This window comes from Rhipicephalus sanguineus, chromosome 6 (assembly GCF_013339695.2).
Source record: "Rhipicephalus sanguineus isolate Rsan-2018 chromosome 6, BIME_Rsan_1.4, whole genome shotgun sequence".
NCBI classification, from domain to species: Eukaryota; Metazoa; Arthropoda; class Arachnida; order Ixodida; family Ixodidae; genus Rhipicephalus; species Rhipicephalus sanguineus.
Genome location: NC_051181.1, coordinates 112114048 through 112249990, shown reverse-complemented (window position 1 = coordinate 112249990; position 135943 = coordinate 112114048). Strand labels below are relative to the sequence as shown.

General features: G+C 47.5%; 3 protein-coding genes across 6 annotated transcripts in view; 1 reads left to right on the top strand and 2 right to left on the bottom strand.

Moving 5' to 3' along the window:
• LOC119396187 (protein phosphatase 1H) overlaps positions 1 to 18599 on the top strand; it is a 34254-nt gene extending 15655 nt beyond the window's left edge. The window contains exons 6-9 of one of the 3 annotated variants that reach the window (XM_037663282.2): positions 6681 to 6744; positions 7323 to 7430; positions 13086 to 13249; positions 18046 to 18599. In XM_037663282.2, the coding sequence (XP_037519210.1) occupies positions 6681 to 6744; positions 7323 to 7430; positions 13086 to 13249; positions 18046 to 18367 (658 nt within the window). In that variant the 3' untranslated portion in view covers positions 18368 to 18599. The remainder of the gene's footprint in view (positions 1 to 6680; positions 6745 to 7322; positions 7431 to 13085; positions 13250 to 18045) is intronic. The other 2 variants (XM_049416985.1, XM_037663281.2) reach the window with 2 other exon arrangements.
• LOC119396186 (protein piccolo) lies at positions 18369 to 50133 on the bottom strand. Its single transcript, XM_037663280.2, has 9 exons — positions 49916 to 50133; positions 49733 to 49847; positions 47378 to 49644; positions 47085 to 47293; positions 41518 to 41876; positions 32192 to 32493; positions 30890 to 30942; positions 29601 to 29700; positions 18369 to 18610 (listed from the first exon to the last, which is right to left on the bottom strand). Exons 1-9 carry the CDS (start codon positions 50107 to 50109, stop codon positions 18511 to 18513), a joined length of 3699 nt encoding a protein of 1232 aa, XP_037519208.1. The 5' UTR covers positions 50110 to 50133; the 3' UTR covers positions 18369 to 18510.
• Positions 50134 to 80166: 30033 nt separating this feature from the next.
• Positions 80167 to 107999, bottom strand: LOC119396184 (protein-serine O-palmitoleoyltransferase porcupine). Of its 2 annotated transcripts, XM_037663279.2 has the most exons (12): positions 107969 to 107999; positions 107056 to 107254; positions 104819 to 105014; positions 101502 to 101545; positions 101113 to 101413; positions 96634 to 96744; positions 95096 to 95196; positions 94954 to 95033; positions 92288 to 92351; positions 92139 to 92224; positions 86600 to 86707; positions 80167 to 80423 (listed from the first exon to the last, which is right to left on the bottom strand). In XM_037663279.2, the coding sequence occupies exons 2-12, from the start codon at positions 107252 to 107254 to the stop codon at positions 80325 to 80327; spliced, it is 1389 nt and encodes a 462-aa protein (XP_037519207.1). In that variant the 5' UTR covers positions 107969 to 107999; the 3' UTR covers positions 80167 to 80324. The 2 variants fall into 2 exon arrangements, with proteins under 2 accessions (XP_037519207.1, XP_049272943.1); XM_049416986.1 differs by lacking the exon at positions 107969 to 107999 and having other exon boundaries at positions 96634 to 96749; positions 101118 to 101413; positions 107056 to 107453.
• Positions 108000 to 135943: the final 27944 nt, after the last annotated feature.

The following is a 135943-nucleotide window of genomic DNA, read 5'->3' as shown; positions in this document are numbered from 1 at the left end:
GCTGCTGGCCAAGCCTCAAATGATGGCCTCATCTCATCTTGACGAGCAAGCGAAAGATGAAGTAGCGCCTAGAAAAAAAATGCTGAAAATTTTGCTTTGCTGGGATTCATTGTTTCCATATTGCTCCTCTGGAGGCACAAGCCTGTCTGAATTTGTATCCTTTGTTTACTGCAATTCTCGCCTTCAGGGAGCGAGAACTACGTTCAACTTAAACATATCCTTATATCATAAAAGGTGTAGGAGTTAACCTACGTATCCTCAGTGGCATGTTGGCGTAAAGCCCTGTCTTTCAGTATACCATTACCTTTCTCCTATACTTGTCCTTTAACCTTTGGCGCAGTTCAAAATAAGGGTATTAATAGTACCGTTGCAACCCGAGCCCTGCTGTGAGCTTATAGCATTTGGACCGCAGTGCTGCCTGATCCACTGCAGTGATTTATGTTCACATGGGTCACGGCCCCATATGTGTAGGTTTCTGGGCAGTCGCGCACAACAGTTGCGATTTACCTGCCAAGCTTCACTCAGGGCCCCTAACAGGACTGCGTTTGTGCTACGCTCTCAGCCGCTGCAAGTGCAGCTGTGTTTGGCCATTCGAGATTGCGTGGGCGTGCATCGCAGTTTGTGTATGAGGGTTTTTTGTCCACTTTCTTTATAACCACTTTGTCGTACTCTTTCTCATTTGATTCACTCTTGCTCTCTGGCCTCCACACACCCCACTCCCCCAAGATAGGCTTCCATATGTTCTTTGCCCTTTCCTCCTTACGACCACACACGCCGACTTTTCTACAGGCATTCGTGTGTGTGGCAGAGCGCTCTGTTTTTCAAAATGGCAGAAAAGATGGTAGAGATTTATAGTGTGTTCTTTATTTTTTCTATGCACTGGCTTTCGCACAGTGCCTGTTTACCAGACGTGATGGCAACTTAATTGGTAGGCTTCACCTACCTATCTAGACGCCTTTTCTTCTTTGTCGGTTGAGTGTAGATGTTGCAGCTACATTTAAAAAGGCGACACACTGGCAGTTTCGCCGCCGCCAGGTATTCACCAGCAGGAAGTGAAATACACTTGGTTACTGTGAATATACATCTTTGCAACTGATCTAGCCACTCGCACCTACACCTCTATTATCCTACTAATGCAGGATAATGGTCACCTGCAATAAACACTGAGTTGTTAGTTTAGCGCTGTATCCCATTTTGCTCTGTCGTCGTCTGTGTGATTTTTTGCGCTACTGTTCTGGAGTTATACACTACCAACCAGCCACCAGTCTGACCTTTTAAACTGCTAATGCAGAAATGCTTTAAAGTTTGCAGACAAACTAAAACTCTCTATTGTAACAGAAACAGATGAGATACAGACTGCTGTAGCTGATCTCACACCTCTCGCAGTCTGTCTGTGTGTATCTACTCAAGGCATCCTGCCAAATAGACAAAGGCAATGTGCTAACCAGAGATTGCTTATTATGTTTAGTGCAAGGCGCTGTACAAGTTTGTGCCAGACAGATTCTAAACAAAAATATCTTGTGCTTCACAGTGTTTGCAGAAACACAGGGTTAGCTTGTAAATTAGTTTTTTTTTTTTTTCTGCCTACGTTTTTAATAAACACAATGGCATATTTGTGTTGAAGCAGTTCAGAACTGAAATAGTCCTTTATGTGAGTAATCTCACAGTGCACAGCCAAAGTAACTTTATGTTGTATTCGTGCCAGTATGGTGTGTTGGTCTGTATGGTAGTTGTACGAATTATAAGCAGTCGACATCTTCAGTAATAAATCTTTTTTTGTATTTTTTCACCAGTATTTAAAGCTTCATGGCTACAACCGTATTATTTCTCAAATATTGTGGCTGACAGGTCTTGTATCGGCATGCATAAACAAAAAATGCCTGCCGCTACTCGTAGCAAGCTCTTTGAATGGTTCTTTCGCCTAGTGTCATGGTCAGTTTGGTTTGCACCTCCAAACAAGGGCGCAAATGTGAATGACAGGCACTCCTGCACATATAAGGTGATGTCATTGTAGCTAAATGCCAGCATTTTTAGGCATACAGTTTTCCACCGATAGTGTCGGACTACGGGCACAGACATGCCGGTAAATAAGTCCGAATTACAAATGTCCATGAAACAAACAAGCTCCTCATAAAAAAACATATTCTTGCTTCAAGCCGGTGGCCGAACAAATTGTCAATGCGTGCCATGCCTGCACATAATTCCATTACGTGCATACCAAGTCCGCCTGAATCTCCGCAGTTTTTCGCTAGATCATTTACTTGAATGAAGGCAGCTCTGTGCGCCGCACTTCAGTCACAAAGAGGCAGTGAAGGCGGCGCGGCGCGTTTGGGTTCTGCGCATTAAATGCGGCACTCATGCACCCCCAGGCCACATTTTTTTTGCTTTCTTCGAGCAGTGTACTGTAAATGCTTATCGTAGCTCGTCACGATTGAGCTTGGCGCGTTTCCACCTCCGCCATCACGCCTTGTTATTTCCACTTTTTCCGTAAAGACATTGCTACACGCGCCGTGATAGCGGCCCCTTCCGTCCGCTTCACTCCATAACACTCGGCTCGCGACAAAGCTGACTTTCGGACTGTCTTTGCAAAGGCCGACTGCGAAAGCGCTTGTGAACCTACGAGGAGCACTCTGCAGAGCACTAGATGCGGGCTTGCAATTTTACTTTTACATGCTTGATTTGCAGAAAGTGAAAAATCGCTAGCCGAAGAGTTTTAGTGAAATTTCTGACGATGTTAAGAACGACGTTGGGGCTGGTGCGGTGCCGCGAACCCAAATGTTTGGCTTACTCTGTCCGGAATCGGGCGTGTTAAAAATCGGCAGTGAATCGTTGCCGCCTTTCATTGTTGTTGCTGCCCGCTGCTGTGATGGCTCCATTTGTACATCCCATTCAACTCAGATTTTTGAGACAGCAGAGCGTAAAATAAAGCAAGTCTCAAGATAAAAATGAACGCGCGTGCAGCACGCTTTACCGCACCCTTCGACAGAATTACAGTTAGACAGAATGGCGGTTAGCAGTGCAGCGCGGGGATACAGGAACTGGAATTAGGATTTCGCGATTTTACGATTTCCACAGTTGACGAGTGCCTCCAAGTCCATTTTCACAACCTGAATAAAGTAGCTCGAAGTAGAGCCTCATAGATCTGGCCAATTGCTTGCGTTCCCTTTTTTAGAAGCTTGGTGCTCGAGGCCACTTTCCTATGGTACGGGTGCCGGAAGAATGCCGTCTCTTCCTACAAGCGTGCCCACCGCAGGGTCCGGATTATCGTGTAGATCCGCAGCTGTCCGAAAAGTACTGGTCGTGCTGCGTTACACATTTTCTATTAAAGGGATCCAACGGCGGTCCGCGCGATTTCCGAATTACGAGGTCGATGTCCGATCCGAGCTCAGTGAAATCGGTCGATTTATCGGGGCGACTACGTTCCTTTGCACGCTTCAGGCACAGACATGCCGGTTATGCCAAATTACAGGCTTGAGACATGAAACAACAAGCTCCTCATAAATATTGTTTGCAAATGTTTTAATTTTAAAGATTGTCTGAATGAAACGCCCTCCTGGCTTCCCAGTTTCTGCAATTATTACCATATTTTTTTTTTTTTTGCTTTCTTCGTGTGTACTGTAAATAAGCATTAATTTTTCTCTTTGTTATTTTTTTTTCATTGTCACGCTGTGACGTCAGTATTGGCTTTTAAGCGTCTTTGCGGAAGTGTTGTGACGCAGCCGAGGGCACTCTGCTAAAGCACTTTCGGCGCTTAGGCCGCTACAGCGATTTGCGTGTGCTGCTTTTGTGCACAAGGCGACAGACAGTGTTGCCCAACCCTGTTTGGCCGGCGCTTCTCCGTAATCTGGTCGTACCGGCTGTCACAGTTTTCATTGTTGTTCCACGCCGCGTGCCCGGCATGCCTTGCACGACATCCGGTTATTTCGTAACACGTCTACGTTATACGTAGACAGTGTTTGCACACTCGGTTGGGTTTCGGTTTCGGTGTTGCGCTTTTTTGCTTATTTGTCCCAAACAATTATTCTCGTCAATTGGCTGCTTGCGAGTATTTCTTTTTTAAAAGCTATCGGGCCGCCACTTTCCTAACAGAGCGTCTCAGGAACATAAAAGCGTGCCCACCGCTCATGTCCTGAAAGTACTTTGACATGGGCGAAAATCGCCGTTATTTATAATTTGATTTGCATACATAGATACACAAGGACACAGAGAATTAAGTTAGGGAATGTCGCAAGAGAAAAGACGATTATTGCAACAAAAGTACACGCTCAAGGGTGCATTTTTGTCAAATACATCCTTTGTGGGTCAAAAAACACCCTTTTGTGTGAAAACTACACCCTAAAGGATACGTTTTGGTCAGAATGCTCAGAACACCCTGAAGGGTGTCTTAAAATAGTTGCACCCTGAAAAGGAGTATTAATGGCATATTTGGATGGTCATTTTCGAGCACTCTAGAGGGCTCTGAAAAGTGGGCCGCGTGTTCGGGTGGTAGAAGTCGAGCTCTCAGACTATGTTCGGATGGTTCTTCCAGAGCGTCAGCCTCCCACTCAGAGTGCTTCCAATCGCTCTGACTTCGAAGTGAGAGCATTGGCGCAATCTGGCTGAGAACACGTCATGTTACTCTAAATGGGCCTGGATGCCGCGGTTGTTGACAGGTACAGCTGCCAGTGTGCATTTCTTAGCATTAAACATTTGGGAGTTTCAAAGCGAGACGTTGTTCAAAACATTGTTGAGTTGTGTCTGTGGCGTTTTCATGCATTCAACAAGGCTTAACCTGCCACCATGGTTAAGCGAAGGCAGCTACTTAAAGCACAAGAATCATCCGTGCCGGTTTTACAGCACATCGCAACCAAAGGCCCTAAAGGTAGTAGCTCAAACAATGATGATCACCAAATTCAATGCGAGCAAGTTCACGGAGCTGTCGCGGCATTGAAGCACTTCAGAGCTGGGTGCCACACGCAAATGTTTTGGTTTACATGGTGGCTTTCCCGTGCTGCCCGCGCCGTGGCGCTGCAGGCGCTGCTCCAAGATCGCTGATGCATTAGGTTGGTAACACTGCTCTCTCCCGCTCAGATTGCAAGCTGCACTAGGAATCTGCCGACTCTGAGCTAGAGGACCAGAGCTGCCAACCGAGATGCATCATAAAATAGTAGTTGCACCCTAGAGGTGCAACTGCTCATAAAGTGGTGGTAGCATTTACTGGCCTGTGTTTAAATCCATTGGCAATATTATCTACAGGGCATGCAGTGCCCCGAGCTGCTAGGCAGCGAGTTCACCCCCTGGAGTTTGTGCGACGCCCGTGCGAGCTTGACCTAGGCAAACGCCTGCTGTGCCGGGACGCCTTCATGACCGGCTGGTGAGTTGGCTTTGTGGCTTGTGTTGAGTGGATACGAATGCAGCTTGCAAGTCGGGTTGTAGTCAAAGAAACAAACTTCTTTATGTTTAGATTAGATGAGGGTTCGATTTACTGCAAAGTGAACGACACCTCCAGTGTAAGCTGGGAATCGTAACCCCTGTTTACAAAAAGCGTTGTTGCTTACTTCACAGCTACAATACTTCCTTTATTTTCATCGCTTGACCATCCTATGCCCCTGTCACTAATAATAATAATATATTTGCAGAGTACCAACTCTATCTAAGGTGTCTATTTTTTCCCTCTGTGTTTACATATTCTACACATCACTTGTATCTGCTGTGTTTTATTATGCTGTTAATTAAGCAGTTTGATGCTGTTGATTTTTCTTTTTACACTATTTAATGCAGCAGTTGTTAGCTTTCACTTTTCTCTGAATGACTATTTTGTATTAGCTATTACTACTGCTGTGTTTTGGTATTGAACTTGTCCTGCATTTCATTGTGTTACACATGGTCACTGCATAATGTAAGTGTGTTTCTATTTCTTTCTCTTATGATTGTACATTTTGCTGTGCTTTGATGTGGACTCTTAATGCTATGATCTCACATCAGATTGGCAGTGTTGTTGAACAATAGATAAATGTTGCATTCTGTACGTTGGGTTCAACCGCACTCCTTGTGAGGAGCTAATCACAGCCCCTACTCAAGGTTATTGTTTTAATATCTTACAAGCATGTGCAGATGCATAACTGAGGATGTCTGTGTCATAGATTCACAATCCCTCATATACTGTTTTTGTAACTGCTTTCACTTGAAGAGCCCAGCACTATTGCACTGTGACTGGTTTATTTTGTTTGTTGAATTATATTTGTGCTTTCTCGGGGCCAAAGGCATTACGACAGAAGTCGATGGGGCTTAAACAAAAAATAAATTGCAGTTGAGCACCAAGGTAAGAGTTAAAATAAATTGTCAAGAAGGGCTTTTTTTGATTACTTACTGTCATCAACAAGGTAAGTGATTCCATTCTTTCCGTACTTGTTGAGGGTATGAAAGGACGAGCACTCCTGCTTGGCACTTCTGCATCCACAGTTTAGCTGGTCCGCACACCGATTGCTTGATACCAATTTTTTGTTTCTTATTCATATGCCATCGTACGAAGCACAAATGTTGTTGAAGCATAAATAACTAATGGGTGGGCTGGTGTTTTCCTTGCGTCATTGTATTAAAGTTAATGAAGCAAAACAGGCGACGTGTTCCCGCACTGTTTACTTCTCTGCACATTCTTGTAACGCGGTCACCACACACACTCTTTGATACCATGTGCGCAGGGCATACAGGACGGTGACGCTCGACGACCTCCGATTTCCACTTATTTACGGAGAGGGCAAGAGGGTAAGTTTATCATTCATGTTGACCCCATTTCATTTGATCATCATTGTTGCTGTACTAACGTTGTCTTAAACAGTAGAAATCAACCACCTTTTATTTTAAGGTACAGTATGTATGGCAAAGAATAGGTAATAAAATGAGAAGACCTTCCATGCATTTTTCCAAAGAGGCAGTTGATGTGCCGTTAGCCTTGCCAGTGCCAGTGACAATTGCAGCTTATCACCTAATCAATGTGGACAGCAAAGGCTTTTGTTCTTTTTCATTGTAGCTCGGGTTAAAGCAAAAATCTTTCATAGTTTCAAGATACATAATCAGGAGCCACTGCTAGCACATATTTTTATTTAGCTTCTAGATGCACTTCCATTTCACAATGCGAAAACAGATGTTCCCTTTGGTTGTTTTTCACACGCATTTCCACTGTACATGGGCACATGAAAAGTGACCAACATTTTTTGCATGTCTCTTGGTCTGCATTTTGGCTTGGCTGGAACCAATTTCGATTATCTTTGTGTTTCATTGAACCTTTGCTCTTGAAATGGTGTAATTGTATAGTGGATTGTACTGCTCTTCGCGCCTTGCAGAGCCGAGTCCTGGCTACCATCGGAGTCACCCGAGGCTTTGGAGACCATGACCTCAAGGCACAAAGCAGCAATGTGGACATCAAACCATTCCTTACTCCGGAGCCCGAGGTAAACGGGCCGACTTGATAAACCAAGCTGGCTTGTTACATAGTGGATCCACGTCAAACGTGTTACAGTCGATCCCGGATATACCGAACTCGGATATATCGAACTATTGGCTATATCGTACAGTTGAGAAATCCCCTTGAATATCCCATGCAAAAGTATGGGGCTGGTGTGCACGTATATCGAACTCCCGCAGCGAAACATCTGCTATATCCAACGCGCCCCGCGCCGAAGCCAGAAAGTGCATTTTTCCTAAAAACTATAGATCACGGCCGCGTTCTTAGTTCCAATCCCTCGTCGAGGTGACGAAAATTGCCTCTAGTTCGTTGCGCAGCGCTTGTCAGTTCACCGCTAATTTGACGCGCGGTCCGCATTTTAACGCATGGGCTAGCGTTTTTCAAAGAGGCTGATTGCCGAGGGCACCAAAATGAGAATTCGAAGTGACTTGGCAGCCTTGTAATGTTTGCATTCCAACTTGTCTGTTCGCGCACGAGGCATGCGGGCCCGCAAAAGCATGGCCTTCGAGATCCGCAACCTCGTGACGTATTTTCAGTGTTTTCGGTTTTAGAATGCAGATCTCAGAGGCTACGCTTTTCGCAGCCAAAGTAGCGGCTGCCTTCTGCAAAGCCACAAGTGCCATCGCGCCAACAACAACATGTCGACGAGAAATGTTTGTTCGTGGGTCAGCGGAATTATAGTGCCTAGAATATACTGGCTAGCTGAGCGGAGGGGGTTTCCTATGGGAGGAGGTGGCAGGGTCGGTGATGCCTTCCAACTTTCGCCGGCAGGGGCGATTGTCGCAAGGTGTAGCCCTCCAATAACGCGGTCGGTCTGGCATCTTACTCCGCAGCTTTACAAGGATCCGTGCCTCATGTCCGAATTCATCTGTTTTTGTCGTGTTTGTGCTGTTCTTTGTGTACGCACGTTAAACTGAACCAAAGAGTAATGATGCCGAGAGAAGCATGCTTCCGGAGTGGCTATCGCATTTTCTGTTGCATATGAGGTTTTTCATTATTTTTTTGTATTAAGCAGTTGTGTGACCTGCCCGCTAAACATTTTCACTATGTTTTACTCGCCGCATTTAAGAACTGGTATTATGACTATCTCTTCTGTTGAGCATTTGTTTACATTTATGCTCACATTACGATAAGTTGATGGTGCGGAACAGCCCTCCTCAGGTGTAGCGTGGTAGAAAACCATGATTATATTCAATCATTATTGGAAGTGTGAGCAATGAGACAAGTGCCAAACAGCAGTCATGATCGGCTAAAATGACTAAAATTGGCGCGACGAGGACACGTAATAGACCGCAAGCGTTTGGGCATTAAAACTCACAAGACGGCTTCGGCGAGCGAACTGTTTAGTAGTTTGATTTGTGTTTTTTTTCCACTAATGTAATTTTTAAATAATGGCCATCTGCAGATGCGTATAAAGGTAGCTGCTAACACTTTACAGAAGTGGAACTAATACGATATGTTAGGTCTTTTTACGTTGTTTATTTATGAAAATTGCCACTTATGACTGATTTTTATACTAAAAACTAGATATGTTATGTTTTTTTTGCGTTTGTTTATTTATCAAAATTGCCACTTATGACTGATTTTTATACTAAAAAATACAAATGCTCATACGCTAGTGGTTCTAGTGCCAGTTATGTAAATGCCATTAGTTAACACGTGGAAATTTTTGTTTTCTAAGCCCACTAGTTCTCGAGAAAAAGGTACAGAAATTACAAAAATGTTCTTTTGAGAAAAACGCAGAAATAACGTAGGGGTACGCGCGAATTACCTGCCAATGTGTCAAAGAAAAAGGACCTAAAATTCTTTTTGAAACGGTGAGTGCCGACATGTGATATATTTATTTCTGAAATATAAAGAAATGCTGTATCAGGTAATTTTTAAATTCCGAAATTGAATTTTTTACGAAAGGAAGTCTCACCCCACCTTAAACTGTTAGTCCATTGCGGTTAAAACAAGAGCCCATATTCACAAAGGTGCCTTGCACTTGATTTTTTCAGGCAATATTTCAGCCCATCACAGTCCTAGACTAATGAAATTATCTAATTGAGATGTCGATCTTGACTATGACCCCTGTTCGGTTTCTTTGCACTTACCTTCCTTCTGTTAAAATGAAATTTCAAGCTCCAGGACACATTCGTAATGTTTTTTTTCTGAATTGAGCAGATGCCTTTCAAATAAAATGCATATGAGTAGTGAATCCTATTCAGACTGGCTTGTGTTCATCGCATGTGGTCTAGAAATAAGGAATGCCATGCTGGAAACGCAAGACACGTGAAACTGACCACCACCCCACCCTACAATTTGGGTATAACGATGCTCTGTTAACTACAGACTTACTCATGAAGTACAACAATGCAGTAGGCACAGCTGAACTGCAGAAACATCGAACAAATCGATCCGAAAGTATAGGGCCTATGCTGATATGTCTGCAGCGGCTGGGTGAGCAAATTCATCCTGTTTGTGAAAGCGAACAACGTGCAAAAGCTTGTGTCATAATGTTTGCAAGAAATATTAGTGTATTTGCGTAATACCAGCGTTAACACGGGAATTTGCGATTACTGTCGGCTCGCTCCGGGTGAAATATCTGCTCGCGAGAATTATCGTAGCCACCGATCCGACGGCGCATGATCCACTCGCAAGTCCATGATGGTGCATCATACCGAGTGTGATGCAATACTAAAATATGACCACGACTGAGAAGTGCGAATTGCTGTTGACTTATCACTTCGAGTAAAATCGCTTGAAAACAGCGCGAAAACGGGATGAAGTCTTTTGTTCTTAGCCTTCGTCCCAGCTTCGCGCTCGGAATAAGATTAGAAAAACAACTGCCCTTCAAAGCACCCTGCTGCGAGTAAAATCGCCAGCGAATTTTCATAGCAAGCGAAGAATTCGAGTCGGACTTGATCGCGATCGAAATTCCGTGAGCCATCCCAACACGATTTACTTGCGTCTCACGTGTCAACTAGCTGAAACTGGCAGATATATCGATTGCGATTTTTCCTTCGCTTTCGCGGTGAAGCACAGAGTCGCGGAAACTAGCACGTGTGTGAAAAGCTTCGGTTTTGTAGTGCCCAACCAGTTCAGCTCTGCGGGCAATAATTTGGCGCAATATTTCATTCTTCATCGCGTGTTTTGACGAGTCTGGTTAAAAGCGAAAGCGCCGTGCTACGCAGCTGCAAGCGCAGGAGCCGCCGACGCGCGATGGACCTTAGCGAGTCGCAGCGCCGCCATGCGGTGACTGTGGGAAGGCATCAGCGCGATGGCCACGCCAAAGCGCGCGCTCAGCACACTAGCCAGTATATTCTAGGCACTATAGCGGAATGTGTACTTCGCGCTTCGTTCTTGATAAATCGTCATTCGGGAGTCGAACTAAACATTGTCCCGCTCGTAGCGATAAAAATGATGACCGGTGCTTGGAACGACGTCAAGTAAAGCACCGTCGTGCACTGTTTCCTTACGGGCCTTGGTGCCAGGTGACGACTTTGGGCGCGTCATGACCGCAGACTACGGCATACGGTGCGTCGGTGAACTTTGCGACTTATGAGCGTTTCCGGGCGCCGTATCGGACGGGAGCACTGCGAGTGACTTCATCGGTGCAGATAACGACGTAGCTGTTTCTGACTGCATCGATGCCGAGATCAGAGCTGACGTTGTCGGTGCTGCGGAAATGGACCCGTGCGGTTTGAAGATGCCAGCCGCCTCTGCCACCGCTTACCCTTTACCGCGCTGCAGAGCTCGCATCAGCGTTCAGCGTCGATCACCGCTGTTGTGGCGGAAGGTGCTGAATTTACTTATTTGGAAAGCTTCAATAATATTGACGATGACTTGATGAATTCACGGCGCGCAAGAAGCAAGACAAGTTGACGGACTTTTTTCATGCGAAATAAAGTGCGCTAACTTGCAAAAGAAGTTCTCGCCTTGTTCTTTAGCATATGTGAGCGAATCGTCATGTTCGTGCGTTTTACGATTTCAGAAAACTGTCGAGGCCTGCAGTGCTTTAATTAAAGCCTTAAATACGCATATTTCGTATTTCGAATTATCGATATATCGAACTATTTCGCGGTCCTCTTCGAGTTCGATATATCCGGGATCGACTGTATATCTTTCCAGTTAACTCACCTTTTTGGCATGGCCACAGAGTGGGAAATGCTAATGGCCTGATAACCAGAAGTAATGCGGAAGGAAAAGGATACAGCACACTCAAAATAAGGAGGTGCACTGTTAGAAGTGAATGAAATCCTACAATAAAATTCATACTGGGAGAGCAGCATTGGATGATCTTTATTCTAAAGGCAGTTTATTCTAAAGGCACTTGTTTATGCATGAAGCAACACAAAAAGAGATGAGCATGAGCGCTCGTGCGTTTGTGTTTGTCTGTGTGGGAACCAGCGCACTGCCTTTAGAGCAACAATGGTTGACCCTCTAGCCGACTGATGCCTCCATGGCAAATTCATTGGAAGGTCCTGATTGCGATGGACACATTAGAGTGCTTGAGCAGAGCATTGGCATTTGATAGCTTGTTCTGCTCAGGGCAAGATGAATCGCATCTTTAGTGTGAATACCAACTCCAATAAGGAGATGCGAGCATTATTTGCTCACATGCTTGATAGTGTGCGGAATCCCTCCTCCAGGTGTAAGCGTCGCCACTGGTGGGTTGTGAAACCATGGCAAATTCATTGGAAGGTCCTGATTGCAATGGAGACATTAAGGCCAAACCCCATATACGTGAAAATGCACGAGACAGCGACGAGCGACGCGACATATATCGTCTTTGCGCAAGCGGTCGCTTGGATGGGCAAACGCCATTCACACGACGGCTTCGGCGAACGATCTCCACTGTTGCTAGCATGAGGGCGTTTACTCGTACCAAAAGTGGCCCGTCGTCAGAGGTATGCAATGGAAAATATGATGTTTTGTTGCATAATGGTACATAAAATGTTTATCATTGTCTTGTAGCATTTTTTTCGATCCCATCACTGCTGCTACGTGCCGCCAAGCCGCGTCACAGACGCCGCGGGACTTGTAGTTCCCGTCCCTGAGGTCCTGTAACGCACGTTCACGTTCAACAACGTCAACGTTGCGCTCGTTGCCGTTGGCCATGTTGGTGAACATGTTGATGAACATTGTTGTTGATGCGCATCGATAAGAAAGTGGTGGCAATCAGCAACACGTTACTGATGCATCTTGTTCCGGTGTTTTGCTATTGGCTGCTTGAGCACAACGCTTCCGGGCGACGAGCGACAGATTCCAAATCTGAAAAACCGAGCGATCGCGCGAAATCGACCACGCGACACGTCGCACGAACGGCTCGTTTCGTCGCTCATAGCATCGCTCGTCGCTGCCGCGTGCATTTTCGCGCATATAGGGTTGGGCCTTTATAGTGCGTGAGCAGAGCATTGGCATTTGATAGGTTGTTCTGCTCAAGGCAAGATGAACCGCATCTTTAGTGTGAATATCAACTTTAAAGGAGATTCGAGCATTATTTGCTCACATGGTTGATAGTGTGCGGAGTCCCTCCTCAAGGTGTAAACGTCGCCACTGGTGGGTTGTGAAACCGGTCATGTTTTTTATTTGCATGCATTCTGTTCTTGCCTTCCTGTCATCACGAAGTAAAGGCGCTAATACAATGCCCATGCAGGTTCGCATCTTTGACGTCTGTGCGGAGGAGCTTACGGATGGCGACGTACTCGTCATGGGTACAGATGGCCTGTGGGATGTGCTGCCCAATGACAGGGCAGCTCAAATTGTGCTCAAATCGCTTGACCACTTCCCTGCTAGCGACACTCAGCGTTTCAAGTTCAGGTAAGCAATTGAGCTAGCTGCAGTGTTCTGCTGTGTCTTTACTCATAACTCTTTTTGTTTAGTAGCAAGCATTACTGTATGCTACGTGTTCCTGTTCTTGTCATTCGTTCTCTTTCCATTGTCCTGTGATAAACTATCCACCAGGGACATACTGCGGGGAAAAAAACCTATTTTCCCTTGTAATAGTAAATTACATTTCAAGAATACTAATAGCATACACTTTCACTGCAAGAAGACTCTGCTATAAAAGACCCAAAAGTAAAAGCCTCTAAACTAGGGATGGGCGAATAGTATATTTTAGTTTCGAAGCGAATCGTTATTTGTTAGAATAATTTTGAATCAAATAGTTCAAATTGTATATATGACATAAAGAAAAATGAGCATATTTGTCATGACCCAGCTAACCTGCACAATATTTTTAAAGTTTGGAACAAAGCATGTGTGAATATCACTTCTTTGGTTATAGTAAAGTGGAAGCAACTTTGGATAGTAGCAGGATCTGAATTTCAATAGGATGCTAGTGATAAACGGTAAAATATGTTACATTTAAAATTTCCTATTCTTATCGCATATAAGTTTGTATAACAAGCCTTTAAACTTAAGAAATAAATAATCGGTATGAGGGTAATATGTTCATTCAACCTTGAACTGGGGCTTTGCGGCAGCGCGGGTTTTTTTTCTGTACAGGTGTTTTCACGGCATAGCACTCCTACGATGCAGTGAAACCGCCTTTACAGGGGGGTTACCTGCGGTCTAATATACACCTATTCGTTCATTTCGAATAATTTAAATTCGTGTCAAGAGTTCAGAAATCTTAATATTCATTCAAATATTCGAAGTGCTCGAATATTCGCACATGCCTAGTCTAAACTGATTCAGTGTTTCACTTTATTGTCCCTTCAGAATGTCAAGTGTAATGGCCGTGAGAAAAAGAAAACCAGAGCGTTTTTATGAGCAAACATGTAATGCCTTTACTTGTAGTTGCTGCAGCATCTACAGAGATCATATGAGCATATGCAACATTTGTTACAGGGCGTTGAATTCACTTCCAGCATCGCTTCTTCTGTTACTTGTGCCCAGGGTCAATTAGCACCTTGATTCTTCCATGTCCTTTCGTGTCCGACCTTTCCGAGCCACTAGCGCGACTAAAGTCTCTTTTTTTTTTTTTCTGTCTTCATCTTCTGCGCTCTGAAAACAAGCAGCATTCAGAACACCGCATAGCACTTTGAAAGTAAATTACTAACGAAAGTATCACAAACGAAGCCTATTGCACAAGTTTATATGTACAAGTAGCGGTCATGCTTTGCCAACACAAAAATGCTCAGTTTCGAGACTGTCCGAAATGCATATGCAGCTAAGTTCAGGCCGTGGAGTACCTCTTCAAAAGGCGACCACATGTCCATGGAACTCCTATTCTATAAATGAGTTTACCGATTTCTCGTGGCAACAGCAGTCTCATTAACACGCCGGTTGCCGTAACGACTGTTGTTTAGTGAGGACAGGGCTCCTGCAAAGCGGAAACTTAGGGAATAAGCGTGTTTTAAATTTAGCTGCACTTCGTCTTGCCTCCTGTCCATGTAATGAGAAGGCTTTTAAATTAAGCACCGGGTTCTTTATCCGCAATTAAGTGCACTGTTATTTTAACCCTATGATTTTTATCACCTGGCGGGATTATTTTGACAAACAGACGTTACCAACAATGCTTTTGCATGAGAGAATACCATAGGCTTGAGCTCACGGTCGCACAAAATTTTTCATTAGTGGCATTTACTACCCTTCGCACCACTGTAGTATACAGTGCAGTCGATTCATTGCTTTCTAAAGTGCGCGTAGTATCCTTGAAGAAAAAAAAAATAAGTTTAAGAGATAGAGAGTATTAAGCCGTCAGAAAACTAGGGAAGTGACTTGTAGTAGTACTCCGGTTACATCACTAAATGCATTATTCTTAGATGGCTTCGGTGTGTGTTCGTAAAGCAAATAGAAAGTGGCCTAGTTACATTTGGTCGGTAAGTGTAGCTGTACAGGTGTGGTTAGTACAACTGAACTGCATTCACAACCAGGTAACTATAGCTAACTTCGTTGCAACATTAAGGCAGCCTTTTTTTTTTTGCAATAAATTGTTTTCAAAGGACTACCGCGCACTGTGTCCTGTGCTCCGAGGTTTGAGTACAGCACCAGATGCGACACAAACTTAAATGGAACAAAGAATCAGCTGGTAGAAAGGACAGGCCTCAAAATGTGCACGCAGTGAAACATCACACAACCTCAGTCACATCACCATCATCGTCAGCTCCGCACAGCGTTTAGTTTTTGATACAGTGGACCATGTTATTTGCCGCCCTGCTAAAATTGCTATAGCTTCTTGAGGCTGAAAAAAAACGTCAACCCTTTAACTTTCAAGCTGCAAGCTGCACTCATTTCGCCATCTTGTACGATGAGTGCTAGTGTCGCGAGACAAAGTTTCCAATAATCATCCAGGCTAGAGTTTTGCTGTTATCAGTCAGGTTGAAAAGCACTCGTTAGGAGTTTATAGTCCTTCCTGCTTTGCCTTTTCAAAGTGAAAATATCGTTCGCGTATTTTAAGTGCAAGTCTCCATTTCTAAACATGTTACATTGTTCAATGTTCCGACTAAAAATGAAAGATAAACCATATAGTATATGTTTTGGGGGTCAGCACATTATGTGTACCAATTTTGTGGAATAAGTGTCGCTGACGCTGACGGTTTGCTGACGTGAAAAAAATAAAAAGTCTGATTATGAGGTACACCGTTAGTGTAGTCAGGGACTCTTCAACTTCTTAATGTGCTTTTAAACATAGGCGTGCGCAGGGTTCCCCATAAGGGGGGGGGGGGCAAAGGTTCATCGCAGCGCCCCCCCCCCCCCACACACACACTACTAAGTCAATGTATGGGGCAGATTTTGCGCCCCTCTCCCCCTCTTAGGTGACTAGAAGGGTCAATGTACGGGGCAGATTTTGCGCCCCGCCTCCTCTTAGGTGATTAGGGGGGGCGGCCGCCCCCCCTGCCCCCCCCTGTGCACACGCCTATGCTTTTAAACTATGCATGTTTTCACATTTTGGCCTCATTGAGATGTGGCTGCGATGTCTGCCATTGGAACATGCAACTTCAACCTCGGCAGCGCGGCGTCTTAGACACTAGGCTTCTGCAGCCGACTTAGATTGAGCTTGAAAATTAAAGGGTTACGCACGGGGGACAGATACATGCAAACAGTTTGGGACACACCAGGAAGATGGGAAAGAGCACGTGTACTACCATATTTTTTATTATTTTTCCGAAGAAAAAGACGACGCAGCAACAGTGTTGTATTCACCCAAGGCGGGAGCAACAAAACGGCAGAAAAATTTTTTTTCCATTCGTCATTAGTATTATACAGGCTATATAGTAGTTTCTGGCTTACCACCGCGGAATACAAGATGAGGTAGCCAATCTCGTACTCGTGCAGCAAAAAACCGAAGGCGCGCTGATGCACTGGAAGAGGCAGTACCTTTGTTTGATATGAGCGGCCATCAAAGAGAGCGAGCGAATAATTTCGTGTACAACTACAACCCAGTATGCTCGGCACATAGTCATTTCTGTACATGCATAATGCGTACCGCCGTTTGAAACTGGCTGCAGTACGGTTACCACATACTGCACGGGGATCGGTAAAGAGAGGGGGAAAAGGGTCTTCTAGTCCTCGAAAGTTTGCTCAAGGTCTACCTACGTGGGTGATGAGCACTGGCCCGTCTCGGAGGAGTGAATGCATCCGAAAGGCCATTTTAAGACTAATATTGTGAGAGCCCTTCTTTTACTACGTCGAAGTAGGCAAGCCAAACTTTGTACAGTTAGTAAAGCATTTGAGGGGTGTGGAGGCATCGTGGATTATTGTAAGCAGAGCTTGCCTGACGCACGTCAACGCAGGACATGCACGCCGACTTGGTTTTGAAAGCGAAAAAAAAAAAAAAAAAGTGTCATGCAAACGATAATTTTGCTATCCAGATTGTCTCGTGTAACCCAGGTCACGTTGAAAGGAAGCTTCCCATATTTGGAACTGGCATTGGTGCATTTGGCAAAAAACTTTTTTTTGATGTACTCATCATCGCTATTGGAATGGTGAATGTCCAAGAAAAATTTTTGTAAATCAGTGGTGGACGGAAAGTATTTACAAATTTGACAAATACATGGAATAGGTTAATGCAATTTTACTGTCATGAGCAGCATTCTTGATGGAAGTTAAAAGTAATCCAATTGAAATTGTACTGAACAATAATGCAAGCAGTGTGCCTGAACATGCAAGTATGCGTTGCTCCTTGCTCGCGGGCTCAGAAGTTGAAGATTCTTGCAGAGTATCGTCAGTGTATCATTTTTCAAAAAGCAACTGGTATAACAGAAGTCACACAGGCGACACTTCGAAGAACCCAGTTTCGAGAGTAGGCAAACAACTGCAGCTTTTTTTGCAAATAATAGGTAATGTCCATTGCGGTCCTGGCATTCGTTAGAATAAACGCATTCGCGTAACGTTTGAGCGTACAACACGGATTAGCAGCTGCGGCTGTTTCAGTGGGAGGAAGGGGGAGGGAGTGGCGGAGATAGAATAGGAAAGTGGAAGGTGTGGGGGTGTGCGCCATCGTTTCCCCCCCACCCCTCGTACATTCCGGTCTGGTCCACGTCGTCGTCGTGTCGTCACCGTCAGTACGGTGTCGGTCGCGCTGCCCGAGACCACGCAGCAACTAGCAGTTGCTGGTGTCGCGTGGCAGAGCAGTCTGTGAACGCACTGTGTGCATATGGGCTGCGCAGGTACATCTCCGCCGCCCAGGACCTTGTGATGCACTCCCGGGGCAAGCTCAAGGAACGGAGTTGGCGGACAGTGGACAACCGAGCGGCCACCATCGACGACATCAGCGTGTTCGTGATTCCGCTGCTGGGCTACCAGGAGGAGCACCGGGTCTGGATGGCTTCCACGCGCCAACAGCCCGAGCCCCAGGCGCAGTCACAACCACAGGCGCAGCCGCAGCCTCAACCGCAGCCACAGCCGCAACCACCAGCCAGGACGTCGTCTTCGCCGCAGTTGTCACCGCCGCCGCAACCGCAACCTCAACCCCCAGCTGACGCCTCCTAGGTTTTATTCCTTCTTGTGATCACTTGTGTATGTATCATATCTTCTGCTCCTCCCTCTCAACTTCGTGCTTGCTAGACATTCCCCCCAACTGGCGCCATCTGCATGCGCCTCTGGAAGAAGAAATGGGGACCCTCCGTGGGGTCTCAAGGCACTTGCACTTTCCTCCGGCCCGCCAACGGATCCGGACCACGCCGCCGCCGCGGCTGTAGCTGCTGATGCTGTGCCACAGACGCCGATGATGCCCTGCGGAAAAGAAATGTGGTTGCATCAAGTCACTCCTCGGGCAGCATATTGGACGGCTTCTTTTATCTTGACTTTTTTTTTCTCTCAATTTCTCGGGACCCTGCTCTGGACTTCCAGGACTCATTGCTAATGTAAAGACGCGAATCAAGAGACATTTTTTTTTTCCTGTTTCTTTGATTGTGAAGAGTATGTGAGTAATGTATAACATGAGCGTCTTTCCATGACCTGCAAACGAGCTCGTTTCCTTACACTTGCAAAGCATCCCTGCAACCATTTCAGGGAAGTAGGTAGAAATTGCACAAGAGGAAAACGGGTCGGTTGCTGCTGGGCGCATTGTATGTGTACAGCGTAAGCAAGCGGGCATGATGTGTGTGTGTGTGATAGCCTGCATGGGCAGGCCTTATTATAATTATCTTTTTTTTTTTAAATGGAGGTATGGAATAAAGTGAGTGCCTGGGATGCCACACTGTTGTCTTTGCTCTTTTTATCCTTTGTCACTCGCTGCATTGCAAACAAACATTAAGGCAGGCATTGTTCAGTGCCCTAAACTGAAGTGCTGTAACTGAGCATCATCTTCTAATCCATAATCATCGCAACATTCACATCTACCCAACCACCAGCTAGGTCTTGCAGCTAGCTTTTGGAGTTGGGGATGCCCACGTTATGCAGCTGCATCGTTACGCATTTCGTCCTTATCTTATAGGCGATGGCATGCACATAGTAACTAGAAGGAACCTCAATGTTTTACCTGTCCCTGCATGCATATTTGATTTCTCTAAAAAAATGTCTTCATTGAAGTTGTCTTCACTGCAGTGAGAAGGTATCCGGAGAAAAGAGACTTATGTCAGTCAATGCATTTATTTTTTTAAGGATGTATAGCCACTATCTTAACACACATTTTTCTGGGTTTGCCCATTGGGGGGGAGGGGGGGGTTGGTCGGGATATTTGGACCCCTTGAGTCACTAGACTTCTATGGACCTCAGTCTGGATCTGCATGTGGGTACACTTCTTAGATGTACAAATTGCAAGTATAGCACTACAGATGTTTTTGCCATTGCTTGTTCAAGCTCTAACTGCAACAAACTGAGCCAAGTATAAGCTCTCCATCACAATTAACTAGCTGGGTTAGAAAGTGTCAGCTATCAACCGAAAAGAATCATCAGAGGTTCTCATAAGGGTGGAGCTTCTGTGACTGTGCCATAGTAGTGGTCCTAAGTCTCTTCTTATACTCGCTACGAATAAAACCTTGAGCCAATAACAGATTCGGAACAAATTGATTGGACAGTTTTGCAGTGCCTAGCTTCCTGAAGAAAAAAGAAAGACGCACAAAGTCTGGTTCTACTTATGGGTGTCGAACGAGGTACTGGAGTGCACTGAATATGACTGAAAGAATGTTACTTTTCTAGCAACAATATGAAACTTTTTTAGCAACATCTGCATATGCAGTAGGCTACTGTTAAAGGTGTACTGACACGAATTTTAAATATTTTCGGATTGTCGCTCCAAATAAAAGCACTAGTGTCGAGAACCCTAAAAAGAGTATTGCGGTGCTCGGGAATGCATCGAATATACGTTTAATAGCGCTACCTTAAAAAGACACTTTCGGTTTCGATATCGAGGAGGTGGCTTCTCAGTGACGTGTCATGGCAGTGTGACGTCACGGGGAGACTAACTCGCAACGTACTAGTGGCAGAGCCGTCACCTGCTCCTGGTGCACGTAAGCAGCGATGAGTTTATTGGCGTCCAGTGACCACGACAGTGATTTCTGCGATTTAGGCTGCATGCAGGACGCAGAGTTCGCAAATTTAGTGGAACTGTGTTGACTCGTCGCGATAATGTCCATTGCGGTGGAGCTGGCTTGCTGATGTTCAGCGACGGAAACTTTAAAATCAAAGTAAAATATTTTATACGCGTTGTCTGACTCCGGTGTGTGGAGAGCGTTAACATTGCACACCAAGGAAACGAAAAACGTCCCTTTTACGATGCCTCAAAATCGTGTCAGTACTTATTTAAGACAAAACCGAGGTTTGAAGGGGTACTGAACAAAAATAGAAAGAAAATGAAAAGATCGAAATTCACTCGATAGACGCGACTGTTCCGATAAACAGTTTATTTCGCGTATATTTGAACAGTTTGCTGTATTTTCGGAGGATTGTCAGCGTGCGCGGGGCTACGTATCGACGGCCGCGTCAATTGTCCACACGGAGGATGCTGGGTGCACGTTTTCCTGTCCTGCTACTTACCTTTCTCCACCTCTCCTTTACATCCCACTCTACCCCTTCCACAAATGCACTGAGATGTGCCGACCCTACCTAAAGGGTATTCACACGAGGGAGAAATGCGCGGGAGACACGGGGTGATTGCGGATCACGCGACTTCACGGATTAGCGAGTGGGCGCGACCTTCCCGCGCTTCCTCAGAGGACATGGGTACCTATTCCCCGACAGGACAAACGATTCCCCTGCGGTAGGGGATGTAGCGGAATTTCGGGCTCTTGTTTGGCCACAGTGTTGCATTTGCTCCGGCAGAGAGCGGCAGTGGGTGTCCAGTCTGCAGCTGGTGAAACGCGCTGTACAAGCCACCAGAGCATAGGCGTGCGCACGGGGGGCGGCCGCCCCCCCCTAATCACCTAAGTGGGGGGGGGCGCAAAATCTGCCCCACACATTGACTTAGTAGGGTGGGGGGGCGCTGCAATGAACCTTCCCCCCCCCCCTGATGGGGAACCCTGCGCACGCCTATGCACCAGAGTAGTCTGGTACACTGGTCTCCCCCTCCGTTCGCCTTGTCCGTGTGACTGGGGGACATTTGTGGAGAATTCTCGCGAGCTGACGTCACTAGGCTCCGCCTTTATCCCCCAAGGATTTGTCCCCCGTCTGAATACCCCTATTTGGTGCCTCGTTGACCGCTCTCACCCTAACCCAACCCGGGAGCAATGTTCGCTGCCGGTGCCGTTCGTGCCGGTTCTAGGAACGGTAGTGGGAGTGGAGCGGGTTGAGAGACGCGGTCGACGGCTGGCATGGTTGGCACGCCCATTTCCGGGAACGTTAAATGTCACCTCCTCTAATTCAAGGTGCAGCCGCTAGACGCGGCAGTTTATGAAAAACGCATTAAATTCATTATTTTTTGCTAGTTTCTGCCTGAAATGAAGGTTGTGTCTACCGATTTCAGCACCCAATCTTTCAATCTGTCTGAAAAATCTCGGCGGCAAAAATTTTGTTCAGTATCCCTTAAGGGCATGTCAATTCATCGCAGTATAAAAAAAAATAGCCGTTTCGAATAAAGGACACTTCCACTGACGAGACATGCCATCGGCGGCCAAGTGATACATGGTAATTAGTCTACGTGGAAACAGGTTCTATCTAGCAAGAAGCAGTTAATTACATTTGAGCTAATAAGTTCAGGAGGCTTATCACAGTAGGAAACCTAAATAAATTTGTAAGAGCGCATTTACAAAAAAAAAGTCAGTTTCGCCGCAAGGGTGAAGCAAAGAATGTGATAGCAACAAATTGGAATGTCACACGATGAACGGCAAGCAGCTCGAAACTTGCAGCGCGCTGCTCAAGCACAAAAGACGCATGAAAAGAACACACAGCACGAGCGCGAACTGACAACTGTCACAGTTCGACAATTGCAGCGCGCTGCTCAAACAAAAAGGACGCAAGAAAAGAACACACTCAGGTATACACGGGACGAGCGTAAACTAATAACTGTAACAGTTGTTACTTCTTTGTGTTAGAGCAGGGCGCTGCAAATGTCGACTACGCACAATCAGCTAGCCCCTACTTTGGCTTTTCTAGCTAGCAGCGCACTCCTTGCACAAATACGGCGGCTGCAGCGAGCGAAGTGACCTTCGTGCGGTCTATAGCTTCAACGAAAACTTTGCGGTGATAGCACAAAACGTACAAACCTCCCTCCTCACGAAGCGCGCGAGCACGGGGGACCACGCCCTGTAGGGCAAGGTACAGATCGGACGCGCGCATCCCGACTCCTGCGAAACAGGCGCGGAGCGACGACCTTTAAAGCGCGCCATCTCGCGGGTGATAGTGAACACGCTGAAGCACCACCGAGCTCTGCGTACCGCCAGCGGTAAATGGCGTATATAAATAGCTTGCCGTTAGCACGCTGGAGCATGTGAGTTGCGTGGCGGAGTTGTCTAACACGGCGCGCTGCGGAGCGAGGTGTCGCAGGCTCGAATGCCCCGGTCGCGCTCTTCGGGAAATATTTCGTCTCAATTATTTTAGATGCGAAGCATCTCTTGCTCGGGGGTATGTCCCGCGGCCTGCTTGTCCGCAACTCTCCGCCTTCCCTCTCCCCAACAGCTGCGCATTACTCTCTCCACTTCTCTCCCAGCAGTTGCTTGCGCTTCTCCTGCGTTCTCGCTTCTGCTCTCGCGGCTCATGCGCTACTCTCCTCTAGTCTCCTCTCCTTCAAGCCGGGAGAGCGCTGCGCGCGTTTTCCAGCGCTTGCTTCGGTTGACTCCTCTGAAATGCGGGCTCGACATGCCGAAATTCTCTCCTACGCACCACCGCGATGAGCGCCAGCGCATGCGCGTCCCTTCCTCCTCTCTCTCCTCTTCTACGCTGCCCCCCTCTCGCGCGCCTGTCGGCCGCGTTCCCCGCTCGTCCTGTGAGAATTAACGGCCAGGCTAGAGGGAAGACACGACGCGCGTAGCGTTCCTATTCGCGTTCCACCACGCGAGGTCGGTAGCATGCCCAACAAACGCCAATGGAACGCGATCGCGCAAGTGCTCCGGCTTCGCATCGCCTCATGGTCCCCTTCAGCGGGAGATGGTGTAATTTTTTTTTCTTTCTGGCTTTTATATTTATACAGGGTTTGTCCGAAAAGTGATGTCAATGATTAAATTTAAAGCGTTTACACCTCACAACAGGCTATGACCACTTGATATTGGTGGAGGGAAAGTTAGCTTACGTACGTGCGGTCGCACTGTCGTATGCTACCATCTGGAGAGTAAGGAGACTTTTCCGTGCAAGCCACAATGCAGCGCTCGTTGGAACAAAGGATTCAGGGTAGGGGTGTGCGAATATTCGAAAGTTTCGAATATTCGTCGAATATTACATTCGAGACATTCGTATTCGATTCGAAAATCGTGTATTCGAAAAGTTTCGAATATTCGATAACTTCGATATTCGAAAAATTCGAATATGCGATTCGATTATCGTGCATAAAATAACTCGTCTTCCACATTTCTGCTCCGTCGTTCGTATCGCTAAAAACGTTGCCGAGAGGAGTGATACACATCGTAAGTACACGGAAGGAAGGAAGGAAGGAAGGAAGGAAGGAAGGAAGGAGAAACAAGCGGAAAGACAGGGAGGTTAGCCAGTTCTTAGACCGGCTGGCTACCCTGTGCTGGGGGAAGGGGTAAGGGGGGATAAAAGATAATAGAAGAGAGAGTACACGGAGGCACGATATCTGCCTGCGACGAGCGCCCCAATACGTATGATTTATTGCTGGTGCATCTCCGACGTGCAGCGCTGTTAGCGATCATGTAACCGTGCATTTTCAATATTATGCGGCCGTAACGTGCCGCACTACCACTTGTTCACTATGCGGGACCACTTCTGAAGAAAGACAGTGACCCATGTGACTGGTGGCGGACTGTAGGAACCATCGGATACCCCAGTCTGGCAAAGCTTTGCCCCATGTACCTCCCTATACCAGCCATTTCTGTTCCAAGCGAGCGTGCCTTTTCAGTGGCAGGAGGGGGGGTGTCTCTGTTAGAAACAACGTTACTAGAACATTGGTTCTAGTACCGTTGGTTAGAAGGGAGCGCCTGCTGCCTGATAATGTGGAGCAACTCATATTTCTTCATGATAACACCTAGTCATTACTTTCATTGAGCCGTGATATTTGCTTGTGTTGTGATGTGCATTGTGCTATCCTGGACATTGTGTTCTTGAGATAGCAGTGTATGTTGTGTTGCCAGTCAGGTTGTTAATGTTTTTTTTTTTTTTTCAAATAGCTACAGGTTAAATAAAATATTGTTACTGTGGAGGCATTTTTCCTTTGATATTCGATATTCGAAGGTGGATATTCGTATTCGATTCGTATTCGAAAAATTTGATATTCGCACACCCCTAATTCAGGGGCGTAGCCAGAAATTTTTTTCGGGGGGGGGGGGGGTTCAACCATACTTTAGGTATGTTCGTGCGTGCGTTTGTATGTGTGCATGCCGATATACGCAAGCAAAACTGAAAATTTTCGGGGGGGGGGGGTTGAACCCCCCAACCCCCCCCCCCCCCTTGGCTACGCCCCTGAAAGGATTGTCATCATGCCTCGTGTGAAACTTAACAAGTCCGAAGTGGAAACTTTTCCTATGATAAAGACCTTTGGCGATTATTGTTAGTCACAACATCAAGTGTACCGGCGGCATAAGGCTTTTTTAGAAGGTCGTAAAGAGGTAAGTGATGAAGCCCCCGCTGGGTGGCCGTCAACGACCATAACCGACGGCAACGCGCCAGTCCACACCGCCTTCGTCTTGACCCGCTTCCTTGTCGATTCAAAGGTGCCAAGGATTGCCCAGCTGACATACATTCCTGACATAGCTCCTCCAGACTTCCTTTTCTTTCCTCGCTTGAAAACTTGCATGAAAGGGCATCATTTCGGGAGAGTTGACAAAGTCAAAGAGGCTTGCACCAAGGCTTTAAAGCACATTCCGGAGGCGACCTACCGTAACGCCTTCGATGCCTGGAAATCTTACTGGAAGCGGTGTAGCGCCGCAGGAGCTAGGAACCTGTTTTGAAATCCTTAAATGTGTTATACTGATCTGATCAATGCATATTTTTAATAGACTCACTGACATTGCTTTTCGGACATACCCTGTATATACATAGTGTCACGGGGTCGTGGCTTGGAAAAGGCATCAGTCGGCGTGTCCAAGATGAAACTCTTTATTTGGCCGAACTTGTGGCCGGGAAACGGAAAGTCAAACTAAAGCAATACACACTGTACTGATAGCGGCGAACAGAGCGTCGGCCGTTGATAAACTGAACCGCGGCAAGGCGCGCCGACATTTTATAGATGCGGCATCGAACATTCGAGCTTTATCGCTGGTGGCCGCGTTAGTTCGAGAACAATCTCAACTGTTTGCGTTTGCGCGCTCAAGCTTATAAGAAGATTCTAAGATAATCTGGAAGGTTCCCAGACATTAGGGCGCGGCTTGCGCAAGGCGGCGGCTACGCGTGCAACAGACTAGTTACATAAAAATGACAAAAAGAAGCGCGCGTGGCAATACATATACGGAACATGACGGCGACGGCAAAAACCCGTCGGGTGTGTCCATATAATTGCTATCCCAATAAAATCGAAAGCACGAGGCTACACCCCTCGAGGTAACGTAGCCTCTCGCCTCTGATTTTTTTTCTTTAAGTGCGGAGCACTTTAGGGGACCAGTTTGTCGTCCATCCATCTCATGTGGTGTGATCACGCTCACAGTAAAGTGCTCAACAGAGGCCACAAACAAGGTTAGCAATGCTAAAAGCCGGGTTAAAATGAACGAACAAGGTCTAATATAATATAATTAACAGAAATAGCCAAGAAGTAATTCCATTAATTAACTTAAAATCGCTAAAACGTTTCGGAAACATGGGGCTACTTAGGCGGGGCGCAAGAGCGCGGGCGCCACCGCCTCGCCGAGCGAGCGAATGCCTCTCCCCCTGCGTCATGGCCTCTGCGCCGGCGCGTCGCTGCGTCGCTACGTGACTACATCTGATGGGGGAAACAACCTGACTGAACTTGCTGCAGACGATGCGTATTTCAACTGCCGTAACAAGCAGGAAATCGATAAAGCGCAGCAAAAAGTAGCGCACACGTCGCACACCGAGTTTGTGAACCTGCCTGACAAGGTTATACTCGTGCCGAGGAAACCCTACATGCTTACCTCAAACATTGGCGTCATTGACGCTTTGGTAAACGGAGCAGTGGGAACTCTACGGACGGGAATCGCTGGGTGCCCGTGCGACGCACTTCCTCAGGTTTCACGGTAGTCGAGCTGCCATACTTTTTTTTTTTATCTTGAAAGCGAGAGAAAACTTTTTTAAGAAATATAGGCGAAATGTCGCCTCCTCTGACTGCGATCCGGCTTGCACAACGCGAAACAAACAAAGAGGATTGCAGCCTATAAACCTTTGCTGTCGCGCACACCCTACAATTAAGTAATACTCTTACGCGGGTAATCTGTGCAATGTTCAATTAACACTTCTTCAATAGGAATCTCGCTTTTTCGGCTGATCGTTCTTTGTTTTATTGTATTAGGTCGCGCATAGCTGTGTGTGCTACGAATAAACATATCTGTTGATACATTAAATTAAGTTTTTTTATATATAAAATGAAGATTATAAATGTCCCATGGCATCAAGCACAGCCTCAGGTGTTATAACAGCCGTCAAAACCGCTGCGAATATGCAGTTTTCCAGGATGAAAAGGATCAGATAACCCTGCAGCCGGCTGTGGCACGGCACGTGCTCCTTGGCCTTATGTGCCAGATTCTTTGCGTTCCTCCACGTAATGCTGCTGGTTGATATACAAATTTAAGGAAAGTTGAAGGCTTGCATCACGACGTGTTTTTACCGCTAGTCATGCAAAGGCGGCAACAACAGCTAAGTTTACGAGGCATGAGCTTACGGCGAACGTGAATTTCTAAGGCATCACGCTTCTTGCTGCGTCCTGTCTGTTTCCTTCGCCTTGTCCTTCGTTCTCTTTTCAGATAGTTAGATAATTCTCAAGCCAGTAACACACCAACGAGGCCAACTGTCATCTCTGATAAAGGCCGCTTGCATGCGCAGGATCCCAAATTCAAGGGGGAGGGGAGCTTCCCCGAAACTACTTTGGGCGCCTGTCACAAAATAAGCAGACATAAATGCTCAATGTCACAAACTGCGTGGTTACTTTCAGTAAGGCATTTGTCAATTTCCATTCGCAACGAGCAAAGTGCAAGTGCGTGCGCAGAACGCTTTCATCACTCTTCGTCGTCATTTCGGCTGAGTACTGGCGTAGCCAAGAGGGGGGGGGGGGAGGTTCAACTCCCCCCCCCACCCCACCGCTGAAATTCTTCAGTTTTGCATGTGTATATATACACGCACATACAAACGCACGCACGAACATATAAAGAGAGGTTGAGACCCCCCCCCATCAGGGGCGTAGCCAGAAATTTTTTTCGGGGGGGGGGTTCAACCATACTTTATGTATGTTCGTGCGTGTGTTTTTATGTGTGCGTGTATATATACGCAAGCAAAACTGAAAAATTTCGGGGGGGAAGGTTTGAACCCCCCCAACCCCCCCCCCCCTCTTGGCTACGCCCCTGCCCCCCACAACCCGAAAAAAAAACCTTTGGCTACGCTCCCAGCAACCTAGATACGTATACGTTTCCATGTGGTGCTTGCAAAATAATGAAAAGCTACAAAACGAAATTTGCGCCGCCTCTCCCCTTCCCCTCAGCGTCTTTGCGGAACTGCTCCGGCGAAGTATTTTAGGTTTCTTTTGTTCTTTCTTCCTTTTCTCTTTTTTTTTCTTTCTTGAGGGAGGGGGAAATGGGAAGACCGAAGCAAGCCGCTGCACGGCACAGCGGCAATTAACTCTTCAGATGTTAGAGAAGTGATCCGATGTTAGAGAAGTGATCGCGAAGAAACCCCTTATTTTTGCCTGTATTCAAGGAACATCGAACGCATGCATTTTTTCTGAAGCACGCTCTATTTTATGGTAGGCGCTTGCGCACAAATAAAGCGTGGTTGACAGCCGCAGCCCTTGCCGTGCATCTCGTTATTTTTAGTCTGCCTGTTCAGCTCTTCAGTTCTGTTCAAACCATATACACACACAGAGCAACTACTAGCTCTGTCTAATTACCCGGACGTTCTTAATCAGGATGCGGTCTGGTGGCGCCGCCTCGAACGGTGCTTTAATTACCTGGCGTATAATTAAGACCTCTCCGGTTGTCTCTGTGAATCTCGTGTTGCCAAGGGATCGAATAACAAGAGCATTCCGAAGTGCTGAACCGCCTTTCAAGCGAATCTCTTATAACTCACAGATTTCGATGGGCATCGTACACGAAAAAACCCGGTGCTGGCGAGCGTATTCGGAAATTCGACCCACGAAGGTGCGCCGCGGTCGCATGCGTATTTGTATGCGTCATTTTGCGATAATCGATGCTCTCTCGATCGTGTGTTGTCGGCAATCGGCCGTTTCTGATACGGCAATCTGATCTTTTGTCGAGGTCACTTGTCATTTCGCGTTGCCACGTTTTCATTGTTGCGCTGCTAAACACGTGGATGATGGTCCAATTCCCCGCATGGAGGAAGAGAACAGTTAGGAGGGGGCATTGCGCAATGAGAAAGAAAGAAAGAAAGAAAGAAGAAAGAAAGAAAGAAAGAAAGAAAGAAAGAAAGAAGAAAGAAAGAAAGAAAGAAAGAAAGAAAGAAAGAAAGAAAGAAAGAAAGAAAGAAAGAAAGAAAGAAATACGTCAGGCAAGCACACGCCAAGCTTTGTTGTTTCTAGTTTTGTGATAGGGCAAGGTGTCCTAAACATTTGTATATAGCCTGAAACCACCATTCGCTGTAAAGGTGAGGGTTGTGCACGACTTATAATCATATATATATATATATATATATATATAATATATATATATATAATATATATATATATATATATAGTATATATATATATAAAATAAAGTGCTAACAAAGGACCCGGAAGTAAAGTTGAAAAAATCAAGCACGTAGGAAAAATTGTTCAGTAAAAGGACTGACGTTTCGGCCGCGGGACTCCGACGAAGGCCGGTCCCGCGGCCGAAACGTCAGTCCTTTACTGAACAATTTTTCCTACGTGCTTGATTTTTTTAACTATATTATATATATATTATATATTATATATATATATATATATATATATATTATATAATATAATATATATATATATTATATATATAATATATATATATATATATATATATAGGCCTTTCACAACGGCATGCTCACTGACCGGTATTGGCGTAGCGATGACGGCGGTGGCGCTTGCAGCATCTCCGCTGTCGACTGCGGCCATTCGTTGGGTGGGCTCCACTCGAACCGCGTTCTCCTGCCTTGAGAGAAGATGAAATTCGCAGCTTTAGCCTTTGCAGCTGCCTTGGCGAAGCGTGGCGTAACTATTGCGTTTAGTATAGCTATACCACTGAAGAGTTTTGGCGCATTTCTTAAATTATTCAGCACGCAAAGCGTGGCCTTTTCCTGCTACTAACCCAACCTCTTTGCAAACGTACAACTCGCACGGCGTGTATCACTACACCGTAGGAATCACCTCCAGTTATGAAATGGACGGCGCATTTTTAAATACAGCGCACCAATACGTAGTTTTTACTTTGCTAGATGGCTCTCTACAAGTACTCGCTAATGCTGTATAAATGAAATCACTGCACAGATTTGTAAAATAAGTACGGCAACAACAACCACGAGTCTTCTGCTACGCCGGGTGATCATACACTTTTATTGCGATAGCAATTAAGTGGACACTCTCGACGGCCTGTTGCCCTCGCCGTCATGTTCTGTTTAAAGTCCAAATCTATAACATCGCCCCGCGCATCGTATGTTCTACGCGCGAGTAAAATTGCGCGACACTGGGGACGAACGCGGCTGAAGCAGAGATGAAACGAGCCGGCCATCTCCGTCGCACGAAAGGCACAAGCGATAACATCGCCTCGCGTTGAGGCCTACGACTGAGACTAAAACGACAATTATGGCTTGCAAGAGAGCGAACTTGGGCTTGTTAGTGAAGCATTATGAAACACACAGTGCAAGAACCTACAGGGACAGGTGTGTTCCCTTCCTGTGTCCCTGTAGGTTCTTGCGCTGTGTGTTTCATAAAAAAATACGGCTTTCGCCTTCGAGTCGCCTTAGGCGAATGGATTAGGAACCGTGTGACCTTTACTCTCCTGTAGCGTCTCACTAGCATGAGTATTAAAAAAGAAATTGAGGAATGGCGTACTTGGCAGTCCGCATGGATGGAAACCCTCAGGATGGATGGGTGCAAACACGCGGGAGTTTTCTCAGTATCTAGCCAAAGCTTAGTGTTGGAGCGGCTTTACGTTAAACTTATGCGTAAAGACTGAATGCACCAAGTGATGCGGCCATATAGCGTTGCTCATCGTTGTAACCAGCATTCAGCATTGACCCCTTGGATACAGACCAGGTGTGCACCAAAATGGCGGCACATGAGACGTATTGTCAAACAAGGGGGCGCTCAGAGCGACTCTAGCGGCAGTTGCAGAGACTTACCGTGCTGGCGTCGTCGTTGTGTGGGTACAGGGCTGTCGAAGGAGTCCCAGTCACTGCGAATGGTAATGACATCTCTCATTTAGAAACAGTTGGACATAATCTACGTTTTTCAGCGGCGTGGTGTTTATCATAAAAAGTGACAAGTTACATGGCAGACCAACCACAGCATGTGTTTCTCGATCAGAGGCTCTGAAGGTCTGTTTCTGGCGTATTGGCCTCTTTTTCCGAAAAAAAAAGGGGGGGAACTACAATGTCCAGTCTTGAATTCAGAAAAAAAATCGTGAGCCCAACGACTTCATACGGCCAAAGTAATAACTAAGTTTGACAACAACGCGGAAGACGTGGACGAGAAGGGCGACAGAGAAGCGTTTAGATGCAACGGACGCTCATTTTTGGAAAGCATAAAGATATAAGAGAAAAGTATGAGAACATGCGCTGTTGTCAAGCGTTATCGCGTGCCACAAGTTCGCCCAAAATAATTGCTCTCTCCTAACAATTGAGCTTTCAATTGTTTATCTTGAGCACTACCCATCTGTATACGTATATGGTAGTGCAAATGTCTTGTTGCCAGTATTCGCTCCCTGGCAGGATGGAGTCGTATTCAAATATTGCTGAAGGCAGCATGGAAAGGTAATTTAAAAATTAAACCTAATTCGTCAGCTTAATACTGGCGCTTTGCGGACCGCTGCTTATGTTTCAATCTGTGTAGTGCAAACAGCACGAATTGGCCAGGTACACGAGGCACTGGTTTATCAAAAATGAGTGGTGACTGAGTAGTAATAAAGAGAGGAGGATTGAAAGAGGGGAGAGGGGCCTTCCTATTAGTGGGGGCGAAGTTTCACCCTACTCTTCCCAACCCCATCCCACTGAGACCCCTTAGAATAAGAACGTAGGGTAAAGACGGGGTATTAAGGGGGGCAGCCCCCGCCCCAACCCCACTTTGTATGCACGCCTATGCCCACTAGTCCGGACATTAGCACTACCAATCCTACTTGCTTTAGCCATCGCCTGCACAACTCGTTATACCTAGGTCTGCAAAGATTGCGCTCAACGTCGTGTGTCCCGTATTTTTTTTTTTTCGTACTGCGCAGTGTCTTTGTTCACTTAGCGCACTTTTAAAGATGAATGAACCCCAGCAAGCCCAAATTGTAGCTATATATACTCTACAAAGAGAGTAAAGTGCCTATTATGTGCGCACATCAGTGATATGTAGGGGTCTTCAGGGATCAAGTCAAGATGCCTAGAGCATGCTTTTAGCCCTGAAGACCATTCTGGTGAAATAAACTTTTGATTGTTCGATACCTCTGCACGAGCAGCTCGACCTCGTCTCCCGTGGTGTGCGTGTCCATGATGCGCTGCACCTGCTCGTACGTCTTTCCCGTCAGGGGTACGCCGTTCCACTCGAGCACGCGGTCACCCTCACTCAGCTGTCCCAGCGTGTCGGGCCGGCTGACGCGGGCCACGTACGCTCCCAGCTGGCCGTTGCTCATGCGCTTGCCGCCCACCACGCGAACGCCCAGGCCTCCACGCCGAGGGTCGCGCGTCAGCAGCACGCGCCGGGCGCCGGCCCGGCTGCCCACCACCAGGTCATCGGGCTCGGGCTCCTGCGACTCACCAAAACACGCACTCACGCAAGCGCCCCTCAGCGCCTCCCACATAGACTGAATGAATGAATGAATGAATGAATGAATGAATGAATGAATGATCGGGTTTCTGCAATTCACCAAATCACACTCTCTTGCAAGCATCACTCAGTCTTTCCCACTCTGAATGAATGAATGAATGAATGAATGAATGAATGAATGAATGAATGAATGAATGAATGAATGAATGAATGATCGGGTTTCTGCAATTCACCAAATCACACTCTCTTGCAAGCATCACTCAGTCTTTCCCACTCTGAATGAATGAATGAATGAATGAAGCAAGGATGGAAGAAATGAGCAATCTGGTTCTTGCAACGCCTTCACCAAAACAGACATTCATGCAAGCACCATTCACCACTTGCCACACCAATGACTGAGTGAATTAGAATGGAAGGGAGAAAGGAAATTTTCATATAATCGCTAGTTCATTGTGTATGTGCTGCAAGATCCTGCAAAACGCGACTCCTCGGCCCCTATGAACCATACAGGCAATATAACAGCGCGTCAGCCGGAAAAAATAAATAAACACAAAACCACTGTTTGTGATGGGAAAGGTCTATTTATGCTCAGTGCTTCCGCAATCATCTGAAAAAACGGGATAGGCCCGTTTTAAAGAGAGTGCCATCATAGTGACATTTCTTATCAGGCGAGAGACGGGGGGGGGGGGGGCCCGTAGCCTACGCGAAGTTCCAATAGCAGCGCATTGTCGTCACCGCGCTAGGAGAGGCCTAGCCCGTATACATATTATCGTGAATTATGCAGATTACTTAAAGAATTGAGTGACCTAAGAATGTTATCAAATTCCAAAGAAAAGGCTTGAGTTTATTTTGCTAACTGTCGGAAAAAACCACCGAGTTAAGTATTGTGGGCACTCGCCGGAGATTGAAGGGATACTGAACAAAAATGGAAAAAAAAATTACGAAAACATCGAAATTCTCCTAGGAAGACCTGACTGTCCCAATAAACAGAGTTTATTTCACATATTTTTGAACACTTGGCTGTATATTTAGAGGATTGTCAGCGCGCGCCGGCGGGCTGTGCTTCGACGGCCGTGACGTCAAATGTCCTCCTGGCGGATTCAGGGTGCACGTTTTCCTGTCCTGCTACTTCCATTTCTCCACCTATCATTTGCATCTCACTCTACCCCTTCTGCAAAGGCGCTATGACGTGCCTCACCATTTAGGGTCTTTATCCCACCCGGGAGCATTGTTCGCTTCCGGTGCCGATCATACCGGTTCTAGGAACCGTAGTGGGAGAAGAGAGGGTTGAGAGACGCGGGCGACGGCTGGCGAGGTTTCCGCGCCCATTTCCGGTGGCATTAAACGTCACCAAACGTCACTTCCTCTATTTCACGGCGCGGCCTACTAGACGCGGCAATTTGTGGGAAAAGCATTAAATCATTATTTTCCGCTAGTTTCCGCCTGAAATTAAGGCTGTGTTTATTGACTTCAGCACCCAGTCTCTAAATATGGCTGAAAATCTTGGCGGCGAAAATTTTGTTCAGTATCCCTTTAACGTCGTACCTGAAATGCCCTTAACTAAAGAACATGATACAAAAACGAAGATCTGCAAAGCGGAGTGGCATTGTCTGTACGGGGGGAGGGGGGGTGGTGACTTAGGCTCACAGCATTGCCCTGTTCACCAGCTGTACCTGTAAACTCCTTCTTTTCCTGCTGGTTGTGCAGCAAGTCGAGTTTACAAGTATGAATCAACTAGTTTGCAAAGAAGTCTACGTGTAGCTGGGCCTCGGGACGTGGGCTTGTCAGATGGGCCTCTCAATGGCCTTCTGTTGCTGATTGGATGAGCGAAAGAGGGGGGGAGGGGGTGGGCAATCGCAACCTTTAATTCAGACAAGCTGTTGATGCTTAACCTGCTCAACTACATTATTTTAACCCATATTGTAATGACCAGAACTCCACCCCTTCCTACCACAGCGGGCACCATGCGGCACCTTTGTCGAACACTGTGAACAGTAACGCCTAGCCAAGTTCCATCGCACGCTAAATGGAACCATCAAACGTGCGCGTACAAGCACAGGCGTGGTGCGTATACATTTCTCAGCGGCGAAAGCCAATTTTGCGGGCGCTGGAATGTGGCGATGTTCCCAGATCAGTAGTTTGGAATGCCGCTCTCGTACGAGCAGCCGTCAGTATCGATCGCGTCAGAGCGAAACAACCGCAACAGCGAAAAAACCCGACAGGAAAAAAAGAAACGTAATGTATTCCGTTTTCTCCCTCTGCGTCTGGGCGCCTTTTCGGCCCAGAAAGCGGCATTCAGGGGGAAGTAATAAACATGCGAGCGGCTTTTTTGTCGTCTAGTCATTTCGCTGCTGTTGCCCCTTCCATCATGGTGGAAACCAGAGTTTCGATCTAACCAGAAGGGTCACCGTCCTTTCTTTTTTTTTTTTTCTCATAAGGCTCAGAAAAGCACCGGCCGACTGGTTCGAGCGATCGGTAGCCCAGCACACTGAGAACAAATTTACTAGCGATACATGCACGGTGTATCGCCGGAGACTTTCTACTGTATACAGCTCCGCTTGAACTACCCGTCACTACAACTTAACATTAAAAGCCTTGACGCGAAACGTGTAGTAGTGCTGCCGCGTTCACTTTTGTCGGGAAGATGATGTTCTACGGCCTCTTTGGCGAACGCATGCAGTCGAACACATATTGCTATGGATGTATATGGATAGACAGTATAGCAGCCTGCAAAGGTAGTATAGCAGCCAAAAGGTAGTATAGCAGCCTGCGTTAAAGATGGCTTCTTCAGGGCACCTTCCCTTACGTGGCAAAGCCCGTTTTAGAGATCAAGTACTAATGACTCGAAGCTAGTTTCTCTGTGATACTTTTGTTATAGCGGCGAAGCCTACCTTTACACAGATGAGTGCTCACACGCGAAAGCTGTTTTCCCTATAGTACACTATGTGTAACATGGGGAAGCCCGTTTTTGCAATAAAATGACACGAACGCGAAGAGTGAATCAAAGCATGCTTATTCAGTAATTATAATCTTATTGTCGTGAAGACTGCTGCTAAAATCAGCCAAGAGAAGCGTGCGCGAAATATATCTCTTTTCGTGGTATGTGCCTGTGTGTGGTGAAGTCCGACGGCGGAGCTCGCACTCGTAGAGTGCACTAAAGCTGGCTTCTCCTTAATATGATTCTTATTGTGGTGAAACCCGCTTCTAAAAAATTTGCAGCCGGCCTTTTAATAGGGCTCTTATTGCGGTGAAATACGCTTCTAGAAAATTTGCAGCCCCTTCTCCTTAATATGACTCTTATCGTGGTGAAGCGTGCTTCTGGAAAATTTGTAGTCGATTTCTCCTTAATATGACTCTTATTGCGGTGAAGCCCGCTACTGAAAAATTTGCATTTGGCTGCTTCTTAATACGACTCTTATTGTGGTGAAGCCCGCTTTTGGAAAATTTGGAGGCAGAAGCACGCATCACAGCCGGGTTCCTCACTTGCCCATTGAAGCCCTCATTGGAAAAATACTATCGTTTCGTGGGCTATCGAATTAATTACCTACCTGTAGTAATGCGGGTAGGTGCATAAACCCTTAGTGGGTTTAATAGTCACGACAATAAACAAGGCGCATGCGCCTTGGGCTGAGTTTCAATAATCGCATCGTCCAATACCAAGGCAGTTATGAGACTCATTAGCTGCATCATCATATATTTGAAAGCTAAGTAAGAAAACGTAGGCAACGGAGTGAGCTAGACTCGGCGAGTGAATTAACATAGGCGGGATTAGCCTTGCAGGGCGAACCAAGCTCTTTACCGCTATGGCGCGTGAAATTAGTGCGCGCGATGGGTCATTAAGTTATAAAAACACACTAATGCGCCTCTCCCAAGAAATGCGAGAGCACGCGTGAGAAATACCTGTCCATAAACATTGGTCAAGCTCTCCGCAGGACCACGTATAAAATCTGCGCTGCCTTAATTTGCGTTGTAGAGCGACCCCTTTATATGTATACAGATAGCCGCAGAGCTTGCAGTGATCCGATGATGATCAGCCGGTCTTATAAAGCGGCGCGCTCTTGCGTAAGTTGGAAGATGTGACGACTAAGAAGAAGCGAAACTTCTCGCCGTAATCCGTTTAATATAAACAATGGTGTAAGCCTTTTAATATAAACAGCCGTGCGGTAAGCCGTTTAATGTAAACGGCTTACACATCTAGCGACGACTACACGTCGTCGTAAGCAGAGTAACATAAACGGCTTGTGCGAAGTGTTTTGAATGTCGTCCAAGGCATACGAAAAATCAGCTTATTCGATGCCTAACTCAAGAGGGAGCCGTTATTGTGCACATCTTGCGTCCTGAGAGCTCGGTGCGGCAGTTTATCGGCAACGTAAAGACTGCTGAGGAAATCTGCCGCGCAGCAATATCCTGCTCCAATCCAGTGACAGAGGCGCGTGCATATGGTGCATATCACCTTTCATGGACGTGTCTAGGTTTGCAGTCGGAATGCTTCCGTCTCCTAATGCAAGCCGGCTTCCATTACAATGCCACGATCAGCTGTAACCATTGGGTGCTCGACAACATACTCCACAAAACACTGTTTCAGTTCACACATAACACATTCCTTGCAGCACACATTTAATGCACGCATCACACCAAGCATTATCTTTATGTTATGTTATGTTATGTTATGTTATGTTGTTATGTTATGTTATGTTATGTTATGTTATGTTATGTTATGTTATGTTATGTTATGTTATGTTATGTTATGTTGTGTTATGTTATGTTGTGTTGTATTGTGTTGTGTTACGTTATGTTGTCATGTTATGTTATGTTTCATTTAGTGGAGATACGAATTTTTTTGTTTGTTGTTTCTTATTATGCTATGATAAATTAAAGAAAAGGGATTCTGGGGAGAGAGCGAGAAAGAGAAAGGTTGAGTGAAATGCAGGGAGGTTAATCAGAAGAAAGTTTTTCGGTTTGCTACCCTGAACTGGGGAAGGGGTAAGGGGGGCAGAAAGGTAAGAGGGAAAAGGGTTAAAAAAATTAAACACACACACACTGAAGCGCAGGAGTGTCATAGTCGTTTAGCGAGGCCGGTTGAGCGCAGAAACTTCAGCAGCGCCTTCGTCGCTTTGTGGTTGAAAGCTCGAACGTTCCGGCACCCCAGAATTGATTTTTCGGAAAGCGGCTGGTCATCGAGGCGTGCTAGCATTGCTGAGAGCTGTTGTCTCTGGGAGCTGTAGTGAGGACAATGACACAGGACGTGCGCAATGGTTTCCTCGCTGCCACAGTGATCACAGGCAGCACTGTCTGCCATTCCGATTCGATAAGCAAAGCTGTTCGTGAAAGACACTACAAGCCACGGGCTGCAGAGGACTGAACCACCTATGCCAATATTATCAAAAGCAAACGTACGCTGAAAATTAAAGGAAGAATTACAAGAGGGAACAGACGAGAAAAGAAAGAAGCTAACAAAACAGTATGAATATGCACATGTGTGTGAGTAATCGTAGAAATATAGGGCAACACGGCGCGTAACCCTAATTCTCGGGCACTATACGAAAATGAGCCGATCTCTCGTCAAGACTAATGCCGTTTTCTGTGGGATCAACGCAGCCATTTCACAGTGCTCTTGAGCTGCTCTGACGTACTAAACTGGTGCGGTGATCCGGCTAATCAACAATAACCTGCGAATGCGTTCAAGTCGTCTGAACCGCATGACGTCACTTTTGATTACTTTCTTTTTCCTTGCAAGAATCGCATTGACTCCAGCCTTAAACCCTGCGGCACATCGAGAGTGAGTAATTTGTTTCCTGGTATAAACGTGTCAGGAATAGATGTCAGTTTAAGGCTGAGCTTACCGAAACCCCCGCTTATTTCTCTCTCTCTCTCTCTCTCTCTTTGTCATACTTTTTATCTTTCTACCTCCATCGCCCACAACAGTAGCGCGTAGGTTATCAAACCAGATTTCGTTCTTCTGGTTATCACGTCTCCCGTTCTCATTTCCCTTCTTCCTCGGTATTTCCCTCTTTCTGCAAGAGCCGAAGAAAAACAGCGGCAGATACCGTGCGCTATCATGTGACAGGATGTAATCTGGATGACTAATACAGCGTGAAGATTCCCGCCTTCTGAAGTGCGAGATACCAAACAAAAATCTAAAAAAATATTTCTGAAGCATCGTATAGAGACGTGGCCATAAACAGAAGACAACCATAACAGGACACAGAAGATATGCTACAGTTCGGGCCCAGAACAGCAACAAGATCTGGTTAGCCGAACCCGAACGGCGGCAAAAGCCAATGGTCTTCCGGACTAGGGGGTCCGACCACAAGAACGGCATTAAATGTTTGAACAGCGTAGCCGTTTAAGCCGAGCGTCAGTCCGTAATCTGTGGACAGAAATTATCATCATCATGAACCGGCACGCGCTCTCTTCGTCCCCTTCTTCATCTTCTTCTTCACTCCCAGAACATGTGCACCGATTTTTCCGGCGTGGCATACAATAAATCTTATGGATGAAAGAACGAGTACAGAGAGAGAGAAAGAACGATAGAAAGAGAGAAATTCTTGGCGAGGCGGGATTCGAACCTACGTACCCACGATCCGAAGGCGAGCGTCTTAATTAACTACTAGGCTATCCAGGAACGCTAGCAGAACATAACATAGCCTTAGTATAGTACAGTATAGAAAGGGTGTGTGAAAGGGAAGCAATAGAGAGACAAAGAAAGAAAGAAAGAAAGAAAGAAAGAAAGAAAGAAAGAAAGAAAGAAAGAAAGAAAGAAAGAAAGAAAGAAAGAAAGAAAGAAAGAAAGAAAGAAAGAAAGAAAGAAAGAAAGAAAGAAAGAAAGAAAGAGGAAGCGATAAATAGAGAGAGAGGGAGAACGAAATAGAGGGAGAGAGCTAGAAAGAGAGATAATAAGGAAGTGGAAAATAGAGAAAGAGGAAGCGATGACAGAGATAGAGAGAGAGGAAGCGATAAATAGAAAGAGATCGAAAGAATTAGGAAGTGAGAAATAGAGAGATAGAAAGAAAGAATAAGAGAAAGAAAGATAGAAAGAGCGAGAAAGAAAGAGGAAGCGATAAACAGAGAGAAAGAAGAAAGAATAATTTTCTTAAATATCTGAGGTTTAACGTCCCAAAACCACGATATGATTATGAGGGACGCCGTAGTGGAGGGCTCCGGAAATTTCGACCACCTGGGGTTCTTTAACGTGCACCTAAATCTATGTACATGGGGCTCAAACATTTTCGCCTCCATCGAAAATGCAGCCGCCGCGGCCGGGATTCGATCCCGCGACCTTCGGTCAGCATTTGAGTGCCATAACCACTAGACCACCGTGGCGGGGCAAAGAAGAAAGAGAAGGAAAGATAGAAGGAGCGAGAAAAAAAGAGGAAGTGAGAAATAGGAGAGAGATAAAGAAATGGAGGATACGAGAAAGAAAGCTGGAAAGAGCGGGAAAGAGAAAAATAGATAAAGAAAGAAAAAAATAGAAATGTACCGAGACAAAAGAAAACATATAAAAAACAGAGAAATGAGAAAAAAGAAAAAAAGAGAAAAATAAAAAGAAACAAAGAAGGTCGCCATGCTCCGCACTTGCTTCAGGCTTTGCACCACTAGTGCGAACCCGCTTTAAGTTTTTAAGAATAAATGTTTTAGTCTCTGTCTCTACAGATTTTTTTTTGTGCTGGCTATCTTTTCTGCCTTTCTCCTTCCCTCACTCTCTCTCATTCTTCCCACAAGTGGCGAGGAAACATAGTGGACGGTGCTGCACTCTCTCGCATGAGAGCAGATAATATATGAATAGACGTGACATAGTACAAAGAAATTTTTGTTGCGTGACACCTTGCGCCGCCTCATTACTTTCATCTTTGGCGCTTCTCCGCTTATTGTGACATATAAACGCAGTATTATGGACGAGTTCGTACGGTCGCATGACGAAACCATCGCACATGCACAAGGAAAGAGAAACGAAGACAACACTTGGCTGGTCCTCGGAGTGTTGGTCTCCTTTTTTTGTGTGTGTGTTCTTTCTGTCTGTGCTCTGGTTTCGCCACGAAACGGACTCTTGACCAATCCCCCAGGGTGGGTGCAAGCCAAAATTTTAGGATCTACATCTACTACAACTACGAAACCGAAATGCTCCCTGAAAAGGGTTGTTTGCTGTGAGAGTTGGCATTACATCTTAGCTTCGGTAGAGTGAAATAACAAGGACGAAAGAAAGTGAACACAGACACAGTGTACTCCCAAGGGAAGCCACTTACTGAAAATTGACAGTTTGTAAGCACAAACCAACACGTAGTACCAAAGATTACCCCAAAACACTGAACATGCCTAATGATGCGTATTTAAATAATATGAGAAATCGTCGAAGAGGGGATGTCACTGCAGCTCCAGCGACATTTCCTGATCAAAGATTTCTGATACTTCAAGCCTTTATCTTCTCCCGAGCTCGTACGACATCCAAGCGTGCTATGCAACAGAAGGCTACGTGACACACGCGTTACTCTCTTGCATGCTTCTTCGATTTCACGTGATGTTCACAAACTCACAAAGTCCCTTATGCATTTTCCTGAGGCAACCCGAATGTGTAAGCCAGCCGGTGTGGCTATTTTACCGCGCACTTTATATCACGCGAGCGCCGCTTTTACAGTGAAGCCATCTACCTCTTGACTATGCGCGGCCTAGTCCCTCGAGTGCCGTTCTTTTGTTAATCGCGCGAACGCTGCAAATACTAATGAACGCGCAGCTCGATCCACAAGATCCGCGGGTGGTCAGTGATTTTTTGCGTCGACATGCGAGCCTTCTGCTCAGGGATCACGTTCATGTGGGACATACAAGGTTTTTTTGTTTTCAAATCACAGTTTGCGTTGTGGCTACGTTCATTTTTATTAATTCTCATTCTTTGATGATGGCCAAGTCGAGATTCTCATTCTAGCTGCTCGTTATTGCTGTACTGTTGCGTCACGGCACTCCTAGCCGTCGTCACAGTGGCAGCTATATCCTATACTAGTGGCGGCCATACCTGAGGCATCATGTGGTGCAGGCGCCTCCGGCGGGGCATGTCCGGCAGCAGCGGCATGGCGGGCGGCTCTTCGTCCTCCTCTTCCTCGGACGAGATGGGAGAGTCCGGGAAAGTGGACGCAATGAGCGCCATGCTGCGGTCCTCGGCACTGGTGCCGCAGTGCATCAGGCCCCCGCCGACGCCCAGGCCCCCGCCGGCCGGGTGCATGAGCCCCATCGAGTCGTTGGCCATGGGACCGGTGGCGGGGGGCCAGCGGCGCCTCTCCTGGCGCAGCACCTGGTCGATGGCCTCGAGCACGCTGCCGCCCGTGCTGGTCGCGTTGCTCACGACGCTCAGCTCGGGCGACACTCCGCTGTCTCCTGCAGGCGTAAAGTTCATGCACACGGTCGGTGTAAACGAGACGGTAATTTGTACGCTCGCGTACCAGTAATGGTAGGCGCGTGCTGCGCAACACGACTTGACAACACGGCAGCAAATGATAGTGTGAGGATGCAAGCCGCAGAATTTTTCTCGGGCTCTCTTGCTCTCTCTCTGTCTCCAGCTACTGTCACGGGTCTTATAGCTGAGAAAAACCAGTATAGACGTTTAAAGTCTTGTGTGCTGCTGCCGCATCTGAATGACACTGCATTGCTAGACGTGCAGCCTCTTGATTTAATGCGTCAGTTTCGGACCTTCACCCACGTGCTTAGCAGCGCAGCTCATCTGTTGCTACAGGCAACAACGACGGACATGCGTGAAAGAATTATCTGCAACAATGAAGGGCAACAATTAAATATGGCAACGTGAACTGATAAGTTACCTTGATAAAAGATCAGATTGCCATATCAGAAACGGTTGATCGCCGACAAGGCCACGATCGGGAGGGCATCGATTATTGGAAAACGGCGCGTAGAAATGCGCGTGTGAACAGCGCACCTTTGAGGGCCGCATTTCTGTATACACTCTAAGAAAACATCGAGTATTTGGGGGGTATTTCTGCCACACAATAAGATCGTCATCCACTGCGCGTACTTTCCTCGCGTTATCACCGCGGTCCCGGCACTTACCGGCCTCGAACGGCGCGCGCGTTATTAGCGTGACATAGCGTTCTTGATAGGAAAGTGACGAGAGCCGGGTTTTCAAGAAAGGAAACGCGAGCAAGCCAGATGACGATTATTGTTGTGTGGCAGAAATACTCTCCAAATACTCGATTTTTTTTTAGAGTGTACCCGCATTTATCGCTACTCGCCGGTGCCGGGATTTTCCTGTACCACGTCGCCACCACCGAAATCTGCAACTAATAGAAGCTTCGCTTATAAGCAATTATCCGCGTAAACCGTCCTCTAAATGTGGCTTTGCCGCAATTACACCATTGCTGCCACAAAGCCAACTTTACGACTAGTACGGTGCATTTTTGTTGATATGCGAGTGCATTTAATACTTGGAAGCGTTAAAGAGGGGACGAAGAAACAAGAAAGCATTTCCATCGTTTTTTTTTTCTAAAAGAAAAATAGGCCATTTAAGCCCTTTAGCTTTTCTTCAGTGTTTAATTATTACCGCTTTGACTCTCGTTGAAAACATATGCTGTGATTTTTTTTCTAAAAGAAAAATAGGCCGTTTCAGTCCTTTAGCTTTTCTTCAGTGTTTAATTATTACCGCTTTGACTCTCGTTGAAAACATGAGCACTCAGGAATGTCAAAGAGCGTGTTGCTATTTCATAACCACGCTAAAGTCCGACAACTTTTCTACGCCAGAGCGCTAACGGTACTACCAAGCCACTTTAATTTCTTATGGTCACGATATAACGACAAAAAAAAACAGAAGGGGGCAACAGATTTCTGTTAAGTCCAGCCAAGTGTAACAAATCAGGTCACCGCACCCTGTTCTGTGGCCACGATAAAAGGCTGAACTTTTAAAAAGAGGTGACATTATTAATCTTTTGGGCTCGCCTTATAAATTAACTGCACGGTTCGCAACAGGCTAAGGTTAAACGAAACCTACCATTAAACCATTAGCGCTCGGGTTACAGCCGGGTTTTTCTCCACGAGCGTAGTTATAGTACGGACATACAGACTAGCGTCGATTGCACGCGTGCCATTCTCACTCGGATGGTTAACGCTTCCTTTCGTGACTCGTCCTGTCCATTCGGACAGCCTCGTCCGGTGATTCGGAGCCGGATGCGTCTCTCGTCGCGAACCGGCGTTGCCTGCGTGAGAAAACTTTACCGAGACGAGCCTGTCGGGCTTCCTCGCACGGCCGTAAATAAGGCGGGAAAGCGGCGTTGTCCTTCGCCGTACAAAACAAAACTAATACGCCCCTCTGTACACTGCCTTCGCAAAAAAAAAAAAAAAAGAGGAAAAATAGATGTAGTCGCGTCTGCGCTCTTCGTACTGTGCTATTAGTTTTGTCTTGGACGTTCTATTCGCTCCGTGTTATGGTCAACACAGATTATCGGCTCGGTGGAGAGCCGTTCGTTTTATACGGACGGCGAATGTGCGTGAGTTACGAGAGCAGGGAATTGGGGGGCCCAGACATACAGAGAAGAGGGTCCCCGAAATAATTGGCTGGTCTTAGCGTTTACGTAGAAGGCGTGAAGAGTGCGACGTTCTGACGCTTATATACGGGCTGGCATTGCGTCGAGCGACAGATTTAACGCCTTTCACGTGACTCAAGTAAGTAACGACGACAATTCGTCGTATATGTCGAGCTTACTCGGCGGCGATTCAGATCATGGCGGAGTGGGGGGTGTACATGGTCTCACTAATTCTGTGCAGCGTGTCGCGAAGGCTACAACTCGTGTCAGCGAGGAAAACCATCTGCGCGTTCTGGAAAGACGGCTCGCCTGCTAGTAGTGAGCTAATGTATTCCTCACGCGAAGTGCCTGTTCGGTCGGCGTCGCTCGGAGTGCGCTCAGAAGTGGACAGTGAAGGAGCGAGAAAGAGAGAGAGAGAGAGATAGAGGGAGTGTTCTTTAATGAGTACTGGAGAGGCCCGCCTGGTCGCATGCCTAGCATGCTACTCCAGATGGAGATGGCGAAGAGCGAAGGGGCATACGCGAAAAATACAGAACATACAGAAAGCACGCCGCAGCACTCAACAAACTTGAGTATTTCAATGAGGCAAGTTGCCTCTAAGAAACTTTGGAAGTGCTTTCTTTGCGTGACAGAAAAGTTCACGGTAAAATGGAGACTTGAAGCGTTGAGAAGTCGTTTTAATAAGGAATGCCGCTACAGCAACTGCTTCATCGGTTGCCCTGACGAAGGCAAGTCCTCATGTGGAAACGTTTGTTCCAGTCCTTGTTCCGCGACTTTTAATCACTTCGTTGTGTGAGAAGCGCTGGCGCAGCGTTTGTCCGTGAACCGAGAACGTCTCTTATTTCAGAAAAACTCTGCGGTTTTTCTTTATTTAAACAAATATTTCCCTCTCTCTCATACTCTACGGAGCCACATTTCAAAGGTTCTTACCATTATCGTGATGATTATCTCATCTGTTGATGATGATCGATAGTCATCACCTGATAATGATTATCGTCATCATCCAGTGTGGCACGAAAGCTTAGTTCCCTCTGGTATCTTCCGTTATCACTCTCCAGCATTAACATGACCGGTCTTCTGTGCCTGAATGTTTCCTCTAGTTTCACTACACCACCGAGCTACCCCGTTGCCCCCCATTTCCACCGCAATCGACTGCGTTTGGCTTATCTTGGCATACATTCATGATTACCTGTTCTGCGCGTTACATGTCACACTAGGTGTAACCCTCTTAATCTACATGTATAATCTGCTTCCTTTTTAATATCCTTAGCATACAGCCGTATTTTTACCTACCACTGCTTTATCACCTATCTCCCATTGATTTTTTTTCCTCGTCTGCCGTTCCGGAACGAATTGCTAACCATTTAACCTCCAAGACCTGGGCCCAGACTAGGTTGGTGTAGGCCTGGGTAGGATCCATAATGTGAAGGACAGATGACCAGTGTTTAGTCATAGCGATGAAATGGATACGAAGGGATGAGAAACGCAGCAGGGGACGGCAGAGACTTAGGCGGGGTGACGAAATTAAGACATTTGCGGGGGTTAAATGGACTCTACTCGCGCGGGACAGGGCAAATTGGAGACCGTTGGGAGAGGAATCCACCCTGCGGTGGACATAAAATATGATTACGATGATTATTGCTATTGATCCTCATGCATCGCCGTCGTCACCCAGAACCTAATCAACATCACTCGCGTCTGGATCTCCATCACTGCACGAGCGTGCTATAAGTATCCCTCAAATGCACGGTTTGTTTCGTCTTCTTTTTCTCTTTTCGCTACGCTATCTCCTCCTCCCAGTGCAGGGTAGCAAATCGAACGAGCGTATGGTTAACTTTTCTGTGTTTTTGTTCTCATCTGCCGAATTTCTTCTTTTTTTTTTCTTAATTTTAAATGCTGAAAAATGTGAACGTAGGTCTAGCTATAACGATATTCCTAATGCGTCAATCACTGGGAGATAATGTGAAATAAAAGCGATGAAGAAAAGCTCTGCACACGCACTCTACACCGAAAGGACTGTTACTCGTCGTTTGTTTGTTTGTTTGTTTGTTTGTTTGTTTGATTGTTTGTTTGTTTGTTTGTTTGTTTGTTTGTTTGTTTGTTTGTTTGTTTGTTTGTTTGTTTGTTTGTTTGTTTGTTTGTTTGTTCAAATGAAGTGCGACCCTTTCAGCCTTGCTGAATTTATTAAGCCGAAAGCCTTAGATGCCTCATCGAGTGCTAAAAGCGACCGGCGGCGGGGGCGTCTGCTCGAAGTGGCGCAAAAAATTGTCATCGTGTGATGACGTCATCGCGACATCACACATAGCCAAACTTTGTGACGTCATTATGACGTCACATGATGACGCCATCACATGACACCGGCACTAGTGCAAAATCACGTGAACTGAAGAAGCCTTGGGACGTGTCCCTTCTGGGAGGCAGTGCAAAACCATGTTAGGTGTACAATGTTTTCGGGGGGAGGGGCGGGGAGAGGGGGGATCAGTACAATCAAGTGAGAAGGAAAAGATGATTTTCGCATTCGAGTCGTTTCAGGCGAATGCATAAAGACCGTGTGACCTTTTTTTTTTTTATTTCTTTGCTCGTCAGCCACAAGTGAGCTAGCTCTCATAATGAGCTTTTAAGGAGACAACAGACATCGTGTGCGTGTCAAACACGTTTTCTGTGTGGGCGATTGCTTATGTTGATTGCAGGCAAGCAATAACCAAACGTCGGAATAACAAATGGCATAATCCCATAAATAAGAATGAAACTAATCAAATAGCAGTTACTGCGGAGCATACTTCTTTCACCCCTAGCTGTCTATGCCATCATTTTTTTTTTCAGCCTTCTGCATAGCAGGCCAGCCGGCCAAACGAACATTGTGTCCGAGTTTGGACGACGGGCTTTTAGTGAACAGATTCAGAGGTGCAAATTTGTAACCACCTGTCAATTGCGCACCATAGAAAAACCGAAGCGGGCAGCCACCGCTGTAAGCGAAGGAGATGACAGACTGCGTAAGTTATCCGCGTCACGCCTTTAAAGCTCCTGCAGGATCATATATCCCACGAAAACATACCTTGGCGCAACCGCGCCAGCTTATAGAGCTCGGCGTGCAGTCGGGCATTCTCCTCGATCTGCTGTCTTCGCTTGGCAATCTCGGCCTTAATGGACGCCTTGCGCTGCTCGCAGCTGTCCTCTTCGTCCTCGGAACCGTACGGCGACGGATGCCAGGAGCGCGGCTTGCGGCTCTTGTCACCCCGCCGCCGCGTCCGCCATGGGTCGGACCTGCGCCATAGATGGTTTGAATATGCAGGACACGAGCGTAATACGTACGGTGCTATGAGCCACCGCTCGTGTGGTTATGCTCACCCGGCAGCGGCGGATCGTCGCGGTTCCGGGGCGGTGGTCCAGGACTGGTCGGCGGTCCGGCGACGTCCCGACCAGCCGAGCAGAGCGGCCAGGTCGCCCTCGGAACGCATGTCTCGATCGCGCAGCTCCAGCAGGCGCCGCCGCTCGTCGGTCACGCTGCGCAGCTCCTCGCGTAGCTGCTGCTTGAGCGAGTTCATGTACGAGGGAAGACGGCTGCCTACTGTACCCACTGTGCCGACGTTGCCCATCGTGCCAACAGACCCCATCGTGCCCACCGAACCCATTGTGCCCGTTGTTCCCATAGTGCCTACAGTCCCCATTGTGCCCACAGTGCTGATCGGTCCCGTCGAGCCCAGCGCGCCGATGGAGCCAACGCTGCCGATGGAACCCAAGGTCCCGAGGTTTCCTAGAGTGCCGAGGGTTCCGACGGTGCCGGCTGTGCTGGACGTGCTGATGGTGTTTGACAAGCCGACCGTGCCAATCACACTACCGATGCTGCTGATGCCGCTGACTGCGCCGGAGGATGCGGCCAAACCGCCGTCCACAGAGCACGCCCGAGGAGGTGGTTGAGGCCTGTTGGGCCGCTCTGGTGCCGACAGCACGCGCGCGCGGTCCTTGGCGCGACGCGCAGGCACGGGCTCCTGGTCGCGTGGCAGCGGCGGCAACCGCCGGCGCACCTTGGCGTCCGGCTCGCTGCTGGCGGGTGACTCGGCCGGCTCGGGCGTCACCGACGGACTGCACGCCGGCGGGGCTGCCGACAAGCACCGTGGCGCAGGCACGGGTGGAGACGGCTCGGGCAGCTGGCGACGCGGAGTGCGCGGCGGCGATGCCAGGCTCAGCGCCTTGTTGAAGTCGGCCAGCATACCCGAGATCGTGCCGCTCGTTGCACGCGGCATACGGCGCTCCTCGTGGAACTGCTCCATCAGCTCCTGCTCGGCTGCCTCCAACGAAGGCGACACGTCCAGGATGGGTGACAGATCGCTCACCGGCGACCAGTCGGCGCGACCTGGCAGCGGCACCGTGCGCGGGATGCCCCCACCTCCGCTGTTAGCCAACTTGTCCTCGGCGACAGCCTCCGCCTCTAGAGTCTCTAAGTGCGCTTCGTGACTGGACGCGGCGACCGCGGGCAACTCCTCCTCGTCGCTCTCTTCCTCTTCGGCCTGCTGCGAAGGCAACGGCTGAGGCGGCGGCCGTGAGGCGAGCGCCTGCAGCCTTCGCTGCTGCTCTTGTTGCATACGCTCAAGCCGACGCTCTTGCTCCGCTTGGCTGAGCTCGGCCTGGCGCTGCTCTTCTTGTTCTCGTTTGTGCTGCTCGATCTGCTCGCGCTGTATCCGCCGCCGCTCGGCCTCCTGCTCGTCCTCCGCGGTCGACGCCGCCTGCTGCTCTGCCTGGGTCGTGGCCGTTGATGACACAGGTCCCTGCTGCTGCGCAGATGCTGCAGACTGGGCGTCGGCAAGCTGCGCCGCAGCTCGCTGCTGTTGCAGCTGTTGCTGCTGTTGCATCTGTTGCTGCATCTGTTGTTGCATTTGCTGCATTTGGTGTTGCTGCTGCTGCAGTTGGTGTTGCTGCTGCTGTTGCTGTTGCTGAGATTGCTGCTGCTGAGCCATGGTAGCAGGCTGCACGGTTTGACGCTGCTGCATGGCAGATGACTGCAAAGAGGCACGTTGTTGCGCGGGAGAAGAAGGAGGCTGCTGTTCGGCGTGCGGCATTGTGGCACGCTGCGCCGCGGCAGAAGTGGGCTGCTGCGTGGGCGTTCCAAACTGCGTCGTCGTCGCGCCATACTGCGACGCGGTAAGCTGCGGCGTTGTAAACTGCTGCACGGCAGGCTGCGTAGCCACCGGTTGCGTTCCGGCAGGCTGCTGCGTGGCGGCAGGTTGCGTAGCGGCAGGTTGCATAGGTGCTGCAGTGGTGAACTGCTGCTGCTGCTGGTACTGCGGCTGCTGTTGGTACTGCTGTTGGTATTGCTGCTGTGGTTGCTGGTACTGTTGATGCTGATGATTCTGCTGCACGGCAGCGGACTGCTGCACGGGCCCGGCACGCTGCACGCCGAATGTGGCACGCTGCTGCGTGGGCTGCTGCGAGGCGGCCGCCGGATACTGCTGCTGCTGCTGCATCGCGCCGGCGGCGCGCTGCATCTGCTGCTGTTGTTGCATGGCTGCCAGAGGCGGCGCCTTGGACATCGGGGCCGGCTGCCGGAAGCCGTCCTGGCGTCGAGCCTCTTGCGACTGGCGGAACTTGGACTGGCACTCCATGCACACCCACGGCCTCTGCGACCGGCGAACGGGGGCGGGGCAGGTGGCGGCGTGAGCGGAGCGGCGCGCGCGGTCGCCGCTGCGGAGTCGCGCGCATCCTCACCTTGCCGTCGGGCTGGGGCAACGCCGAGCCGCAGCGCGCGCACGCCGCGCGGCCGCAGTCCACGCACCGGCCAGAGAGCTCCAGGTCCGAGCCACCGCACAGAGGACATCGCTCCCTGCGCACGCAGAGAGCACGGTGTCTCCTCGCGCCCGTGTCGCCGCAGTGGCTGCAGCGAGTGCTTACCGCTGCGGTGGCTGCGGCGGCGGCGCCGGCTCCTCCAGGTCCTGGGCGCGGGCCATCACCGACAGTATCTTGGCCCGCTCGGCCTCGGACAGGCTGCTCAGGTCGAGGTCGGGCGGCGCGGCGGGGCCTCCTCGGGGCCCCGCCGCGGCTGCCGCCCGGCCCGGCGGCAGCTCGGCGCTCGCCTCGTTTCCCATGCCCAAGATGGCCGCCGCGAGGCCTGCGCGGCCGTCGCCACTGCCGCGGGTACAGCGCGCAGGCGCCGGTCGAAGCGCCGCGCTCCGCCGCGCGCCCTCCAGGGGGCGTGACGAAAGCCGAGCTCCCGGGGACGACGCCTGGCGGAACGGGACGGGAAACTTTCCTTGCCGTAAAGTCGAGTAGCGCGCGAAGGGTTGAACCAGTGTGTGACGATGTTGAGGGAAACAGACAATGCTTGCTCCCTTGAAGACGCTATAGTTGTGTATTAGTGCCGCTAGATACGAGGGATGGGGCATAAATTAACACTGTGTAGAATAGAATGGCACGAAACTCTTCATGAAACAGCAAAAAAAAATAAAGCAATGTCTAACCAAGCGTGATCATTCGACTAAGAAAAAGACGAGTAACTTATGTTAAGGAGAGGGAAGTTCCAGTGCTTCCACAATGGTTCCGTGGAACTGCGTGAAGTTAATCGCAGATCTCACTAATGTTATTGCAGCGTAGCCATCTTGCACGCAAAAAAGAAAGGCATTTGCTAGCATGTTTGTGGTAAGTGACGATCTGATCAAGTAGTAATATCCCGACGGGTATAGGACTGCTCACGAATTGCAAGCCAACCTTTAAATGTGGCTTTCTTGCAGCAACACTATTACTGCAAGAAAGCCAACTTTACGGCTTGTACATTGCAGTGACGGGAGGGCGCGTTTACGTGCGATATTCGTAAAGCAACGAAGAGCGAACAGTATTTAAAAATAGATAATGGGGCTTGACGTGCCTAAACCACAATAAGGTTATGAGGCCCAACGTTGTTTGTACTACTTCGGTGCAGGTTCTTTAATTTGTACTTAAACGTGAGTGCACAAACGTTTTTTGCACTTCGCCCATTTTGAAATGCGTATGCCTAGGCAGAGAAAACTACAGCGATATAGAAAATCACTCCCCCACTATTCCCGCGTTTCTCTAAAAAAAATTGGCCATAAAGCCATCCCAATGAAGTTATTTGACAGCTTGGTCACTATCGCTTTAACGGTAGTGAGAAAAGCGACTGATCATGAATGTCCGCGAGCGCGTTATGCTGTAACAGCGCAATTTTTTGGCAATAGGAAACCTTCATTTATTTGTTCTGATTGGGAAAGTGTCGCCCGTTTCCTGGACATCTGTAAGATATTTATTTTAGAGGAGTGAGGGAATTGGGGGGAGGGGGGTACATGAAGTCAGCTTCCAACGGGAATGTTTCCGTGGGACTGCGTAAATTTAATCAGCGCACTCACTTATATCTCACACGCAATGAAAAAAAAGCATTTACTTGTGTTTGTGCTAGTTGACGATCTGATCAAGCAAAAAAAAAAATAATAATTAGCGTAGCTTGCGCTGGAGGCGCAATGCTAAAGAGACAGTGGAGCTGATGCGCACCTATGTCGTCCTGGCTTTTGCTGTTTTGTTAAGTTTTCCAAATTTTCTCTTTCTTTCTTTCTCTATTTCTTTCTTCTTCTCTTAGTTTTTTTTTGCCCTTTTTTACTCTGCTTATTTATATTTAATTATTCATCTCCACCCTCAAAGTGGGAGACCTCGTTTCAGACTCCGTTAAACTTGGTTCTAAAGGTACGCCACAGGGGTCGGTCATATCCCCGACCCTCTTTAACCTCGCCATGATTGGTCTGTCCAAAAAACTCTCGGAGGTCGACGGCATTAATCATACTATATATGCAGACGACGTCACCATATGGTGCACCGGGGGCAGCGATGGCCATTTGGAAACTGCGCTTCAAGATGCCATCGAGGTCACAGAAAGCTACCTCAGACCTACTGGACTCCGATGCTCACCGCGGAAATCAGAGCTGCTACTTTACAGCCCCAAGCGCAGGGGCCCCAAACCGAAAGGTTGGAGGCCTGTAGAGGACATCGACATCACTCTAAGGACAAGTGAGGGTGGTATCATTCCCAGGGTGGACACCCTCCGCGTTCTGGGTATGATGATTGAGTCAAACGGTTCAAATAACCAGACTGTACTGAAGCTTACAAGGAAAACAGACAACGCCCTGAGGTTGATAAGAAGGGTTGCTAACCGGCAGCAAGGACTATGCGAGGACAACCTCATCAGGTTGGTGCATGCTTTCGTGATGTGTCACGTCACCTACGTAGCGGCAATGCACAACTGGCAGAGGTCGGAGCGGGACAAATTGAACACGTTGATAAGAAAAGCGGTGAAGAGAGCCCTCGGGCTTCCCATGTATACGTGCTCGGAGAGGCTGCTTCACCTCGGCGTGCACAACACGCTGGAAGAGATAGCTGAGTCACAAGAGAGGGCGCAGTTCACGAGACTTTCTACCACCAGTGCCGGGAGAAACATCCTGAAAGAGCTTGGAGTTCACCCGACAGAAATCGATACCCGCTACTGCAGCGTTCCTCGAGAACAAAGAGAGCGTATTACCGTGGCACCCATACCTCGGAATGTTCACCCTGAATACAATGTAGGCAGACGACGGGCTAGGGCTAAAGCCCTCCTGGAGAGTGCCCATGCACATGCCCGGAGTTGCTGTTTCGTTGACGCTGCACGGTACCCAAACGGAAAAGCATTCGTTGCAGTCACTGTTGATCAAGATGGCATTATTACAAACTCCTCGTCGGTCCGGACCACAACGGCTGAGGTTGCCGAACAGGTCGCAATAGCCTTGGCCCTGCTAGACGACGGGAGAACAACAATATACAGTGACTCGAGATCAGCAGTTCGAGCATTCGGTAGGGGCACCATCTCAGAATCAGCCTTGCGGATCCTGCGAAATAAGGAGGTACAACAACACACAATCGTCTGGTTCCCAGCTCACATGGGACAGATCAAGGGCGCTCCGTCCAACCTCAACGAGAAGGCCCATAGAGCTGCGCGAGGAGTCGTCGACCGCGTAGCTACTGAACGGCATGACGATGAGGTTGTTGACAACAAAGATCCCCCAACGACGTACAATGAACTTTGCAAGAACTTTTATCTGAGGAGGCGAAAGTATCCGCCACCGCACAGTAAACTGAACAGGCCTCAGGCATTGACGCTCAGACTCCTGCAGGTCGGGGCATATCCCAGTCCCGCACTCTTGCACAAAATTTGCCCAGAAATTCAGACGTCAAACACGTGCGCGCTTTGCTCAGACTTTGCCAGCTTAGATCATATGCTCTGGCGGTGCCCTGCGTTACGGGTTCAAAACGTTACATCGTCAAAGTGGGATGCTGCGCTACGCAGTACGGATTTCAGGACGCAGCTATGGGCAGTCCAACGGGCCCACGACGTGGCGGACAGGTTAGGCCTATCTGTCCCGACGTGGGAGCGGCCCGCTACGTGCTAGTTCACGCCCCGACGGACCTAAATAAAGTTTTTCCATACCATACCATACCATACCATCTCTCTCTCTCTTTCTTTTTCTTTCTTGCTCTTTCTATCTTTTTTCCTCTTTCATTCCTTTCTTTCTTTCTTTCTCTATATTTCTTGCTTGCTTCCTCCTTTTTTATATCTCTTTCTCTCTCTTTCTTTGATCCTTTCTCTTTCTAATTTTCTTCTTCTCTATTTCTCTCTTTCTCATTCTTTCTATGCTTCGTTTTACTCTCTCCCTTCCTCCTTTTTCTCCTTCTCACCATCACATCTCTCCTGTTCACGCTCACTTTCCGTTCCCACCCCCTTGCTACACTATACTATACAAGGCTATGCTATGCTCTGCTAGCGTGCCTGGATAGCCGAGTGGTTAGTTCGCTCGCCTTTGGATTGAGGGTAGGCAGGTTCGAATCCCGCATCGTGAAGAACTTTTTTTGCCAAGAATTTCTTTCTTTCTTTCTTTCTCTCTTTCTTTCTTTCTTTCTTTCTCTCTTTCTTTCTTTCTTTCTTTATCTTTCTTTCTTTCACTCTTTCTTTCTCTATCTCTGTACTCGTTCTCTCATCCATTAGGGTTATTACAGGCCAGTGGCCATGCCGGAGAAATCGGCGTACTTGTTCTGGGAGAGAGACGATGATAGTTTCTGTTTCATGATGATGATCATGAAACAGAAATGACCGTGATGATGGTTCATGATTATGATCATTTCTGTTTTCCGACAGACAAATTACGGCGAGCTTAAACAGCTTCGCTGTTAAAATGTTTCGAAGGGGGAGCGACTGCTCACGAATTGCAAGCCAACCTCTAAATGTGGCTTTTCCGCAGTAAATCTATTACTGCAAAAAATCCAGCTTTACGGCTAGTACATTGCAGTGAAGTCACCTACGGCTGCCAACGTTGATTCGGCATCACGCTGATGTGCAAAACACGATGTTATCATAGGCGTGCGCAGAGGGGGGGGGGGGCGCAGGGGGGGGGGGGGCCTTAGTCACCTGAGAAGAGGGGGGCGCAGAGTCTGCCCCATACATTGACTTAATAGGGAGGGGGGCACCGCGATTAACCTTCGCCTCCCGAACGCCTATGGATGTTATACCTGCTTGTCACTAAATACCTCAGATTATTCCCTTTACAAAAGTAGAAAAAAAAACTAGGGACTTCAGCTGTCACGACAGCAGTGAAAGAGTTCGAAATCGAGTTTCCTGTGTCCGTCTGCTTTTTTCATTGAACTCTAGTCGTTATCGCGTAATCATCAGGCCACCCTTTTCATCTTCAACTTCAGCATCGCGAAATGACGAAGCGAAATAAAACGTTACCTGCCATCAGAGATGGTCGCGCACTAACCTCTAATCTTTCAGGCAAATTTTCTTTTGTTTCATTTTCTGCACGATAATGTGGTCAGGGACGTAGAGTGGACGCAAGGAGCGTGTTTCGGGGTCCTAGTTGGTAAGATATTATCTTGAGAACTTAAACTGTGCTGAGGATGAAACACCCGAGTAGAAGAAGACAGGACGAACCTGCCTTGGTAGAGGACTGTACTATCGTCATGCAGTCATGACTTATTGCGCACGCGCATTGTTCCAGTAGGTAAGTTTGTTCGGTTTCAATAAATCACTTGTTAGTCTACGTTAGCCCTGTCTTCTTATACCCTCATGTCTCGTCCGCAGCGCAGTTTAAGTTCTCAAAATAAAGTATACAGAGGACGTTCTCTGACTGACAGTTCCAAGCAAGCGCGCGTACAATGGAAAATGTCGTGCTGTACTAAAAAGTGCAAAGAAAAAAATGCAAAGTTGGGCAAACAGTGAGCCGAAATACACCCAGGATTGGTGTCGAAGGAGGTAGCCTTCGACACCAGGAGGTAGCCTTCGACATTAAGCACTTAGAAAGCTTTTCCCCGGAAAGCTTCTTAAGTGCTTAATTATAGCCTCGCGTCTGTCGATCCTGCGGCTCCGTGTCCATTGTAATTGCGACCAACATGGACCGCACACAGCTCATACTACATTACGCTATTCAGATGCGACATCTACGGGGGGGGGGGTTACATTGCCCCCCCCCCCACCCCAGGCCGCATACTTTAGCATCCTTATAAGCGGCTGCATTTTTGTTCCGGACACGTAGAGTATGCTGCTAGAATTAGCCCTGCGTAAACAACCTGCCTAATCTTGCTCGCAAGAGATATTTCTTTTGTGTAGCTCCCAAAATGCACAGTTATTCCGGCATCAACCCCCCCCCCTCCCTTCCCCTACCCCTTTCCCCATCATCTCGGCAAATGAGAAACCTGCTCCTCTGACACAAATGATGGCCTTTCTGAGCGGTATTAACCATAAACGATAAGATGTGGTGCGACAGGTAGTTCAGTTTTAATGGTTGGGCTTTCCAAATATAAGATGTCGAAGACAGACTGAAGTACGCTGTTATTGTGTTCAAAATGTTATACACGGAATAGGTTTAATCAAAATTTAAATGGCCATGGTATTGCTTGTGCATACGCTGATATACCACTGACTCTCCTTAATTTGGATAATCCACCTCGCAACGCTTGGCTCAAAGCCGAAAAATGCGGAGCTTCTTGCTGTCTCCATCGTGCGAAATCGATTCCCGCGATGCGCGGGATCTGCCAGAATTTTTTTTTTCTATCGAAATTCGCCGAGAGTGCAGACTCTACCTGCAAATCATACTTTGGTTTTAAAAAATAAACGCGTTTTTTCAAGCGCTATACGCATATTCCTGCGTCTGAGCAGCAGACCGCGGCTAGTACAATAAACACAGCGTGACAAGGGCTCGTTCAACTTTCGCCCGCCCACAGTGGCGATCAAGAATCATGCGCAGGGCCACGAACGTTTTTCCAAATTCTGCCGCTCTTCGATCGACTGACCGAAAATAAACGCGAATCGCGCGTCGCAATGTCCCGGCTTGAGCCGCTTTTCACAATGCCTTGCACGCGCACTTCGCTTCCAGTTTTAAAAAAATATATATGCCAATACGGAATCCCGAAAGCTGGGAAATTTGGCGTCGGAGGTCCTTCAATAATTTCCTCGCGTTACGTTGTGTGAGACCGTAAGAGATAGGTTTTATGTATTTTATTTGTATTTTTTAAGGCGGGTGAAACGAGGTGGCCATGAAAAATGTGTGCTCGCGCTGTGTTTGTCTAGGCACCAACGTTTCGTAGATTTGAGATGTTTATTGATCTTACACTGTCAAGAAAATAAAATAAACTGTTTCACGTACGGTCCCATTTAACGAAAACAAAACATTTTTTTTAATGATTTACTTGTTTATTCCATTTTTACTGCCCTCGTGATTGTTTGGCACAATTTAATGCATTGTTGCATTAGCTTCACATCTATCACGTTCTTTGAAAGTGTCCATACACTAATGTATGCACGATCACTCTTTTGTGTGCTATTCCTTTTTTATGATTGTATTTATTTTTTATTTTATTTTTGCATTACGTTTTTTGCGCAGTACAGCAACAGCAGCCGAACCCACGAACTCCCTGCTAAGATCTTCTGTATGCCATTCTCATAATTCCTCACGTTTCCCTACGGATCCATACAAAGTCCGTATATTTTTCGTATATTGGCAATATATTTACGCAGGAATCTTGAGGACACATATGGAATTATTGGAATGCCATCTGGAACGTTTCAGCAGAATATAACGAAATCTCTACGGCCACTGCAGTGAGCAGTGGTGTTCGTTCACTTATATCAGTTACTCGGTCGTACAACGCAAAGTGAGGTGTCTCCGTAATAGAAAGCGACATGCCACATAACTGCGGATTACCTCGGAACCACCGTATGTGAAACGCTCTGAACTACGCTACTAGTGCATGCAAACACAAAGAGAAAATCTGCACCTTGTGCATAGTTTTACAATGAAAGGTAACTAAGAAACAATCACCGTTACGGCTATATCAGTAATTAATTAACGCAACTGAAGCAACAGTACAGAAATCAGTGCTAGTAACAAACGAGTAAATACGGTATGTCAGCGCGGCATCTTTCACGTATCGCGGGGTCTACGCTAACATATGCTCTTGCATATTGAACGGAGAAGCGTAGAAGCACTCATTTATTTTAAAAGACCATGGTCATATGACGAGCGTATTAAGCTACGCGTTTCAACTACAATTCTGGCTGCAACTGTAATTGCCTTTAACTTCACTGCTTCAATGCAAACGAGACAAAAATTCTCAGGCTGTTTTAAGAATTGCGGTCTAGTACAATGCCAACTTCAGCGAAATATCATTTAACTTATTAGGAAATGAGTGATGGAGCTTTCTTACTTTGATTACGGAGCACTTTTAAGAGCCTTATATGGTTACATAAATGAAATTCGTAATGCTTGTTTATGTTCATTGGGTTTGCCTTCTGAACGAAGAAACAATAGTGGCTGTGAACATTCTTTCGAGAAAAAATGACCACAATGTAGGCTCACATTTCAACCGATTTTTAACAGACAAATGCATAATGAATGGAAAGAAAAACATGTTTATGTTGGTACGCTAGGTGCTGCAGCAGACATTTGGAAATGACTAACCTAAGAAGAAATCGTTATCGAAGGTTTTGCAGTTGCTGAGAATAAATGTTTCTTATGTCAACAAAATAGTGTTGTTTTAAGAAAAACACGATTTTAAGTTTCCGTCCGAAGGAAACCGGCTTAGACTGCTCCTACTCCAAAATCTGTGCATGCGCACGTGTGTGCGCGTGCGTGTGTGTTTTTGTGTGTACTAAACGGACGGACGAATGTATGTATAGATGTACAGACGGGGAAAAATAGTGTGTGTGTGTGTGTGTGTGTGTTGTGTGTGTGTGTGTGTGTGTGTGTGTGTGTGTGTGTGTGTGTGTGTGTGGTGTGTGTGTGTGTGTGTGTGTGGTGTGTGTGTGTGTGTGTGTGTGTGTGTGTGTGGTGTGTGTGTGTGTGTGTGTGTGTGTGTGTGTGTGTGTGTGTGTGTGTGTGTGTGTGTGTGTGTGTGTGTGTGTGTGTGTGTGTGTGTGTGTGTGTGTGAGCGCGCGCGCGCGCTAAACGGACGGACGGGTGAACGAATGGATGTACAGAGGAAAGATGGGTAGTGACGTCATTATACGTAACAAATTTCGTCGACCTGTGTCGCCATCGCATGATGATGATTCTTTTGCATCACTTCGTGTAGGCACCGCCGCCGACACCACCGACGTCAGTTTTCGCATGTTATGAGGCATCTAAGTCTTTCGCCATAAAAACGATTACAGTGCTTCATATGCGCTCGTTGACAGCTGCAATGCTGCGGAGCCGGCATAATCGGAACAGCTTGGTACTCTCTCGTAGCAGACTACAGTCGTATTCTAAGTCATCGCTAATTTTTCTAAACGCACTTTCAGTGAAGGTGTGACAAACAAACCCCATCCTGAAACTTTTTTCATTTTTGCATGTGCATATAAACACGCACACATGCAAACGCACGCACGAACATACATAAAGTATGGTTGAACCAACTTGCATGGCCAGTAGGCACAGCATAGGGGAAAAGGATAAGCTGCAGCGGTGCATTTCTGGCGCCATTTTTAAATTACTTCTAGAGTGCGTATGAGCTTGCAACTTAATGAAAAGAATCCCATATTTTTTTAACGTTAAGATGTGAAAACCCTTTTTTTTTGCTTCACGCAGTTGAAGCACTGTGCAATTGAAATGGATTATTAGCAGCAAGGAGGTTAAAATAAGTTTTATTTTAAACCTCCTTGATTAGCAGTTAAAGCGGCGTGTGACAGTATAACTCATCCGCTACGCGACACTTCACTCGATTTAACGAACTAATTTCTACAGCGCATTACTTGATTACTTAATTATGAGCTTCGTTCAATTGAAATCATAAAAGGAATGCCACACCAACAACGCAGTATTTATTCGAGACCGGAGATACGATTTTGGCTGCACGGGACCTTTTGTCCAATACTCGTACGAGAAGACAAGAAACGTTTCGGATCGATATGAAACCGGCAGCGGTAGAGCAGGTAGTGCCACCTAGTAGAGCCGAAGGCGGGCTCGCAAAGCTAGACACGGACTCTGAGAACCGGGTTATACGAGCGCAACCGCATTGCGTCACACGATCCCAAATGCCACATGCTGGGCTACTGCAAGTTTGCAACCATGATAACTTCTTGCTCACTTTAACCATAGGCATTTGATACTGTTTGTATCAGTTCGTAAAAATCAAATGGACGCGTCAAATAGGCATGGAAATGCGCTTACTGTAGCAGCACCTGTATCATGTTTTAAACAGAAGGCATGCGCGCGCTCGCGTGCGAGCACACACACGCACGCACACAAACACCAAGAAATAGAAATTCGTCTTTCAAGTTTTCGATTTTCCTCTATGAATATCTGCCGGATACAGCAGTGTTTTTAGATAAACTTGGTACGTCTTTGGGTGTATCACTCAGAAAATTTTAAGCGTCACTTTGCATTTCAAAAACGTCCCTTTGGGCTCTTTGGGCCCATGCCTTTCTGAGAGATAGTGGTTTTAGGATTTAGGAAAGGCGCTTGTTTCTGCAACCCATGAGGAAGCACGGCGCAACGCCATTAGGGGGGGGGGGGGTAATTGGAAGTGAAAGACTAGAGTGGCGACATTTTGTGCCGCAATAATTATTCGTCATCGGTCTTAAAATGGCAATAAATAGCTAAACATTACATCAGATTAGGCAGATAAATTATTCGTTAAGAACTCTATTGTCAATAATATCGCCATAACAGGCTATTATTAGAGAAGGAAATGAAGGTCGAAATTTCGTGTTTCAATTTTGCTCCCAATCTTCAGCGCTTGAACGGCACTGTTAAGTCACGAATTTCAATGTCATTTCTGCGTATTTCGGCCACATCGGTTCGATGAAAGTTTCTGAAACTTGCTGTGTGAATATTTTGTACCTCTTAAACGCAATGGAAATCCGTTTTAGCAACAAACGGTTGCGTAGGCCCTATAGCAGACGCATTCGCAATCCATGACGTCACGGCGCGGGAACTTCAAGGCGGCGTCGCCGCCTGTATTTTCTTTTTGTGCGTTTACTCGCTTACAAATTCGGTATTGTGAAACTGAGATTTACTAACACCAGAAAAATCGTTTTAAACAGCGGAGCTGTCTATACTAAAGTCCCCAGATTTTTCCCTGCTGAGGAAAAATCTAGGAACTTTAGTCTATACTAGCCGTTGATTGTAATCCGTCAAGAGAAAACTATCGTCATCGTGAACCGACACGCGCTATGTTCGTCCTCTTCTTCGTCTTCTGCTTCGCTCCTAGAACACGTGCGCCGATTTGCCCGGAGTGGGATGGAACAATCCTGACGGGTACAGAGAGAGAGAAAGAGAGAAATTGTTGGCAAAAAAAAAATTCTTGACGAGGTGGGATTCGAACCCGCGTACCCACGATCCGAAGGGGAGCATCGTAACCACTCGGCTATCCTGGCACTCTAGCAGAGCATATTGTCACGGGGTCGTGACGTCGAAAAAGGCAGCAGTCGGCGTGTCCAAGATGAAACTTTATTTGGCCGAACTTGTGGCCGGGAAACGGGAAGTCAAACTACAGCAATACACACCGTACACTGATAGCGGCGAACAGAGCGTCGGCCGTCGATCAACTGAACTGCGGGAAGGCGCGCCGGCATTTTATAGATGCGGCATCGAACATTCCAGCCTTATCGCTGGTGGCCGCGCGTTAGTTCGAGAATAATCTCAACTGTTCCCGTTTGCGCGCTCAAGCCTATCTATAAGAAGATTCTAAGATAATCTCGAAGGTTCCCAGACATTCGGGCGCGGCTCGCGCAAGGCGGCGGCTATGCAAGCGACGGACTAGTTACATAAAAGTGACAAAGAGAAGCGGGCGTGGCACTATCATAGTCTTGTGTGGTGTAGTATACCAAGGGCGTGGGAAAGGGAAGTGAGAGTGAGGAGGAGAGATGTGAGGAGAGGGTGAGGAAACAGAGTAAGGCAGAGAGTAAAGCATATAGCATAGAACGAAAGAGAAAAATAGAGAGAAAGAACGGAAAGAGAAAGAGAAAGAAAGACAGGGAATCAAAAAAGAGAGAGAAATATATCGACAGAAAGAGAAAGAGATAGAAGGAAAAAAGAAGTCAAAAATAGAAAGAAAGAAAGAAAGAAAGAAAGAAAGAAAGAAAGAAAGAAAGAAAGAAAGAAAGAAAGAAAGAAAGAAAGAAAGAAAGAAAGAAAGAAAGAAAGAAAGAAAGAAAGAAAGAAATGGAAATAAACACAGACGACATAGAAAAAATAGTGAGAAAAAGAAAGAAAGATAAAGAGAAACAAAGAAGGCCGCCAAGCTCTGCACTTCGTTCAGGCTTGGCACCACGTTCAGGTTTGGTCTCTATTGCGGCGTGCCTTTCATCGCCTAGTCGCCGTGCACCGGATACTTCCAGGTCACGAACGTCGTGCGCGCTGTTAGCGTGAGATTACATTCTCGACAGGAAATTGGCCAGCGCAGACTCCGAGTTAACAAACAAACAAAAAAATGAAGGAAAGCGCAAGCAAAAATTTCGCCAGCAGGTCACACTCTGTAACGCTTGGAGGCGAAGGCCTGCCGCACACTTCGTAATGACCAGACTTCTTGCGATACACAATGAGCCGCAGTGTGAGAGACGCGCATTAAATTACCTCGACGTTCTCAGTCGATTCCTATTTTGCTCATCGTCTCCATTCCACATAACATTCCGATGCACATCTTGCCTCCACAGAGATTTGTGACGTCGTAATGACGTCACAAATCTCTGTGGAGGCACATCACAACATGACGCGGGTGACGAAGGGTGAATAATCTAAATGCATGCGTTCAGCCGTTCCAGGACCAGTGCGATAGGAGCCGCGGGCATCAGAACATGAAGAGCAGCCGTTCGCGTAGTCCTGAATGCTCCCAACAAGGACACGAGGGCCGTGCATTGTATGGATAGTAGGCGCGCCTTCATCCTGGAATCCAGGCGGTGGTCTTAGGTGAAGGGAACGTCCCTCACCGCAGTCTTCTATGTGGTAACACCACCACGCGTATTTTTGTACCGTTTCATATTCGCCTGCCATGTTTCGCTCAAGGGGTCGTGGTTTTGGCTTAGTACAATCCAAAGGGTGCAACTGTCTTGAACTACTCTAAAAACAGTTTACACCTTTCGTGGGAGCCTTTCCGGGCGTCCCACCTGGATTCGCGAATCATTAAGCCTCGCCCATACGATGCGAGCATTGCCGCGCATTACACTAACGGCTGAACACTGTGTTTTTACAAGGCACAGTTCTCGCACCTGGGACACTAAAGTGAAACACTAAATCAGTACATATCCCAATGGGCACTGAAGCTCCCTTGGACATCCGAATAAAATCCGAACGTCCACGTCCTAAGCAGTTGTCCAGGGGATATCCGATGGATACCAATGTCGGATTAAATTTTTAAGTCCGTTTGCTTTTATCCATCGGACGTCCTCGGGACATAACGTGCAGGACATATCGCCAGTCGCGTACGATTTTAAGTTGTTTCGGGCTTTATTTGCGAACTTCTGGTTTTCGGTACTTATGAATCAAAGATATGTCTTTGAGGGCCATCATGCGCGCAATAGGTCGAATTTTCAACAGAAAATGTAATGTACATAATTCACTACGCCTTTCAAGTACTTATAATTACAGCAGCCAAGCCTATATATCGCTTTCAAAAACTCCTCGGTCATTTCTTACAGCGCAGAAAGCGCACCACGCCCGAGAAAACCCGCACGCTGCCAGTATGGCCACCACGGGTGTTTATTGGAAGCTGCAATCAATTTCGGGCATTAGCATTATGCTTTAAATCATTTTTATTGGAGCGGAGCAAGGGAACAAAGGCGGCGAATCCGCCTCCCCTGTAATATATTGTGAGGATCCAAGCTCATGGAGCGCTTAATTTTGTTCTGAAAGTATTAAGGGAAATAAATTTTAAGTAAATGTATTTTCTTTTATAAAAAAAATCACAGCATATCCACGGGGTGAATGATGATGAGTGGGGCGAAGCTACGGAGGGAATCATCTGTAAACCGTGAAACTCTTCCGTGAAATGCGCCCAGTACATAATATAGAGTGTGTAGTGTGCACGTACCTCACAGGAGTACGGCCACTAGCGTGGGTTCGGACTTAGCGAGCCACCGGGCCGCGTCTGCCGTCGCCTCGCGTGAACTAGCGCACCGCTGCACACGCACGTTCGAGCGCAAACCAGGCGCCGAGCGTAACGCGGCAAGTACACAGTACTGCTCTCGAAATCCGCAACACTTTATTGCCTGCGGCAGCTCCACAAAACGCAGTACAACGCCCGCTCCCAAAGGCGGCGGGAGAAGCAAAATAGGCTTAACCACGCCACGGGCGAAAGTACAACACAAAGGGTGCCGCTAGCACGTCTCCGCGGGCAAAAGGGCTCACGGCGACACGCCGCTGAGAGAAACGTTCCCTCGCGACTATGCTGCGTGCTCTCACGATCAGCGACCAAAACAGGGCCCGATCGCTCGAGCAAGGGCAAACTCCGCTCGCGTTGGCTTCGATAGATACGGTTTCGGCGTAGTAAGACCACGCGCGAATGCACCGCACCGCTCTTCAGCCTAGCGTTCGGAAAGGACAACGTAAGGTAAGCGCTCGCCGCTGGCGCAAGGCACCGTTGGCGAACTCCGTCCGAGCGAGCCCAAACAAAGGAGCCGACGGACAGGAAAGAAAAGACGTGCTCACCTTACGAGGTCCAGAGAGAGTCTGACTCCCCCGCCGCGCGCAACGTCTCGCGAGACGCGAGCACGCGAGACTCGAACGCGGCGCCACCGTCGCGATCCGGCGCCGGGGTGAGGGGGTTAACGTCACCCCCGCTCACCCAGCGCCGTAGGACGGCGGAGGAGGGGAGCGACATGATCGGACATGAGGATGGCAGAAATAGGCGAAAAACCCGCGCAATGGCGACGGCCTAGCCTCAATCCCCACATCCCCCTCTCCTAAATTTGCCCTTTACCGGTCTGCAAAGGCAGCCGGCGGTCACCCATGCAGTTAAAATAACACTGCTATGAGCAACCACTAGCCTCAGTCCAGCCCTGAAGCTGCTGCTAAAAAAAGAATACATTATAATGCGAGAAAAATCCATAACAAAAGACAATACGCTTAAAACACATAATACAATAAAATGGCGCTGCGGAAGGAAGGTAATTAAGGAAAGTGTTCGTGATGGTTGCGCGAAAGAGCGTCCACAGCGCGGGGGGGAGGCGGTGGCAGGAGGCTTCTTTGAAGTCCTCATGGCGGGAACGGGCTCATCAATGGCGCGTCGCTCTTGACGACGATTGGCGCGAGAGTCCGACGAACGCCGCTTCGGTGGTGGTGCGAAGGTCCCGGATTTTCGGCTGGAATGACGGGAGACCTCGCTGGGACAGCCGGCCTTTTTTTGGAATCAATAAGGCCGACCCGAACTGGCTGCGAGGCATCCTGGAGTCGGCAAAGCGCAGGCATACCTGCTATGTCAGCTGGCCTAGCGCAGGAGCCATGATGGAGAGTGCAGCCAGGCTTCTCGACGACGGCCGAGAGCAGGGCACCGCTGGTCTGTCCGGCGTCAGCGGGTCATTGACCCGAGTGTCCACGTAGATGAGGTGAAGTCACCACGCGCACTCCTTCCAGGCACGCACCAATGCACCACGCACGTACGCACGCACACACACACGTCACCGCACATAGCAGCGCTTTCGCCAAGCGCGGCGCTAGTTCGCCGTTCAAGGCCACTGCGCCTCACTTTTCGTGGTGTCATGTCGCCAACCGCGCGCGCTCGCATGGGAAGGCGCAAAGCGTCCTTCGTTCCTCTCCCCCCGCAAAGCAACCAGTATTCACGAATGCTTCCGCAGGCACAAGAAATAAAACACGGAAAGAAAGTAAAGAGAACAGAATGACACTCAATATGCGGCAAACACAACCGAAAAACGTATTAAATACACAAGTATTCAAATAAAACAGAAAAAAAACACTAGCAGCAAACTGGGCGGGCCGACTTCTTTACGAGCACTGGCCGTAAAGAAGCTAGCATACTGAGGCTAGAAAGTAACTGAGGGCCTTCGGTTGCGGAAAACAGAGTCCGCCGTCCGGCGCGAAATCACAAAGGTGACCGCTTCCTCAGATTATACGGATGCGTGGTCCGAATGCGGTCCGCCGCACCGGGTGTGCCCCGTTGCTTGCGCGAAGTGCCACAGGGCGCTGGCGCGAGCTCGTCAGACCGTGATACAAAAGCTTTCAGGTCTGCGATATGGGCACGGCTGAGTTTTCCCGAAATGGGATGTTTCAGCAAGTACGCGAGTGGAGTCCAAGCTTTCTCCACTCGGTACGGACCAAGCCACTTAGGAGCGAGCGAGGCTGAGAACCCCTTACTCGCGTCGCTAAGGGCGTGGTTGCGCTTCAGGACAAGATCGCCCACCTCAAATGCTAGGTCGCGATGCTTGCGGTCATATTGGGCCTTCTGCTGAGCCCTAGACGACGCCAAACTTTGCCTCGCTTTACAGAAAGCTCGACAAAGCCGGTCCCGAAGCTGTGACGCGTAAGCCGAACAGTCTGGCTGCGTCTCCTCGTCCCCGAGCTGGCATTGAATGACACTGGTCACCGGATTTGCCAACTCCCTTCCAAAATTTAAGAAGGCGGGCGAGAAACCAGTCGAGCGACTCTCGGATGTTCGAATGGCGAACGCGAGCTCGCTCAAATGGTCTGCCCAGTCCCTTTGACTTTCGGCAAAGGCCGCCAACATCGGTTTGAGCGTACGATTGACGCGCTCCGTCAAATTGGACTGGGGATGGTAGGGTGAAGTGGTGCAGTGATCAATTCCAAGGGAACGGCACGTGACACCAAACACCCGAGCGGTGAAATACGAAGCGTTGTCAGTGATGAGCCTTTCCGGAAAGCCGAACCGGCAAAACACTTCCTGCAGCTTCTCGAGCACCGCTCGCGCTGTCACCTTCCGAAGAGGGAACAATTCCACCCACTTCGAAAAGTGATCCACGACTACCATGAGGTGAATAAACCCCTGCTTACTTCTGGGAAAAGGTCCCATTAGATCGCAGGTGGCCACTTGCCACGGACGCTCACTGACAATCGGCTTCATCAGACCAGGTGGCTTGCCACCCCTAGACTTCACCGTTTGACAGACGTGGCAGGAACGGCAATAGCGATAAACGTCACGCTTCATGCCGGGCCAAGTCACCGTCTTGCTCAGTTTTGCGAAAACTTTGGAGCCACTCAGGTGACCGGCCATGGGTTCGTCGTGAGAGGATCGCAACAGGGCGACTCTCAGACTTTTGGGCATAACCACCTTAAACGGATCGATAGACTCGTCGTCGGTGGCTATATATTTCAGCAGGAGCCCGTCATGGTCCAGCAAATATGAATCCGCGGGGGACTCAGCGACACACGCTGGTTCCAGCCCCCCTTCCGCGCCCGCTGCAGGGCAAGCAGCGTAACGGCGCTCCGTCTCCCTGAGACCGTCGCAAATTTCGCGACAAAACGGATCACTTTGCTGAGCCTTCAGAAGCTCTTGTCTGCTGAAAGCGATTCCCATTCTCCCAAAGGGGAACCTGGTATCGCGCCCACTCAGGACCGCAGCAACCGCCGCTTGCGTCGGCGTCACGGGTTCGCTCTCGGCATCGTGGCCTTCGGAAAGCTCACCCGCTGGCCGGCGTCGCGGTGCGCTGTTTGCCTGGATAGCAGCCAAGGTTCGTCCGAATGCGGACTCGCCCTTTTCGCCGAACGGCGGCGAAGCCGCTGTTTCGCCCCCACCGCTTGCTTGTGCAAAGGCACCGCTAGCGGCTGTCGCACCGGAATCAAGGTTCTCGGCAGACAATGGGGCACGAGATAGCGCGTCAGCTACCACGTTGGTACTCCCCTTTCGATACTGCACTGCAAAGTCATAGTGCTGTATCAGGAGAGCCCAGCGCGCCAGCCTGCCCGCAGGCTCACGGAGCCGCATCAGCCAGCTGAGCGCACTGTGATCTGTTTGCACCACGAATTTCGTCCCATCAAGGTAGACGTCAAATTTCCGAAGTGCAAACACGATGGCGAGGCACTCCTTTTCGGTAACGGAATAATTTTTCTCCGCGGGTACCAAGGAGCGGCTGGCAAAGGCCAACGGCTGCAACACGCCATCGTATTCCTGTAGGAGAACGGCTCCTAATCCCAGATCGCTCGCATCAGTCTGAACAACGAACGGTCTGGTCAGGTCGGGGAGTCTGAGCTGCGCTGTCTCCGCAATGGCGCTAGACAGTCGGCAAAACGCCTCTTGCTGCTGAGGTCCCCATCGCCAAACTGCAGACTTACCCAAGAGCTTGGTCAAGGGCGCCTGCAGTCGGGCACAGGACGGAATGAAAGAACGGTAAAAGTTAACCATTCCCAAAAAGCGGCGAAGGCCACGTACGTCCTTGGGCACGGGGAAATCGAGGATTGCTCGAAGTTTCTCCTGATCCGGCTCAATGGAGCCTTCGCCCAGCGTAAACCCGAGTAACTGAATACGGGTCTGCGCTAATTGGGCTTTCGCGGGATTTAACGTCATCCCGGCAGCCCGCACCCTCTCGAGCACATCGGCAACATGGGCCAAGTGCTCTTCGAAGGTTCGTGAATAAATCACGATGTCGTCGAGGTAGCACAAGCAGTATGACCACTTTGCTTCCCCGAGGACGCGGTCCATGAGTCTTTGAAACGTCGCAGGAGCATTGCAAAGACCAAAGGGCATACGAGTGAACTCGAACAACCCTCTGTGGGACGTGAAAGCAGTTTTGCACTGGTCACGCTCACCCATCCGGACCTGTAGGTAACCTTTCGAGGCGTCAAGCGTGGTAAAGTACCGTGCATCGCCCAGGTTTCCTACGATGGAGCTTATCGTAGGGAGCGGATAGGCATCCTTACGAGTCACTCCGTTCAGACGGCGATAGTCGACGCACAGGCGATGACTGCCGTCTTTCTTAGGCACCAACACAATTGGAGACGCCCAGGAGCTAGACGAACGGCGAATAATGCCTGCCGAAAGCATGTCGTCTAGCAAGCCGTCGATAATCTGCCTTTTGGCGAGACTGACGGGCCTGGGGTTACACTTCAAAGGAAGCGCGTCGCCAGTTTCGATCACGTGGCTGACAAAATCGGTACAGCCCGGTTGATCGGTGAAGAGCTCATCGTATTGGCGTAAAAGTGCCGACAGACGAGCCTTCTGTGTATCATCCAAATGAGTCGCACAGGCGATCAAAGGATGTGGTGCCTCTTCGTGTCGTGTCGGTCGATCCAAAAGGGGGTCTCGAGCCGACGAGCGCGTACTGCCGGAGTATGACCCCGAAGTATGCGCGCGACACGGTTCGTGCCGTGCCTCTCGTTCCCAAAGGGGACTGTGAGAGGAGGAATGCGTTGAGCAGGGGTATGACCCCGAACTCTCCGCGTGGCACGGTTCCGACGTTTCTGCAGCAAAGGCAACAGTAAGCGCCGGAGGGCTGATGAACGGCTTGAGTTGGGAAAAGGGCCCATCACGATAGCCGCCATTCGCAATGTCCACAACGATCCCGGTCTTCAAAAGAAAGTCCCGACCGAGAATCACCGGAACATTGAGCCCTGGGAGATGAACAAAACGCGCGCGTCTCATTCGATCTCCCCATCTGACAGTCAACCTTGCGGCGCCAGCCGAATGGGCCACGCCTGTCGCAAGAGTGAATGTCGTTCGGCAGTCCCGCAAGCGCACCGAATGCTTCTGCAAGTGGGACAATACCTGTTCGCCAAACAACGAAGCGCTAGCGCCCGTGTCTAGCAACGCCGAAAATTCACGGCCGGCAATAATGACCGGAATGAACGGCGCGTGCGTACCAGCAAGACTGCTTGCCCTGTACGCAGAGGGGATAAGCAAAGGTTGGGCCGCCCGTGCCTTCACGAACGACCCGCAAATCCGTTTCCCTGCCTCACAGGAGGCCTAGATACGGTGCACTCCCTTGCTATGTGCCCTCTTTCACGGCAGCGAAAACAGCGCACTCCATCTCGGTCTCGTTCACGAGACGGAGCAGCCTCGAGCTGCTGTGATCGGCTCGCCACGTTATCACAGGATACGTATCGACGAGCGTCACCCACACTGCGTTGGGTCGGATGGCGTCCCTTCGTGTGGGTTTCAGGTGGTGCAGCACAGGCTGCCCGCCTTTCGTGCGTGTAGGGATCAAGAGCGCGAGCGCTCAACTCCCACGCGCAGCCACTGGCAGCCGCAAAGGCAGCGCCGTGGGGCTGCTGTTGGGGCACGGCCCCTCGCCATGCGCAGCGCGGCTCAAGGGCCTCGCTGGCTGGCGGTGGCGGGCGATAGGCACGCGCGGCGAGAAGGTCGCCTTGAATGCGCTTTGCCTCGGCGGCCAGCTCCTCCAAATCGCGGAAGCGACCGCCGCGCAGGTACGCCGAAAAGGTCGGATGTGCCTGCCGAATCACCCGTTCGACGCGTTCCTCGTTCGAGGCCCTGGGCTCAGCGATAGAAAAAAGGTCGTCCATCGCGCGTACGTACTCCTGAAGCGACTCATCAGGAGCTTGTGTACGGAGCTCGAGCTCTCGCCGCATCCTACTTTCGTAGTCAGCGGGTAGGAATTCGCGCAGAAAGGCCGCGCGGAACTCCTCGAGGGTTGCTGCTCGGTAACCGGAAAGCCGATACCACCTCGCCTGCCGTATCAGTCAGTGCAGCCGGGACAACGCGCCCGAGCACCTCCTGATCGTCCAAACCCATTGCTCTCTGATAACGTGACAGAGAGTCAAGGTAGTCTCGGGCGCTGAGCAAATCCCCGTATCCGCTGTATGTTGGCACAGGCAACATAACAGCGGGGTGGGCGCGTTTCGGAACGGCCGAAAGCGTTTGGACAGCTCCCGAGAGCGCTTGGATCATCTCGACGGCGTTCTGCAGCAGCGTCTGCGTCGCACCTGCTTCACAGGAAGCCGTTGGTGCGTTAGCGGCGCGGTCGAGCGAAGGTGAACAGTCTCCCAGCTCGATCAGTGGAGCGGTTTCAAAAGGACCACCGCCCTGCGCGCCATTCCCAGAGCAAAAGAGGCTCCTAGCGGGATTTGCCTGCTGTCGAACATAATTGCCACTGGGGGCGGTTACCGTCGACAATACAGGCGCCTGCCCAGCGTGCGGTCGAACTGTCGGTTGCACGGCTGACGGCGGGCAAAAGTCGGCAAGGGCCAAAGCCTGCGCCCCGTCAATTCCACAGGGAACCGACTGAAAGCACTGTGCCGTCGAACTGCCACGCATTTCGAAGGGTACTGCAGCAGTCGAAGGCGCCTGAGCGCACCGTTCGGGTAGGGCAAAGGGCCCAGTCCGCAACGACGCACCATCTCCAAAGGGAGCTGGCAGGCGCTTTGTGTCGTCCCCACAGGGGGTTGCGACACGTATGGGTGCACAAAGGTGCCCCTCGACAGAGGCACTGGCCTCCTTCTCGTGCAACGCGGCATCCGCCAGAAAAGTCAACGGACAAAAATCCCGCGAAGCAGACATGTTGCGGCGAGCCCGAGACGCACAGGCGTACTGACTCGCTAAGAGCAGTCAAAAGCTTAATGAGCTTTTGATACCGCGTTGGGCGCCAGTGTAGTGTGCACGTACCTCACAGGAGTACGGCCACTAGCGTGGGTTCGGACTTAGCGAGCCACCGGGCCGCGTCTGCCGTCGCCTCGCGTGAACTAGCGCACCGCTGCACACGCACGTTCGAGCGCAAACCAGGCGCCGAGCGTAACGCGGCAAGTACACAGTACTGCTCTCGAAATCCGCAACACTTTATTGCCTGCGGCAGCTCCACAAAACGCAGTACAACGCCCGCTCCCAAAGGCGGCGGGAGAAGCAAAATAGGCTTAACCACGCCACGGGCGAAAGTACAACACAAAGGGTGCCGCTAGCACGTCTCCGCGGGCAAAAGGGCTCACGGCGACACGCCGCTGAGAGAAACGTTCCCTCGCGACTATGCTGCGTGCTCTCACGATCAGCGACCAAAACAGGGCCCGATCGCTCGAGCAAGGGCAAACTCCGCTCGCGTTGGCTTCGATAGATACGGTTTCGGCGTAGTAAGACCACGCGCGAATGCACCGCACCGCTCTTCAGCCTAGCGTTCGGAAAGGACAACGTAAGGTAAGCGCTCGCCGCTGGCGCAAGGCACCGTTGGCGAACTCCGTCCGAGCGAGCCCAAACAAAGGAGCCGACGGACAGGAAAGAAAAGACGTGCTCACCTTACGAGGTCCAGAGAGAGTCTGACTCCCCCGCCGCGCGCAACGTCTCGCGAGACGCGAGCACGCGAGACTCGAACGCGGCGCCACCGTCGCGATCCGGCGCCGGGGTGAGGGGGTTAACGTCACCCCCGCTCACCCAGCGCCGTAGGACGGCGGAGGAGGGGAGCGACATGATCGGACATGAGGATGGCAGAAATAGGCGAAAAACCCGCGCAATGGCGACGGCCTAGCCTCAATCCCCACAAGTGTGAAACATCGTGTGTATATTAAACATCAAACTTTTATTGTACTGTTGGTTTACGTGGTCCCTTCATTATCACTTGTGATCGGTGAAATGCAAGGAAGAAGTCTGCTCCCGAGCGAAAGAGCGCCAAGAGCGACCGCATTCCCCGCTCGCCCTGTGCGAATTAAAGGCAAGGCTAGAGGGAAGACAGGACGCGCGTTCCACGACGCGAGGTCGGTAGCATGCCCAACGAAAGCCAACGGAACGCGATCGTGCAAGTGCTCCGGCTTCGCATCGCCTCATGGTTCCATTTAGCGTCCCAAAACCAAATATATTGCTCAAGGTGTGCCTTGCGTTTTTCGTAGAAATAATTTCTTTATCATGTACATTAAGACGAAAAGTTGAAAGCTCACTAGAGTGTATCGCCCGCAAAGTATGTCTTTTAGTGTGATTTAACGGTGGACCGCCGTTGCCGGTCCACCTCGCCCGTTGACGATCGGGCGAGGTGGCTACATACAACTACTACTACTACACTTTAAGAAAAACATCTGGCGTTCTTTCGTTCTGCTTTTACAAAACATCTGACGTCTTTCGTTGGTTTATTTCATCAATCAACGGCGTTTTGAACAAAATTTTTATTGTTTAATCACGCACAGGAGAAATCTCACCAGGCACTACCTTGGAGGTAAACAATGGCTGCTAATGGGAATGAGAGACAGAAGAAGTCGGCTTTTAGCTAACACTTACACTTCTACTAACGTTTCCTACTGGAACATGCCAATGGCTGCTAATGGGGAATGAGAGACAGAAGAATTCGGCTTTTAGTTAACGCGCACGCTGCGAATTTTTTATTGTTCAACAACGCACAGGAGAAATCTCCCACCGGCACCACCTTGGAGGTCAAAGCGTAAGACTTGTTACGGACTACTACGACGACTACGAGGGACGAACGGGTGCCGCCTTAAGGAGCTTCGCCCATAAAATTGGCCGCATATCTGCGTGCTTCGCTGCAAATGTCGTCGAAAGACGATATCTTCTGCAGGCCGTACTACGTGAGTCCTCCTCTTCCTCTATGTTGAATCGCCGCATCTGGCTCAGCGTCGAATTTTCAGCACAGCACAAAAAACACTTGCATTTTCAGCGTAGCCTCAGAAACACTACGTTCTTTAGAATTACGTGTCTATATATTTTCTACTAAAGGAACGCACCGTCTAATACTTACGTATTGATGTTGCGCCTCAGATGTGCGTAATATTAGCTTTTTGATCAAGAATGTTCACAAGTATGAACCCCGCTACCATTTCAAGATGGTTGGGCATTCAGAAAGTAGTTAAACCTTGGCCGGATGGCTAAATCGGGTGATAGACAGTATGTGAGAAGGGCGTGAGGGCCCACCTGCACCACTAATGTATCGCTGGTCGACAGACGGACACCAAAGTATCTGCGTTTGTTCGCCAAGGAACACTATCGTCTTTAATATTTGACGATATGGCGTGCAAATTAAGTCATGCCGAGGTGGCCACGCCCTTTAAAACAAATTACACATATTTTGAAGCCACAAATCTTACTCGATCGTTGCTAGCGACGAAGCGATTACGGTTGATCTGCGGTTGCCACGGGCATTTTTTCCCCACCATGGCAATGAAAACATAATTACAATAAAAAAGAGCTCCTGCGTCCGTTGAACATCCGCATATCCGCCGTAGACATCCGCAGGGCACCTGCTGGATTGTCAATAAGTATGCGCCTTACAGTCCTGCGGATGTCCGCTGTACGTCTATCGGCCATTTGCGGATAACCACTGGACGACCAAGACATCCCGAGGTGGATATCCAGTGGACGCCCATCGAAGTTTAAATGCCCAGTGGGATATACTTGTAAATTATTCCTTGGGAATCCTACTACCTTTAATTTTATCATTATAGCTCGATTACTGCAAGAGAAAAATGAAGGCCAAGGTATCATTTTTGAATTTCGCGCCGAAAATTCTGCACCTGAATGACAACGCGACATCGCGAAATGCGTAGTATATTTTCGTATTTGGGTCATGTTAGCTCAATCAAATTTACTCGACCCCTTGCAGGTCATAGCTATACACCGTCAAAATCCGTGACGTCACGCTAGTTTGCGCGGCTACCTCATAGCGGCGGCGTCACCGGCACTTTCTTTTTCCGTGTTTTGTCACTTATCAAGTGCCTGCTAGCTTCAAGGATGGAGCTTTTGGTATTGTGATAAGGTAATTTACCAATAAAAAAAAAAAATTCCCTCTCTCTCTCTCTCTCTTCAGTGTCTCTTTAAAGGGGTCATGAACCACTTTTCCAAGTAATGATCCAGTGGCCTCAGTATCGGAGTGTACTGCCTCCCGAATCGATTGCCACAAAAATTTCTCGAATCCGTCAAGAATCAGCGGAGTTACGGGGGTTTGGCGCACGCTCCCAGCGCTTTCTCTCTTTTCTCGTGCCGACGAGCGCACTGGAAGCTAGACAGGGAGGGATGGCATGGGGGAAAGAAGTTACGCCAGCGCGCGTCATGAAACGCGATCGCTCTCCCGCTGTGATTCGCTTGCGCGAGTGCGGCTACCGTGTACTGAGGAGTGCGGCGCTAGAGTTACTGTATATGCTACCTTTAGGTAGCAGAGTTGCGCCTCTGATAGAACTCGCCGCTCGCGCCACCATTCGCCCAGCGCGCTCACGTGCGCAAAAAGCATCCGTTTTAGGGAAAGCCAACTTCACGGCCGCGCAGGTGCTGGCGATCGCCGCGCCACCACCGCTGTATCAAGCCAAATCAAGCCGTCTGGCGAAGCGCAAGATGGTTCGGCTGAGTTCGGATTGTTTGTCGTTGATGTGGTGGTGTCTTCTGCTGTCCGTTTTTGCGAACGTCTGCGCGGCGCAGCGCCCTGACTCAGTGTTGCGAAGTTGCGACAATGACAGAATGCTGCGCTCCCCACTGCACGAACCGACAAGAGCACGGAAAGGCCTTCTTCTCGATTCCATGTGGCAAGTCTGTCTCCGCCGTCCGTCGCCGTCTCAAGTGGCTGCTGCGCATGAGACGTCAGAAGCCGGCGATAACGAACAGGATATATATCGCTTCTCTCCCACTGGTCAAAGTGGCGGCACCCCGCGGCAAGAAGCGCATCTGATCCGAACGCCGCTCTCGATTTACGTCGGCTATCGGCCAATAAGCATGCTATGTCTCTTGCGACGTACAGCGGACAGACGCCCCGCCCACCGACGAGAGTGAGAACCGGCCTCTGTTTGAAAAGAGGGTGCCTGGGGAAACGGCAACTTCGCGCTCCGCTTGTGGCCATTACGCGGCGCGCACGACTGTAATATTTGGCAGAGCAGTTCACAGCCGTGTCAGCTTTCCGCAGGATGTGTTTTTTCAATCAGCCCAAGGGGTGCTTCATGACCCCTTTAAGTCAGATCACCTTCCTTTGCTGTTAGTTAGCTATGCAGGCACTTAAACTGTACAAGAGACGTGTCACCCGAAGTACATATTGTATGTGACAAAAGAGTCAGTTTCGAATGTTTACATGGAAGCAACTTCATTGATCTATAATGCACTTAAAACATAAAACCAAAGTGTTATGACTAAGTGCTGTTTTACAATAAATTTGCAATGATAAGTTATATTTGGTAAGGAATACCAAGGTGAGCATGTTTGTTTACACAGATGTGCGTGCATTTTTGTCTGAATTGAAGGTATCAGCTTACATTCCCCATTGCAAAGTACAGAAGGAAATACACAGAGTGATAGGTACACATCCTCGAGTTCTTTAAATCTTTGTAACAGCATCAACATATGAACGTCAAGGTCTGCTTGAGAGGTATGTCAACATAAGGTCTTCAAAGGTCTGTCGAGTTGTTTAAGCCCTCGCTCAGACCTGAAGAATACCACCTAAGCATCTCCTGCACTGGCCTCACCCGTTTTCTCCGACGTTCAGCATTATGCAAACCTACAACACTCATGCAAATTTATGGCATTCAGACATTGATTGCAATTTTGGCAGAAAATTACAAGACTTGACAATTTCTTTTTTTCACACGAAATAACGAATTTGTTGCGCCGTGACCACTGACCCCAAGCATAGGTCGGCAAAAAGTGTGGAGCTCATTCAGACTCACTCATGAAATATATTTTGCCCTTCGAGCTCACTCGGACTCAGGCTCACCAAAATTTTCCTCAACCACACTCACTCGGACTCAGACTCACTGAAAATTTTGTCAACCGGACTATCTCGGGCTCAAACTCACCAAGATTTTACTCACTCGGGCTCACTCAGAATGAGACTCACTGCTCAATCTCAGTCTGAGTGAGCCGACTCATGAGTCTGTTAGCATATAATTAGCCTTTTCGACCATGGTGTCAATGCTCTTTAAAAAAATATCTCGCATAATAGGTGTTCTATTTCACACTTTTTCTTATCTCGTACTATCATATAAGAGTTACCGGTAATTCCAGTCCAGTAAGGACATTTTTATTCAAAGAGATCACTCACAAGAAATATTTTTATAAAGAACTTCCCTTGAAAGAATTTGCATGCCGAGGTCAAGACACCTCCCCTCCTTTCCTTTGGTAACTCCTGCCTATGATCAATAAATATTGAGCTGGAGTATGGACGCTAGTGCGTCGAAGTATGTGTGAGTAGACGTGAGCGCAAATGCAAGTCGAAATAAGGCTGATAGTAGTAATGCTAAAGTTGAGCAGATAGGACCATAGGTTGGTAAAAAGTGTGGAGCTAACTCAGACTCACTCACGAAATATATTTTGCGCTTCGGGCTCACTCGGACTCAGAGTCACCAAAATTTTCTTCTACTGAACTCACTCGGACTCAGGCTCACTAAAACTTTTCTCTACCGGACTTACTAAGACTAAAACTCATGAAAACATTACTCACCCGGACTAACTCGGACTCACAGCTCGATCTGAGTCCGAGTCAGTCTGAGTGAGTCGGCTCATGAGCGAGTTTGCCAACCTATGACCCCAAGTCATATTACCACCAACTGAGCTACACGATTAATCAAATGTCATCACACTGAACCTCTAACACCTTCATCAAACAAAAACAACGCCTTCAGATGCTCCTTTTCGCCAGTGCAATAGGTAAACGGTGCACACTACCACTGTCGTTGCTAAGCAATGCAGATTCCTCAAAACTGATTACATAATTAGACATTTAAAACAGCACGAGAAACAAACCACCAATAAAAGAAGGGCACAAACAACACTGCTGACTCAAGACAAGGTTTATTCATCACGCCCACACAATACATAATAAAGAAAGAAAAACTATTTAAAAAATTCGGCAGATCCCACGCGTTGTGGGAATTGGTTTCATGCGAAGCAGTCAGCGAGTACTTCTATGCTGTATTTGATGGCTTTGAGCCAAGCGTTACGAGGTGGATATACGTGTTTTTGTAAGTGTAGTAGCTGTGATCACATTGTGGGCTTCTCAGGCACGTCGACAACACTGGCGTTTAAAGAGTAACTTATGGTGTGATGTGACGTCGGCCCTCACGTTAGAGCACATACGTCAGTATCATCGATACTAAGTGCACCTTATGGTGCAATCATGCGAATATCATATGCAACTTTCATTAATGTAATCCTCCGGGGTCGAGCAATGCTTCAATATAGCTGGCTGAATCACAGGAATACAAATGTAATGTTTATTAGAGTGCTATAAAAGCGGAGCCAACACTGCAACCACAGACGTTAATCTGATATGATGCCTGTATCGTAGGAGTACATAGGTATGTAGTGTTTATTGCTTCCTTGTAAAATTAGGTAGCCAGTATGACAACCACAATTCACGTTACACCGACATTACGCCTGCATAGGCTGTTTTTCCAAACCAGTTTATAGACCTGGCGTGGCTCTGTGGTAGAATACCTGATTACCACACAGAATGCTTGGGTTCAATTCCTGCTGGGATCCTAATTTTTGTTCTTACCATTGGTCGGTCAACGCTGCCGATGTCGGTTTCTTATAATGCTCCCGCATTTAAATTACCAATGTCTGTTCTCGCTGTATCTGGGTGGATATAAACTGCCAATCACCAGTGCCACACGTGTCTGGAGGAAAGGGTTTGATGACATACACGACAGGATTTTCATGTTATTCATGTCATGACCCAACATCATATTTGTCAAATCATCTTACCCTCCCACTCCAATTATGGTCTACACCAAGTTAAGGGAGCGATCATTAGAGCACCCAGACGTAGGCGGACGGATGGACGGACAGACAGACAGACAGATAGAAACGCTCAAAGTGCCAAAGGTTCACTAAGAAATGCTTTGCATTTAATTAAACTATAAAAGAAGTACTTATCAAACACTGTTACCATAAGCCACACAGAATGTGCACAAGATTATGCAACGACAAGACCACAGAACAGTCATGACAAGAAAATCTACGTCATTCTTAGAGCAATTGATGGCCTGGTGGTTTTACTAGTGTTCCACGCTTCTTAAAATTTCTAGCTATGCTGCGCAAACTTGCCCAAGCATAAGGTCCATTCGATTCACCTGCACCAATCGGAACCGGTTCACGGCGGTGCACGAGAAGTTCAGAAATTGTTCAGCAGGGGTTCAGTGGTGCGGGCACGGTGCTTCACTAGAAACGAATGACGAGGTGCCGACATGGTGCAGACCTTATTTTTGTTCGCTTAATTTACGTCGTCCACGTAACGTTGACAGGTGGCAAACCGCACGTGGACAGTCTATGAAGCGCTAACACTTTGGCAAAACAAGTCTCACGTTAATAAGCTGGGTACAGCGCCTACGTCCGAATGCTACGTCATCTGCTCAGCTGCTAGTGCGCACGCGCAAGACTGCACCAAGCCGGCACCGTCAGCATAGAGGGTGCAGGAAAATCGTGAACCAGTGCTGCACCACTCCTGCACCTTTTGAAACGAATGGCGTGGTTCAGATGCCGCCATTGCTGCACTGCTGAAACGAATGGAAAGGTGCAGCACCTCGTGAACTGGTTCCGGTGGTGCAGATGAATCGAACGGACCTATAGTCTTCAGGAATCACCACTTTTTTATGTAGTAGTACTTTCAGGATTAGAGTGTGATTACCGTATTTTTATTCTGGATAGTTGTGCATCTTTCCTTGTTTTATATTACTACCCCTCCTGCCTGGGCCCAGATGAGACTACAGTATCTTCTAAATAAATAAATACTGTAGATAATTAGTCATAAGCTCTCCATCATTAGATCCACAGCCCTCGAACGATACAGCTCAGAAAACAATGCAGGTTGTGCAGGTCCAATGCAGTTCACCTTATATTGGCAATAGTGGGATCTGCTCTTGCCCACTACGAGTAAATGTAGGTTTGTTCTCACCAAATTTTCTGTAAAATTATCCAGCCGATTCTCAAGTTTCGCGAGTGAAGGATGCTTGACAGCATTCCTACTTTCTTGTTGCAAAAGTATTAATTTGCCTCATATTCTCACTTTCAAGAATATTTTTAGTTTGTTCACACTACCAGGTAGTTTAGAGGGGTGTACTACCAACTTACGTAGGAGTACAACTCCCAAGCCAACCAAAAGCTATCCCCATTGTTAGCATCACATGTTACCACAATAATCAAATCAAGAGTTTCAAAGCAGCTTCCTTTCTTTAACAAGTTATACCCTACAATAAAATGTATGCGGATATGCAGTACACAAGGCAGATTTGCCATCTCAAACAAGACTGCCTTTCAAACTGAGCGTAACTCTTCAGGTAGATTCTTTATGCAAAACATTTCCTTTTAGCAGCCACTCTTACACAACCCCAAGTTGCTTAGATGGGGTTTTTGTTATGGGGCAATATACTTGGTCACCTGGATTAACCTTGTCACTCCGGCTAGTTGCAATAACCTATGAATCACCCTCACAACCCATTTAGGTGAAAAATTACTGAATATGTCCGTTAGCAGCAGAAGCTCGTCCTTCATTAAAGAGGTACAGCAATAGATAAGGCAGCTTGAACCTTGGCCCCTCTGTAGGCACAGCACACAGAAGGCACAGCACACAGAAGGCACATCACAGTGCAAAGGCGGTACACCTGACAGCAGATTGCTATGAATCATGGCTGCTTACAGCTGGGCACAGTTTCACTTTTATATTCAATGAGGGTGTTGTCATCAAACCCACCCACACAGCATTTGCGTGTGCATGACGACATACACCTATGCATTTCGTTGTGTTGTAAAAAGTGCACAGCCAACCTCCCATCAAGCAAACGCCTACAGCTGAATACTGAGCCACCAAGCAGATACAACAAGGGTTGATTGAACACATATTCCATTTATTGCTGTACATTTGCACTGAACATCATGCGCATTCATTTGCAAACCGAGAGCAGGAGACACCGGCCTGTTCATTGAGGTCGTGTTGATGGTATGGCACATCATTCGTGATGCAGTTGTGGCCTGATGGTGCTGATCAGATGAGGATATGGACAACAAAAGTGGCCAGAGCCACCCAGTGACTGGCAAACTGCAACTCTGACCATTTGCCCAGGGTGTGCTGCATGCTGTAGCCCTGCGTAACCGCGCAGACAGAGCATTGTCTTCGCTGTTTACTGTACCTTGGTTGCTGGAAGGAGTGAATTCCTGAGTGAAACACACACAGCCTCCATCACACTCAAACACATTATGGCTCCACTGCCTTTCAGTTTCTTCTGCAGGTGGCACTGGAGATCTTGGACTGAGGTGCTTTGATAGTGCTAGCTTCCTCCCAAAACTATGGCGAAATTTTTGGCCCTTACGAAATGAATTTACCAAAATTAAAAGGCACTTTATATTTAGCTAGTGGACTAGCAACCTTCACACTTCATGCATAGAGATAAACTGGCACTGGAAACCTGAGCCAAAGTCTCGCTCATGTCATGCTGTGTTTCCAGTTTTGTGTGTCCATCAAATAAGGTGATGGTGACATTATTGTATGGCATGTGAAGTAGGTACGGCTTCGCTACCTCAATACCCTGCTCAGAAAGCCCATTTGAATGTGTCACTAGGGTCCCAGCTTCCCTGTTTAAATGGACACTAAACGCAAATAACAATTTATGTCAGAGTGAAAGCTCAATGTATGACAACTTCTAAAACGGCAATATTATCAACAGCGGTGCCTTACTTACCGAGAAATTAAGCTAAATGTATCACTGTATCACATAATGAGCGCCACGAGTGGGGCATTTTCGAAGTGATCCCAATGACGTATGAGAGTCTGCCTACAATAAATCACTAGTAATCAAACTAGCAGCAATAAAAAAAAGAACCTTCCGTGCATCAAAAGACGTAATAAATTGCTGTTTGTTCGTTTTCGTTTGATTCATGGAAAAAAGAACCTCTGTGGCGTTGCCATGGGGAATGGCGAGCGTGGTTCAAAGGTTCCGTTTTCGCCGAACTGCGCTTCGCCCGGCGCCCTGCTTCGCTCACGCGGTCGCGTCTCAGTGGTAGTTTCGGGATCGCGTACTGCCGCGTGTGTTTTGCACGCACGTGAAAGTCGCTCTGACAGAAAGTTCGACAAAATGCCGCATGCAACGACGCCGGCACTACGAGCCCTCAGCAGCACACCGCGTTCATCGGCGCTCAAGTCGCTGAATTGAAGCCCAGCGTCGCGAGCCAATGTATCGTTGTCAAGTTCTTCGTCCACCCATTGCGGCGATTGCGGCAAGCTTCGATGGCTTCGATGGCCGTTGTTGCTGCTGTGGGTCCCGCTACTTTCGCTCTGCTGCTACTAGTGTCGGCGGCTGCGCAGTAAAGGCGGGCAACGTTGGGCACGGGAGCAGTGACGTATGAAAGTCGGATTTCAGGCGGGTGATTTGAAGTGCGCTAACGGGATGCGGACCATTAAAACGTGATTTTATTTCAAAATAAGCACTTCCTTGGCATAAAAGTAGCACTACGAGGTTTCTGGACCGCTATTTTAACAATCAACGCCGACTTAATATTCGCCTTTAGTGTCCCTTTAAGTGAACTAGCTATTCAGAGTAAGCAGCTAGCATTATAAAAATCATTTCGCGGACTTGTCTAGTGCACCAGGTGACTTCTACCAGAGCCTGATGAGCTACGAGAATGGGCGTCAGCCTGTTCCAGCACACGCAATGTCATGCCAGCCGATGGCAAGGACGATGCTGCCAGCTATCCACTCAACGTGCTGCTACTATATAAATCTTTAGGTTTTGTGCACTCTAGTTAGGGTGGCGTTAAGGCCCAGTATTCACTCTATAAGCTTCAAGTTAGGGGATGGAAATTGCTGGGCTCACCAAAGAAAGCAAGAATAAATAAATAATGTAAAAGGAGCACAACAAAAAGCAAGCAGGGCCTCGGATTCCCAGTGATGCTTCAGTGAGCTGTTTTCTAAAGCTTCCTATTAAAGCCCTGCAACAACCTGGTCAGATGCAGTTTGAAAAGTGTGCCCTTTACTTCAAGTAGTACCAAATATTGCTGTAACCAGACTGACGAATTCGACATGTTATACTGTATTTATTTGCATAATGACTGCACCCTTGAATATCACCTTCAACAATCTTAATTTTCTCCCCTTCTCGTAATGATCGCACCCCAAACATACCGAGACAGAAAGTGGCAATGGCAGTGCCCGTTGGCCATTTTGCGATATAGTCAATGCGCCCATGTTTCTACATTGCTTTGTGCCATCTTGCCATAAAGCAGTATGCTAGTATGCCACTGCATATGCGCTTACGGACAGCAGCCACGCTGCCACCAGCAAGAACAAACAGGACACTGTTCCAAATTGTTTCTCCAGTAATAACATTAGACGCAATAATGAACGTATTTCAAAGCAGTGCATAAACATCAAGAACCAGTACACATAGCTTGCACGTGACGTCATGAATGCACAACATGGCTCCAACATGGCGGCTTTGATGACGTCAAGGCAGTATAAGCACATGGCGATTAACCTGCTTCAGTGTTATAACGAAATCGCTGGCACGTTATTGGGCCTCTGCGCTTGAATAATGAAGGAACCAGCATGCAAGGTACTGATAACACAAACGTGACGTCACAGAGTTCGCATCCCACCATGTTGGTGCTCCGACCTGGCTGTTTCAGTGATGTCAGAGCAAGCCACCTATACGTGCAGAGATGTACGGGAACAAGTGCTATGTGGTGTCGTGAATAAAATCGCAACCACACAACACATGTGTTGCCATACGTAGTGCATGACTCAGTGTCACAGGGCATTGCCAATTCAGTATGGGACTGAAAGAGGCATCTGACTTTTTCGGTCCTAGCACTATCTGATCACCAGCCCGAGTGATCCCTGTGATAAGCACCTACTTTTTATCGCCGCACGGTGAAATGAGGGTAGCGCTTTGCTTTTTGTACGAGATTCCGGTTTCACAAACTTCTTAAAATGAGCGTCAATTCGCCGCTGTTTACAGTCACAAAGTGATCCAAAACAAAGGAAGTTTTCAAAGCAGGTCTAGTAGGTTAGCACTCTGCCGGCACCATCAGTGCACAAGTTTTCATAGCAACTGCCTATTGGAGGCCCGAATACACAGTGAATTTCGTCAGGCTGGTCTTCATTATTGCTTTTTTTTTCCTTTTTGCTATTTTCCTATGCAGTCATTGTACGAGAGAAGAATGTAAAAGGTGAAACTTTGAGCTAGTAAAGACTGGATTACTCTGAACTTGAACGCTGTGGGCGCAGTGCATTATCAGCTAAATCAATTTGATTCAGTGCAGACTACACATTGAAGATTCTGAAACCAGTGATTTGCAAAAGTTTCTTTAGCAGTTTTCTAGATCCCTCATGACCGAGCCATGCTTTCTGCAGAAGAATTCATGCAAAATGTAGTGAATGAGTCTATTCCAAGAATAGGTCTTATCCAACTCTATTCTCTGGCTATGCTCATCGTAGCCATTGTAGAAATTCCAACCTGCAACTTGCTTTAGTTTTCGATACTACAAATTTTGCTCCCGCAAATTTTACCCTGCATAATGAACACACCCCCTACATCATCAGTGCGAGGTTTTAGGGGAAAAGGCACAATTGTTACGTGATCAAATACAGTAGATGTATTCAAAAATTTTGCTTTGACAATCACTTTCAAAATTTTCAGGTCGCTCATGGCTTCCAGGCAGACTGGCAACTTTGATGTTCCATCACTAGCTAGAAACAGTTGTCTGATGCAAGTTATGTAGTCAGGTTTGTGACTCCTCTAGCAATAAACTAGACTGAGGTGTTGATTTATACTGCAAGATGCCTGCTGGAAGGGAGAGCAGTGATCAGAAAAACTACCACCATCTTTGGTTAACACATAGTTTTGATGCGAAGAACCACGTCTCCTAAAACTCCTAAACAGTAGTCACGCATACAACAAACACTTCTCTTTGGCAACTTTTGAAATTGGTGTGACCTGCACAAAGAATGTTCGGACGAATCATCCAAGCTGTTCTGCCTATATATTACACGACAAGCCACACCACTATTTGGGCATGTCTGTAGAGGCACGACCCTTAAGCCCAAACCCAATATGCGCAAAAATCCATGCAACAGCGGTAAGTGATGAAACAGGCCGTTTGCACCCTCTTTGCTTGGTCAAAATAACTCTGCTGCTTGGTTCTGGAATTTTAGAACGTGTCACTTGTCACCTGGAAGTGCTATATACAACAAGCAGTAAAAAACCAGAGCGGAACATATATCAGTGGCATACTAGTATCAGCTGTTTGCCCAAGCTCGCTCAATTTATGTGCCCAGAACAAGCAAACCAAATGCTCATGCACGTCAGGGGAAAATAAGAAAGTTAATGCGATACCTTTAGAAATATTTTCTGCCGCTTTGTACAACAAAAAACGTTGATTTACATTATACAGTGGAACCTCGTTAATGCGTACCTGCCGGGAACGCCGCATAACTACACACTAAACGGTAGTACGCATTAACCACCAAGTAAAAATTTGCATCTCCTCGTGTACGCCATCGCCGCCAGCAAAGAAATAAATACAGTGCCACAGCAAATACAGTATTGCCTAAAGTACCCATTGCAAAGCCTTTTCTTTCTCTTTGCCAAAGTGGAGAAAAGATGCTGGTACTCTCGCACGACCGTCCGATAGCGCGCGGTGGCGACGCCAAGGAGCATTTCGGAACTATTACAGGGTCTGGTATATGCAGTGACCGACATAAGGCAGTTTTAGAATAGCGTACGCAAAGCTTTGCATTGGCCTTTCGGGCAACTGCGCATGCGTCGTACGCTAACCGCTTGCAGGCTCCCGTTAAGTGACGGAAATAGCGGGCCGCAAACGCTAACGCTAACTTAGCGTTCGCTCTTCTTAAACTGCCTATAGCGACAGAACGGAAAGTGTCGGCTTTCCGCGATATATGTGCGTGCGTCTGTACCGCGATCTGCTCCTAAATGAAAACTGACTCAGTTCCAGTGAAACGCGGTACGGCTGCGTGGAGCTGATTGTCTCCTGGCTAGTTGCGTGCAGCGCGTCGCCTCCTTGGTTCACGCCGTCTCTGCCGGGCCGCTTGCTGTACCGCACGCGCGCATTTGTCGTGGGAGTGCTCTTCGTACCCACTTCGCTCCAGACCGTGCACAGATGCGGCGAGTAGCTCGTTTGGTTAACGCGGCGATGACGAACTTCCTGCAAGCGATGCGCACTTCGCGATGCTCTAGCGGCCCTGGCAGTGGACTGAAGCGCGTTTGGGTGGTCGCCCAATAAAAGCGTGCAGTATGGTTACAACAGCGCTACGCTTGCTGTGCCGTACGCGTTTAACGTGATAGCGTCAATGCAAAGAGGTTTCGCGTCGCCCACGACCAGCAACGCTCAACTCCGCAACAGCGAGCTGCCCCGCACAACGACGCGGCAGGGATCGGCGGCCCAGCGCGTGCAGGTTGTCGCCTATTAAAGGCGTGCTGTAGGCTTGAAGTAGTGCTGCGCCGCACGCATGCCCGAGCAGATATCTGAAGATACCTATTGTGATAAGGTTGCCGGCGATAAGTCATGCTGGCACGTTCGTCGGTGGCCGCCGGCTCACCTTCGTTCTTTCCCGATGCTTACCCGCAAAGGCGTCGCCACAGTCGCGCGGAAGTCTGAATCAGTGATCGACCAATCTACACACTTCTCGAAAAGACGGAAAACCTTTGCCGGCACATTATGGCGTCCGGAAGTTCAGCGGCGCAGCAAAATTTCACGCCACAAAAAGTTATCGCGGTACGCAGCTAAGGTACGCACTAAGCGGTAGGCATAGGACGAAGCACTACGTCTTAAGCGGTCAACAAACGCATTAGGCTCTATGAGACTCGGTCGGGGATTTGTCGTAACTACGTTTTAACTGTTAGTATGCTTAAAGCAGGTACGTATTAACGAGGTTTGACTGTACACCGCAGGCATCACACTAGTTTCGACACAGAGTAACATCATCACGCCAGCAACGCAGGAGATCCATCACCAAAGCCGTAACGGGAATGGGCTTTGGTTGTGCAAACAACTGCTCCAGCGACGGAGATCTCACTCGCACTGCTTGTCGATGTCATGCAGATTTTCGCACATATGGGGCTTACGCTGAACTATCAACCATAGTTGCAGGGCGCACCTTCACTACCAATTATCTAAGACACCTTCAATTCCTCCTGTTGAATATTCAATCACACAATGCCACTGTGCTGTGTCACACCATTCCCCTTCTGAGTGAGTTCAGTGAATCGCCCGAGTACAATCAAAAGACGAGTGGGGGCAGTTTACCTGCTCTTGTTGGGGTTCACTGTCGAACATGAGTCCCAAGTAGGCCAGGTGAAATGCCGCTAACAGACCCAGGGCGAGGTTGGCACTCCTCACACCCCAGTGGTTAGCCTGCAAAAAAAAAAAAAAAAACAGTTTCTATAGACAAGGTGAAAGCGAGCCAGAACTCATGATGCCAGCTTACTTTTTGGTAACATGAGATCCTTCTCGTAAGCGCACTTTAAAGGAGTACTGACACAAAAGTTTTCCATTGTCGTTTTTTTTGCATCAAATGAAAGGCCAAGCCCTCAAGGGCCTAGAAAATGTACTGGTAAGTGTGAGTGCACCCCGAAAAAGTAATTATAGTATGTCTTTAAAAGCTAGTTTCGGTTCCTACTGTACCCTGACGTCAAAACACGGTACGGGCTTCTCATCACACGCTTGCGCAAGATATCGTGACGTTACCACAGCCACTCTGCTCCGTGGCTCCGTTGGTGACATACAAGCGGCCATTTGGAATGGTTTTGGTGATGCACAAGTGGCCATTTAGAATACTTTGGTACCTGATGTCATCAAAACTTGCCAGACTAGTGTGTGAGGTCACAAAAATTGACACTAGGGGTGAGCGAATATTCGAAATTTCGAATATTTTTCGAATGGTGTTTGCTATTCGATTCGATTCGCACTGGAATTTTACTATTCGAACTATTCGAACTTCCCAAAAACAAATACAGTCAACGTCCAATTGAAAGTGACCCCTTCAAATTTTTAATATGCTTCACCTCATTACACTCTCGTATTGCGGCAAAGCTGCCTTTCAAGCTCAGTTACGGTCGAACTTGGCCAAGAGACAGTCAACGTCTGATTGGAAATGGTCCCTAGATTTTCAATACGCTTCACCTCATCACACCCCCGTATTGCGGCAAAGCTACCTTTCAAGCTCCGCTACGGTCGCAAATGTATTAACTCAAGAAAACGCTGGTTCCAACATGGAGATGAAAGATGTGGCAGAGGTGGGGGCTCAATTAATGCTGTTTTGGACCTGAAATTTGGGCAGGAAGTCCGAAAAATCGGACGCCGAAGCTTTTTAGCATCCAAAATTTCGGATGTTCTTATATATCAACGTCTACGAGGCAGATTTGGAACCCCGGACTTGAAGAGAGCACACCCTTGTCCGCCACATCAGTTGGGCTTCCACAGAAGTTGAAAGAGGAGGAGAGGCTGAGGAAATGGCAACTTTGCCTATCACGTGTAAAGTGTTGTCGGCAACACTTTGGTTGCACCAAATCATGTACATAAATACGATTCAGCCTCTACATTGCCTCATTCTTCATAAGACAACTATGAAACACCACCGCGCCAGCGCTTCATCAACCTTGCAAAAAGAAACACTTTCATGTTGCTATCTCACAAGAATATGCTTAGAGATTCTCTGCAACATTTCTGTAATTTCACTTCGAGGTATTCGAAAAATGTTTGAGAAATATTCGAAAATTATTCAAAAATTATTCGATTTGATTCGCGCTCAATCTTTATTATTCTAATTCGCTTCGCACCCATAATTTTGCTATTCGCACAGCTCTAATTGACACTGTAGCTTGACGTCATGATAGTGTCGATGTCAGTAGGTGCATCATGCGGAAATAGACTTTAACGTCAAAATAAAATATCTTGCCAGCATTTACCGAGCTTCGCACTTGCTCAGAGCCGTCTCTGTACAGGAGATTTGTATGGCAGATAAAACCACCTTCGAAAATTGGTGTTAGTACCCCTTTAGGTGCTCTTAAAAAGTTTTAACTTCAATGAAGTCTTCTGATGTAAGACACCGCTATCATCGTGGTTTGTTCTGATTGAAATAAAGTTCTGACTAAAAGGGTCACATGTGTGCGTGCCAAGTGGCACAAGGAGCATTGGAAGACATAATTTGTAGGTAAATATATGTTTCGAACGCTTAAAGCAATCCTACAGGCAGCTCTTTAATTTTCTGCAGCAGTGCATTTTATAAATGGTGCTGCTGTCATCGTTCAGTATGTATACTACTTAACCTAAGACAGAGCCTTTCAATCTGTGTGACACTTTTGACTGCTTTGCAAACTTAAGAACTGTCTTGAAATCCATGCACTGCCACCTAACGGAACCTAGCCTAATGTGCTAAGTGATCAATATTTTGTCATTGTTGCAGTTGTATTGTTGCATACGCCACGGTAGGCACCTGTATTTTAAAGCTCACTGTCCGTTATTGTTCTTTAAAATCATCTCCATTCATTACAAACATCATACCTGTGCAAAAAACACTGCACATGCTGCATCTTATGAACTCCGATACACCATCCCCAGTCTATTTTCTGATCAACTGCATTTGATGCCTATTGCAAGTTTTTTGCAACAAACATGAAACAATGAATCCTGCTAAGTATGCTAGAATACTGTATCGTGGTTCTCAAGTTTTCTATTTCCACGCACAGCCCGAACTGCAGTAGGGTGTTCCATAGCTGCACCCGCAGACATAAACCGTTCTAATGATCCGAAAACTTCAAGAAAATATTAGAGTAGGTGCTTTCACGAGAAGACGGCGATGCAACTAGAGAACTGAATCTTTACTGGTGCTCATGTGGGATGCGGAGTCGGTGAAGGACGGATCCCAACATAAAACAAAACGATGTTTATTAACGTAGTAGCAGCAGCAGGGCAAGCATGCCGATGCTGCGCTTCGGAAGGTTAGAGAAACAAACATGAAACCAAGCTTGGTAGCTTGGGTTATATAGCCAGCAGCGGTGACGTAAGCCTCCGACGAAACTGCGTGGCGCTGTCTTTTATCGGAGGCATGTTGCAGCAAGTAGCTGTGTCACGCCGGGCTAATCAGTGACGAGACGGAGGCTGCGTAGGTCTGTGCGCAGTGGTCGCCACATCACCACCCCGCGAAGTGCAGAGCCCTCAGGGTCTGTAGTAATCTGGGAGGCGTACCAGACGTCCAGAGCGTGTCGTGAAAGGAGCGGGCTGTGAAGTCGGTGGCTGTAGACGGACGCCAGTTGAAAGAGTGGCGCTGCCAGGTTCGTTCGCCGCGATGTACGCGGGCTTGAGTCGGTCCTGTCCTGGTCGGTAACACTGAGTGGCGAACGGGTGCTCAATTTTTTCCTGGGGGTTGGGGCTGAGAGTGGCGTAGAGGACGGGTGTAGAAACCTAGTGGATTTTGCGAGCCGTTCCGCTGACGGGCGGCGCTGCGGAGAGACGCTTCAGGAGGGCCGGGTGGATCCGCGAAAGAGCGGTTGCACCGGGTGCGCTTGTGTACGTGGGCGCTTTCACGGGCTTCTCCGCGGCTGGTGGCGCTGTTGTAGTAGGCACCTGTGGCTGGTGGTGTACCGTCGCCGACGTCATGGGCGCCGAGACATACACGGGGAGAGGTTGCGGCGGTGCCGGATGCAACACCGTCGTGGTGGTCATGACGGGATGGTGGTGGTCCTGCGCCAATCTCTGCGGCGGGGTGAACGTCGGTATCTACACCAGGGACTGGCGCTAGTCTGTCTGGAACGCACCAAGCGTGGGCTGGGCCAGCATGGTCTGCACGTGCAGCATGGCCTGTAGCTGTTGTAGTGTCAGGGGCTGCCCTGGGACTATGGCAAACGAGGGGGGCGGCATCATGCATGGCGGCGCCAGAATGATGTTGGGCCTTGGCCCCAGATTCTGCGGGATGACCAGGGTTGGGGTGCCAGGTGTGGCCTTGTGCTGGTCCGTCCAGGGAGACTGGGACCGGGTGGTCGCGGTCGGTGTGGGCGTCATCTTGTTTGCGCTGCCGCTCGACAGCCTGAGCAGGATCTGCGGTCGGGACAGTCTGATGTTCGAAACCAACCAGCGTGGTCGGGACAGTCTGAGGTGGCTCGGTTAGGGTGACATCCGTGGTGCCAGCGAAAACGTGACAGGCAGCGCTGGTTTGGGTGTCACACCCAGGATCAGTAGGCGCTGATGCCGTCATGCTCACCGAGGTGTCCACAGGCATTGACCACTCTACCAAAGGCTGTTCGTCGGTGATGGCAGGAGTGGCAGGCAAAACAGTTGGCGGCAGGCGATACTCAGTCGTGGCACGTGACGTGCACTGTGTCCTCCTGCGCGCCGCGTCGAAAGCGATGTCTTGCAATGGCTCTGTGGTTACGTGTAGCGCGGCAGGGAGTATGTGACGTGGTGCTGCCGGTTGCGGTGGGGCTAGCACGAACCCTCGAAGTTGGTCGTATGCCTGCGGCCCAGGAGGAGGCACAACGCGTCGCAGAGCAGGAGGAAGCATAGCTACCGTGATGGCGTACTTGTCCTGCTGTGAGACGATGTTACGCAGGGAGAAACCAGCCTCCATCTTGATAAGCCAGATGGCTGGACATTGCGGCCAGAATTCGGGAAACTCCGGCGGCAGCAAGATGCAGTGCGCCGTGGTTTCATCCGGTCGCAGCGCCATCGTGATAGGCGTGTCAGAGGTCGGTTGACTCGGCGTGAAGATCCCGTGGAATCTTCTGGAAGGTCATTCCAAGGTCCGGGTCATGGCAGTGCGGTTTGTTCGTTTTCCGGGTCACCAGATGTGGGATGCGGAGTCGGTGAAGGACGGATCCCAACATAAAACAAAACGATGTTTATTAACGTAGTAGCAGCAGCAGGGCAAGCATGCCGATGCTGCGCTTCGGAAGGTTAGAGAAACAAACATGAAACCAAGCTTGGTAGCTTGGGTTATATAGCCAGCAGCGGTGACGTAAGCCTCCGACGAAACTGCGTGGCGCTGTCTTTTATCGGAAGCGTGTTGCAGCAAGTAGCTGTGTCACGCCGGGCTAATCAGTGACGAGACGGAGGCTGCGTAGGTCTGTGCGCAGTGGTCGCCACACTCATATTCCCATGGTTACAGCCACCATGTGATAAGATGTCAAGATAAAGTTTGTCTTTTGGTAAATTTGGAGACAAGAGAACAAAAGTTAATGGGCTCTTTCAGATGACGGTCCAAGGGAGCAGTAGATGCATTAATATTCAATCCTCTTTCCAAGTGTGTGAAGCAAACAGTCCATCATATTAAACATGTAAAACATAATAATAATAATGTCTTGGGTTTTGCGTCCCAAAACCATGATACGATTATGAGGCGCACCGTAGTGGAGGCTCCGGAAATTTCGGCCACCTGGTGTTCTTTAACGTGCACTGACATCCCATAGTACACGGGCCTCTAGCATTTCACCTCTATCGAAATGCGACTGCTGTGGCTGGGACTGAACGCGCGACCTTAAGGTCAGCAGTCGAGCACTGCAACCACTGTGTCACTGCAGCGGATGATGTAAAACATGGGTGCAGTTCAGAGGTTTAAGGGTGATAATCTTGGCAGAAGCTGTACTATGGCAACTCCCCTACAATTCCCTCCTGACATAATATGCAAGCCCGACAGAGAGGTCTTTGGCAAATTACTTTTATGACATGACATGACTTTCAAACCTGTGAAATATAGCCAGCTGAACGATGTCGTCATTGTGTCACCGGTGACGATATCAAGCAATGAAATCTCAACCTTACTGCTGAGGCGTGGAAGCTACGCAAGCCTCACCTGCAGTTTGTGCTTGTCGCAGTCGGGACGGCAGGGGCGGGCTCCAATGCATGCGTCGTACACCTGGCTCAGCTTCTGCCTGAGTACTGCATGCCAGTATTTCACTGTGAAGCATCACCACCAAAGAACACAGACTGCGAGTCTCTTACCATACTCGGCGTAGCTGTAAAGTGCCAGTGACAGCAACACTGCAGCCAATTGGAAGTTGAGGCCCTGTTGGAAAAAATAGAACAAAATAAGTGCTCGTGATTGTAGAGTGGTGGTGCCTCCACCATCTGCAGCACTGGCAACAACAGTTCTTGTGGCCATAAGTCACAGGGACACTAAAGTGAAACAAATCATTTTAGAATGACAAACTATTCATCGAGGTCTCCATCAATGTTAATTTTATGGCCGTTAATTTCAGGATCACAGATTCATTACTGGAAGGAAAATGAAGATCAAAGTTTCACTTTAAACTTTCGCACCAAAATCACCTGCACTGGAATGTCAGCGTGGTATCAGGAATTCGAAAGATTTTCGCTTTGGCCACACTTCCTGGAGCTTGTCACTGTGAAACTCCAGCTACCTTAGAACACTATACAATTCATTTTTGACAAAAGAGTTATGCAGTGTTTGCTGAAGGACCTGTTGATACACGTTACTTTGTAGGAAAAAAAATTGGAGGATGCTTAAGCTTTGCCTTTCAGAGTTGAATGCAATAGCACTATCCAGCCCTATCCGCATCGCATTCTCGATGAGGAATACTACGTAGTGCACCAGGCTCTTGTAGACAGCACCAAACCCATCGCAAGTGTGTCAAGAGCCCGGTCACATGAGGGAACATCTGTGCCGGTGACATCTGACAGTTTGAGTCGAGCATCTGCGGCACCTCTGCAGATGCAGCCTGCCATTGGAAATGGCTCGCAGCCTGCGTCCACCGGGCAGCTGTGAATTCCCAACTTAAACTGTCTATTTTTGCGAAGTAGCGATGCACGCAGTATATGTGTATGTGAGGGAATATGCGAATCTGCGTAGCAGCACACTTTGTTGACTATGTGGTTGATGATGGCGGTAAGTAATGATATGTAAGCCCTTTCTAATGGGCGGCCTGCTTTAAACACCCACACATTAAGCAATTTGCATGGTGCGATGCCCAACAGCAACCTACACTTCTGCAACAAAACAGTGACATGATATTACATTTGGTACTGCAACTTCTTGCCCGACATGACACCTGTATTGGCGGAGCTTGAAAGCGCTTTGGTCTTTTTCAGAAGCAGTTTTCGGACACTGCCGTGGCTCTGTGGTAGAACACCTGCTTGCCACGCAGAAGTCCTGGGTTCGATTCCGGCTTGAACCCATAATTTTTATTATTTGCATCTATCGCGATTTTTCACTCATGGACAACGCCAGTTTTTTGCTCGCAACCAACGATGCCGACGCCGACATCATAATTTCTGTGACGCGGGCTCTTAAATGCTATCATGTTAAAAACAGTGCAAAGACTGGACACAAGAAGAGAATTGCATAACATGAGCACTTGTGTTGAGTGGTTCTCTTGTAGTGTCCAGTGTTCGGGGTTTTTTTTCCCTTTGAAGTTATGTCAGCGTTAGCAGATGCTGTTAGTAGTGATGGAAGGGGGTGAATCTCAGCAGCATGGAGCTCAAACCCAGTTTGGCTGGGAAAACGAGCCGACGTAAAACAAATAATTGAATTTTAATATATTGGTGCGGGTGAGCTGTGCAAGAATGCAAGTACACAATAATGTGCGGCAGCTTTCACATTAAAGTGCGAGCAGAGAGAGAGACGAGAGCCCTTGGCGGTTCGATCACTTCCTTTCATATCCTCCAACATCTGGGGCTTTTCTCTATTTCTGGCTGTCCAGGCAGCGAGGCTTGCTTTGACACATACAGATAACCTGGACGCATCGGCACATCATGCGCTCACCATCAAATGCAGAGCTAGTGAACACCCGAACGTTCGTGTAACCAGCTCCGCACTGGACATAAACACTGCTCATATGTGACGAACATGTCTGCTCACATCAGCTTGATGGCTGTTTGAACGCACTGTTTGTACGTTCAAACAGCCACTGTTTGAACGCACTGTTTGTTCACTGCATTTGGCATTCATTTAAACCATGGCCGCGCAAAGCAAACCATAACACTGTCAAATAACCTATAACGTCCCAGTGATACGAGAACGTCAACACAGCGCATTGCTCTTGAAGGAAATACAGGCATTTGCCACCTGCGTTTTCTTTCCACACTTTTCCTGGTTTGACAAATGTCTTCTCATTGCAAGAGTGGCCTTATTCTTGGTTGCTACATTTCCTTAAGTTCTTTTTTCACGGGCGTATAAGAAAACATATCACAGGAGAAGCAATCTTGTAAAAGCTACTAAGCTGATAAATGTCTAATTTTCTTATAAGTAGCCTCTAGAATGACATCCTAGCAAATGACACAGGCACTTGGTGGTTTGTGGATATGACTGAAATATCAGACCATGGTCTCCAAGGTCTTTCTGCTTGCAGCAGGTGCTGCGTCATTTTGGAGGTCATGTGCCAAAATGTAGCGCTAATTCTCACTGTTCTCGCTTATCCATCATTTCCGACGGGCGGTAAAAGCGGCGTTTATTTTCATTTTTGCATCGTGGACATAAACTTCTGCATGCTTTTCAAAAATGCCACTTCCACTCATATTTTCAATGTTACATATTGCACGATTACTGCTTTATGTCTACAGCATTTGAAGCTAAGCTTTTCAGGCAGTTTAATATTTAAAGGTTCAGCACTTACAACGGCGAGTGAATGGCAAATGCTGTGAATACTCACGTGAAGCAAGGCACTAGTTGCATACGTCAGCAGCAGGGATCCGAGGTTCCCCAAATGTGGCCGGGTGACCTGAAATACGTCTGCGCACAGATTTCCCCCTCCACATCCACTGCAACAACCGGCCGTCTCCAACAGAACTTACAGTGCTTAAGCCAATGGTGCATGGCACGGTTCCAGTGAACCACCACTTGCACCAGTGACCGGGGAAGTTCCACTTCCAGAGGGGAACACAGCTGCAACGCCCTGGGGAGAGGTGAAATGCAGCAGTCGAGATCAGCGACGTTGACACGTGTCGTTTTACGCTGCGATTGTGTTCCTCATGACCAGACTAACGCTTTAGTCGAGTTATCACGTGGTGCAAGTATCGGAAACTTGTTGAACACTGACACCAATTCTTCAGCAAGGAGGAAATTGTGTATGATCAGATTAAGCACACATTGCGAAGATAGTGTTGTTCGTTCACGAATGTTCGCAAGCGCCAGCGATTATTCTGGAATCTACAGCAAAACATGTACAAACAGAAGACTCGATATACTTGAAGAATAAGATTCAGCGACTATTCACAATGCTTGCCACTATCGCCGTGATTTTAGGTTCGTTACAACCTTACTAACAAAGCACTAACTTGCGGCACACTCGAGTTACGTGGCATTACAACATTAAACTTTCTAACACGGGCGACGTACCATTAGCAAATGCCCTTGTTACAGTCCTGGAATTCACCATTGCCTATTGTCCCCACTCATACGCACACAGGTGCCGACACAACAGTGTTTGTTGCATGTAGTTGAGCCCATAAGCTTTCGGATGCAACACCACACAACAAAATCATTGACAGACTATGTAAATGTACATACATTTTCTTTACTTAATCCAAATTTGGCAAAAGTTTGCTGGAACTCTGCACAAGTCTCATCATCAGCCTGACTATGCCCACTGCAGGGCAGAGTAGTACTCCAATTAACCTGGTCCTGTGCATTCTGTGGCCACCTCGTCCCTGTAAACTTCATTTCATCTGGCCACCTAACTTTCTGCCTCCCTCTGGCGTGCTTGCCTTGACTTCTCCCTGCATACTCTGCTCAAGCCCATTTGTTCTTCTTGAGTTCAGCTATTATGTCCTTAACACACATTTGTTCCCTGCGCTCTTCTTGTCCCTTAACACTGCACCTACCATTTTGCTCTCCTTGGCTCGCTGCATCGTCCTCAACTTAAGTTGAACCCTTTTCGTAATCCCCTAGGTTTCTGCCCTGTAGACAAGTCTCACTACTATACTGTAATGTTCCCGAAAAAACATTCACCAGAACTCACAGTTGAAACAATGTTGTTGGTGATGGCTATCATTCGGTGTGCTCTGAAAACAGTTGCAATCTTTGGGGCATATTTTTGTCGTACAATGACAAATGTCATTTCCTTCCTGAAAATCCTCGTGCCTGCTACTTTCCCCATCAGGAATGCCACGACACACTGAGAGCATACGTGCCATTCGCGAACTGAAAGCATTCTGTGTTAAGCCAGGAAAGGCATGCAACACGTACAACAATTACTGTTGTGTGAGATGAGTAGTATGGCCCAAAGGTGCACACTGAAAAAACGCTTTTAGGGGGTCAAAGGATTACACTCTAAACGGTGCAAAACTATAACACCCTTTCACATTGAAAAAGAGCTCAGAGCAAGGCTTACCAGGACCCCTCGTTGCTGACACCCGACGCGACTGCGCTGGCCTCCGACAGGAACGTGATGAAGTAGTGGCTGAAGCGGAATGACAGTGCATCCCGATATGCTGCCAGCCACCTGCAGTTTGTCAAAGTCGTCCATGTCTATAAAGCAACGATCTCTCGCAGTCATGGCTACGAGCGGCACTAACACTCACAGGCATAGAGTTTCATACGATAAAACCTACAGCGGAATCCGGCGCTATACTCCGTTTCACAAGCTGTTGGCAGCGTTGTGGAAGGTACGGGCACCCTAATCATGACAGAGTGCACTTCATAAATGTGTTCCTACGCGGATCTCGCGTCCGTTAATTCGACCGGTGGCCCCGTCTGTGTGGAAGTAGGTGTACTATAATAACTATCTTTTAATTTTTGTAGCAGACGGCGCTTGGTACCTTTCTGATCTGTTTTGATCTGTTCTGCTTATTTACGGATGGGACGACCAGCATCGCAATGAAACTGGCCCGACCTTCTCTGTTTATCGTCACCCGGTTCGTATGAGTTTTTGGGGCGTTAGAGTTTTTTAATTGTTTATGCACCGTGTATAAGAATATTTACTTCAGTCACTGAATCACTTAACGAACGAATGATTGAATCAATCAATCTGAAGCTTTATTTTCACTTCTCAGTGTGACTTGCTTGATTCCTTGTCATAATAGCAGACAGTTCTGTGTTTTCATTTTGGCTACTATCACTACGATAGTACTCAATGATCCTGACCTCTACGCACACATGTAATGATAGACGTGAGCTTGTTACAAGAGCTCACATGTCATGGTCCTCATCACAACTTTAATCTGAACTGCTCATTGTTTCGTCCTCCAGGGTGATTACGACAGCTGCATTAGTGTCAACAACATCATCGATGAAGTGGTCCAGTTTTCTCATTACATCTTCTTGAGCGATAACATGCTCCACATATCTCTTCCACTTCTCAGCGGTTACTTGCTTAATTCCTTGTAATAGTAGAGTGTGAACGTCTTGAAGCTTAAACGCCTTGTTCGCTGCTGCTACGAAGCCCTTCACGTCACTCCAAGCAAGCTCTATGGGGTTAAGCTGGCAGTGGTAGGGAGGTAGGCGCACAACGAGGTGACCAGCAGCCTCAGCTATGCAGTCCACACGGTATCGGTCTCCGCTTGCGTGCACGTTGTCGACAAGCTTCATGAGCTCCGCCTTGACCATGTCGCTGCTCCACGGAACACCTTTTTCGAAAAGCCAGGCCAGTATGTCCTTTTTTAGGCTACTCATACGCGGCACATTTTCCTGCTTCATAGAATGATAAGGTGCGTTATCCATGACTATAACACTGCCAGGTGGTAGTAGTGGAAGCAGCTTCTGGGAGAACCACTTTTCGTAGTGGTCCCTGTTCATTTCCTCGTGGTAGTCGCCCGAGCTTTTTTTAGCTTGGAAGACTTCCGCTGCGCCTTCAACGAAACCATGTTCGCTACCGCAGTGCGTGACAGTCAGTCTACCTCCTTTGCCACGGGGGTTTCGAAGACCAGTCGACAAACCAGATCGACGGGCTTCGTACGTAGAATGGACAGTGCCATCTATCCACACTCGACTACACGTATGACAAGCGTTGACCCCCGTTTCGTCGGTGAAAAAAATTGCCCTACCCTGGCATCGCAGCTCCGCTATTTGGCGCAGGTACCGGCGGCGACTCTGGACAATGTGCGTCGCTTCTATGAGAAGAGCGTTCCGAGAGCGTTTCTTGTACCTGAAGCCAAGCTTTTTCAGCATCCTCTGCATCGTCGTCGTGGACATGGTCGGTAGCGTCTCGTCTTCTTTGAAATGCTGCACCACTTTGGCGATAGTTGGAATTTCGCCTTTCTCAAAAAAGCCGTGCACCACGCTTCTCAAGACGCCCCCTGAGCTCAAAATCGTCCAGCTTTTTTTTTTCCGATCACGGCTTTTCCCACAAGAACGCTTCTTCGGTGGTAGGACTTCGCCGGCGTCTTCCATCTCCCTTTTCCACCGATACAGCGTTCGCTCGCTCACCTGGGTCAGTTTCGCAGTCCTCTTGATAAGTGCATCCACACTTGCACTGTCCCCGCACTCGACACGAAGCCCTTCAAAAACATTTAAAGCTATCTGTTTCGCCAGCTTGGGAAAACCGCGCACATTCGAAGGATGGCTCGCTGGTCGCTCAGCTTGAGAGGCATCTTGCACAGACACAACCAACTCGGGCGACGCCATGATTCCGAAAGGTGGCACATCACCACCTCACAACAAGCCTCCGCAGAGATGCGTCCATGCGAGCTTTCTCTTTTAATTCCGCTAATGATAAAAACACTCTGCACGCTTTGAAAAAGTGAATCCTAACAATATTTTCAATTTGTGTGGGTGTAGCTTGCGAAATAGAACTGCATTGCTAAAATATTTCGGGGACTATTTCCTGTGCCCCTACAGGCCCTGATTGGACGACAGAGCTCTACCTTTGGCTGCACTGCCAACAGCTTGTGAAATAGAGTATAGTGTCTATGTGGGGCTCCTTGAGCGGCACTTCAACCACGATGGGAATGATGGGAAGTACAGACTTTAGATTTGCTTCGGACGGCTTTCGTTCTTGAGATTCGCATGGTGCTTGTTTACCAAGCTTTAAACAAAATGATATGAAGTTATTCTCAATTAAAATTCGCTTTATTCTTTCGTATGCAAGACTTACTGTAGACGTTTGTGTAACAGTGAGACTGAAGAGAAGCCTGGACAAATTCAACCACCATGGCATGCAGTGCTCTGAAAATGTGTTCCAGATTTGGCATCACCAAATAATGAATTATTATTTTTTTTACAACACTTGAAAACACACAGGCGTGTGTTTCCCACGAAAGTACGCATCTATTTATGGAAATAAAAATACTGTATCGAGTGAGAAACAATGCATCATCTGCTGCAACACCAGGCGCATCTGTCCCAGTGGTCTGCCCCAACACATCTCTCATTCCTCTGACAAGCCCGAGTCAAAGAAGTGTGATTGGAGCCAACTGGAACGCATCTAGGCAAGACAAGCTTAACAAAAAAATGTGAACGCTATGCAGTTTCCTGCACTGGCATGGGATGCTACATCTGTGTAGAGCAGCGTGTAAACGATGCTTTGATAAAATTGTCAAATACAACCTGTAAAGCCAAACGTTGTTGGAAATCAAGAGACCTAGCACGCTTCAGTCACTTTCAACAACAGAGGCACAGCTTGAGTGCTTTGCGTCCCACCCCACTACTCACGGCAGAGAACACTGTACGCATTATTGCAGCGGGATGCAGCTGCTGCGTGAAGAACGAAACAAACTGTGAAAGAAGACCTGTAGACAGTTCACTAGCTAATGCAATCCAATCCGAAGCCTGTACTTCCCATCATTGCCATGGTGGTTGAACGATCGCAGCACTAGATTCCCCTCTAGTTTTATAGTATGAAACTATCCACCAGGCTTGCAAGCACAGAAATACCCGATAGTGGACAGGAGGACGAGTGCCACTGCAGCTCAATCGGTACAGCATCGCGTGCATTATCTGAAGGTTGCAGGTTCGGTCCATGCCAGCACCAAGTTGTCTGTTCCTCCACTTTAATTTCTTCACATTTATATCATAATTACTACAATACAGTTAAAGGACTACAAATAACATCCGATATACCTTCCTTGGCTTCATTGTTTGCTGGTTTTCATTAAGGTTGAGTCTAACAAAGAAAAGTGAGCCCGCAAATTCCCTTCTTTTCTCGTCTATGTAGGTATTTTCGTTAAAAAAGCTATAAATATGCAGAGAGACAAAAGAAGGAAACAACAGTTAAACAAGAATGTTGTCCCACCAGCTTGCCCAGCTGCACTACTTTCTCGACTGCTTGCTTGCTGGTGAACTTGGCAGTTGAAGTGCCAGGAAAGACAAAAAAAATGTAATTGGAAAATGGGTTGCATCTGGGCTAGTTGGTAACCTTGCATGATGAGCGATTGCAGCAAAGTTGAGAACGGATGGCGTGTGTCCTCGTGTGCCCTTCTCCATCCGCCTCAAGTCTGCTGCAACCACTGAACATGTAATCAGAGTTTGACTGTCCGATACTCACCAATCACACGGCAGCTTGAGTGTTGCACAAACCAACACAAACTCTAACACAGAATGGTACTACAGGCATTCCGTCATTTTTATCCTGAATGGTTATCAAAAACTTAGCACAATGTACAGTACGGTCCTACTGTTAAAGGGAACACTGGAATGAGCACCTCTCATATTGCTCACCCCCTAACTGCAAGTGGATGTGGAAACATTGTTTGCGGATGGCACTAGTCTGTCGAAAGGAGTCAGAACTGTCAACGACCAGTACTCTTATGTAAATCTGAGCAGCTATGTTCTTGCAAGACAGCGAAATCCGGACATGCCCTGCATGCTAGTGTTCCCTTTAACAGTGGACCCGTCTGTACATGTGCTGACAGTATGGTGGAGCAATGCAGCTTGCCTCAGCCCTAGAGTGTTGGAGAGGAGCCACGTGGACCAGCAGTTTGACACAGTCAAACAGGTGTAGCACAACACCAGGCTCTGACCCAGGGCACGGAGCCACGACCAGAATCCGAGACCAGCTAAGAGTTCAGGCTCGAGGCTCCTGGCGTACGCGTCGTACCCAATCCAAGGCCCAAACGGGGCTGAACCCACATGCAGCAGGTAGCCAAACATGGCAGAGGGGCTGGGTGTTGCAAGCCGACCACGGTCCATGTCGATGGCCAGGGACACTAGCTTCATGCACAGAACCAGCTGACAACCTGCACCAAAGGCAACACCACAAACTTGGAGAACCTGGCAATACTGGTTTTGGAGACACCATGAATGTAAATTCCAATGCTGCTTTACCTCGAACCTGGTGCCAGGATTTGGGCTCGACAAGCCACAGCTCACTGCAAGGAAAATGCCATCTGGTCTTTCAATCTCGTCAGTTCAATAAGTGCTTATGCATTCAGGCTAGTTGGTCAAATTCCATGTTTTACCAACATCGTGCAAGCAAGTCGACACTGACACAGAAACATACAAACACAAGCACTATAACTTTGATCGATTTTCAAGGGATCCTGAAATGTTTTTTTGAAATTTTGTCAGCATTTGACTGCAGCATCATCAAATCATTCGCACCATAAATTAAGCGACGCACCTTGTATCGAGGAAGCTACTGGCAATTATATGTGGCCCTCCTTCTCGGCACTGCCTTTTTTCCTTAACTCGCTGAATGCGCAGCCGTCCCTGATGACGGCAGTGCGCCCAATAGAAATGAAGCACATCACGGAGCGGTTGAGATCTGCTCTGCCAAGTGGTACAACACTACCAGCCATTCCTATTTTATTCTTTTGCAAACCGACAACCTGCAAATGTCAAATACTCGGAAAAACAAGAAGTATTTGAGAATGATCGCCAGTAAGCGTAAATTTGGGCAATGGGGTTGTGTCTTCAGGGATGAAGTTACAGCCACAGAAGCGTGAATGCTGACACTGATCATATAGCAAGTGCCCAATGCTCACCACAGCGACTCCACTTGCCAGTTGCCTTACATGCCTTACATGATGTCACAAGTCATCACTTACTAAATTTGCAGCACACAACGCAAACAGGGCAATTCATGGTGTCTGAGAAAAGAAACCCCAAGATAAACACTGTCACGCAGCTCACGTCAGCACGGAGCACATTGCAACACAGGCAGACGACGCTCGCTGCCCGCTGAGGTTCAGTGACGAAGGCTGGACATATCCAACCAGATCGGTCGGTCGTGCTACATATCATGGAACAATTCTACGTAGAAAGGGCGCAAGAAGTTGAAAACTCGCTTGGCTGAGCCACTGCAACCTGTATCGATTCGCATATTTACAGTCTTGTTACAAATTACACACTTGACGTACAGAGCTTAAACTGGTCTGCGAACTACGTATCCTTAGGACTTGCTTTACTGGTGTACTAATGTGTTTGTACAAACTTGCCAAAACTGGTTCAAGGTCCCTTTAATCCAACTGGAGCACGGTAAATGGCCTCCATGGCTGCTGGCACTTTTTTATGGCACCGAGCTGGCTCCTTTAAAGGGGTCATGAACCACTTTTCCAAGTAATGATGTAATGACCTCACTATCGGAGTTTACTGCCTCCCGAATCGAATGCCGCAAAAATTTCTCGAATCCGTCAAGAATCAGCGGAGTTACGGGGGTTTGGCACACGCTCCGAGCGCTTTCTCTCTTTTCTCGTGCCGACGAGCGCACTGGAAGCTAGACAGGGAGGGATGGCATGGGGGAAAGAAGTTACGTCAGCGCGCGTCATGAAACGCGATCGCTCTCCCGCTGTGATTCGCTTGCGCGAGTGCGGCTACCGTGTACTGAGGAGTGCGGCGCCGGCAAGTGGCGGCACCCCGCGGCAAGAAGCGCATCTGATCCGAACGCCGCTCTCGATTTACGTCGGCTATCGGCCAATAAGCATGCTATGTCTCTTGCGACGTAAACTGCCAGATCCGCGACGTAAACTGCCAGACGCCCCGCCCACTGACGAGAGTGAGAACCGGCCTCTGTTTGAAAAGAGGGCGCCTGGGGAAACGGCAACTTCGCGCTCCGCTTGTGGCCTTTAGGCGGCGCGCACGACTGTAGTATTTGGCAGAGCAGTTCATAGCCGTGTCAGCTTTCCGCAGGATGTGTTTTTTCAACAAGCCCAAGGGGTGCTTCATGACCCCTTTAAGCATTCAATAAAATGAGGGAGCCTTCGCCCACATTATTTATGACAGCATCTGAACATGAGAAAGCATCCAGTGTTCACCAGTGGTACAAGATAGGGCCAACCGCTATGTAGGCTGACTATCGCACTTGAATTGCCGAGTACTGTACAATATTACGACACGAGGCATTATGACATTTTATTTACACTTTCCTTTGCTGGTGAGTGGAGTGAGTGAGTGAGTGGAGTGAGTGAGTGAGGAGTGAGTGAGTGAGTGAGTGAGTTGAGTGAGTGAGTGATGAGTGAGTGAGTGAGTGAGTGAGTGAGTGAGTGAGTGATGAGTGAGTGAGTGAGGTGAGTGAGTGGAGTGAGTGAGTGAGGGAGTGAGTGGAGTGAGTGAGTGTGAGTGATGTGAGTGATGTGAGTGAGTGAGTGGAGTGAGTGAGTGAGTGAGTGAGTGGAGTAGTGAGTGAGTGAGTGAGTGAGTGAGTGAGTGAGTGAGTGAGTGAGTGAGTGAGTGAGTGAGTGAGTGAGGGAGTGAGTGGAGTGAGTGAGTGAGTGAGTGAGTGAGTGGAGTGAGTGAGTGAGTGAGTGAGTGAGTGAGTGAGTGAGTGAGTGGTGGTGAGTGAGTGAGTGAGTGGAGTGAGTGAGTGAGTGAGTGAGGAGTGAGTGAGTGAGTGAGTGAGTGAGTGAGTGAGTGAGTGAGGTGAGTGAGTGAGTGAGTGAGTGAGTGATGAGTGAGGGAGTGAGTGAGTGAGTGGAGTGAGTGAGTGAAGTGAGTGAGTGAGTGAGTGAGTGAGTGAGTGAGTGAGTGAGTGAGTGAGTGAGTGAGTGATGAGTGAGTGAGTGAGTGGAGGTGAGTGAGTGAGTGAGTGAGTGAGTGAGTGAGTGAGTGAGTGAGTGAGTGAGTGAGTGAGTGAGTGAGTGATGAGTGAGTGAGTGAGTGAGTGAGTGAGTGAGTGAGTGAGTGGAGTGAGTGATGAGTGAGTGAGTGAGTGAGTGAGTGAGTGAGTGAGAGTGAGTGAGTGAGTGAGTGAGTGAGTGAGTGAGTGAGTGAGTGAGTGAGTGAGTGAGTGAGTGAGTGAGTGAGTGAGTGAGTGAGTGAGTGAGTGAGTGAGTGAGTGAGTGAGTGAGTGAGTGAGTGAGTGAGTGAGTGAGTGAGTGAGTGAGTGAGTGGAGTGAGTGAGTGAGTGAGTGAGTGAGTGAGTGAGTGAGTGAGGGGAGTGAGTGAGTGAGTGAGTGTGTGCGAGTGCGTGCACACCACACACGACATACACATATGATGGAGCCCTGCATGAAACACTTTGAAGTTCAAGAGCAAGTCGCAATATCTCTCGGTGAAAATATTAAGTGTACTGCAATATAATTGTCAGAAATCAACTGTGTAAATTGACAGCTATATCACATGTGTGCTCCAGCTCCGTAGCTTCAACTGCATAGCCAGAAAAGTTGTCCCCAGGCGTGACCAGGTTCCTCGACTGCGTCACTCACCAGGCAATGACAAAGACGGCCACCAGAGAGGCAGACGATAGGCCACGGTGCCGGGGCAGCAAAGTCAGCGCGGCCGTTCCCAGTAGTGCCAGGCCAACCACGTAAGCCACCAGATGCCCGACCAGACCGTACAGGCAGCATACCCCAAGAAGAGCGGACAGTGCGTGCACCCACACGCTGCCAACTTGTAGAAGTCCTACAAATTTGCAAAGTCATTGTAAGGCATTCTGGCATTGCGAGAAGGTGTAAAACGTGGGTGAAATTTAAAGCCCGAAACGGAGTGTGTGGTATGTTCGGCAAAGCCACAAAGAAATGAAAAAACCCCTATGACAAGTAGAGTCATTTCATGCAAACGAAATTGAGGGTGTGGAGCTGTACTCCATTTCATACATCAGATGCAATGCTATGGAAGCTGGCGAGACTTGTTGCAGTTGATGCGTTTGCACAGAGACATAGTGCAATAATTTTACCACCTGTAATACGCTTTTCTTTTCATTATTAGGCTGAGTAATTAATTAAGATGCTTTGTGCTGAAGATGTAAACTTTGTTAAACGGTTCTAATATGTTGTTCTGAATCGCTTAGCATCTCTTTGTTTTGGTTTTTGGTGTTTCATCTGCAGCCCATCACTACGCCTCGTGCGCAGGCTCGTGCTCGGCTTGCACGAGCGTTTACAGCGACGAAAGCCAAGCGCGAGACACCTGGACTTGCGTGTATTGGTGATTGTTCTTGCACAGCTTCCACAGCGTTGCGCCTGATGTCCTGATGTATGAAACGGAGTATAAGTGCATGAGAAAACCAAGCTAGAATAAAGGTAAGAAAGAACGCAATAAACTTCCAAAGTCCAAGGCAATGGGCAGGTTGACATTTGAACAAAGGGTTAAGGTTGTATTTTCATGCTCCAAGGAAATTGCCTATACCCATGCACAACTTTAAAAGGCAGCAACAATTCCTCCTCAAATGCGGATGAATATGAGCCTGCGCAAATAGGTGCACACTCTAGACTGACGTCATGAGCCAAACGGCCAGTGACTTCCCCGTTTGGCTCATGAGCAAGACTATTTCTTTAGTAGCAGAGACAATCGGCGGTCAAGCATCGGTCATCTAGGCGGGGCCTCTCCTGCCTTCTTCAGTTGTATCCGACTATAGTCCTTGCCAAGCTCTGCAATCCTGCGCATATGTGTCAACTTCAGTTACACAGAGTGCTTGCAAGACATGGGTCAGAATTGGTTCCATGCCACGACAACATTGGTACAAGATTCCGTTGTGACGCTTAAATATAGAATCGGAAGTGAAGGAGGAAGAGGTGAGAATGCAGTCAATTGAAAAGAGGAAAAAAAAAAAACAGACAGTAAACAAAGGAGAGAGTACAACAGGCACAATGTATTTCAAAAAAGAACTACCGAAAAGTGAAAGATCGATAATACGAGAATGCAAACAAATAAAAAAGGAGAAAACAACCTTAGCAGTAAAGCAATATGGTGAATGACAATATTTCCCTCTTGTGAACCTTATTCCACCTAGTGAATCTCAACAGAACTCATTTACCACTTCCACAGTAAATGAATGTGTCATTCAATACTGTGGTCTAAGTGTCAACAGTGTGTAATTTCCAAGTAGATTATACGGCAGGGTTTTTTTAATATTTTACGTGAATTGCTTCAAGTGTCATGCGGGGCAAGTACACTTCATAAGATACACTCTGCACTGTCACAGTCAATAAAAGAGGTTCAATACTTGATTTTCTGAAGTTGGAGCCACTCGCTATCAATGATTACGTTTAACTTGTTTGCTTATAGACTGGTTCTTTTCAACTGCGCCATAAGGCGCACTGCTACACGCTTAAATTCAGCTTATTTACTACAATGCCTCTGCGTCAAGTTCTAGTATTTTTTCTAATCTGTCAACTAGCAAATGATTGTTTTGCATTTGACATGATAACTTATGTTATTTTGGGGGATACCGGATTCATGGTCAATCTAGTTAATCCACGACAGTGGGTACGTGCCATTCCTAGAAGCTCTACATACACAACTAGATCACCGTAACACCACGCCCCCTCGATGCAATCACCCAGTTTCACGCATTCCCACTACTCCAACTCATGCATCGGCTGGGCAAATAATACTGTGCCGGTGGCAGTCATAAAGAAGGGTAAAACACCGCGCGAAGGCCGCAGTCGTATTGAAAACTTGGACATTCAAAGAAGTCTGAGCGAAGTGACGACGTAAAACTCACTGGTGCTGACGATTGTCCTAAGCAGCAGGCACGCGGGCAGTAAAATAACTGCCGCGCGAAGTCCATCACGCAGGCTGGGCACTAGGCAATCGTTGTAGAGATCGCTCAGCGAGACATTGGGGGCACTGACAATTTCATCATCGTCGAAATAGTACTCCTCGTCAGGCAGTTCGTCCCCGTCGTCGTAGTCGAAATCCATCTGTCGCGCGGTTGTTACGACACACAGTCATTACCGGTGAATAGGCATTCTACACTGCCCCATGCACAACGTGAACGAGCAGCATGCACGCTGGGGCACCTGAATGCAACCAGGTAGACCAGAGACCATTTGTAACGACGGCATGAAATCTATGAATGTAAACTTTGTTGCTTTGCGGATTTTGTAAACGAACGCGGCCATCCCGCCTACCATGGTTGCCGCTGGGAAAGGGCAAAGTGGGCGAAACTTGGGGTAACTGTTGTGGCCGCAGGCCAGTTTCATTGATTCGTAATAATTCGTAATTTATTTGTTTTTACTGCTACTATCATGCATGTAAAAATTATAAAATATAAATTTACGACCTGTTCGTTTGGCTACAAAGCAAAGCAGAGCGGCGGTGGCTTCGGACAATGAAATCTAATTAGTTTTAGGCAACATTTGATAGAGTACAAAAGTTTCGAAATCGTGGTACCATAATCGTGGATTCAAATACAGGCAATATAGGCTTTGCGCACGGTGGCACTACAGCTGGCACCAAGAACGTGCGGCCCCGGAATTTAAGTACCCCCACCCCACTGAACAACACCCTCCATGAGTATCCCGACACCTCACCAAAGATTATTCTACACCCACGTACAGACAGGCACTCATGCAACCCTTTCCCCCTCCCCTTTACCAAATCGAAATTCTGGACAAACTATGCGGCCTATTTACCTTGTGATCACAGCGTCCTTCGAAAGCCTATTTCCCCGCTGAAGCGACCGACCTTTTAAACAGTAAAATGTCGCTTTATGCGCTTTCACCGCTAGCTTGTGTGGAACACGTGTTAGGAGACAAACGCTGCGAATCAAATGCCATATAAGCTTGCTCTATATTCCAATGGCAACTTGTGTGCTTCTATGCTCGTTTCAGTGCTGTGATTTTACGACATGTATGCGTGCGTCAAAACTGCGCACCAACTCTTCGCGCGCGCGCGCGCGCGCGCGCGCGTGTGTGTGTGTGTGTGTGTGTGTGTGTGTGTGTGTGTGTGTCCGTTCCAATGATGCAGTTCTTTCAGAGGTTAATTTTATGGCGCTACATGCTAGCGACATAAGGCTGTCGATCGGCCTCGTGCGTTGCTGTTAGCAGCTTTGAGCTATACAAGTGGCGCCATGTACAGCGAACAATGGCGAAAATTGGGTGTGCGAAGAACATAGAAGACTACAGCAGACCGTCCGTTTCTCCACATTTTTGTATTCATTTTGTCGTTTTGTTTTTATCTTTGCAATGCCGCCTGATCCACTTGCCACCCATGCCGTTTGATGTTTATTAATTGTTTTGTTTTATTCGTTTCGAAATGCCTGTGCAGTTTTTTTTTTCTTTTTTTTAACTGCTGTGCGCGTAATGCGCCGCATATTTCCGTGTGTCTAGCGTCGTTTGTGGCTTTCCTCTTCATCTCTTAAGACAATAAGCCTTGCTGCGATATAAAGCAGGCTTTTTACTTTTTTTTAACACCTTAGACTGCACAGCTACGATGCAGTTGCAGCTTTATACCTGCTTGGCAAATGCACAAAAGTTAACTTTTCTTGCGCTTTACCAGGCGTGATACAGCTGCGCAGGAAGTGCTGAAAGTGCTTAAAAAATGGGCAAGAAGGTTTCCCTGGACGTTTTCTTAGTATATCATTATTTCCCGAAATGATACTGCAATCACTAATTGCTCTAAAGCAACCTAATGATTTTTCTCGATTAAGCCACAATCCTGTACCATGTGAATTTTAATTGCGCGCGACAGAATTATGCCCGCATGAAGAATGACTCCCTCGTAGACAAGATTCTGCTTTGGTATATGAAACTTCATATATAATGTACTTCTAGAAGTCACAAATGTGCACTAGCATAAAAACACGTAATTATACTTACACCCTTAATCACCTTTGTGAACACAGTAGTCAAAATCCAAAGCAAACGCAATAATGATGATAACGCAATTTTTACCGCACAGTGGTCATAAGCTGACGCGCGAGTTGAAGACCGTCATATATTTCTATTAGTAAATTACTGGTTCACAATTCCAAAAACACCACGCTTGCCGCGAGGAGACGCTTTGTAAACGAGAGAACGGGCAAAAAGAAGATGCGGGTGGCGACGCCACCTTGAAATTCCCGCACAAAAAAAAAAAAAAAAAAACGCCGTGGCGTCATAGATTTTGACGGCGTCAACTAAAGCCTACGTAGTTCCTACTCGATAAAAATGAAGTACGTTGACCTCTGAGGGGTAACATACCAAGTATCAGGGATTTTCGTTGAGCCAATGTCGCCAAAATACGACAAATAAAATTTGAAATCTTGACGTCATGCACGGATATTTCGGTGCGAAATTTCAAAATGGGACTTTGACCTTGATTTTCTCCTCTATTAATAAGCTTATGATTGTGAAATTAACGGCATTAGAGTTCTCAGAGTAGGCCTTATCAATCTAAACCAGGGATTAAAGTCAGGGGGGGGGGCGGGGGGGGGGGCTCGGCCCCTCCCCTCCAATTTTTAAGGAGGGGCCCGGCCCCCCCTCGGCAGTCCGACGGGGGCATTGCGGCACCCATTTGACAAGTGCTGGAGTTGAATTTTTTGGCAGTAGTGCTTTGTGCGGGGAAATTATACTTTGCAATCTGCCGAATAATGATTTAATCGCGAATGTTTGGTTGGCGGGGTGTCAGCAAAACAGAAGAAAACAGGTACTGCTGAATGCAATTCACTGAGACACTGAACACCACGGGTAACGCCTCCTGAAACCACGGGTCACCACCCTGTTCGACAGAGCGTCTTGGCACAGCATACTTTTTCACGGGGCACCTGTGTGTGAAGCTACCTGCTCGTGAATCAGTAATGATTCACCTTGGTCTGTTTAGTTTGCCACTCAATTTTCATTCTTTTAGTTGTGCATCACAAGTCTGTAATTGCAAAGACGCATGTATTTTGCCTACTTTATTAGGCAAGTAGTAGTGAACATAAAATGTAGCATTGTCGTGCCTGAGGTTCTGAATTCAGTAAGTCTACTAATGTTACTTACTTTGAGCTCACATATATTTAAGCCTTTACATCCCGAGTTATTTTTGAGAAATCATTCCCAAAATAATTTCATTTAATGCTTGATTGGATTGACACGTTGAATGAATGCCCGAAATACATTTGTTCAGTTCTAGAGACAGTTGGCTTCACTGCACTGTGATCATCGCAAACAGCTCTCTTAAGCATACGTTAAGCATACGTCTTAAGCTTAAGCATCTATAGCATACGTATATACAGTGAAATCTCGTTGATACGATTTGGCTAATATACGTTTTTCATCCTAATACGCTTTTGTTTTTATTCCCGGCAAACATCCCTTGGAAATAACGCATTTTCATGCGTTTAATACTATCACATTTTTGCCCGAAATTGGATAATACGACCGCGAAAGTGGATCTTGACCGATATATCTAGAAATCCTGCGTTTATTCTTCGGTATGCGGGTTCGCACCGCGTTCCAACAACCCACGATTTGCGCGTAGCAGAGCCGCTGGCATCGGCTTTACGGCGAAAAGATCGCTGCTAGGCGATATCTTTTCTTCGAGATTGCGTGCCGTTAAAGGGACGCTAAAGTGAAACAATTATCGGTTTAGATCGGGGCTTAAAGTCTCCCTTCATTGTAGGGGGGCCCTCACAAAGCGGCACTATATATATAGTGCCGCTTTGTGAGGGCCCTCCCTACAATGAAGGGAGACTTTAGTGCCGCTTTGTGAGGGCCCCCCCTACAATGAAGGGAGACTTTAAGCCCTGATCTAAACCGATCATTGTTTCACTTTAGCGTCCCTTTAACGGCACGCCCATGCACAATATCTCGCAACGACATCTTGACTGTAGCAGAGTAGAGCTAGCCACCATAATACGATCTACCTCTATAGCCACCTCTAGCCTCTAGCCACCATAGTCGTATGGTTACTTCTAGCCACCATAGTCGTGTGGTTACACCGTGATGGAATATAGTATGCTATAGTATACTATAGTATGGGTTGAAGTCATGTCGATGGTAATGATGTAGCAGAAGTGCCTCCACTCCCGTTATCGAACTGCTGTGCCGTCAAGAACCAGAGGCGTTGCTCTGAAGAACGCTGTCATATGAGGCCATCTTGTGCTACATCTCTCGACCCATGTAAAAACGTACAGATTTTAAGAGGCCGAAGCATCTCCGTTGACACCAATTTGCACTGGCTAAAATGGCGTTTTGGGAAAGAAACATCCACTTTTTCTTTTCTTTTCTTTTTTTCTTTCTTTTTCGCCTGTCACCAGGTGCGCAAGAGGCGGTATCCGCCTGGTGTTGATCTTTCGTGACCCCAAAATCTTGAAACGAAAATAAAAACCTTATAAAAAGCTAGCAGTGGTTCTAGTTCATGGCTGTTTATGACGATAATGAGGATAGATGGGATAACGATGAGCGCCGTGGAATGTTAGTTAAAACCTAACTCTCTGAAAGCACGAAAACCTCCGTGAACATAGCAAAGTGACGTTTGGTGGGTACATCGTACACAAGTGTTGGGCTAGGAAGGATCATACTTACCGCGTCTGATATACTTAATTGGGATTAATTAAGGGTCTCATTAGACCGTAGAATACCCATAGCTTCGCTTCAAACAGACCTTCGAAGGCGGGGTTTGGGGTGTAGGTACAGATGGGTCCACTGTTAAAGGGAACACTTGCGTGCAGGGCATGCTTGGATTTCACTCTCTTAGTGGCTTAGATGAGAAAAACATAGTGGCTTAGATTTGTATACAACTACTGGTGGTTGACAGTTCAGCCTCTTTTTGACAGACTCGTACGTGCAGTGTATGAACAATGTTTTCCTGTCCACTTCCTGTTAGAGGGCCAGCAAAATGAAATGTGCTCATTGGAGTGTTCCCTTTAACAGTGGACCGTAGTGTACATGTACATGTACAACAGTAGACTACAGTAGTGTGCTGTACCCTTCTTCTCAGTTGTGGGTAGGGGCAAGGATGACGTCACCGCTTCGCCAGCGCGTAGCTTGCGCCGCTCCCTCCGCTCTGTGGCGGCGCTCAGTGATGTTCCGTACCGCACCGAAGAATTCCCTTTCCGAGGCGCTAAAATTCCCTATTTCAGGCATTTTTCCCCGCATGCATCGCCAAAAATCCCAGCATATTTCCCTGCACAAAGACAGTAATATAACATTATATATATAATGTTATAACGCCACATGAGCTCCGAGCTCATGTGCTGTAAATGTATTGTGCACATGTGAGTTTTGAGTCTAACGCCCGGTGTGAACAAAAATACGCTCCGTGTAAATAAATAGAACGAATCTCAAAGGCTATGCTTTTGCGTCCTACATGCGCCGAAAACGATTGGAGAATCCGAAGGCGCCTCGTAACCGAAGTGTTTTGAACATTACTAAGAAATTTTTCCGTCCCTGAAATTCCCTGCAATATCGCGAAGATTCCCTTTTTCCCTTTCGTCTAAAATGAGGGTCGAAAATTTCCTGAAAAAGGGAAAATTCCCTGCACGGAACATCACGCTGTGCCTACGTCACGCGCACGTCAGGCGCGTAGTGTGCGCTCCTCGCTGTGCTCTCGTGACGGCGCTCGCTTGCGCCGACGCGTCCGAACTAGGGGTGTGCGAATACTCGAAGTTTCGAATATTCGATTCGAATAGTTCGGTATTCGATTCGGTTCGCATTGCCCTTCTATTCGAAATATTCGAACACCACAAAGCTTCATAACAGCTATTGATATCAGGAAAAATAATGACAGAACTTCGCCAAATTTTGCCAAATTTGATGCACAAATACACATAGTCTCAGTTGCCACCCCCCTCCCCCCACACACAATTGCGTTTCACATTGTGCATGAGGCTGAGGACGTTGTTGCAATAGAGTGCCAAAATTCTACTGAACAAAATAACCGACACAAATGGCGGCCTCCATCTCAAAATTAAGAAGTCTAAAGATAAGAAAACCCAGCATTATTCTGGGTTATCCTAAGATGAAGAACCTCCAATGAACATCGTGCCGATTAGTTGTCGTTGCTCCTCGCAATTGAGAAAACATGCTTAGGGATTAAACTATGACAAGATTAACAGATGAGAACTAGTGTGTCTATAGTGAGCGGCTGTTTTCGCTGTCTGGAGAAATGGTGACATATGCGCAACGGTGTCGTTACTTACCGAACATACGAAGCTATCCATCCTCTATAACAACATTAATTAAATAACTGCATACATGGTACTTTCACGCAATAGGGTTCTGCAGTGCATAAGTTTCGTGTACATTATTTGCAATACAGTAAACTCGTTCACGTCTGTTTGATCGGTGAGAAAAAATATTCTTTCTTGCAAAAACCAGTAGCGCTGTTTGTGTAAGAAAATATTATTCGAAAAATATGCGATTCCATTCGCATTTGGTTTTCATTATTCGAATTCGCTTCGCATTTGTAAATTCTATATCCGCACACCTCTACAGTTCGAACACGTCAGCACCATAGGCGTGCGCAGGGTTCCCCATCAGGGGGGGGGGGGCGAAGGTTCATCGCAGCGCCCCCCCCCCACCCTACTAAGTCAATGTATGGGGCAGATTTTGCGCCCCCCCCCCACTCTTATAGGTGACTGGAAGGGTCAATGTACGGGGCAGATTTAGCGCCCCTCCTCTTAGGTGATTAGGGGGGGCGGCCGCCCCCCCCTGCCCTCCATGTGCGCACGCCTATGGTCAGCACCCACGTGGCCGGGTCCCTGCGCGCTTGCGCTCGCTGCGTTCGCGCACAATGAAGGTGGACGACGGTCAACAACCCGGTCCTAGCGGACTGTGTGCGTTCACACAGTCCATAACTTTACATAAGGGGGGTCCTCAAAGTCCACAGAAACTGTACATTCCACACAGAGTTGTCATCACGAACCCACAGTAAGGTGTGGGTTCGTGCCATACCGACGAAAAGAGCTAGTGCTTCTTCGTCCACTTGAATTCATTCAAATTTATGTCATCATTACTACGCTATATATACAGTAGTTAAAACCAACAAAAACTATCTCCCCTGTGCTTTCCATGCCTCACTTGTCTGTTGGATTCATTTGGCTGTGTCTAACAAAGAAACAAGCCCCTCGAACAATTCCCCTCATATCGTTCTTGCAGCGTTGCAGTTTAAGTATAATTTGCTGCAAACGTTGCGTGTGTCATGAGAATGAATGGGAACTCGATTTAAGTATGCTATGCACTCTACCACAGGAGCTACAGCTGTGTGCCGCCGTCTTTAGGAGACATACATATCTCAATTTTAGCGCCCACATCGGGCATAACGTGGCGCGTTCATTTTAACTGCATGCATATAGGCGTGCGTAGGGCTCTCCATAAAGGCCCGCCCCCTCACCGTTTGGTCGATCTTGAAAAAAACCAGCAAGCCTCGCAGTGGATGCGAAATTGAATATGAAGCGATGACATGCTTCCCACAACGGCCTGCCTTTGGTCCCTGACTTTCGGGGGTAAAAAAAGGCCTTCGAGTGCAACAATATCAGTGCCCTCGGCCGCCATTGTTGTCAAAAACCTGCATGGACAAAACCTTACACTTTAAAGAATGACGGGACAGGCAGGGGCGTAGCCAGAAATTTTTTTCGGGGGGGGGGGGGGGTTCAACCGTACTTTATGTATGTTCGTGCGTGAGTTTGTATGTGTGCGTGTATACATACGCAAGCAAAACTGAAAATATACGGGGGGGGGGGTTGAACCCGCGCCCAACCTCCCCCCCCCCCCCCCCTTGGCTACGCCCCTGGGGACAGGTACGACTGAGCACGGCCGGACTACAGTGGCGGCACGCGCGCACTTGCCCCTCTAGTCCGGCCGTGGACTGAGTAAAGGTATGGAGCCGACATGGTGTCCCCGCCCCCCCTCCCCTTCAGTTGATTAGTGGGGACGACCGCGCCCCCTCTGCCCCCCTCGTGTGTACGCCTACGCACATAATGAACTCGGGATATACCATGTCTATAGCTTTCCCGTGAAAGTGGGAGAAGAAATATATATATATATATATATATATATATATATATATATATATATATATATATATATATATATATATATATATATATATATATATATATATATATACTTTGTGCTGTTCGCGTAAAGCCGTGTGTGGGGCGCTCTTAACAGTAGGTTAATTACAGCAAACAAATAATGCCAGTAAATGACCCATGACACGGACGCCGTTCATCTGGGCCTGCAAACACGGACACAAGAGAGAAGTCAAGACACCACAAACGCCGTCTAACAACTGAAAAGGCGTACAGCGGCGGAAAGGAAGGCCGACACAAAAATTTATGCCTCTTGCCAGCGCATGCCCAGGCAACAGGCGGTACACCCATCAGTCGGGCACGCGTGGTGGCCTACGCGAGAGATAACTGTTCAGATATCTGATTTTTTTTTTTTTATGCAAGATGTATAGTAGCTCACACATACGCTACCACCATTATCGATATGCCAGTCCCGAACAGTTAGACTCGTTTCAATTCATTCCTGTGCCTGTATAAAACTGCGCATTGATTCATCGAATTTCGGCGTGCATTTACACTCTCGACAATCTCAAGATGGATTGGATGGTGAGCCTCCGGTTAGCCGGCAGTGGTTCTCAGCCATGGATGTTTCAGGGACCCCTTGTGGACCGGTGGAAGTGATGAGGGACCCCTTGCAGTGAGTAAAAGAAAGGGGGTGGGGGGTTATAAATTAACCCAACATGCGGCGTGAACTAGGCGCCTTTTATTTCTCCCTGGCTAAGAATGATAAAAAAAAATGTCGCGTCACTTCGATCTCAGCAGCTTGTAAATAAGTTGTGCGGTCTGTAGCGACATCCAACCTGCTTTTAGCTATGTTTGCTTTACAAATATGCAAGTCTAGAAAAAGTATGCTCTCGTGCATATGTCGTAGAAAACTGCAACAAAGGCTTTACAGCCATCTCATGGAAAAGGGAAAACATAAGTCGACTCCGCCACAACGCAAGAGCGTTATGGGGTGAAGCATACAAAAAATCAGAAGGGGCCGCTGTCACGGGACATCTAGTGTGCCTCCAAAAAACGCATTTCTAGTTTGTTTGTTTTTTTCCGAGGATGGGTTTCGTGGACCCCAAAAAATGGCTTCGCGGATCCCCTGGAGTCCGCCGACACCAATTTGAGAACCACGGGGTTCTCACACACTATAAAGCACAGCGGCCGCAGCTAAAAGGAACCTAAATACACCACACCTGTACGGCAATCAGTGAATTTGTAAAATAAAAGTTCAGTGGATGTTTCAATTTCGTGACTCATTTGGGTCTCGCGAGGCACCGAAAAGCACACGTTTATGGAAAAGCCCGGCTATGCTGTATATGTCTTCTCACTCAGCAAACAGCTCCTTACCGCATAATTATCATGGCGTTTATACGGAATATATTTATTATTCTGAACTTATACGACGTTTATCTTTAGTGCCACTTAATTTCAAAAGTGTATGGGGCTTTTCTTTTTGTTCTTTCCAAAATATACGATGTGTACTACATTTCCTTCCTTTCTACCTGAGGAAGAAGATCTTGTTTTCTTTCGTTCCTCTCTCTCTCTCTCTCTTTCCCATCCACACCCACCGTGGGCGTCGGCAGGATTATGTCTTGGGCTGTGCAATATTGTCTTGCATCGCTGCTGGCTTGGGGGGGGGGGGGGGGTAAAGCGGGGGTGTGGTTTGAGGGGGGCAAGTGCCCCTTTTGCACCACCCTGTCGACACCTATCCCCCCCCCCTCTCTCCTTCTTTCCCTCGATGAACACATATACGTTAGCCGCGTGCGGTATTAGGCGAACTGGTAAATATGCGGAGCAATCAACGCTGCGCTCAAGTTAGCCCAAAGACAAGCCCGGACTGCTTGCGGGGGTGCTCATGCATAGCATGAAGAATGTCTTTACTCTTAGTTGCTCAAATTTCTTCTTTTTTTCCGCTCGTCGTTTTTGCATACTCTGCGTGTTTACGCACCCGAGAACAAACCGATAGACGATCGCGTGGAAAAGCGCACAGCACACAGTGTAGAAATTGAGTGGGCAGGTAGTGTGCTATAAGACTCGCAATTAATTAACGCACCCGCATCGTAAAAGCAAATGCGGGTGCGCTCCTACCATTTAACGAGCATAAGCGTGATAGCGTGCGAAGAAAAAGCAGCGTGAGTGTGCTAGATTGCACAAGCGTGCATCTAACGAAATTTCGACCGTGGCACGGCCTTCGCCAGAAAGAAATGTGCTCCTTCATTTTTTCGACTAAATGTGCACCGGACCTACAGAACTTTCTTGTTATGTATATATTGCGTAGCCAGAATTTTTTTCCGGGGGGTAGTGGGGGGGGGGGGACGGGGGGGTTCAACCATACTTTATATATGTTCGTGCGTGCGTTTGTGTGTGTGTGCCTGTATATATACAGATGCAACAATAAATAATTTTAAAAATTCGGGGGGGGGGGGGGAGCGGCGGGTTGGACCTCCTTCCCTCTCCGCGACTACGCCAGTGATCTATATTCATCAGAGGCGTAAATCCAGAAAAATCACAGGGGGGGGGGGACACATCTTGTCATGACGGTCATGTTGTTTTACAAATATACGCATTATTTTCGATCATGTCAAATTTAAATTAGTATATATTTGTAGATAGAACTAAAAAAGCGAGCGTGGGCCTCGACGCCGGGTCAAGCAGCTATAACCTAACAGCAATGAGCAGTCAATAGTAGAAACACAGTACACTGGTTAAGTTAGTTTCTAAGTGTAACTCCTAGGCAGGCTCTGGCTGTTAATACAGAATTCCAGTTAAACCATCAAATGAAAATGTTAGCACTTCGTCGTTTTACTGGCACTACATATCGTGTATACCTGTTAAATATAGCCACTGGCACCACTGGCAACTAACTTGCGATGCATCTTTACGTTCACCGGGAATTTTATTAACACAACACAATCATAGTCCAGCAATCGAATTCATATTTCATCGCATTGGTGTAGGGGTGGGGAGACGGTTTCAACCCCCCCCCCCCCGCAATTTTTCAATTTTGCGTGTGTATATATACACGCACACATACAAACGCACGCACGAACATACATGAAGTATGGTTGAAGCCCAGCCCCCCCCCCCTCCCCCCTCCCAATAAAGAACAATATTTCTGGCGTAGCCCCTGTTTCATCGTCAGTGGCTTTCACCAAACCGTCGAGATAAATAAATGATGGCTGGTGATCGAGGATTCTTTATTACCTTGCATTTGAAAGCCAGGCATAATAAACATTTGTAGCATGCACGTCAGAAGTAACCCGTAACAATGCAGAAAGCTCGTGCTCTACAGCGCCTTTTGAAACGGAAATCAGCTTTCACTTTAGTACTTCGTTTCTGCTCTTTAGAAGGGCTTCAGATTTCAGGATTGGTTTAGCGGAGAGTGCGCTATATTTAGCCGTCAAGCAATTCAAAAAAAAAAAAAAAATTCACCATCTCCCACTAAAGAGAACCATGTGGGGATGCGAAGGAGCGCATGGGTCGACTTAAAGTTCCGTTCATCACGGTCACCTTGCCAGATGTTAACGCGTCCTTGTATGTGGAGCACACCATGAATTCACTGTAGTTGCTGTTGCTGTTACTTGTCCCGAACTCTTGTTGGAGCACTCCACGCGGGTTCATCGCGCCTCTGCAGAATCTCGTTCGCCGAAGCCATCACATGATTGCTGAGAGAGTGTAAGGGGGAGAGGCCACAGCGTCTTACCCAGCCCCTTAAACAGGCCCGAACGCGCTAGCGCATGCCAGCACACGTGGTTTTGTCTGCGTTACGCCAAGCTAGGACAGCATACGGCAGCCCGGGCCCCTAAAGTGCTCTGCATGTATCATCATCAAGGCGGTCGAAGAAGAAGACGAAGAAGACTTCTCCTGGCGCGAGCGCGCGCTCAATATGTTACAGATGGCTATGATAGGTTTTAGAAAGCGGACGGTCGCCAATGGAACTACGGACAAAGCCCAGCGCAAAAGCTGCTTCGCATCTAATATGATGTTTGAAAGCTAAGCCTCGAAGAGGAAAAGGGTTGTTTCCATCAGCCTGAACACAACGAGGGTCAGGACACCGCTGACCGTCCCATGATTTAATTGTGCCACTGATAGCGGTTTATTGTTTGAAAACAACTATTTAAGGTCAGTGGGTGCATGCACATCATGTTGTGGATTAATGCCGGACTGCACTGCTTCCTCGCTAATTCCAAGCCACCCAACATGCACTTAAAGGGGTACTTGACACAAAATTTCGCGGCCGAGATAGCCTGCGGGATCGATTCCCGTGAACATGCGTATATCATCTGCAAAATATCAACAGCGAATATAGCTTGGAAGGTATTTTGAATAAATTTTGAAGTTTGCGTGAGCGATTGACACCCTCAAAGGTGACCTTCGGTGGCCCCCTACTTCCCTCACGTGACCACGCTGCAACAAGTTACGATGACGTCATAGCCGCCATTTTTATTTATTTATTTATTTATTTTTTGCAGCGTTCGCTCCAGCAGCTTACTGCTCGCGAACCGCGCGGAAGTGCGTCACAGTTCTGTGTGCTGACGGGATCGAGCGCTGCACCTGCTAGGGTAGTTACACACAGAGCCGTGTCGTTTTTGAAACCGAAACTGACAGTGGTCGGTAATGAGGAGCCTGTAATTAATTATCTGTCGCACGCTGCAGCAAACGATGTGCCGTGTTATGACTAACAGGTCCCCAGCAATACACATGCAGCAAAAAAAAAAAAAAAGAAAGCGCAAGGCCAAAATTTTGTGGCGGTACCCCTTTAAATCAAGTTGTGAGGCTTGTCAAAACCACAATATGATTTTATGGTGTATAGTGGAACACTCCGGACTAAATTTCACCACCTGGGGTTCTTTATAACGTGCACCTAATCTAAGTATATATAATATATGATATAATATAATATATATATATTATAGATATATAGATAATATATTATAATAGAGTATAATATAGATATAGATATAGATATATATATATATGGATATATATATATATATATATACTGCTTGCCTCAAATGAGGCCGGATAAAAAAATTGCCAACACCGTTTGCGACAACGCTGTATACACAGCACACGTGCATTTAACATGATACATGCGTGTGCGCTCTCCATCCTCTGTTATGGAAGGCTCCATCGCGGTGCACCTGCGCGCGTAATATTAATGTGCATACGTGTACGTAAGTCAGACCACCATTTCGCTGACACAGGATGAATGTGTTTTCTAGATCATAATTAAGAATGTGCGTTTTGTAAACGCAAACGTTGCCTCTGTAAAAGATGGCAGTTATATTTTTTTTTTCTTTTTCCGTTTCTTTTGGGATCGTTTCGGCGCTCTGCACTTTGATACATATTTGTCGCGTGTTTGCAACAAACCTTCAAAAATGAGAGACAGTGCGTTTGTGTAGTTTATTTTTTTCCTGTGTGCATGTTCCATTTTTACGTCGCTGCGTCATGATATATGGTTCGCACCACACATATTTTCTGAGATGTTTGACGTAACAAGCTACACAGGCACACAGGCGACAGAGTCACAAGTTTTGAAGGCGTGTGATGTATATCTTGTAAGGAGCAGAATATTTCGTGAGCCTGGGCACTGTGCTCGTATTTCATATGCGCTTTATAGCATGTATGTATGCTGTATTGTTGCACGATGCCAAAATGGTATGTTGTGTATACAGTGGCGTAGGCAGAAATTTTTTTCGCGGGGGGGGGGGGGGGGGGCACGCCCTTGGTCCGACATAGGGTCCGGGTAGATAAGTGTGGTCGAGTGTCATTTGTGCTATGTGTTCCATGAGAGAAAAAATTTCGGGGGGGGGGGGGGGGGGGGGGGGGGGCACGGGCCCGGTGTGCCACCCCCTGGCTACGCCACTGGTTGTGTACGCTGTTTTAATGTGTGCGAGTTAAAATTGCTCCGATAATTTCGACTTTTACGCGGAACTATTCTTTCGTATTCCACAAATTTTTTTAATCCCGCCAGCCTGCACGTAAAGTGTATATATATGTTAGATGTCTGGCCATTTTACTGTCGCACACACTTCGAGCGCTTTTTTCGAAAGTTGCAGAATTTGTCGAAAAACTGCAGCGTGCGGACAGTTTCCTTTTACGGCGAATCTGTATGTAACTATATAGACCATTCGTAACGCCGTGAACAGTTGCCTATACTCGTAACTCCGCGAACGAATACCTACTCAACAAAAAACTATTATAATCATGAACGGCCTTTACATCCATATTAAAAGAAAAGCGACCATGGCCACCCAGAGTCCGAGACTGAGCTGAAAATGGCAGCTGACGAACTGGGCGAATCGGTTGACGTGACTGCGACCCTGAGAGTGATAATATATACGAACGTGTCGTAACTCCGCAAACGGTTACCTAGGCAACGGTCACCTATACTGAACAAGAAACCCCTATATAAAGTATGCGCCACGGAAATTGGACAAACCGCACTACTCGCCACCGATCTACTAGAAATAAACGAAAAAAAAAAAAGTAAATGAATGAATGAATAAGCAAATAAATAATTTGACAAGCACGTAAGTAAATAAATGGCTGAATAAAGAAATAAATGAACAAATGTATAAATGACTAAATTAAATTATTTATTTCGTTCAGAATAAACCCGTATATTATGCAGCTTCGCTGGTCATACCCCTTGACCGAGTGGAACGACTCGTGAATCTTTTCTGCCCTGGTTAACCTCCCTGCCTTTCATTTCTTGCTTCCTCTTTCTCGACTTCACCATGAACAAAAGAAAGAAAGAAAGAAAGAAAGAAAGAAAGAAAGAAAGAAAGAAAGAAAGAAAGAAAGAAAGAAAGAAAGAAAGAAAGAAAGAAAGAAAGAAAGAAAGAAAGAAAGAAAGAAAGAAAGAAAGAAAGAAAGAAAACAAGAGTGCAATATCAGTGGTCTTAACAGATGTAGACTAGTTATCTTCGTAAGCGCTTGTCGTCATGATATTTTCTGAAATTAGTTATTTAGTCTGTGCCAGAATGTGTTATGTCGTGTGGTGTTCCTTAGTTCCTTTCCTATATATCTCTCCTGCTCCTTCTGAATGAACTGAATGAGTGTTACAACTGCTAAATCCAGCGCTCCTCCTGTCGGCTGCTTCGCTTGCATTCCCGTCTTTCAGCTCGATTATCTCCTTATTTATTACGGCGCTTTAGATTAGAGTACACCCGAGCGTTAGCGGACACGCCATTGCAGGTAAGCTGTTCGCGTTCTTTTGTATACACCCAGCGGTTTGCGTGCCCCCCGACGACTGGGTGCCCTAATCTATATAAAGCTCTTTACTGCGTTTTCGATTGAACGACCCTCCTCCGGCAATGCTGGAAACATCGTAAGCAACAAAGCTTGCGATAAGAGGGACAAACGAAAAAAAAAAAGAAAAAAAAGACACAGACGTAAAGCCAGAACTGAAAAGTACGGTTTACTACCCCACAGTTGGGAACGGTGAAAGTGGGGGGGGGGGGGGGGGGGGGTTGTATAGGAAGATAAGAAGGTAATGTAGAGGGGTCGTTGTGCCTTGAAGACCGCGGCCGGCTGTGATTCTCGTGTCTGCTTTGTGGCTATAAGCGGGCTTCATCATCTATAATGTCAGCCTCGCAGTTGTTACTGCGCGCGTGTTTAGTATTGTAATACAGTTTTCGCTGCAGAAATCGTTGAACGGGCAATGCCGCTGGAGCCAAGGTTTCGACGTTGGCTCTGCTGCCTCGACGAAGACAACTGACACCTTGCAAAATAGTTACTGCGCACGCACGAGCGAGTTTGCTTTTCCCTCGAACAATCTCAATTGCAGACGAGCAGGCAAACATTTATTTTTTTTTCTTTTCAACACTACTCACTGCCTTCCTTTCTTGGTTTCTCCCTTTCTCACTGTACACCATAGAGCTTTACTATGAAGCGCGACATTCCCGCATCAATTTTTGAAAAACTTCGGTTGTTTTCACGCCCCTTCGTTGAAACGTGGAGGTGTGAACGGGCTTGCAGCGAGAACAGCAGTTTGGGAAAGTGAGCTTTCATGTGGAAAATATTCTTGCAGGAAAGCCAACTTACAGGTGTTGCAAAGTGTGCACTAGGGGATGCGCGCTATTTTGGCAAAGTGTCAATTCCACTTGTCGAAACGATTTCTCTTTACTTCAGACTCCATATTCCCCCAGAAGTTCTTTCTTGTTGTGGAGTTTTTAGTAGCAGGGCACTGAATGTTTAAAACGCTCGAAACGACGATGGCGCCAACCATGCTATGTGTGAGTAATAACTTGCCCTCAGCGAAATCAGCAGTAAACTGTTTTGCTGGAAATTATGTTTGAAGTTATGGCAATATATATCTACGCGAGTCTTGTTCGCGCTTATGTGTTTTATAGATGTTAATTATTGTTATAGTAAACAGTGTGAATAAGGTTACGTCGACGTCACACCTTCGTGAGGCTTGTATACGCAAAAAAAAAACAAGAAAAAAAAAACAGAAATACTGGTGGCGACGCAGTGGTGAAGTTCCCGCAACGAGTTCGCCGTGACGTCATACACCCTCACCATAACTGCTGCTTAATAATACTAATCACTGGGGTTTTACGTTCCAAAACCACGATATGATTATGAGGGACACCGTTGTGGAGGGCTCCGGAAATTTCAACCACCTGGAGTTCTTTAACGCGCACCTAAATCTAAGTACACGGACCTCCAGCATTTTCGTCTCCATCGAAAATGCCGCCGCCGCGACCTTCGGGTCAGCAGTCGAGCACCGTAACCACTCGACCACAACGCCGGGTGTAACTGCCCCTTAATAAGTAGCCTTCTTAGCCGCCGCGGTGGGACAGAGGTCATCTCGGCTGCTGACCCGCAGGTCGCGGGTACGATCCCGGCCGCAGCGGTCTCATTTCAATGGAGACGAAATGCTAGAGTCCCACGTACTTATAATACATTTAGGAGCACGTTAAAGAACCCACAGGTGGTCGAAGTTTGCGGAGACCTCCACTAGGGCGTGCCTCATAATTATATCGTAAAAGAAGTCGCTTCGAAATATGTTACGTCATCAAGACGTGTCATCACAGACGTCACAGGAAGCCGTTCTCTCGGAAGTCTGGTTCCTTTAACGTGACGATGCGGTGCACTTCCTTATGAAAGCGTAATGCGAGTCGTTGCACAATGCTGCGCTGTAGTACTCGTTACGGATATTTTCGAGGAAAGTAAGGACATTGCCGAAAACTCGTCCGCGTTCTCCCCTCTTTTCCGTATAACTGGCGCTAGATGTCCTTTTTCGAAATGTGTCCCGCTTTCCGGGCTACACTAAAACGTGCTGAAACATATCCCTCCTAAACCCACGAGGCCCCTTCCTTCCTTCACCCCCGATAAACACGGCTCCCAGAGTGCAAAGTTTTACAGCGCTAGAAACAATTATCTCGCTCTGGGGGCTCGTAGCAGCTGTAAAATCTGTGCTCTCGCGCTTTTTTCTGCGTGAGTGGGCGCGTGCATATGCGTTTGTGTATGCGTACGTGCGCGCACACGCCTAAGGGCAAAAAAACACAAGAGCAAGAGATCCATTCTTTCTACCCCGACTCTTGTGGGTCGGGGAAAACCGGGTTTTCTTTCCTCAGATATTTTTTTTGTCGCCTTCGGTCCGTGTTGAGGAGGCCACCACCGCCCGCGTCGAGCGAACCCGTCACGACTACAACAAAGATTGTATTCATCCTCGGCCCCCCTCCCGACGCAGCCGCACTCGAGAAAGAGCGCGCGGCCATTTAGTGGGGGCCCCGACGAACAACCGCGCCGGACACACCGCCGCAGCTGCCAAGCCTAATTGCGAGGGCGAGGGTGCGAGCTACGCCACGCCGGTGCCCTTTCCTCCCTCGCCGGGACGACGCCGTTTCCTGCGCAGATAAACGGCTTCGGATGCAAGAGGGGGCTCGTCTCCGGAAGAGCCATTCTCTCTGTACTCTGCGGGCGGTCGGGGCATTTAGCGAGAGGGCACGGCAAACGAGGCTGACACAAGTCGCCGGCGTCCTGGTGCCGACTGCTTTGTTGCGACAGACGACCGCAAGGGAGGGTTTACTGCGGGCGATGGTAAAAAAGGGACCAGAGAATGCAGATCTCTGGTCGGGGCGCTCGGACGAAAAGACTAATTTTTTTCGATGGAGTCGTTGATTGAGGCAGTGACGCATGCGTGCCCGCGAGCACCCGAACGCAACCTTTAGCTTTGGATCGAGCCATTGAGCGCGATCGTAATCGCAGTTGGGCTCGGAAAAACGCGCGCCTTAATTATACACCGTAAAGAAGAAAACGCGACCCGTCGACGCATTAGCCCCTCGCGCTCTTCCGCGTAACTCCATTAGAGGCTTTGTTCTAGAATCGCACGGTTATTCTTCATAAAGAGAAGCAAAGAATCGTACTGCGATAGCGTAAAGAATAGCAAATTAAGGTCTGATTCACGAGAGTCACGTGCTCTTCTTCGCTTTACCGTGCCCGTAAGATCTGGATACTTGTCATACACTTTGAACGTACTACCTGCATCTGCAACCCGCACGAGGAAATACAAGTGGGGTAAGGAACGCAAGACAGTTGGCGACAGCACAATTGGCAGTGTCGCTTTGGGAACAATTGGAAATCGTTTACCAATTGTGCTTCCATTTGGCATCCAGATGCATTTCCACACGTTCGGTGTTTTCAGTTTTCCCACTCTTTTTTTTTTTTTTTGCTTTGTTCAGCTTGACGGGAGGTCTTCAATCACGGCCTGCCTAAGTGACCAACACCCCAGGAAAGCCCCATCTACGTATGCGTGGTGGAGTTAAGGTTGCCCCCGTAGCGCGGTAGAGGGGCAGCCTCGTTGTCCGGGACCGTTCCGCATATGGAACAAATTTGCGCACCGCTTAGCGTGTCGAAAGGGCAAAAGGGCCCTCATACACCTAGCTCGGCCCCACCCCCTCCTTACCACCCAGCTCGTATGGACATTCAATGCTTCCTGGGTCTCTTCCCTCCGGGGTATTTGTCGGAAAATCCATTGAAAGCGAAAACCTTTAGTCGGGTAAAGAAGTGACGAACACAGAGGCTTTTTGGCGTAGCGAGCGAATTCTGAACGTTCCGTTTGACACTGTTAAGTACAAGTACTTACAGGAATGGAGTCAAGGACGTTTTGGAAATATGGAACCCGCGGTTAGGGGACGCCGACGCTTGCAAAGTAACGCGGAAGGAGTACAAAAGACCAAGCGGCGTTTGAGTTATCGCGTCCTCTATCTTGCGTCCCGCAGGCAACGTGCTCGGACACGTCATCGGAAGAAAAAAAAAAGTAAACATTTACCTTTAGGTTCTGCTTTTATTCTGTTTGTAGGTACTTCACGTTAACTTTGTCTTCGCGACGTGTGTTCCAAAAATGAGAGAAAAATAATTTTTTTTCCGTTGCCCTCCACAAACATCGGTCGAGCACGCAAAAACACACGCACACAAAGAATTCGGTCAGATTTTTGCTGCAGATAGCTTGCCTCAGGCTTTCATCCTAGTTGACCCACGTCCATGGTGTTGGTGCATGCAGATACGTTATAAACTGGTGAATTTCAAACCGAAGCGTGTCGACTTTGTACGAGGACGAAACGTTTATACAGTCGAGCCCGGATATATCGAGTCTGAAGGGGATCACAAAAAAGTCACAAGAAAGTTCTATATATAGGCAGTTCGATATATAAAATACATATATCGAAAATGTTTCAAGGGGATTTTACAACTGTACGATATACACAATAATTCGTTATATGCGGGTTCGACTGTAGTGCTATAGTGAAACGGCTCACGATTTGGTTCTTTGCACGCCAACGACGATTATGTCCGGCTTTTTAACTTTCCGAGCACTCTTGTGTTTCTGACCACGGGAAGTTCAATATGCGACATTAACGAACGGTAAAAGTCACGCACAAGCACAGTCCCCGCCATTTGCAGCTCCGTGACGTCAACGTGTCTTGTCTCTGCACGGAGGACAGGCGGAGGAGCAAAACCGTCAGCGTTCGCAAGCAACACCTTTTCACACCATTGCAATGTCACTTTGCCGCTGTGCACATTTGGGTTAAGGAAGTCAGGTCAACGCTCAACGTATGCGCCGGTCAACGCGTATGCGTGATCCGCGGATAGGTGCAAGAAGAACTCCGCGTTTTGCAAACCAGAGATGACGTAATAAGCGTGACATCATTCGTACACGCTTTCTTACTTTCGTCCTTTTTGTCACGCTTAGGTTTCCGCTTGACGAATCCTTCCACGCTGTTCTCTTTTGTCCGTGTCAGATTAATTTGCGCTGATTGGTTCACATACACGGTCTGCTTGGTCGTGGTACTCAAGGGACGCCATTAGATGCCGGTTGTTGTAATTCCTGTTGCGACAGGATTGTTCAAGCGTGATACAATTGTTTCCTAGGCTATAGGTTCATCAAATGTAGGTTCACTGAACTTCATTTTAAGGGTCGATTAGCAAAACTTGAGTCTTAATCCCAGTGCAACGAAGTCAGTTCTGTTTTGGTGGGCGGTTCAGGCAAACCTACAAGACGCAGCTGCCAGAAGCTGTTACATTCTCCCCTGGGAGAAAGCCAGTATATAGTAAGAAGTGCGCCAAAACTGGAGGAAAGTTTTTCCGCCTTCATGCTCTTGTTCTTTTTTATTTTCTCTGTAAACAAACAAACAAACAAAAACAAGCCGTAGTGGGAGGCTTTTGTGTGACGGAGGAATTAATCCAGGTACGGCGGTCGTCATGTCATATGACCTATACGAAAAAGAGATAAATACCCGGCTGGAATTCCACGCTTGAGCTGCGCATGTATGCTTAGTAATGCCGCAAGGTGGGCTAGTTATTCATGCGAATTTTAAGCTGAGCAGACAATGCAAGCGTAAGTGCACAACGCATACAAGCGACGAGAACGACTATAGGCCTCCTGATGTACACGAAAAATGAACTTTAGAATACGTTTTAAAGGTGGCCGATCGTGATGCGCGTATCGTCTTCTTCATTCGTATTCGTTGACATATGTGTTTCGTACGTACGGAGCCGAATGCGTTGAAAGGGGGGTTATTCGCCCTTCCCCCCATCCCTCCCAATCTTCCCGAAATCTTCAGTTTTGTGGTGTACTATACGCACCACACTATAATCACGGATGGCCGAGCAATTCGCCCCCCCCCCCCATGTACATTTAATGTCCTTGTACGCACTCCTTGAATAATATCCTAGCTCGCCTCTGGAGCCCACGAGATCCGTGATCCTATGCGCATCCCCGGAACGCGTGATCCTACACCAGCTGGGATCCGCGATCCGCGACCGTCCCGTCTCCGACGCCGGGTACGGCGTTACGCACACAGCCATATTCTTCTCGCGCAAAAATTTCGATTAAATCCTACGAGTACTTTCACTTAAACGAGGTGGCTGCGCACAAAACCAGTTTTCTTTTTAGCGAGGTAATATCCAATTAACGCGGAGGATGGTCCCGCGCGTCGCTTTCTCTTCAAGAAGCCGGATATGCCGTGGGATCGGCCGCCTTGGGCAACTCCGGACCTGCCGGCACGTCCGCGTGACTGTAGGGGATGCAGCAGCCTTCAACTGTTTCGCCCCTCCCGCGCAACACGCCGAGAGGCATGGAGACCCGAGAATGCCCGCACCAACCTCCCGATACGGCCCCGATTTTCGGAGATTGTTCACGGCGAGAGCGATGACACGTGACTTCCGCTACGTTTCTCGCTATTCGCCCGGGGAGGCAAAGAGCCAACACTATACGCTCCTATTCTGTCCCCTAATTCATCATTACCTCGACCTTTATGTTTTTCTATAAGAGCAGTTCGAAAAATAAGGTTGACTTATCTATACTGGGTCCATTCATATGAACATAACGGCGTCCGTGTTACGTTGCAGACTTTTTTTTTTAATTTACCTATGAAAAAAATTAACATGGGAAGGTAGGCTGCGTTAGAGCCGGCTATCCCATCAACATCATAGTAGTACTGAAGAAACACAAAAAAAATAAGAACTACAAGGAATAAAAATATCAAATATGTCGGCAAATAACGGTTTGTTTTGGAAAAGCGAACTCTCATTTTCATTCATTCATTCATTCATTCATTCATTCATTCATTCATTCATTCATTCATTCATTCATTCCAGGGCGCAGCCAGAAATTTTTTTCTGGGGGGGGGGGGGAGGAGTTTGAGCCCCCCGACTGGCCCAATTGGCTACGCCAGCTTCGCCTGTGCAACGGTTGCCGAACATGTTGTATCACGAAATATTTGCCTGGAAGCTTACATGGATTTTTAAAAGAAGTAGTTTTAGCTAGTGATTTTTTGTCCGCTCGCTTTTCTCTCGATATCTTTCCACTGTGACGGAAGAAATGTACAAAGACCTTTGTGACGTTGTATACCTGTACGCTGTAGAACATGTACCCTGAGGGTCGATGGAGAAATGTACTAAAAAGGGTCAAAAGAATGATGGTACCTGCAGGAATGAAAACATTCTTCTTTCAACTACATTCAGGTACACTTCCTGTCAAACCTTGGCTGGAGGAAAAAGGCATGTTGTGCCATGGGGAACCGATTGCTTAATATGCAGAAAAGTAGAAACATAGACCACATGTTCCTCGACTGCTGGGACGCTGTGTTTTATGGGACGTATGCAGCGTACCTCAAAAAAGATTTCCCCTTAGACCCCCTGGAATTCGATATCTCTCTGTTGAAAGTGATGACGGGACACCTTTGATCTGATAATGTTGATTGCACTCCACAGCATATGGAAGTGCAGGATGGCCATACGGCACGTGATGCGGACGCCCGTCCGGCGCGTCACAATACTTCAAAGAAAGCGTAACCCGTTTTGTTGAAGAACAAAAACTTCTTGAAGATGGTCCTGATTGGTTAGATCGTGTAGAGCTTCTTTGCAAATGAAGGAGGTTTAGAGCGTCTCATTAGTCCCAGTATGGCCTTCCTTTTTTTTCCTGTCGATCCCTCTCCCTTTTACGCAACCAGTGTTTGTATTGTAAATAGCGTTTCTTCTTGTTTTTGTTTGTTTCTTGTCAAAAGCAGGCAATAAAGAAAAAAAAAAAAAAAAAAAGCTACGCCAGTGATTCATTCATTCATTCGCAGAGAACAGCGGCATGTCAACTTCAGCGGAGGACACCTTTTACATAGCATAGACAGATTAAAATGGAACGCTTTTCTTGTACATAAAAAAAAACTACAAAGAAAAAAAAATGCCGTGTAGTATGGGCGTGTGCCAGCAATCCGATAAACGTTTTTCTTTTTTTCGCCGCCCGGCCGATATCCCGTCAGTGACACCTTGGGATTCTGCAAGCACGCCGGAATGGTTCATATCAGGTGCGAGCTGCGCATTCTTAGTAGTTCCTGAACGGCCGATATATTCTATTTTCATTCGACGTACGAGAAATATCTACAGGACTTGACACCAACGGGGCTATATATTTAATAAAAAAAAGGGGGTCGATCACAATGCATTCGGCCTATCTCCAGCGTGGAGTTCGTGCCTCGAGACGATAAACGGGGCGGACGCACGGTATGTATAAGGCCATGTAGTACGTACATCTCTTCCTCTACATTCCGAACTTTTTCGCGATTGATACTGTGTTCCCGATCGGCACGCGTACTTTTTTTTTTTTCCCCAGCGCTGCAGCGGGCTAGGACAGCTCATGCGAGAGATGCGTGGGGCCCCCTCCGCGCGCGCACTTCCATTTCGCTGTATTGTCTTGCTTTTGCGCGCGCAAAATGAAGATAAATGGGCGCCGATCGAGCAACAGCGTCGGCCGATCTGTTGCGAGCGTATCTCTTCGCTGCCGCCGAAGCGAAGACGATTCGCTCGCCGCTCATTTTTCTTTTCTCGACTAGGGTCTCGCATCTCTCCGTACCCCTCTCTCCCTCTATTTCCTCCTCTCTTTTTCTCCTTCGCCCGGGTCCGCTTCCGATAGCCACTTCCTCTCCTCGCTGGAACCGGCAAAAAAAAAAAAAAAAAAGAGATCTCTCCCGTTCTGCGCCCAAATATATATCTCCGACTACAACTTACCGAAGAAGGCTCATTAAAGGGTAACGAGCCGGCAAAGCGGAAGCGATGACGTGTTCGTTATACGTACGATATTCGTTATAGAAGTATATAGATAGAGAGAAAAACGTTGTCGCACGCGAACCTCGACGGTCACCAGAGCGCACTCCATTCCAAGATGTCCATTCGATTAGCTGCACTTCCTGGCTTATCATTCTCCCCCCCCCCCTCTCTCACACACACACACACATATATATATATATATATATATATATATATATATATATATATATATATATATATATATATGAGAGAGATAGATAGATAGATAGATAGATAGATAGATAGATAGATAGATAGATAGATAGATAGATAGATAGATAGATAGATAGATAGATAGATAGATGCCGTCTGATGGGCTTGTCTGCACTTTTTCGTCCGTCCCTCCAGTAGTTTAACGTAACGTCATTTCGGGGAAAAGAGAGAAAGGGTACCACAAGAAGGCAACGCCAAATGCTTTGACTGGTTTTCCTTCTGTTTCTTTTTTATGGGAGAGAGCTAAGCTTTGCCTAAAGTCTGCACCATTAGAAGTCAAGAAAAACAAAACCCTACCGGATACTGTGGCGTTTTGTATGTGGGCACGTATACAAGATGCCATCTATGGTTAGTATCCTAGCTACGTCTTTGCTCTCAGGCGGAATTGCTGCTGTGTTTAGAAAACCAAAAATGGTAAACGGTTTACACAGTGCTATAAATGTTATGTACATATTTATACAGTGCTATATACTACGTGCGGTGGTTATAGATGTATCTAAGTGTTAATTCGTTCAAGTTCATCTATGATGGCACTGAATGCGTGTTTAGAAATGCTGGAAACGATCAGGAGTAGATCATGCAGGTGATTCGGGAGAGTTAACTGTATACAGCCGTCACTCCAGAAGGCAACCAACAAAAACAGATTAACCCTGCGTTCTGCTCTTTGAATAAACGTTTGAGTTCGACAGCGCCGTGTCCGTCTCTTGCCTTCCCTTCATGCAGCGGAGACCACTGGCGCTGCTTTTACGAAGTGACGACGAATCTGCAGCTCGCCCAATTAACGACCTTGTTGAAAATGACGGTTTCTGCGAGTTACGATTCACCACTCGTCGGAGAGTGGATATTATATATAAAGGGTCCACGCACTGTGTTGCCATGCACGTCGATTCGCCGCGATCCGGTCCACGAACTGCACTGAACTGTTTCGCGAAATTTACAGGATAAGGCACGTGGGGTATACGTGCATACTTGGCACAGTCTAGCTTTGTCCTGTCAACCTGCAGGGTCTACGAAATTCTCGGGAGATCTGCAGTTGTGTGCAGGGCGAGATGCATAAAGAAACGAGCACGAAAGCAGTCGTACAGTATGGTATGTAGCTGTAACTTAATTGTGAAGTGGCATTTTCGTTAGTCTCTTTAGAAAAAATTATTATATCACAAACGGTTAACATAAATAACAATTCAACATAACATTTGCTTGCTAGATGTTCGTTTACGAGAATGACAAAACAGACGTTAGTTACATGGACGTAAATCAACACATGAAATGAGCCGAAAGTTATATATGACAAGGCAAACATCTAGTGTGAGTGAGGAGCGATACTGAGAGTGCGTGAAAAGCGATGTAGGACCACAGGTACTTCCGGCATTATATAGGGTGTTTCAAGAAATGTGTCCAACCTTCTCAAAAAATCAGTAAAATGCGATATTTGATTGCTGCCTTCAGAATTGGTTTTTATGTAGTGGCAGGGATTTTAAGATGGTTAAAGAAATTATTTGGGACTGTAATTTAAAGAGGTAAATTAATTAATTTTTAATTAGTGGAGTTAGGTGGTTGTGTCAAATGGGAGAATTGAAGTTCTTCATGCCAGAAAACCAACCCAGCTTTGAGATTTCGAAAAAGTGGCATCTAGTAATAATTAAGAAGTAATGAAATTCAACCAAATTCAATGGTGAAACCAAAACAGAAACAAACGCAACTGCCATATTCTTCTGAGACGTCCAAAATGAATGAATGACTTTTTCTGTAGCGCTAGGCTTAAGATGGTTAGAGACATGACTTGAAACAGTAATTAAGAAAGTTAAATTAATTAACTTTTTATTAGTGGAGTTAAGTAGCTGTGTCAAATTGGGGAATTGAAGTTCTTCGTGCCAGAAATCCATCCCAACATTGAGATTTCGCAAAAGCGGCCTCTAGTAATAATTACGAAGTAATGAAATTCAACCGAATTTGATGGCTTTCGCTGTTGAAAGTCGTTGCATTTGGTTGAATTTCATTACGCCACAACAACTACTAGAGGACGCTTTTTCGAAATCTCAAAGCTCGGATGGGTTCCTCGCATGAAGAACTTCAATTCTCCCATTTGACACAGTCACCTAACCCCACTAATTAAAATTTAATTAATGTAACTTTCTTAATTACTGTCCTAAATGATGTCCTTCTACCTTAAGGTTCCTGCCGCTACAGAAAAAGCAATTCTGAAAGCCCCGAGCAATATCGCATTTTCCTGATTTTTTGAGAAGGTTGGACACATTTCTTGAAACACCCGAATATATATATATATATATATATATATATATATATATATATATAGATATATATATATATATATATATATATATATATATATATATATATATATATATATATATATACATACATATATATATACACAACCATAAGCACGACGTACGTAGAAACATCTTTAATATACTGTCAGTATATATGGTAAAGGTGCTTCTAGGTGCTTTCTTCACCGCCACGTCTATATAAATGTGTGTGTGTGTGTGTGTGCGGAGGGGGGGGGGGAGCATTGTAGCAGGGGGATACGTATGTATTGCGTAACGATCCCTTCGTCCTTTCGACTTTATTACTAGCCACTGAGATGTACTGTTCATGCGCACCTATCCTTGTGATAGAGGCGACGCGGCTCTGCGCGAACCAAACCGCTAAAAGGGCGAACGTAAACAAAAAAATAAAGCGGATCGTTACGAAACCCCGGGGCCGCATTTTGTAACGGTCCGTTTCCGATCTCCAATCTCTCTCGCCCTTCCTTCTTTTATTTTTTTTTCTTTTTCGAGGCTTCAGAGGCTTTAAGCTTTGGAGGTGATGCGCACATGCGCTGCAAAGTGCAGCGCCACCGAAGAAACTTTCCTATACTACTTTATTTATATATCTTAAAACAACAACAACAAAAAAAACTGCGCCACGGACTGCACCTCAAAGAAGGAAGGACTGGCCCACCAACTGTTTAGTGCACCAGAAGTATTATTATTATTATTTTTGCTTGGCAGGATATGCTATATAATATTTATAAGGACACGCTTGAAAGAATAAATGTTTATTTGTTACGTTTGGATAAACGGGCTGTTTCTTATTGCAGTTTGTTTACAAGACAGACGCTTCCTCAGTCTTTTCCTCACGTCCGTTCCATTGCGCTGTCTTTGCTTCCGAAGTCACGGAGTAACCAATCCAACTGCTTAGGCTTCAGTTGTTTATTATATAACTTCCCTCAACAATGGAATCTTGCTGCATTTATAACGAGCATCACGTGTCTGAAATGTACTGAATATTTATCACGCTCCCTCGTTTCTCAACAACGTGCACCCGCGTGCGGTTTATGGTCACGGAAAAGTTTTTAAAGGCAAACTAGTTCATTTCACTCAGACGAATTATACAAAGAAAGGTAGAAGAAACGTAACATAAAGTTTGTTGGTAACTACGACTACTCAAGGGATGTTTTACCAAGAGGCTCATGCCTTGATAACCCAAAACGCAGAAAATTCCCGGGGACAACAGCTATGATACGTTGCAGATCCACAAAGGATCGACTGCTGCACGGCATTGCTGAGATAATTTAATACACAATTAAAGTGTGGCCAGTTTCACGGGGTTATGCAATGAACTAGAGATGAAATAGGTGCATTGGATGCCAGTGCAAATTAAAGAGAGCAGATTAGCGCTCGACGACGTTATAAAATCTCAGAACTAAAAATAATTTAGCTACACTGGAGCCCAGTGCAGAATAAAGGAGCTCGATTTAAAAAAAAAAATACAGTCCACAAACATTCCGCACTTTGATATTCTTTCATCTGCAAAGTGCCAAGAACTTGTTACGAGAGCTGAGAAATCTATTGTCTCATGTTTTATTTTGTTACACCTTGATTTGCACATATAATAACACCTGCGCGCGGCTTAAACGTTCCCGCTCCTTGTGCTACTTCCGCACCGCATGCAATTTGCATCAATTACCACGTTTCTTTTTTCTTTTTTTTTTTTTTCCATCGGAGAGGGCAGGCTAGCTGTACATCTACTGCGGAGCGATTCGATCGCGAGCGGTTATATATACACTCGCCCCGAGTCCCGCGAATGCCTATTTCCGTAAATGAGAACAAGCGCGGTCCGAGACTGGAAAACCGCCCGCGTTCACGACGCGCGGTTTCTAGTCCTGCGAAGCTGGTCCGAGTGAAACAACGTGGCTTTGCATTCCAACCCCCCTGACCGACCCCCTGGCCCTCACCGCAGCCTCTCCCAAATCCCATCATGAGGTCACCAAGGTGAGAGGGCGGATGTAGTCCAGTTCCGGGGCGCCGATGGTCCAATGCAAACCCGC

Bases quoted from the DNA above. Each gene is read 5' to 3' on its own strand.
- LOC119396186 (XM_037663280.2), bottom strand. From the start codon at position 50,109: ATGGGAAACGAGGCGAGCGCCGAGCTGCCGCCGGGCCGGGCGGCAGCC. The intron at 47,294-47,377 runs GTGAGCATAACC...TCTATGGCGCAG, and splicing joins CGACGATCCGCCGCTGCCGG to GTCCGACCCATGGCGGACGC. The intron at 29,701-30,889 runs GTAAGTCTCTGC...TCTTCTCTCAAG, and splicing joins ACAACGACGACGCCAGCACG to GCAGGAGAACGCGGTTCGAG.
- LOC119396184 (XM_037663279.2), bottom strand. From the start codon at position 107,254: ATGGATTTCGACTACGACGACGGGGACGAACTGCCTGACGAGGAGTAC. The intron at 96,745-101,112 runs GCAAGCTGCATT...GACAAACTGCAG, and splicing joins TCCAACACTCTAGGGCTGAG to GTGGCTGGCAGCATATCGGG. The intron at 92,225-92,287 runs GTAAGAGACTCG...ACTGGCATGCAG, and splicing joins TTACAGCTACGCCGAGTATG to TACTCAGGCAGAAGCTGAGC.